General features: G+C 42.9%; 1 protein-coding gene across 1 annotated transcript; it reads left to right on the forward strand.

Annotated features, from left to right (window-relative positions):
- Positions 1–218: 218 nt before the first annotated feature.
- Positions 219–113442, forward strand: Rerg (RAS like estrogen regulated growth inhibitor). Its single transcript, XM_057775474.1, has 5 exons — positions 219–474; positions 5700–5873; positions 98690–98746; positions 110293–110366; positions 111793–113442. Exons 2-5 carry the CDS (start codon positions 5813–5815, stop codon positions 112198–112200), a joined length of 600 nt encoding a protein of 199 aa, XP_057631457.1. The 5' UTR covers positions 219–474; positions 5700–5812; the 3' UTR covers positions 112201–113442.
- The last annotated feature ends 30737 nt before the right edge of the window (positions 113443–144179 follow it).

Here is a 144179-nt window from a genome sequence, read left to right on the forward strand (position 1 = left end):
AGAATAACTGAACACATTCCCAAGGCGAATTGGCAAGATCCTTTGAAGCAAGGCGTAGAGGAACACTGCATAAGTGATGCCTTTTAGTCAAGACAGGACTTAGCTGGAGCCTGCAGGGCCTGGCGCTGAGCAAGGTTGGGGTTGTGGGGCGCTAGGCTGGCAAGCTGGTCCAGCAGGGGGCGCCCGAGCGCCTCACTGCAGCATCCCGGCGGCGGAGCGCAGCGGCGGCCGGCAGGAACTCGCGTCCTGCCGCAGTCTCTCGGCAGCTAGTCTGAGCGAGCGCAAGGGAGGAGACCCCTGCCCGGTCACCACACTTGCAGCCGCGGGGACTCCCACCCGCGATCGCAGCCCTCGGTTCTCAAAAACCTCCCGCAGCCAGGGTAGGTCAGCGTGGGAGGGCTTCCCGGTCTCCGGGGCCGAATTGCGAACTTGGAGAGGACAGCGGCTCTTTTTCCCGGCCTGGAGAGTGAACAGGTGAGTGACACACGCGTGTCCAGGTGACTCCCTGCGGACAGAGTGCAAGTCTCCGAGAGCTCAAGCCCTGGGTGCATCCTCCTGATCTCGGGGTCCTTTGCCAAAGGCGACTTTGTGGTTTTCTGAGAGGGATGTGGACGCCAGCACCAGGCTTGACAGCGCTTCCTAAACTGAGGGCGTCCTTCTGAGGTAGGGGACATCTGCTCCCTGCTGTGGAGCCTGCAGTCTGCAGGAGCTGAAGTCCACCGGGGGCTTGCTCCTGGTTGCAGACCTGTTGATTTCAGGGTAACGAGATAGCTCGGGGGATTGCACAGTTACAGTCTCTTTGCTCTGGGTGTTGCATTGTGATAAGACGAAGGAAAATTCCAAGCAGAGAAACTGAGAAATCTTGATTTCAGGAGAGGTCTGGCCCAGAGGGAAGCGACCTCACTCCCACCGTCAGACTGGTCTCATTCCTGCCCTGGACAGCTGCACTTGGTTTTTAGGAGGCCATAAAGACATTATAATGTAGTTGCACAGATGCACCCAACCCCCTCAGAGGAAGTGGAAAACACTGACCTTGATAAGCAAGGGCTGGGAAATGATTTATTGGGAGCAAAACCTTCTGATAAACAAACAAACGCATGAATGAAGCTTTAAAAATTCAAATGTCATCGGTCTAACAGAATCCCCACTGGTAGCCTCTTTGGTGTGTGTGTACTTGTGTGGAGCGTGGCAATGAATGAATGCTTCAGTAGTACCAAACAAAACAGCTATTCTCTCTCCTTTACCCTAATATTTGCTCTAGAGACTTTATGTACAGAAAAGGAAAAAAAAACCCTCTGTCTTTTATCTCCTAAATATTTAGGTGTGACTTTATGATTGGAAATGACAGGATCTTGAAAGTCATTTGTTTGTTTGTTTTGCCCCACTAAAGCTCTCTGTTCATAGAGTAAACTTCTGACCATGGTAAGAAGAGTCCCATGTGTTAGAACCAATGAGTTTTCTCAGATCTGAGGGATAGAAGGTCTCAAGTTACTAACTCAACAGAAACTTGCCTGTAGGTTACTATGACAACAGTTTGACACACTGATGGTTTCTGTCGAAATTTCATGTGGAAATAACATGTGAAGGCGTCTCTGAGGGCCAGTTTTGCATCTCCCCTTTGATTTTTCTAAACATATCGTGAGCTGACAGTGGCCAGCTGGATCTTTATCATGTTACAAAGGGGGAAAAATTAGCCGGGCGGTGGTGGCGCACGCCTTTAATCCCAGCACTCGGGAGGCAGAGGCAGGCGGATCTCTGTGAGTTCGAGACCAGCCTGGTCTACAGAGCTAGTTCCAGGACAGGCTCCAAAGCCACAGAGAAACCCTGTCTCGAAAAACCAAAAAAAAAAGGGGGTGGGGGAGGAATTAACCCACATAATTTCTCTTTCACATGTAAAATCCTTGAGCTTCACAGACCAATAGGAGTTGCTGACTTCGTTTGACACGGTTTTCTAAAAAAATACATTTGATGGTTACTTTTATGAATCATTAATCAAGAATATAATCACATTTAGATATAAAGGAAAGACACATGAAAGAGAGAATTATTATTTATGAACGCTCCTGATATAAATATGTTCTATGTTTCAAAGAAATGCAAGTCAGGAGCAATTCATAAGTTAAAATACAGCTAACAAATTTAATATGCAAATCTTAAATATAAGGCCTTTTCTTAGTAGATGCATCTAAAATGAAGGATAAGAAATATTGTTTTGTTTTGGCACACTCTCCACTTAGGTGACCTGGAATAGCCTGAAATTCATGACGTAGCCCAAGATGGTCTTGAACTCAAGATCCTCCCACTCCAGTCTCCCAAATGGAATGCTGGGGCCAGCACCTAAGGAAATACATCTTTAACCAAAAGGACGGGGTCAGATTTGTAAGATCTTTGAGAACCACAGTGAAGTTCTTGTTCTCATTTCCTGTTTGGAGCTGGAAGAAGCACCCACCTCTTCTTCCCTCCGAAGCACCCACACATAAGAAACTTGCTCATCAAAATGTGTTAGGTCCACATTAATGGCTCAAATACATAAAAGGGAAAATAAGAACTAACTCCTTTGGTAGAATATATATTCAGGAGAAGATCTGTTTTCTATTTCCCTTTCTTCGACTGTTTTTTAAAATCTGTTTTGGATATACAGGATGAGTTAACATATTTAGGAAACAGATTCTGAGATCCGTGGTTGAGAAGGGTTCTTTAGCTCAGGCTGGTCTCAGGTTGGCTGTGCAGCTGAGAGTGACCTTGAACTTCTGAACTTCTTCCTCAATTCTGGGATTACAGGTGTGTGCCACCACGCCTAGCACATACAGAACTTTACAGACTAGAACCGTGAATGAATTCTGAGCACCAGCGCCTCCGCGTTTGACTTATATAAAAGTGAGGTTTTGAGTCTGTGACCCAAGCATTGATGGAGAAGATCAGATAGCGGGAGCCCTTAGCCCGTGGGAAAGATGGAAGTCTTCCTGCCATTGGCTATGCTGGAGGCAACCACAGCGAGCTTATCGGAACTTTTGTTGTGACAGTTTGTCAGGTTGTATGCCAGATTGTGAAGAGGGGAGCTCCATGTTTTTAGTGTCATTAACACAGCGAGTGCCTGGGAACGAGTGTGCCTATGGTGGGGGGGGGGGGAGGAAGTCAAGAACTGAAGCAAGTGTTGTTCATTCGCTGTGTGTCCCCTGAAGAACACCTGAACAGCTGGCCCTCACTTTCCTAGAAGATGGAAGCCTAGGATGGAGCCGTGTCCTAAGGGTTGTCAGACTACACAAGCAGATCTGACTGAAAGAAATGGCTTGTTGTTATGGAGAAGAACCAGGACATCACAGGCAGAGGTGACAAGCAAGGGGGCACACCATAGCCCAATAACAGTGGGTAAGGAGGTTCTCCTAACTGGAAAAGGCTGCCTACAAATGACACTACTTACAAAGGAAGTAAACTGTTCTTGAATTCCTGGAATTGACCAATCAGACACAGAATAGTTAGGTAACGGAAGAAAATCTTTCTGCGATAGCTGGGAGAGTCCCTTAACTGGTCCACTGCCCAAGGCCTTTCCCAAGTTTATGTTTCCTAGATACTAAGAACCCAGATGTTGAGCTGAGAGTCTAAGCTGTGATAGAGATGCTGCCTGCCGGCATGAGGCCTTCCATTCAAATCCCAGCGCAGCATAAAGTTTAGTCAGTAAGAACCCCAGATGTCATGACTAAGCAGGATCTATATACAGTTACCAGAGGCACACAATGCCATGTGTGCCGTTAGTGCTGGGGACGCGTTATGAATCCACTTGCCTGGATCCTCTTTAAAGAGGACTCCGAATGTGGAACATACGCCATCCTTTTGTGCACTACAGTATAACACCCAGAAAAGCACAGAAACATAGTTTGGATATTATGTAGTTGCTGTGATCTAGTGTGAACTGAGATGAAGTGGCAATTGAGTTGACTGATACGAATGCGTTTTGTTCATTAAAAGAAATCCCAGAGTGCCTCTCCCCATCCTGTGTGTGCTGGCTGGTTTTGTGTGTCAACTTGACATAGACTAGAGTCATCAGATAGGAAGGAGCCTCGGTTGAGGAAATGCCTCCATGAGATCTAGCTGTAAGGCATTTTCTCAATTAGTGATCTGTTGTAATATGAGCGGTGGCGGGGCTAGGCAGGGCTGCGTCCCCAGCACCCAGCTGCCCGCATGGCTAGCTTTACCTGAAATAATTACACGGAAACTGTATTCTTTTAAACACTGCTTGGCCCATTAGCTCCAGCCTCTTACTGGCTAGCTCTTACATATTGATCTAACCCATTTCTAATATTCTGTGTAGCACCATGAGCTGGCTTACCAGGAAAGATCTTAACCTGCGTCTGTCTGGAGTGGGAAAATCATGGTGACTCCCTGACTCGGCTTCTTTCTCCCAGCATTCTGTTCTGTTTACTCCACCCACCTAAGGGTTGGCCTATCAAATGGGCCTAGGCAGTTTCTTTATTAATTAACCAATGAAAGCAACAGATTAATACAAGACCCATCTCTATCAGTGATCAAAATGGGGAGGGGCCCAGCCCATGGTGGGTGGTACCATCCCTGGGCTGGTGGTCCTGGGTTCTATAAGAAAGCAGGCTGAGTAAGCCAGGGGAAGCAAGTCAGTAAGCAGCCCCCGTCCACAGCCTCTGCATCAGCTCCTGCCTCCAGGATCCTGTCCTGTTTGAGTTACTGTCTTGACTTCCTTCAGTGATCAACAGCAATGCTGAAGTGTAGTCTGAAGAAACCCTTTCCTCCCTGACCAGCTTTATGGTCAGGGTGTTTTGTCAAGGAAATAGAAACCCTAACTAACACAATGTGTATTTATATGTTGAGGATTTATAAGCAGGTGCTAAAGTGCATTTATTAGCACTTATGCCAAGAAACAATCTAGTCATAGAGAACATAGTAGAGGAAGAATTTTGAAAGGTGATACTATGTGCACACAAATTTTAAAACCAACGAGCTCTAAATTATTTGTTTAAAGAGTTGTTATGTTTTTAATTATGCATATGTGTGTTTGGAGGTGTGTGCACATGACTGATGCACTCATGGAGGCCTGAAGAGGACTTTGGATCCCCTGGAGTTACAGGCAGTTGTGAGCCACCCAATGTGGGTGTTGGGAACCAAACTCAGGTCTCCTGAAAGATCAATATTGGCGCCTAAGCAGTAACCTATCCCTGCAGCCCCAGCTCTAAATTCTTAAGTCCCCACTGTATTGCTAAGCAGTTTAGAGCGAGCTACTACGGCCCTCTCTCCGGGCAGTGGTGAAAAGCACAGTAGGAGATGCACCATTTGTACGGTTTGATGGTCAGCGGTTAACTGCCAAGCTGATGGAATTCTGGGAATCACCTGGGAGAAGGACTTTTGGGCCTGCCTATGGGAGGTTATCTTGATGGCATTGAGATGGAAGGTACCTCCCACTGTGAGGTGAGCAGCAGTCTTGCCTTGGTACCTACTGTCTTCCAGTTGGAGATCAGTTGTGACCAACTGCTTCACACTCCCACTGTCTGAACTTCCCGCCTGCCATGACGGATGATACTTTGAACTGTGAGCAACAATAAACCCTTTCTCCCTCAAGTTGCCTTTGCCGTGGTATTTTATGACAGCTAGGACAAGAGTGACCAGTGTGCACCTGACGGTTCTACAGATATGGGTCCATGGCTCACTTAGAATTCCTACTCTCTTCTTTTAAGGATTGTGGATTCTTTCGTGTTTGGCGATGGCACAGTGAACCTAAAGGCTGCCTGCCACCAAAGCCGTCTGCTCACATCTGGAGTCTGAACAGGAAATCCTGTCCCCACCAGTCATGGCTAAGAGCTCAGAGGTCAAACTGGCCATATTCGGGAGAGCAGGTGTGGGAAAGTCAGGTGAGGTCCTTCTTGTGGCGTTTATAGGATCTGTGAATTTATCACAGCTTTGGGGATGGGGCAGGTAAGTGGTCCACATGTTGTCCTTCCTCTTTCTCAAGGTTTTATTTTTCATAAGCAACTCATAAATTCTGCTTATTTATGACAAAAAAAATTTGCTGACAAAGTACAAGGAACTGGATGGGTCATAAACAGCCTCCAAAGAAGTCGAATTGCGGAAATTTCGTAAAATATCTCTTCTTTCCTCGCTGTGGAAGATCTCAAGGGGTTGACTATACTTCTCATCTGTTTGTGTAGTCTCAACAAAACAGGCCAAGGTCAAGCAGATGTTGGGGCCCCAGTAAGTGCTTGTTGAATGAATCTATCTCTGTCAGTGACAGAAATGTTTCCTTGCCCAGGGCTTCTCTAGCAGGAGGAGGACACTGGGAAAGCAGGCATGCAAACTTGCAAGCAAGAGGGCTCTTGCCATGCCTCTGGAGTGAACAACAATAATTTAGAGCCCTCTTTTCTTTGGTGATGCTAAGGGGCTGAAAGCCCGGACCCTGCACATGCTGGGCCGTTGCTCTATCCCTGAGCCCCAGTCCCCATCCTGGGGCCCTTGAGACAGAGTCTCACAAACGAGTACAAAAATCATCTTTTCCTCCCTGTGCTTAGAATTAAGAGGGTGCTAAAGGAGATGTCCCCCACTTGACTGTAGCAGTGACTGTGACAAGGACTTGCTTCGTGTCTCATGGGAAGGGACCAAAACCACACAGAGCTTTTGGCTGTCAGCAAGGACACAAATGCCTTGGTGCGTGTGAGTGGGTAGACAGAAACCTGACGGGAAATAAACCGACTAATCCCCACACAGGTAATTTTTTTGGTCTTAAAGAAATGCGGGCTTGCATGCAAGCCCCGCCCCCCTCCCCAGGCCTTCTAGTTCTGTGGCCAGCCTCCTTCTAATTGTCCTCCTGGCTGTTCCAGCAGTGATCTGCCCTGCTCTAACTCTTGTCTCTGTTGGGTTTTCTCGGCTTTTTCTGCCACCTTGCTTCTCCTCTTCTGTTCTTGCCTCTGGCAGAATCCAAAGAAGGAAAACAGCAAGCAGGGACTCAAGATGCTCAAGCCCCTCCCCTTTAATCTCCTTTGGTTTCTCAATGGCGTGAGAACCTCGGTCTGTAGCTGGTAGACGGATCTGGAGAATGAGGAAACTGCCCCAGGGAGTGTCTCCGGTGGAAGGAATGGCATATGTGGGATGAGTAGAAAGAGAAAGGTGCGGTGCGCGGGGTGGGGAGGCGGGGGAGGGATCGTGGGAAGACCATGTTGCCACCATTGGCTCCGTATGTGTGACTGAGGTATTTGGCCAGCCATCGGTCTCTCTCTTTCTTTTTTTTCCTTCTTTCTTCTTTCTTCCTTCCTCCTTCCCTCCCTCCCTCCCTCCCTCCCTCCCTGTCTCCCTCCCTCCCCCCTCTCTCCACATTCTTCCTTCCCTCCCTCCCTCCTTTCTTGCTCTTCCTACCTCCAACAAGAGGAATAAGAGGAAGAGCTCCTCTAAGGCATTCTGCATGGTTTGGAGAGCTGAACACAGGACTGGCAAGGTGACTGGGAGGGTGGGAGGGCTTGCTGCTCAAGCCTGAGGCATTGGAGCTGACTCTCCAGCCCCTGTGTAAAAAGCTAGGTGTGCCTTAGCTGTAGCTGATGGAGGATTGCAGGGCCTTGCTGACAGCATGCCTAGATCCAGGTGCCTTGATGCTTTCTCAATTAGATAATAAGAAAACAGAAAACCTGGAGCCATGCTGGAGCCTCTGAACATCCCGCACACCACACATGCTAACAAATAAATACACATTCTAATTTTAAAAATAATATAGACAGAAGATGCAGCCTCAGGGAAGAAGCGCTCTGTCTGTGAATGCCCATCCACACCCCATCTTCAGTACCACAGAGTGCGCTGGACGCTCCTATTCAGGCTGACCCACCACCTCAGTGTGCCCTCGGTGACCTTTGTGGACCTCCAAAAAGCTTTTTCCATTATTCTAGCACTGGTTCCCATCACTCCCTCCTGAGCGGGCTTTCCCTAAGACACCTACCTGTGTCCACCGGTCTTTGTCTTTTCTTAAGTTTAATGGATATGAGCACTGTGTTTTCCATCTTAACATTTTTGCTCATTCATTGTTTAAACATTTTAACCAGCCGCTGTAGCCATTCTTACAGAAACTGCCTCTGCTGAGGTCACTCCCATAATCCTCAAGAAAACAAGTCAGCAATCATCCCGTGATCCTCTACTACGGAGTCTTGGAGTCTTTTAATGACTCCATGCAACCCCTCGTCCCCAGGGTTCCTTCCCAGTGGGTTGGGGGCATTACCCTCCCTCCTGCCTTTCTGAATTCTTCGATTGACACTAGTTGTCTTCTGACTGACTCTGACCTTGGGTCTTCTGGGAGTCCAGGCGATAACTAAGACTCCCAGATTGTTCCCATTTCCCGTGAGTGATTCTCTACATCCAGGGTAAAGATGGTGCCTGCTCTAGGGCGACAACTTTGGATGAACTGAGCTTTTTTATTGTTCATATTAAAAGCAGAGGTCAAAACTGCTCAGGAAGGTCCCTGCCAGCTCTTCACCTTGATTGTGAATAAATAAGTCTTCTTTCGGGACCAATTTCTCCATCCTCCCTGCATATGTTCCGCCCATAGTTCACACATAACATTATAGTGTGTGTGTGTGTGTGTGTGTGTGTGTGTGAGAGAGAGAGAGAGAGAGAGAGAGAGAGAGAGACAGAGAGACAGAGAGAGAGAGAAAGAGAGAGAGAGAGAGCGTGCACAGGTGTGTATGTATGTGAGAGAGATCCCATTTGTGGAGGACAGAGTATTTGTGGGATATCGTTCTCACCGAAAGGAGAGGGTTGGAGAAGGGAGTTGAACTCAGGATGTCAAGCTTGGTGGCAAACCCTTTTACCCAGTGGGTCGTCCTGCTGGCCCAGGTTGGACCACTTGTGTTTCTTTCCCTGGCAGTGAAATGGCAATGACAGACAGCCTGTCCTTAGCAAAACTTGTTAGTCTCTATAGGCCGACTGTTTTCCTGTTTCAGCATTTGAAGGCTTTCTTGAGACAGGTACCACGCCCCTCACTGAGAAGGCAGCCCAGTCTCCTGTAGGCCTGGGAGACAATTCTGAACTTTTCCACTTCTCAGTGGAAACAACTGCAGACTGATCTATCAGTTTGGAAAACACAGTGTAGCAATACTGAGCTCATGTTTACTCTAGTTTCTTAAACTGTCCCCACCTCCTTTCTGCCTGGTCAGGATACTTACTACAGAACCACCTTCTGACCTTAGAGACTGCGTTTGTCTTTTAAGTTACCTTTGCTCTTCTGCCCGCCCCCCCATTTGTGTGTGTGTCTGTATGTGTGTGTATGTGTGTATGCATGCAACAGTGTGCCCACGCAGGCTCATGCACACATGTGTGCATGCATGTGGAAGTCAGAGGTTGATGTAGGTGGGTCTTCTATCTATCTGTTGTTTCATTGGTTAATTAATAAAGAACCTTCTACAAGAAGTCAACCTCAGACGTCTTCAGTTGGTACCCATCTTGTTTTGTGAGACAGTTTCTCATGTTGACCAGGAGTTTGCCATTTGGCTAGGCGGCTAGCCAGCGAGCCCCAGAGATCTGACTTTTTCTACCTGCCCCAATTCTGGGATTACACCACCAAGTCAGAGTTCTGAGTCTGGAATCCAAGGTCTTCTTCCTTTACACACAAGGTCTTCATCAGCTGAGCCATTTCCCCAGGTCGACTGTTCCTTTCTTAAGTCTGTAAGAAACCCTACATACTGGAGTGCACTGTAGTTGTGACTTACTCAGGGGCCCCCAGAGCCTAGCTGTGATCGTCCCTTGGGCCCACACAATCTAATCTTTGTCCTCCCAGGGAGCCATTGGGGTCTGTAGAGACTGAGCATCCCTGATTTGACTTGGTCTGAATTGTACGAGGGGCTTCAATCCCACTTCACCCACAGCTTTCTCACCCACTCACTGATGGATTGGTACCTGGGGTATGGAAACCACATTCTCCGGGTACAAATAGGCATTTATATCATTTTGAGTCTTGAGGTCTGGGCATGTGTTGTGATGTTCACCTTCCTAGCCCCCCTCCCCGTATTTACTCTGTGAACTTGGCAGTGTGAGGCAAGCACTCATCAATTCTTTAAGTTATGGGAAACACAGTAGTGCCCACCTCAGTTATCAACAGACAGAGTCATTACATGCCAATCTTTTAGTGCAGATCGTGGCACATAGCAGGTGTGCATGTATTATTAGCATGTTTCATGAATGCTTTTGATTTCTAAGTTTCCTGATGAATAAATTAATTAAAAGTAAACATCTATTCTGCTGGGTATTTTATCACTGAAAACTGAAAAACTAAATAAGGTAAAACTATATCCTTATTCAGCAGAACCAGCATATGTTGTACACATGTGTGCATACACACAGAGAAGGTTGAGGGAGAAACAGAGGGACAGAGAGAGAAAGAGAGAGTTCTCTTTTATGAGTCCAAGGTCTGGTTCATGTTAATTACAGCTAGGCCACCGATGGTTGTAATTCTACTTAATGGCTTTATATTAAATCATGGGAAAATAATCAGAAATAAGTTAGTTTCACCAATATATTGATATTCTTCCATTTGAAAGCACTTCTGGCATGTAGTAGAAGACTTTCTAATCCCAAGTAAAAGATTTGGTCTTCTGGGTTTAAAAAAAAAAAAAATTGAACAGAACTTTCTAGTTGACGGGTTGCCCATGGAAGTATCAGCAAGCGGACAAGCTAAGAACGTGCTAATTACTAGTGTATACCAATAACATACAGAGGGCATGCGTATGACACATATGTGACAGCGTGCACATGACCTGGGAGTTGGCACAGCCTCTTTAGCGGGTCTAGTTTCACCGTGCAGGCTTGTCTTTACATGAACTTGCTAGCTGAGGGACGACACGCTGAGCATGGTGTGCATGCATGTGTGTGTGTGTATGTGTGTGTGTGTGTGTGAGAGAGAGAGAGAGAGAGAGAGAGAGAAACCTTTTCCTTCCCTAGCCAATGGAAGACCACAAGTAGCGTGGCCCTCACACTTCCCTTCCGAGTGTCTCAGTCTATATTTTGACAGGCTCCCAGTAATGGAAGCAAAAAGACCTGCCAAAGCCCGAGAGACAGCAGACACACACTTTATTAAATGCTTCCTAGAGTCACACTATTCAGATTGGAGCAAGCGTGGGAAGGGTTGATAGAAAAAATAAATAAATAAACTGAACATTTAAAGTTGGTTTCACAGTTGACATGGTCCTTTTCAGAACTGAAGCACTCTGAGCCACCACAATGTGTATTTCCTGAAAGGGGGCCGGTCGAGTTGATTGAGTAATGTATCCTCTAATTCAAAACCCAACTGATGCGTTCATCCGTGCAAGCCTAAATTCGTACACTCAGATTTCTGGGCTATGGACTGGCTGCCAAATAGAAACCGCTTGTGATATTTTCATCCCTTGGCACAAGGGCATTTTTCTCCCTCTTGTTCTTGTCTGCCTCTTTTTATTTTAATGAAACAGCAGTAATTCTTATTGTATTTTACTTTTTGGATATAGAGTCTCATGTAGCCCAGGCTGACTTCAAATTCATTATAAAGCTGAGGATGACCTTGAACTCCGGAGCCTCCTGCCTCTGCCTTGCAAGAACTGGAATAGAAAGTGTGTGCCACGTGCCACCATGTCCGGTTCTATGTGCAGCAGTGGGATTGAAACCCAGGACTTGATGTGCGCTAAGCACAGACTCTGCCGAGTGAGTCACATCCCCATATCAATGATTCTGATTTCAGATGGGATTTTTGTGGTACACACTAAACTATTCTAAAATATGTGTGCCTACCATGACCAGAATTTACTTGAGAGTCCTGCATACGATCAGGTCAGTCTCAAGAACTGGCTAGAGTGTTGACCAATGAAGTGCCCTGGGTTCTCCTGTTTCTGTCTTTGACCCTCAGAACGGGGATTACAGGGGTCTGCCCCCACACTTAATTTTTAATATGAATGCTAAGGATTCTAACTGGTCCTCATGCTTTTGGAGAAAGCATCATACCCATGGAGCCATCTCCACAACCCTTAGCTCCTCAAATATTCACCAGTCCTTTGTGGTGAGAATATGTAAAATTGTCCTTCAGACATTTTGAGTCATACATAATTAACTTATTAATAAGTTAGTAATAAAGTCACCCTGTTATAAATAAAATATTAAAGTCACCATGGCGGGTAATATGCCACCAGAACTCATGTGTTCTGAATAATCAAACTTGGTACCTTTTGATCAGCATCTCCTCTTTCTCTAGCCACACCCCTGCCCTAGCCTCTGGTAACTAACATTTCCTCTGTTTCTGAGGATGGGTTTGACTCTTTTATGTTTTCCATGAAGATCAGCTGGTATGGTCTTTGTCCTTCCACGGCTGGCTGTTCTTCCTATGTATAAAGTCCTCAGGCCGGCAAGGTTGTCTGGAGGACAGGAGTACCTGATGCTTGTCGGGCTGCATAGTATTCTGTTGTGTAAATAAACTGTCTTCTCTTTGATTGGCCATTGGTGGTCAGCCTGTTTGATTGTTTAATATCCTGGTTGAATTCGGGAGTGCACGCGCAGATTATATAATCTTAGTGATAATTTTTTAAAAACATTAGTCAGAGTAAAGAAAAGAGTGGGTTATGTTTCCTTTGTCCTGTTTAAGAACTTGCAAGGTGTGTGTGCGTGTGTGTGTGTGTGTGTGAGAGAGAGAGAGTATATGAGTGTGTATTTCTTTTTCTGTTTGTTTTCTTTGTTTGTTTTTCGTTTTTGGTTTGTTTTTGTTTTGAGACTGGACCCTTGTACACAGCCATGGCTGTCCTGGAACTCACTCTGCAGATCAGGCTGGCTTCAGACTTACAGAGATCCTCCTGCCTCTGCCTCAGGAGTGCTGGGATCTAAGGTGTGCACCACCATACCTTGCTTCCTTCAGAGTGTTGCAAAAAGTGAGGACCATTGATGGCTCCTGTAGTTAGCGCTAAGTCAGAAGAACGACTTTAAAAGGTTTGAGCCAAAGGGAGGGAAGCTGCCTGCAGACATCCGAGTGGAACTAAGAAAAGCTAAATTCTGAGCTGTCAGAGAAGCTTGTGTCTTCCTACATCTATACAGACAAAAAAGCAAGAGAATACAAATGGATCTGTGTGTTATCCATCTGAATGGCACCGAAACCATAGCGTCCAGCCACAGGACTCACTTATGGATGCACATAAAGCCGGAGTTTTGTATAAGTTAAGGCCTGCATGGCCGTTCTTGCCTGCCCAAGCAAGGACAGAGTATTATTAGTTTCTTCTCTCTTTGCTGTGACCGCACACATCACTAGAAGCAATTTAAGGGAGGAACATCTTATTTCAGCATCCAGGTTGAAGAACAGCAGCCATTCATTATGGCTGGGAAGCGTGGCAGCCGGAACCTGAGTTAGCTGGCCACTGCATCCGCAGAGCTCCGACTGGAATCAGAGCTGGACTGGAAGACCTCGGGTTCTGCTCCCTCTGACCTCACTCTTCCTTCGCTCTCCACGAGACTCCGGTAGTGGCTCCACACCTTTCAAATCAGTGTCCATGCTGGTGACCAACTGTTCCCACACACGTGTCTGTAGGGGCAACAGAAAGGTACTCAGCCTGCAACCGGAAGAGGAGGAATTGTGCCTTAAGAGCCCCAGGGAAAGAAAATCAGCAGGAGTTAAGTGGTGAGCAGCAGCTAAGGGCTTCTTCAGCTGCAGGGATCAATTCCTAGCTAAGCTTTCCTCTTAGGAAGAACTGTTACAGTGTCGAGTGCAAATAGCTTTCTTTCTTTCTTTTTTAAATGGAGCTAAGAACAAGAAAGAGGCAGGAAGATACACTTATGGAAGAAACGATGTAGGGAAACAAACCGAATTAAATCATGAACTCCTTTTAAAAGTCAAAGGGACGTCTCTCTGTCTCTATTCTATTGTAATATACATTGCAGTCAATCATTCTTTACTTTTAGTTGTCTGCTACTGAACTCCTCGGGATGTCCTCTCTGTAGCTACGTGTCAGACTTTTGTTGCTTCCGATTGAACTTGACATTTTTTTCTTTGCCACTGATGAGGACTAACTATAAGACGAGTGAAGAAAATTCGGAATCATCCCTTTTATTCTCTTGTTTTTCTTGGTATCTCTCCAACTTATGGGTTTGGGGAAATAAGCCAACTTTTCAAGGTGGTACTGGCCTTGAAGCCAAAATTCCAGTGCAAATGCATCTCTGCAGCTCCAGCTGCCTTTGAAAATTGATGTGGTTTCTGAAAAAAAAAAAAAAAAAAAGAACCGTAATTTCTTCCATCCCATTAAAAATAGGAGTGCAGTATTGCAGAAGCCAGGCAATCTGAAGTAGGTAATTGCAGCATATGTAAACAGATATGCAAAGCTGATATACATATACATGAGATGCAAATAGAGAGCCCGGTGGTCATGCAGCTCGCTGGTGCCAGAGCTGAGACTAGAACCCCGCTGTAGAACTTAACAAGCTCTTGGGACTCTTTTCATTTTGCCGCATCCAACTCTTTTCCATGTCCGCTCAAGCATTTTCTCTTACAAAATGGAATGACCTAGGGAATTTCACAATACGAACTTCGCAAAAGCCAACGTTTAGGTTTACGAGAAATTTCCAGTGAAGAGGCGGTGTGTGGCAACCTTTCCTGGGAGGGCCAGGTGTGTTGTCAATCACTTGGAGTACAGACCTTCCCGGAACTGGGGGAAGACCACCCACACTAGCAAGGTCACCTCCTTTCCTTCAAGGGCCTGAGTAGGTGTCGAGTATCTGCTCAGTATCTGCTAGGCTCCCGTGTAGCCGGTTGGGGTCCACACAGTTGTGTGCGCCAGCGCCGCCCCTGCTGTGTGATGTTTGCCCCTTTGGAATCAGAGATGTTTCAGCCTCTGCTCGTGGCATTGCACAGAGCGTGCGGATGCCTGCTTCCCTCAGTCCTTTCTTTCCTAGTCTAGTGACGGTCACTTCTTTCACTCCCCAGAGAGCATGGCTTTGGGTCACAACCTGCTGACCTGCTCAGCCTGGTTACTCTGAAGCCCCAGGCCTGGAATGGGTTCAGCCCTTGGAGAAGTGGTTGACCCGAAACAGACCAGAGACAGTTTTGGCTTCTAGATACACACCCTGCTAAGACATCCAAAGGTCACCGCTGCTCTTGAGGTGGCAGGAGATGCGATGGTGGCTCATGGGGACTTCACTGCAAATGAAGGCTTTGGGGTTTGCTGTGTGTGGTTTGGGTTTTTAATGTATACTCTCGCTGAGCTAAATATTCCCTCAGCAGGGTGTGTGTGTTTAACCCAGGAGGAGAAGTTTATTTTCACCCTTCTAAGTACTGTTTTGTAAGATTTAATGGGTTCTTCTGTCTGTTGGGGGCCTTTTTGGTCCGAATGTGTGCTGTCCTTCCTCAGTTTTCCACCATCTTCATGTTTGTTTGGAAAGATTACAGGCCCGTGTGTGTGTGTGTGTGTGTGTGTGTGTGTGTGTATGAAGGCCAGAGGAAAAATCTCAGATATCACACTGGCTTTCTTTTAAGACGGCCCCTCAATGGTCTGGAACACACAAAGCAGGGTCCACTAACTGGCCTGGCAACCCCAGGGTTCTGCCTGTTTCCTCTATAATCCCAGTGGTGAGGTGGCAAGCTCATTCCACCATGCCTGGGTTCAGGGTGCTGAGCTCTGATCATTTTTGATAGACTGAGCTATCTCCCCAGCAGTTGTAGAATTTCCCACTTTGATATTACTCGACTTAATGAGATGATAATTCCTAGTAATATTAGGGCATTGCACATGGGCACAGTTTGCTTATTTATTTATTTCATTGTAAAAAGAAAGTTATACTAAGCTGACTCTTAGTGGGGTGATGCTAGCTCCATGTCACATAATTTCCATGTCTTTTAAATAATTTTGGATGGGGAGTTCGAGCATTAAAGTGAGTTGGGTGGGGATCTTACATTGCTAAGTCCTCATTTATATTGGTCCTCAACCTCTCTTGTTTCTGAAGCATATGCTTTACTTAGGACTCAAGGTCCACTGCTATACAAAGTGCACACATGATCCAATATGATTAGTCCCAACAGCTCTTCTAGTTAAAAAGGCATTTTCCAGGAAGCCATCCTGAGATATGTATGTGTGGGCCTGTATAAAAACGACCAAACTTGGGAGAGTGAATGAAGCTGATACTATAAGTCAGAGCTGAGTATGGACTAGAATGTTCTTTTCTAAGTTTACAACCATCATTAGGAAGTCTACCCACATCTCAGACTCACCTGGAGGGCTTAAAAGAGCATGTTTCCAGACACCTCTGCCAGAACTTTGATTGACTGCGTGGTGGGTTCAGAGAATTCAAATTACTAGCAGTTTGTTATGAAGGCTGATTTTCTCAGTTCCTCACTTTGGTTTGGGAAACACGGTGCTGCTTGCTGACTGTTTAATCTCCATTTAGAGAAAAAGAATTCAACTTAAAACTACAATAAGAAGCACTTTGCATTAGCCAGCTGCACGTGCTGAATCCGACAGTCAGTAACAGACAGGCAGCATCATATAGCATACGGCAGCATTGTAGAGAGGGCAGTCCAAGCGAGTCAAAAAGAACCCTGCACATTCCGGTGATGGTGGCACATACCTTTAATCCCAGCACTCCGGAGGCAGAGGCAGGCGGATCTCTGTGAGTTCGAGGCTAGCCAGGTCTACAGAGCGAGTTCCAGGACAGACACCAAAGCCACAGAGAAACCTTGTCTCAAAAAAAATAAAAGGGGGGATAAATGTAGCACTTTTCTTCTGCTCCCCCAAAGCAGGACTTCCCCTCATATTGTAGGAGAGCAAGGTTGGTTTTCTAAGAAGCACACACCTCAGTAACTCCGAGATGAAGTATTTTGATTTTGAGATAGAGGATTGATTACTTGGCAGGAATGGGGACAGATGGCTCTAACCTGAGGTGTGTCTAGAAGTTAACCATGTAGGCCAACTATGATGCATGTTAAACACCCTTCATCCAAAATTCAAGGCAAGAAGTGCTCTGAAATTTGAAATTTCCAAGAGCCGACATAGGGTTCAAACAGTTCCCAGTGTCGAGGATAAAAGAGTCTCACCTGGTAGTGTAAACATTCCAATATCAAAAGCCACCCCTAAAATCCGAACCACTTCTAGGAGAAAGCATTGCAGATAAGGGATAGTCAGCTTGCCCCAGGTTTTCCACATGGAAGATCATGCAGGAATCGAATCCAGAACCCGGATCTTAACACCACATTGCACAGTCAAATCTCATAAAGAACCAGACCAGCATATGACAGATAAATAGGATTATATGGTGATCTTGGATAAATGGCATTTATAATTTTTTTTATTTTTCATTTTAATACAATCTTTTCTCATTCCACACAGCCATTCCTACTCCCACTTCCACCCCCTCACTCCACGCTCCCCCCCATCCATTCCCCAGAAAAGGCAAGGTCCCCCATGGGGAGTCAACAAAACCTGACACATCACTTTGAGGCAGGACCAAGCCCTCTTCCCCCCAGTCCCCATATCTAGACTGAGCATGGTATTTCTCCAAAGAGAATGGCCTCCAAGATGTCAGATCAAGCAGTAGGGATAAATCCTGGTTTCAGTGCCAGTGGCTTCACAGACCACCCAAGCCTCACAACTGCCCCCCACATTCAGTGGACAGCTTGTTCCCCCTGCTGTCAGTCCAGAGTCAGTGAGTTCTCACTAGCTCAGGCCAGCCATTTCTGTGGGTTTCCCATCACGGTCTTGACCCCCCTGCGCGTATCATCACTCCTCCCTCTCCTGGAATGGCCCTCCAAAGCTCAGCCCAGTGCTCCACTGTGGATCTCTGCATCTGCTTCCATCAGATGCTGGTTGAAAGTTCTGTGATGGCGATTAAGGTAGTCATCAACCTGATTAGGAAAGGCCAGTTTAGGCAACCTCTCTGCTGTTGCTTAGAGTCTTAGCTGGGGTCATTTGTGTATATTCCTGGGAATTTCCCTAGGGTCATATTTCTCGCTAACCTCTTCATGGCTCCCTCAGTCAAGAGATCTCTTTCCTTTCTCTCCTGATTTATTAAAGGTGGTATCCGAAGAACTGCCACGTTGAGAAAGGTTTATGTGTCTCTCCACTTGAGGAGCATGAGTAACACATTTTCTTCAATGATGCATGTCCTGTCTCCTTAGAAAATATTTCTGAATGTTTCCTTCTATTTTCTATCACGGGGCGGTAATTTAAGAGAGAGAGACAAAAATAAAAATAGAAAAGGGAAGAATTTTCAAAAACTGTGAATATTTGTCTGAAAAGTAATTGATTTCCCTTTGCATCATAAATTCTAACTGAGCCAAACGACAGGCCGGCTCTTTACTCTCTTGGCTGCACGTAGTGAGATGTGAAAGGGTGGGTGGCTCAACTACACAGCGTGACAGAATACAGATTGTCTGCTACAGCGCCTGGAAATCTTCCCATTAGAATATTTTATGTCGTATCTTTTTTAAACTTTGTTTTTTGGTTTTTGAGGCATAGCTCACTACACAGACCCAGCCAGCCCAGAACTTGCCATACAGACTAAAATGTGCACCAATCCTCCTGCCTCTGCCACTTGCTGAGATTACATACAGGTTAAGATATTTTGTAACTTGTCCAAATATATTTGAGACCCGGTCTCATTTAGTTCAGGCTGGCTTTGAACTCGCTCTTCAGTCTAGGCTGACTTTGAACTCTTGCGTCTACCGTCAGAGTTTCTGAATCACTCCTGCAGGTACCACTGTCTCCAATTATGTGCAGTGAACTACCAACTGAGCTACATCTCTAGCCCAATCATAGACCATTTCTTTCTTTTTTTCTTTTATTAAGCACAACACATTATTGGCGTGGGTCTAGACCCACGATCGTATGACATGTTATACAACCAGGCTAATCTTGAAATGATTTTTTCTTCATGCAGTTCACTCTCAGGTCCTATTTGAAGAGAGAATTTGGGAGGAAAAGAGAGTACCTTAAAATAAGGATAGAGCTTGTGAATTTTTGAAACATGAACTCCAACAGATAGGTTGCTAACAACAACAAAAAAATGTGCTGGGCCAGCAAGATGGCTGAGTGGGTAAGGGTGGCTGCTGCCAAGTCTGATAATCTAAGTTCTGCCCTAGAACTTGTGTGGTAGAAGGAGAGGGCTGATGGCTGCAGGCTGTTCTCTGACCGCTCTGACCGTGATGCAGACACATAACGAGTAGATTAGTTTCCTTTCTTTAAGGAAACTTCACCTTGAGGAATGGATGTGTACACTCACTCTTTGGCTCCTTCAGCTCACGAATGCTAAGGATGAATATGAGCGAGAGAGCCTTGGGAAGTTCTGGTCAAAGGCTGAATCCAAACTCCCCTCATCCCTTCTCTAGCTGAGCTGACTGGGGTTCAGGTGTGTGGGTGAGGCTCCCCCTGACAAAAGATTCCCAGCACTATCAATTGGGAGCATGTGCTAAAGTACTTGAGCCTGTGAGAACATTTCACATTCAAACACAGCCCCGAGAAGGCTGATTCAGGCTCAAACAGTGTCTATGAAAATGTGTTTTTACTTTGTTTGAAAATTGCTCGAGGAAATGGGAATCCAGAACAAAGGAAGCTACAATTAAACTAAGAGATCTTAGAGCCTTATTTTTTAACATTCAGCTCTGTTTTAAAAATAGTTTTTTGTGTTCCAAATTCCACCTATGATTTCATGCTAAAACCTCTTATTTGGCTTTGGGGGCTGAACAGTAAGTGAGTGGTTGGGAAGGAAGGTGGAAATTATCAGAAAGATGGAAAAGTGGAACTTCAGTGTGCAAAAAAACGTGGAGCTTGTTAAATATCTTCACGGGAAAAGAAAGAAAGGGTCTGTGAAAATTTGACTCTAAAGAGCCCACAGAAGCAAAAATCGGGAGCTTTTCAAAAACATGAGAGTACATCCTTTCAATATTAAGGAAAATAGGTAGTCAAGTCAAAGATTTTAAAATAAGTGTTTGACACAATAGAAGGGGATTCCATTCCTTCATTGGAGTACAAGATGGTTTCGTGAACCAGAGCTGGCAGAAGCAAGCCTCACCTGGGGAAAGGGCCATGGGCTTCTGAGCCTAGCCTCCCCTGGGGAAAGGGCCAGCTGCTTCCAACAGCTGAGGATCATGACTGGTTAGGCTTGGATCCCATCAGATAGTAGAGATCTTTCATCTGCCATGAATAATTCATGATTAATTATTGATGGAGCCTTCCAGGTCAATATGTACTTTTAAAAATTATGATGCTTCTTATAAATGCCTAGGATCATTATTTTTATTGTTATTAATGTTTTGATTCTATAACAGAATATTCAAAGTTATAATATGTGGGCATTTAATGAAAATTTGACATGCAGGCCCTTGATGGCGATGTGGAAACTGTTCTAGATGCTTCTTTGAGGAAACTTCCCCCTGCCCGAATAAAATAGAAAGGACATTTCCTTCAGTGCAAATCAAGAAATACTTCAAATCAGCTATCACTGAGACCATAGACGCTATTGTGAATGGATTTTTTTTTTTTAAAAAAAATTTCAAGTCACATGAAGCAAGAATTTTAAAATTATATCTTTTAAAAGATTTACTTTATTTTTATTTGTGTGCCTATGTGTATGGCATGTGTGTGGGGGGGTATCCTTCCAAGCCAGAACTGTCCATCAGTTCCCCTGGATCTAGAGCTACAGTTGGCTTTGAACTGCCCAATACAGTGCCAGGAACTGAACTCCAGTCCTCTGCAAGAGACTGAGCAATCTTTCCAACCCCCTAAAAACTATCGTTGTGCAATCTGGTATTCCCTTGTTTTTAGCATATAAGTAAACAGTTTCTGTCTTATTTGATCATCTATAAGATATTCATCATGTTCGTTGGCAGACCTGTGAACCTTGCTTGAAGTTAAGACATTATTCCTAAAAGTAGTAATTTGAACGTTCCCATTTTGTGTGTGTGTGTGTGTTTGCGTGTGTGTGATAAGATTTTCTTTTTTACTGAAGGAAAGGAATTGTTAAGAAATGGCAAGTTCATTTTTACCCTGGGATGCTTTGCTGTGGAGGTACACTGATGCAGGCAGGTGGAATTCAAGTACAACTCCTCAGACACCAGTTCAGCTAGCTCCTAAGTTAAATTCACTGTGTGCTTGTCAGCACTCCAGTGTTTGGAGGCCAGTGGTGACATGGCCCAGAAAATAGGCCATCCAGACACTTGATGACCAACTTGACCAGCTGAATTCAATCCCCAGGACCCACATGGTAGAAGGAGACAACCAGCTCCTGCAAGTTGTACCCTGTCCTACACACACACACACACACACACACAAATGCTTTTTTTAAAAAAATCCCTACAGTTTGCAATGCATGGGTATATACTAGTTTGCATCTCTGTGTTGGTTAAAACTAAAATTCCAGGTAGTCAGAACCAAGTGTCTGTGAATTATCATGCTTTCTAGTTTGTAAATAAGTGGAAGGTTTTGAGAGGTAAGGAAAGTCGATACTTAGTTTCACATTTAGTTTTGTTTCTCCATGCAGGGCAAATCCTGGTCTAGAATATGGGGATATGAGCAAAATGTGAAACTGCCCCATCCTGGACCCAGAGACTGTACTAGATATGATAGCCTGATACAAGGCAAACCAATAACAAGAACAAAAATTACTTATGAGCCTTCCAAAAAAATGCCTGGGAACAGAAAAATCTCACAAAATGTATGCACTATAGAGGTCAGAGTAACTCAGTTATCTCTGAAGAGCCACAGTGGGAAAAGACACGTGGCGCTGCCACCCAGGGCTTCACACGTGTCTGATTTACATGGAGTAGGTGTTGAGATTCTGGATATTTGAGCTGGTGACATTTTGGCCAGACTTGTGAACATGTTGCCTTCCATGGCAAGGGGGACTTTGCAGATGGGATGGCAGTTATGGATGCAGAGATGGAGTTTTCCTAGATGTGTCCAGGGGAGCCAAACCTAAAAGCTGAAAAGTGAAGGATCTTTCCAGGCTGGGGTCAGAGGCTGGGGTCAGGGCAAGAAGGGACTAAGATGTAACGGACCTGAAGACAACAGTTTCAAAAGACTTTTTCGAGTCTTGAAAGGGCCTATGATAGTCCATGTAGACCGCCTTGGCGAGTTACTCTGTCTAGGGTCTGTAACCCGCCTGGCTGGTCAGTTATTCCAGGGTCACGGAGAGGTACCACCTGAAAGACATAGGCTGATAAGAGGAATGAGGCTAGGCAGATTTGTAGAAGCCTCCGTTTATTAGAGTCATTGTTACAGCTTATATAGCCCCTGGATGAGGAGCTTGGGGGGCTGGGGCACAGGATCTTGCCACATGGTCCACGCCCGTCACGTAGGCCAAGAGGTTATGATCGGTCAGGTCATGATTCCTCTGCCAGGAGTTCACAAGTTGACACACCTAGTTCTCTAGATAGTTAGAGTGTGAGGCGGGTTCCGCTAACAGATAGCTCTCTATTAACAGTTAATTTGGGTGTGGGATAGGCTTTGTCAATAAAACAATTCTCAATACAATTGGGAAGTGGAGCCCTCTGCAAACTTCTCAGGGCAATGCTCCCTATAATAATTTTGGGGGGGACATAGCTCCTGACAAGTCCAATGTTTTCAACAATTGCCCCAGCGTACAAATCTAGCAGCGAATCTAACAGATGACAAAGTAGGAACTTGAGTGAGGTAAGGAGCTCACACGTCAGATCTTGGCAGTTTTTGGCTTCAGGCTGCCTGGAGAATGTGAGTGATAGAAGGCGGATGTGCTTGCACGAGCTCACCTGATTACTGATTGGCGTGTTGAAGATGCACAATAAATACGTAGGGAAGAAAAGGCAGGCGCATATGGATACTGTAAGTGACCTATAGAATAGCCCATGGATGTAGTTTAGAAATGTGCAGTGCAAGCTGTTCTCATGCATGATAGTGAGTCCTTCACATCCGTGATTGGTGGGAACTGTGGTCCTTGGGATGCTGGCCATCAGGAGTTACGGTTACTTTATGATTGGAACCTTCTCTTGTTTCTGACCTTTCTCACCTCTCATTCCCACCAGGACTGTTTTGTTTCAGTGGCAACATTTAAGTAGGATCAAACAGTGTTTATAAAATAAATACAATATAAGCTCAGCTACGAACGCTTAAGAATAACTTCCCCCTTCCTCTATAATTACGTACAAAAATGAATTGCCAACAGTAACTTCGTAGAATTCATCCCTTTTAAAGATGTTTATAAATGAATTCTCTGCACAGGGAGGTGGCTGACGTGGTCTTGTTTTTTGTATTAACTTCGCGCTTTCTGTGTTGATTGAGCTTCCCTGTCAGCCTAACTAGATACAGAATCACAATGCGAAGACAATTCTGGGTATTGGTAAGGATTTCCCAACATAGTTTAACTAAGGTGGATAGTCCCACCCTAATATGGGTGGCACCATCCCACGGGTGGAGTCCTGGACTGTAAGAAGAAAGCAAACTGAGTGCCATTGTCCACTTCTGTCTGCTCCCTGACTGTGGCTACAGTGTCACCAGGCATCTCATGCTCTTCCCTGGCTGTGATAGACTGTACCCTCAAGCCATGAGCCAACACAAACGGCTCTTCCTCAGGTTGCTTTTGTGAAGTATTTTACCACAACAATGAGAAAAACAGCTAAAAGCCCACAGGGCAGCAAACGCTTTCCCCTGCTGTAGTGTTTGAGGTGACCCTCGGCTCATTTTTGGTGCAAGATCTACAGATTTTCCTGTGACGACCTAATTGACCATCCCATCAGCCCTTTAGACTTGAGTGCAGGTGACGATATGAAGCCCAAGCTTGAGGCTGCATGTATTTGAGAAGTGCCTTACTCAAGACCAAGTACGATTGAGATATGGTATCATTTTTTTTATCATGTTTATGCCAACTTTGTAATAGGCTAACAATGTCAATTATATCTTTTCAGGAAGTGAGGGCCATCTCTTCAGTCAGCAAAGCTTTGCCTGAACAGGACAAAATGTTCCTTTTTCCTGTATGCATGAATAAAAATGCCGTATCCTATACTATTTCACAAGATTGCACACTGAGTTCAGCCCTGCATGCTTGTTCCTGTTCCATATTAGGATCTTAGGACTAACCATGCATTCTACTAAGAGATCATTGCTCAGTGAGGCCTCACTCATGCTGATTCATGCGGCAACACGGTCTCGTTCTCCTGTTCTAAACAGATCGGGGAGGAAGGTCATTGGGCCCACAGTCTTCAAGCAATTGAAGATCATATATTTGGCTTTGGAGTGCTTGCAGAATAGGAACCCCCCCCCCCCCGCCCCACCATGAATTCTTTGATTCTCTTGCCTCCTCCACACGCTTCTCCATCTAGGTTGTGCGCCACTTAGGGACATAAAACATGAACCATTGATTGAGCTACTGCTGACTTTCAGTTCGTGCCTCTGAGGCATGAACTGAGAACAGGCTGGCTATTGAGGCGATCTGTTTCCTGGGGAGGAGAAAAAGGCATTAGCAATATATTTACTGCAAGCTGTACAACTGCTCTGTCTCCTCTGCCTCAGCTGCTTTCCACCCACTTTCCCCAAAGAGGTTTTCATTTGACCTCTGCTCAGTTCGAAACAAATAGATGCTAATGGGTTTGGGTAATTAATGAAACAAACAAGGAGAAACAAAACCAGTTAAGCTTGCTATGCTTTCAGGAGACAAGTGGAAAATCTCCATAGGTTACAGAAGCAGGATAGATATATCATCACTCACAGAGCTGGGTGAAGGCCACCTACTTAGCAGGAAGAAAAATGAGTGGGCAGGAAAGAAAGATTAGTGGTGACCTTTCTCTTTGCCCTCACTCTGCTTCCTAGGCAAGCTGGGAAGTTGCCCTTGAGGGAGAGCAGAGGAAGCCTAAGCCTGTTACAACATTTGAGTGGTGTTGGACTTGACCCAAATCACCACCCTTAAAGGTGGCTGTGGAAATCTCAACACCCACTACCCCATCTCTCCAAAGCTAATTAGACTCGTCTTCAGTCAATGGTTATTTATTCATTAGTCATGATTTGAGTGGTGCTCATGAAGGTTCTTCTTCTTCCGGCTTTGCCAGAGTTGATTTGACAAGCTCTTCAACTGTGGTGTAGCCGGTCAACGCATCTTAAAGATTTGTCTTAGTTTTATTTGTAAATATGCATGGAGTATGTGCTTGTGGGTGCAGGAGCCAACAAAGAGGAGAAGAGGGTGTCGGATGCCCTGGAGTTGGGCTTACACATTTGTGCAAACAACCTTGTGTGTGCTAGGGAAGGGCCTAGGCTCTTCTGATAGAGCGATGAGCACTTTTAACCACCTAGCTTTCTCTCCAGCCCCACAGGTTCAGTCTTCCTACAGATTATACACTGGGCGGTGATTGATGTGGATATTAGCAACACGAAATACTCCACTTCTGGGGGAGCTAATGGCTGAATCCTTAGTGTAAACTACTTTGTGACATCAGGCAAGCTGAAAAATGGGTTTGGCAGACCCAATAGACATTGGGAAGGTAATGAGAATGATGCCCAGAGGTCAAGAGGCAGAGGCAGCCTGGTCTACATACAGAGTTCCAAGATGTCTTTGAGATAGAAAGCGAGAAGGGGACATGTAAAAAGACTTTCTCTGTCCCACCAGCCAGTCCCCCCCCCCAAAAAAATGACATGGAGACTCATTATTAACTATGAAAACTTGGCCTTAGCTTAGGCTTGTTTCTAACTAGCTCCTACGACTTAAACTAACCCATTTCTGTTAATCCACATTCTGCTGTGTGCGGCCCACTCTGCTTCCTCCTTGTCTTCTAGATTTATCTGTTGTCGGTTCTCCAACCAGAAGTCCCACTTATGCCTCCTGCCTAGCTATTGGCCACTCATCTCCTTATTAAGCCAATCACAGCAATGTGTCTTCACACAGTGCACAAATATCCTACAATGGGGTGGGGAAGTTATCAGAAAAGGACTGGAGAGATGGCTCAGTGGTTAAAGAGCACTTGCTGCTCTTCTAGAGGACCTGGGCTCAGTTCTCAGTGTCCACATTAGGCAGTGGCTGCTGGTAACTTACTCCAGAGGACCCGGGCCCCTCCTCTGGGATTTGGGCACTTACACTTAGAAAAACAAAGGAAACCTGTTTTTAACAACTCATGCCTAAGAAACTTAATACTCCTCGGTAAGATTTTTTCCCCTCAGGATTTTGGCAGGTTCTCAGCAGTCAGACACAAGGAGCCCAAACTCAGCAACCAGAGGGAAAATCCAGCCCCCCCCCCCCTCGCTTCACTGGAATTGTTCCGAAACAGTAAAGAGAACCAGTTTCTTGGCGACTAGAGGAGATGTTGTGAATTCTTGGAGGAGATGGGCTCCAGTCTTTTAAACAACACCAAAGCTGTATACACAGTGCATGAATCTGAGATAAGGGCCTGCTAGCAAAATGCAGAGCACTCCTTTGTAACAGAAACATCCCTGTGTTAGGGAGGCTGTGGTCAGTTAAATGAAGCTGATATTTCAAAGTCCATGGTCAGAGACAATATGAAGGGCAAATGGATTTTTCTTCATATAATATGTTCTGATCACCATCGCCCCCCCAGCTCCTCCATGATCCTCCCCCCTTCCATCCAAGTCAACAGCCCTTCTCTCTCTCATTAGCAAACAAATATCTAAACAATAATATCAAAAGAAAACAAAAGCATACAGATCAGAATAGGACCCAAAAAAAAAGCAAACAGAAGAAAAAGCCAAAGAAAAGGACAAGAAGCATACATACAGAGAGACACCCGCATTGGCACACACGGGAATCCAGTTTTAAAACCTCAGAGGCTGCAGGGGAAAGTGAATGAGTGGATAGGAGGAAAGTTCTTGCAGCTAGGCCAGCTTTAGCGACTTTAACTTGAGCCTACTGAAAGACCTCCGCCTCCCCTCCCACTCCCCACCGCCAGCAGCCAGGCCTGGAACATGCTGCAGAAGGAAGTCTGTGTTTGTCGGAGTTCAGTCAGCACCCTGTGAAAGTGTGCCAGGCAAGCCATGACATCCCCCAGAAGCCCGCCGGCTCCTCTCTCCCCTTCTGTGTGCGATTTTGCATAATCCTCGCAGGTTCCTCCCTAGGGGGAAATAATCTTGAAGCTGTGACTCACTGTTTTGATTGTGCTAAAGGGATGGCTTTTTACTTCTTTCCCTCCTCTCCAGCCAAGTCTCAGACTCAAACCCATTGGGGGAGGGGTGGGAAATCAGAGGCGAAGAAGAACCCACCCTCCCTTTTCACTGGCCTGGTTACCTCAAGGTGACAATGACCAGAAACCTTGCTAGCGCTGAAACGTAGGGACAGGAGGAGACCGCCCGCAAAACAGTAGCCAAAGGGTTGGGAAAGTTTCTCCCGTTTACAATTATACTCAGATTTTTTTTTCCTTATTGACAGAACAGTTTTTTAATCAAATCCAGACAGAGTCAAAACACCAAATGATCAGGAATATCTCCTAGCTTAGTGTTCAGCACACACCCGGCTGTATCATGTGGTCGTTGTTAGGTCAGGGACCCATATATGTTTATAAAACTCGGTTTTCTGGCTTCTTTCTCTTTGCCAGGAGCTTAGGAATGAGGACGGAGTTGAGATAAATTCTCACAGTCTTCAGAGGCAGGTATAAATTCTACAGTCTTCCCAAGGGAAGGGCACACCAGCTGATTATCCAGTACCAAATGGTCAGCCCTGAAACATATTTACAAGTAACATTACACAGACTGAACAGGTTGTATTTTGGAACATATCTGCATATATACATATGTGTGTAACAATAACTAATGCAGAAAGAGTCTCTGGATTTGAAAGAGCAAGGAGGGGAATATGGGAGACTTGAAGGGAGGAATGATGTAATCATATTAGATTTGAAGAGTTTCTGTACCCCGATAAGTCTCTCCACCAAAGCTACAATCCAAGTCAGACCTAATCAAACCGAATTAAACAAAGTCCAAGTTTAGTGGATACAACACTCCTGGATGATTTTCCAGTCCTCCAGACAGGAGACAGGAAAGGAAGTTGGGAAAACCACGCTTCTGTTTTCTGGGGGGCAGTTTAAGTATCCTGTGGGAGTGGTCTTGAGCATCTCTGGAGGAAGGGTCATCATTTGGAGGCTTTTTGAGATGCAGCAGGGTTTAGAGAGAGATGGCAGAAGGGGCTTGGGATGGAGCTTCCACCCAAACAGTAATCTCAAAAAATAAAAAGAATAATAAAAAATGATTTTTTTTAAGTTGAAGAACCAGGGTTCCACAGAGAATTGAATGCCTGCAAGGTTGCTGCATGGAGATGGAAGCTTCATGTGGAATATCACGTGATGTCAAGAGGAAGTGCAGGGGAGGCATTATTTGAAAGAAATCTGTTGTTCACTTGACAGTAGACTACCAGTATTAATTTCTTTGTTTTGATAGGATGGTTACCAGAGATGTTGACATTCATGAGTCCCGGTGAAAGGCAGGTGGGACTCTTACACTGTTCCTACAAACCTTTTCTAAGTCTAGAATGGTCCCAAATGAATTACTGTAGGTTGACATTTTGTTACCTTTCAACACTAGGAAATCAGTGACTACAAAACACCCAGGTCTGCATTGAAGCGGCTGCAGCCAATGCAACCTGTCATCCATTGGTCGTCAACAGCCACTGGGCAGTCAGTAGATCAATTGCTCTGTCCTGTCAGTCTTCTGGATTGAGCAGCTCACAAGTTAGGCAGACCCTTGGCAAAACTGTAGGGACCATGACAAGGGATCTACATAGACCTATGGGAAAACACAGGAGAAGCTAACTAAGGTTCAGAGGACCAGGTACCACATAGCTGCAAGTGGGTATGATCAGCCAAGATGACCCTGGCTAAAGACAGGGGTGGGGTGGGGTGGAAGAATGTGTCTGGCACTGGAGAAACAGCCCAGCAACGAAGAGAGTTAAATGTGTGTGGACTTGGGGCAAAGTGGAGCAAAAATGTCTAGATTGTGGAGTTCAGCAGCAGGACAGATGAAGCCAGAGATAAGCAAAGTCCAGACAACACTAAGGGCTTAGTGGTTTGCTTGATATGTGGTGGGAATGTAATGGAGAGCTCGAATCAGGACCTGGGGAGATGGGTCTGGAGGAGGATCTCCACAAGCTGATCCCTACACTCACATACAGCGCTGAGCGAGGCAGGGAGCACTCACTCACAATGCTGAGCAAGGCAGTGAGCACTCACATACAGTGCTGAGCAAGACAGGGAGCTCTCACAAAGCTGAGCTTTACTGTGAGCACTCACACTTTTGAAGAGGTGGAAACAGGAGATTCCCACCGAGACAGTCTAGCAAACTGTGCACCCCAGGTTCAGTGGGAAACTCTGTCTTTAAATAGTAAGAGAAGCAAGTGAGCATGTTGACCTCTGGCCTGCATACACATACACACACACACATATGTATACACACAAATACACATGTGCACACACAGAAACATACACACACACAAGAACTTGAGTCAGAAGAATAATAAAAAAATTTCTATTTGAGCCCAAACCAAAATCTCTTGCTTCCCTAGGAGAAAAATCGATTTCTTGGGGAAGAAGAGGAGGAGGCAGTGAGAGAGCCATTGCAACAGTCATAGTAAACAATGCCACAGCCGTGGCACCCTGATAAAGGATTGGAACTGATGGGGACAGATTCACGGAGACTCGAGAAAGCGCAGTCATTGGAGGCCCATGTTTGATAGGATAAGAGCCGAGGAAGGGGAAGATTTACTGTTTAGAAAACTCATCTCCATATCGAGGATCTGTAAGTCATTTACTCTACACATAAATTCAAGTGTTACATGTGGCAGTGGCCTGTGACTGATATGTGGCTTTCTGGAGATCTATGTGATCTTATTAGGTATGTCAGACATATCCCAACATGGCCCCTCACCAGTCATGTCCTCCATCCTTGAGTCCATGCAGAGTCTATAATTTGCTTCTAACCAGCAGATAATGACGAAGACGGTAGAATAACAGTTTTGTAATTAAATTACATCATATAAAACATATTAGCTAACTGCACAGGAAAGATCTTTTCTGCTCTTTCTAAAGTTTCTGCTGTATGAGAAGGCACCTGCATGGCAAGGGATTATGAGTAAAGTTTTAGCTCTGCAAGTGACCATGGGTGACCAGCATCACGTAACCTTAAACCTACAAAATCACCTTGAGGCACTGAGTTCTGCCAACCACCTGAAGAAGTTTGGAAGCAGCTCTTTCCCAAACCAAGTTCCCAGGGTGACGATGCTTCCAACAGATGATTTGATTGCCCGGAGCCAAGGACCTCTGACCTAAAGAAACTGCAATGCTGAGCCTGGTGGTGCAGCCCTGTAATCCCAGCACTGGGGAATTGATGGACAGCCTTGACTGCACAGCGTGCTCGAGAGTAGCCCAGGACAGAAGAAAGAAAACCTTAACATAAAGATAACAAAGTATGCTGTTGTGAGTCACTGAGGGGGTGGCAGTTGTTCTGTGGCAACATAAGGGACATTCCGGACCTCTCTGTTTGTCCCTCCTCTGTCCTCCTCATCTCTGTCTCCATGCACCAGCAGAAGCTGAACCCAAGGGCTCTGCCTTTTGGCCTTCACTTATCCTTTATGTTCTCAGAGGCATAGTCTGAATATTCTAAATATGCAGTCTCTCATCCAGCTAGCTGCTGTAACAAATTAAGAGACATCTTTATCGCTGTGGGACAAACCTAGAATGGTCATGTGAATACAGAACATTTATTTGCTCTCATGTATTATAGCACGGCTGTGTTTTCCTGCTGCTTAAACTCTGTGAACTCATCATTGTCCCATGCTAGCCCCCATCTTCTCTTCTGTGCCTTGCCACAGCCCCTGTGCACCCACAGTGCATTAAGGCTTTAGATAAACCACCATTGTCCCCTTAGCTTTTGTGCTTCATAAACCCCTCTTTAATCTCCAGCAGACCCTCTGACTGTCCCCTGTTCCCATCCACTGAGAAGAGTGATAGGCTTTGAGTTAACACTAGGGAATTGATGGGAAATTGTGAAAACGGTGTGTTTGGGAATGTACAAAGTCTAAGAATTCATACATCTGTCTATCCGTGAACCTCCCTGTTATCCACATCAAGCTTTTGGCTGACATTGGTGATAACCAGAAGGCATTTGCTTTTGGAGTTTTCCATGGACTTATGAGGACAGATTTAACAAGAAACTCCTTGCGGGGGGTGGGAGGAAGCAAAACAAAACCAAAAGCTATTTTTGGCCCTCACTTTTATTGAAGGCCATGTGAATTTATCTCCCAGAAGACCCTTTTCTTAATCCTCTGGTTGTGGAATAATTTTCAGCTATTGCTTATGTGTCACTTTCTCTAAGCCAGTCTCTGCCTGGGGCTCTGGGGATACAGCAGTGAGCTGGCTGCTTGAACTCAGTGGAATTTGTCTTGTAAAATGGAGATATATATCACAAGAAAGTTAATAGTTACAGCACACAGTGTTTCAGACGCGATGGCTGCAATAAGAAAAATAAAAGAACGGGACTAGAAAAAGAACATGGAAGTTTACAAGTTTGGACAGAGAGGTCAGTGGCAACAGTGTTCTTAATGAAATATCTGAAGAGAGTGGGGAGGGGGTTGATGGTTGCAAAGGGAACCCTGTTTTGAGGTTCTGTATCTTCAAAGGGGAAGGCCAGCGGAGGGGACCAGAGTAGAACAGGGAGAAGGGGGAGGTCAGAGAGAGAGTCTTTGGAGTATCTGGACCATGCAGATGTGTTGATCACAGTGCATCTCTGCTAGAACGAGATGCAAGGCCAATGAAAGACTGTAAGCAGGACCGTGAGAGAAATGGCTTCCATCTGATAGAGTGCTGTGAAATCTAAATGTTCGACGTGTTTGCAGGCATGAAAGTGAAGGCAAAAGAAGAAGCAGACACTGTCTAGGAGACTGTTGCCGTAATATACAATAAATTCAGAGTGTCTCCATCACCAGAGAAGTTCCTGTTGGACTTCTGGGCAGGAGGGACCACATGGGAGTGTTTGTTCCTTTTGAATGGTAGCATCTCTCTCCCTACCCTGCGAGGACATAGTGGTCTGGAACAGTCCCTTCACTACGACCAACGGAGCAAAGAAAATGATGGGCACATCCGTCGGTCCCTCCTTTGCTCAGGAAGGATGTCCTAGGGGCTGTAGTTTAGCTGTAAAAGCCCTTTAAGGGAAGCAGAAAGCGACTGTTCATTGCCGTGTGAAATGTCAGCTTTCAGAGACTTGGTCTCCCATGCAGCATGTCAGCCCATTCAACGTTAATGATGCTCTCGCTTTTGTCTCCACACCAATTGTGTAAACTCTATCACCATCCTTACTGAGCTGCTCACAAAGATGAAGGAAGAGTTCAGGGGAGAAGCCATGTCTCGGTAGGGACCTTTTCCCCAAAGTCACGCCTACTTCAAGGATGTACTTGATACTGCCTGTCTCTGGGCATTGCTTCAGGCATGGTAGATTAGAGGGAAGTCAAGAGTAGCAAGCCGATGTTTTTTGTGTAACCACATGGATAGAACTGGAGAGACCCTGTGACCACCTTCACGTAGCTGTGGTTGTTCTAACTTGGATCTCTGACCAGGTGAGCTTTCTTCTTTTCCCAAAGCCTAATCTAATAGAGCACAGGTTACGTCTGCAGCGAGAAGGCATGGGATACTGCCCTTGGGTAGGGCAGATGTGCGGAGTAGTTAGAGTCTGTTTGATCACTAATTACACTTGTGCCCTTAGTGAAGGAAGTGATCCTTCTACCTAGGTATGAAGGTTCCTTCATTTAGGGACCCAATTCAGTCCTGGTTCTAGTATTGGCTAGCCCAACATAATGCTTTCTGCCCTATTCTCCAGGCCTCATTATACTGATCTTTATACGTTTTATGATAATGCAGAGATCACGATGCAGTCTTAGTACCTGAGATGCATTTCCATGAAATTCACCTCCTACAACTCAACGAAAAAGCATCAGTGCGCTTCTTTCTCCTACTGAAAACTGTCAGAGGGTCAAGAAAAGGCAGTGAATATTCCTTCACTTCGTTGGCATTTGTTCCTGACTTCAGGGTTAAAGTTCCATGGTGGTCATTGAAGTGCAGGCAGCTTAGCAATAGTATCTAGACCTTGGGCCTGACAAACTTGCTGGCTTCCGATGCAATCCCCCATCTTATGTGCTGGCCACAGCTGCATGGGTGGAGTGAGCATTTGCTTGTCTGGTGCTAGGTGTCCTCCAGGACCCTCTGTAAGCTTTGCTGTCCTGCAAGAAGGAGAAGAAGAAGTCTTTCACTTATCACTCGCCGTTGCACCTCGATCCTATTTTTTGTCTCGAGAACTGGCTCCCCGACCCCTCGAAGGTCAATTTTTAACAGTCCATGTTCTCCCCTCCCTTCTTCAAAAAGCGATCTTGGTCCTAACTCCCAAGTTGGCCTCCAATAGTGGAAAAGTCCTCCCGGGTTGGGACTGGAGTAGTGAGAGCTGACCCAGACAGTCTAGCTATCTCCGTGGGGATCTTAATTGAAACCAAACCCTCTCTCCATGTTAATGTTTTCCTAATAGGAAGAAAAAGAGGAAGCCAGACCCGGTGCCCATACCTTCCTCTAGTGTCTGCTTAGCAGTGAAACCAATAAGGAACCTTTCCTGGGCATTGTGCATTGGCTGGGAATCATTGGCCTGTCCCCAGGGTCATCCACTCGTCCCAGCCGCTCCATTAATCTCTGGGAAATCCCCAGTGCTGCAACTGTCACTGTGTAATTAAGTGCTTTGTTATTTGCTGCATGGCCCTGTACTTTGGCAGCATATTTTTATTAAGAGCTGGGCCTGTTGTTTGTCATTTGTTCCATATGGCTGTGAGGAGGTCGCTTCCCATACGTCCTTCCTTCACTGCTCCTTCTGAATTAAGCAGTTTTCTCTTCTTACTTTCCTCCTCTTCCTCCCTTTCTACTTCCTTCTATCCATATGTATATATACATATTTATACATATATACATATGCATTATGTACACTCATATATACATATGCATATATAGGGTTCTTTTGTTTTTGAAATGGGTTCTTACTGTGTGTAGCCCCTGCTGACCTGGGGCTCACAACGTAGACCTGGCTAGCTCTGAACTCACAGAGATCTGCCTGCCTCTGCCTCCCAAGTCTGGGGTCAAGGTGTGTGTGCACTTATGCTGTACTTAGTACTGGGCTCCATAAGGACGTTTTAATACAGCTCTACGCCGTACTTTGGCCACACCTTCAGTCTTTGATCCTTCTTCCTCATCTTTCTACCTCAAAGCCAGATTTTCTAACACATGAGGTCAGTGTCAACTTTCCTCTTCTAGTTTTTCCTTCTAATCTCCTCAGAGAAGGAAATGAAATCTGAAACATTGGAATTAAATGTGAGCTCATGTTACTGCCACCCATGAGGTTAATCTTTAACTTAAGCACTCGACCCTCCCAATATCCAGATACTAAAAACTGTGACAGATTCCAAATAGGGAAGCAACTGTTTAACTTCCTGACGTTGTCATTCTGCCAGTAATTTCTCAGTTGTCCCAACAAAGGCCGTATTCTGATAATATAGAAAGAGCTTAATGTCATTATTTTCACCTGGAACGAAACTTTCTCCTGTGACTTCAATTACCAAACATGATGAGTCTGTACCCACACAAGTGGAAAGATTTTCATCGTAAAATGGGTTTCTTAGTTCGGTGGGAGGTGGTGGCTCTCAAGAAGCAAATAGTCCTCCACTCTGAATTAACAGGATTTCTCAAAGAAGTTCCCACCTATATTTAAATCTTTTGTTCATTGACTCTCAGGCATTGAGGGCACATTGCAATTAAGTTGAAACCACACCCAACACTGATGTGGAGGTGGGGACAGGGTAGGGGTGCTGTGCTGGAGAGACCCTGAGAGTAAAGGAGATATTCATGGTGAGAAAGTACTAAAATCTCATGCTGCTCGTGCAAGCTGTGACATAGTCAGCCTTGGATTTGACATCTCAGTTTCTTAAAGGGAGATAGCAAAGAGGGGATAGGATATGCTTGCTCTCTGGGGTCAGGTCTTAGCAAAGTTTGACCCTGTTGGCTCCCAGGTCTCAGTTCTCTCGTTTAAAAAAAAATCATTCCACACATTTACATGTGTGTCATCAAGTTGAAGAAAACACTCATGAAGTGTGTGGGCAGAGTGAGGCACTTTCTAGTAACTCAGCAAATGGTTGCTGTGGTTAAGGTGTTGTCTCATGTAATGTGGTGGTTTGAAAGGAAATGGCCCCGAAGGGAGTGGCGCTATTGGGAGGTATGGCCTTGTTAGGGGAAGTGTGTCACTATAGGGGCAGGCTTTGAGGTCTCTTTTGCTCAAGCTTTGTTCGGTGTGACTGTGAGTTGACTTCCTGTTCTCTGCAAGTCAAGGCCAGCACCACACCTGCCTGTATGCCACCATGCTCCCCACCATGATGATAATAGACTGAACCTTTAAAACTATAATCAAGCCACCCCAACTAAGTATTTTCTTTATAAGAGCTGTTGTGGTCATGGTGTCTCTTCACAGCAATGAAAACTCCAACTGAGACACGTGACTGTGAAAGCCCTCCCCTCTCTCTGCCCACACAGTTGCACCAATTCTGTCTATGTCCTCTTCCACACCTCCATCCTTTTCCATGTTTTCCACTCGAACACAAGCTTCTCTTTGTTTGATGGATTAGTTGGTGAAAGTGATGTTTATCCAGTGATTTTAGTCTTGCATTCTAAGACAAAAAAAAAAAAAAGGAACCAAATGGGTAGTCACATCTCCTTCTAGTGAATTAACTACCGAGAGCATCTTGCTCTGACATACGCGATGTCTATTTGAAAGGGCATCAGGCATCAGAGAAAGACAATACTGAAAACCAGTCTTGAAAAGACTGAGATTGGGTCATAGAAAAAAAAAGCTTAGGAGAGGAAGGAAAGAAGGACGGAAGGAAGGAAGGAAGGAAGGAAGGAAGGAAGGAAGGAAGGAAAGAAGGAAGGAAAAATGATAAAGAAGAGAAAGATTTCTTAAGTGCCACTAACTTCTGATGGAAAAACCTTTGATTGTGTCCTGAGAGCACAAAATATCTTTCATTAAGCTGAACTGAATTCCTGCCTTCCCAAGGAGCTTCCTTACCCTCAGATTGCCCGCTTGCACTGGAATTACTGTAGAACTGAACCCAGCATCTTACATCACTGCCTAGGTCCAGGTGTCTGCACTTACTGATAATCCCCTGGGGACTTCAGCCAAGAGCCAGGGTGGGTACGCATTGCCAAGCACAGAGCCCATCTCAGGTTCTTGCCCACAGGAGCTGAACATCTGCTTCCGATTGCATAACTAACTGAACCTTTTACTCATTGCCCACCCCTTTATCACTGCTGAGAATAAGCGCAAATCACAGTGTTTCCCAAATACTGAATTAATCATTCCTATGAGTCTTCAAAACAGACAAGAGAACTAACACATAGCTTCAAGGGAATGAGTCTCTGTTATCTTTATTTTTGGTGTGAACCAGTCTTCACTGTCAAACTAATCCATTAAGTTCTTAGAGTTTTTAGAAAACCCCAATACTATAGGGGGGCAGAAAATGGTGTGTAGAGATAGAGACGGAATGATGAGTTGGGTGTTCCTGCCAAGTGACTGTTGGGATACCTTATTACCCTAGCAAAAGAAATGAGATGGTCCATGACCCTCCCTACCTGAATCCACAGCTAGAGAGCAGCTATTTGGTCTTCTCCAGACTATTGCTCTAAATTTAACCATTGGTCTCAGTGTGGAACTATACAGCACTCCCACGATAAAAGGAAGAATGTGTGTTATCTATGATATGAAGATCATGAGAGCCTTCTCTCATGATATGAAGGTGGGGGAAGGGAGAGACAAGGGCTGGGCTGTCTTTAATCCCATCTCTCCTTCCTATCTGGGAAGCTATGAAACACTGACCGTATCCACCACTTCTTCATCACTGTGCCGGACACTGGACAAAAGGTTTATGTTGACTCAGGATTTGGAGGAATATCGTATCAGAGAAGATACAGACGCGAGCAGCTAAGTGACAGCAAAAGCAGTGCTCGAGCCAGCAAGTCAGGTTGTCCAACTGATGGTCTGAATCCCCGCTTCCTCCAGACGGCTCCAACTCTCAAGCATAGGAGCCTGTGCGGAGAATTTTCATAAAAACCACAACACTGACACCAAGCTTCAGGGTCCATGGATTCAGGCTGAGACAAGAAAGGCCAATACCCTTGCTGTTTGTTGCCCGAACACTGGCACACCATACTGCGAAAGTTTCAGAACTCCATCTTTTAGCAGTGTTCCTCAAGGGGGAAGACAGGATGCTTCTTATAGATTGGTCTGACGACGATCACGAGTCAGATAACTGCTCATGACTCAGGAGTGATCCCCTCAGAGAAAACAGTCCTCTTCTACCCACTAAGGATGTTTAACTCCATGTCTGAGACCCATGGGTTACAGAACACGGTACTATTTATTATATTATATTAAAGCATAAGATGTTACCTCACATTTAATGAAATAGTATCTTGAATCATCACGGGCAAGGAGTCTGAACTCAGTTTAGATATACTCTCTGCTAAGGAATTCATCAGGGGTCAGCTTGCGTTTGCTCTTCTCAAGAAACTTGAGTAAGAAAACCTCTGGTGCTCCTTTGCACTCTAAGACTTATTTTTTGTTTGTGTGTATGTGTGTGGGCACATGCACACTGTTAAATGAGAAAAGCCATCACAAGAGAAATTCTTCTTGTGGCTCAGTGTTTCACTGTTGGAATTACGGCTTGTTTTCCCTGGAGTATGAACTCCTATAGGCAGGGTCAACCTCCTCCTGTATCTTCCAGGGCTGGATTATGTCGAAGGGAAAAATAATCAAACAAAGAGTCACCATAGTTACCACAAACCTCGCCCTTCTCCAGGAAAAGCACCAAAGAGACACATATATCAGTGTGGAGAGATGAGGTCTCAGATGACGCTAGTCTTAGACTAGGAAAGAGCACATCATAGCGTCTCGTCCCAGCCCACATTGTCCTTCTGGGTGAATCTATTTGAGGTTGGGGTATTCACGAGCAGTATTCCAGGAATGTAGACCATCTCTCATTTACAAAGAAACTACATACTTTGCAGTCTATAATCTAGTTGTTGAAACATGGAAGAAATTAGGTCTAGTTGTGTGTATTCTGGAAATAGTGCTGATTCTCATAGGAACTAAGTGACTTGGACTAATGAACATCTTAGGTATTCGCGGGGAGGGCGAAGGGAGGCTTGGGATGCACACCCTTTGCTATGACTTTGATGTCTGGGAAAGAAAACTGAGCTGGGAGAGTGATGTGGAGGTAATTTATGCGATGCTTAGTCTGTGCTCAACAAATTGCTGGGGTGGTTTTCTGTTCATTTCCGTCGGAGAGCTCTATTAGGTTGAGGGAAAATGAAGTTACCGTAAAACGAAATGTCCTTTCCTCTGCCTGCTCCCATTTGGATGATATGTGACATTATGCCATCTAAAGACCCCCTAAGTACCGCAGACAGGCTCTGAAAGAGCCCCCAAGGGCTAAGTAAGAAGTATTAGAGGAATCACTTTGTCACCCATATACAGACCCTGCCATACTCATCTTTCATAACTCATCCCCAGCTGCCTGGAGAACACACCCTCTGTCAGCAAGATTTGCTGCCATTGGATGCCATTAAACCCGTCATTTCAAATACACTGTGTTCCCAGGTTTATAGCTTGTAATGACAACCAAGTTTTCTGCATTCTCGATAAATGAGGCCCATCCTGATCACATAATAGACATTGGAAAGGTTTTCTGGGTTAAAAAAAAAATAGATAATCTAGTTAGTGCATGATCTCCAATATTTCTTTATTGGATATAATTTTCCTTTCTCTCTTTAACCAGCTAACTTTAAAAAGCAAGCGGCATCTATTGCAGCAGCAAGACTGCCTTCCACACAACACAAAAACATCTTCCCCTCTTTTCAGAGCTAGGTGCACTCAGAACTGCACTAACCTTTTATGCATGTTATAAAAACATGAAGGACTAGAGATATAGAGAGTTGGTAGAGTCTTGCCTAGCATGCAGGAATCCTCGAGTTCAATCCCCAGCCCTGCAAACAAACCTGAACAGTTTCTTCTTGTATCCCTTTGGAGACTGTAGAGGGGTGAGGAAACAGTCTCAAGGACGTGAAGGGATTCCTTTTTTTTTCTTCCCCAACTGTGTTCCCTGTTGCCTTCTGATCTGTCAGGTGTGTTGCAGGAGCAGCCAGGTGGTTTTTCCTAAATTTACACGACACATTTTACTTTTAGAAATGTTACAGAAATGTCGAGTGTTTGCACACGGGTTCCTCCTACTCTGCACGGCCGATGAAGAGATACGTGGCTCTGATAAGGCCAGGGCGTTCATCTCAGCTGAGTTCACTGTCGGTCAGGCCCCAAAGGCTGGGCTCTTGGGATGAGTCAGAACGCCCCTCTCCTTTCAAGCACCTGGGGCCCTATCTGATCTGAGATACATCAACATCGCTTCTCTAAAATATCAGGAGAAGGCCTGTTTTTTAAGGAAAAGGAGATATGCTAATAGGGTCTAGTTTTCTGACATCTCAGGAAAACAGAAATAAACACGCTGTAGGCATCAAGCTTTACAGAGCCTCAGGAGAAATATTCTCTGTGACCAGGAAGCCTAAACGGAGTGCCATATTGCATGTCTCCACTGATTTTTCTTTTGATGAAAATTTGAGCCGGGCGGTGGTGGCGCACGCCTTTAATCCCAGCATTTAGGAGGCAGAGGCAGGTGGATCTCTGTGAGTTTGAGACCATCGTGGTCTACAAGAGCTAGTTCCAGGACAGGCTCCAAAACCACAGAGAAATCTGTCTCAAAAAAAAAGCAAAAAAAAAAATTGAGATAAATGTCTATATATTTTTTGGCTGCCCAAACAGGCTTCTCATAGACATATGTGTATGTGTACATATAGATGCATGAAGAGATAAAATACTTGCGCCAGGATGTCTCACTGATACTTTTCAATGTGGCGACTGTCAGTTAGTGTTCTCTGATCTGCAGGGGCCTCAGTCAGGTTGTTAGAGATGCATGGTTGATGTCGCTGTTGTCACTGGGAATCAACATGAATATGGAGGAGGTAGCTGCTTTGCAATCTAGAACTTTACAGTTGAAATAGCAATTGCCTCCTCTTTCCTAGAATTCTTGCTGTGTTTGGTGGTTTTAAATGAAAACAGAAGAGATAGCACATTTGCCTCATGATGCTGTGTATGATTTCGAATTCAAATATTTGACCTCTGAAACCATTCTTTTGTTTACTGTTATCCCTAGGTCCCTTTATGATTAAGACTTAAAAAGAAGTTACTTGGTAAGGATAAAGAGTTCTTTTAGCAGAAAACTAGGAGATCCAAAAAATTACTTTATTTTTAATTATGTGCATGTGTGTGTGGGGGGGGTAACGGTGTGCTCATATGTCCTTGGAGGCCTAAGAGGAAGTAGAGGCTCCCAGAGCTGGAATTATGAGTGATTGTGAACTGCACAATGTGGGCATTGGAAACTGAACTCCAGTCTTCTGCACGAGCAGCCAGTGCTCCTAACCACTGACGTATCTCTCTGTCTTCTGTCACTGTGACAGAACACCACAGGCATGGGACAAATTATAGAGAAGGCAAGTTATCTGCCTGACAAGTCTGGTATTGAGAGGGTGGTGGGGCATCTGGCATAGATGATCTTGCTAGGCCCTAACCTGGTGGAAGAGCAAGTGAGTTGGAAAGAAACAGAGAGAAAATAATGTGTCTGAACTCTTGGGGTAACTAACCTACTCCTTTAATAACCACATTGTTCTCTCCATCCCAGTAGAGCCTGGATACTCTAGGTGTTCTCTGAAAGACTGCCCATCTTGATACCTTCACAACTGAATTAAATTCCAGTATGAATTTTAGAAATTAAGCTGTATCAAAATTTAATCTGTTGCAGGTTTTCCCCCCTCTGAGATTGAATTGTGTCACAGACTCTTATGAGATTCTTCGAGGCGTGAAGAACAGAAAATGCATTTCCAGATGGCTCCTGATAGTGGTCATCGTGATATTCTCCAGTTTGCTCTTTAAATAGCAAAGCTGTGAGGTCACGTGTGACGGTGACCTCAGGGGACATCTCTCCTAGTTGTAATGTGACTTCACGTCTTCCCCTCTCCCCTCCACTCTCCTTTCTCCTTGTTGATCCCAACTTTCACAGCGCCCCAGCTGTCCATAGCTGCCTTTCATCCTGTCTGGATGGAGAATAGGTTTGCACTGTGAAAAAAAACCAAAAACCAAAAAACCTCTCACATTTATTGAATTCTTAGGGTAACCAGGAATAGTTCTGAAGAATTCCCATATATTCTTCAGTACTCATAACTGTTGTAATATGGACGGCGGGGCTGCGTCCCCGGCACCCGGCCACCCGCATGGCTTATGCCCCAAAATAATTACACGGAAACTGTATTCTTTTGAACACTGCCTAGCCCATTAGTTCCAGCCTCTTATTGGCTAGCTCTTACATATTGATCTAACCCATTTCTAATATTCTGTGTAGCATCACGAGTTGGCTTACCAGGAAAGATCTTAACCTGCATCTGTCTGGAGTGGGAGAATCATGGCGACTCCCTGACTCAGCTTCTTTCTCCCAGCATTCTGTTCTGTCTACTCCACCCACCTAAGGGTTGGCCTATCAAATGGGCCTAGGCAGTTTCTTTATTAATTAACCAATGAAAGCAAAAGATTAATACAAGACCCATCAAATGGGCCTAGGCAGTTTCTTTATTAATTAACCAATAAAAACAACAGATTAATACAAGACCCACCTCCATCACATAACAGCCAGTGAAAGAGTAATTTGACCCCCTCCCCACACACACACACAGGTGGAGAAATTGAGGGAGAGAGGTTAGGCATCCTACTCACGGTTACCCAGTTAGTGAGTGTCGGGGCCGGGACCGCAAACCAGCAGCAGGGACGGCCAGCACGCTACACTAACTTCTCAACAGTAACTCAGTCTTCCTCAAGTCTGCAGAGCACAGACATCAGCAACCTTGATGGATGAGACATCTGCCAACACAAACAAAGGAATAAACCCAGGCCTCGTTTTTCCATTAAATACGGAATTTCGTAAATTTACTCTACACTTAGTACTTTTGTCTCTTGTTCAGATTATTAAGATTTTCTTTCTTTTTATCCTGGTACGGTAAAACAAGCTGGCGAACTGTCGGCTCTTGGAGGAAATTCACATGAACCTAGTCATCATGAGACTCCCTGGGGGCCTCTGCAGTCCTGGGGAGACTGAAGGCGTTCAACAGCCTGCCCTGTTGTTTGCAAGCTCTGAATGAAATTAGAGTCTAAATGGCAGAAGGGGGAAGCAAAAGCTTAAAAGTCTTGAAAGCTATCGATGCCAGCTGGGCGGTGGTGGCACACGCCTTCAATTCCAGCACTCGGGAGGCAGAGGCAGGCGGATCTCTGTGAGTCTGGGGTCAGCCTGATCTACAAGAGCTAGTTCCAGGAACGGCTCCAAAGCTACAGAGAAACCAGGTCTCAAAAAAACAACAACAACAACAAAAACAAAAAAAAGAAAAAAAAAAGAAAAAAGGTATCAATGCCTGTATTTTGCTTCTTTCTAGCCAAGGAAGTTTCAGCACCAAAGGAGGGGGAAGCAATTGGACACCAACTGAATATTTGTCTGCAGGAGACTTGCTACCATTAATCTTCTGTGCATGCAGCAAGAATTGAGATCGAGAGCCTATGAAATACCTTAACAGCTAGAAGTAACCTGGCTGTGTGGTCTTTCTCCAGTTTGGAGAAAGACTTTTAGAAAAGTCTGCTTTTTATTCATGAGAACCGGGAGAAATGACATCTTAGGTGAGTCAGGAGAGAGGCCCACAGAGGAGCCACGGGGTATTGTTTGGTTTGGTTTTGTTTTTAATCAATGTCGTATAAGAGCTATATAAGGGCCATGCTGGTTCCTAGCAGAGCGGAGGGTTTCCCATTTTTTTCTGTTGACTTCAGTCAGTGCAACTTCTGTCTCGGGGCCAGGGAATCCAGTCAGAGGGTCCTGAGGATGATTTATTTGGCCTGTCTCATGAGTGTGGGTGTGGCATTTGAAGATTCTTGGCCCCAGTACTAAAAGCTACTGCTTGCGGGAAGTTGGCCTCTAGCTGTGGAGCCCGTGAGGAGAGGCCAGGCCCTCTACACACTGCAGCCACCGCCAGTTCTGAGCCGTTTCCACCGAGGGTTCCCGCTGCCCGCCTCTTAGTCCGGGACAGAAGGCTTTCTGGGGAAGGCTGTTGGAGCAGAAGATGACACCAGGCATCCACTCCCAGCATCTTTAGTAGATGTGTCTGATGGGCTCCTTCATGATGGAAACAGGGCGCATCTTTCCTTTTGGTTTTACAACTGTACTTTGTGTTGATTTCACACTTCAGTCTTCATAGTAAAATTCCAAGTCTTCAGTTGCTCGCAGAATCATATTCTGAGGTGGACGGAGCTCTGCTGTGTTGCAGTCTGTGACTTTTCATGTTTAGAAAAAGGTATATTTCTAGGGGTGGACTTTGATTTTCTTCCATCTTCTATCGTTTACCTAAAATAGACTCAGAGAATTGAATCTCATGTTTTGGCGTCTTCCTTCTCAAATTTCTAAGTCCAATTTCCCTGCCTTTCAGTTCGCCTTTGGCTTGGTCGCTAACCCGGGTGGTCTGGCTCGGAGCATGACAAGTCCTGTTTTCTGTTTCCCATAAGAAGTTGCGTGGGGCCGGGCGGTGGTGGCGCACGCCTTTAATCCCAGCACTTGGGAGGCAGAGGCAGGTGAATCTCTGTGAGTTCGAGACCAGCCTGGTCTACAAGAGCCAGTTCCAGGACAGGCTCCAAAGCCACAGAGAAACCCTGTCTAGAAAAACCAAAAAAAAAAAAAAAAAAAAAGTTGGGAGTTGGGTGGGCCTTTTGAGTTCCCGGTGCTTGATGGGTAAGCTGTGGTGATGTTTGACTCTCGCTGAAGCAACCCACTCCATCCTTGATGTCTCGTTTTCCTTCCTCTGTTGATGGGTAACTTTGCCCATGACAAGTGGTGAATCACGCTGCTGGTGTGGCTTTCAGGGACGGCAACTGGAATGAGAAGCCCTGCAGGCATTTTCTCACACATCTCTTAATGCCTTGGTATTTTGGGATGTTACATGGCAGCCAACAAATGTTTCCTAACAAATATTTTAAGAAAAAAAAATGCAGTCTACATATGGAAGATAACGTATTCAAGAGAATAAGCCAGAAACTTTGAAAGTTTTTGGTGTAAATTGAGAAAAATCTATGTTTCAATTGGAGCAATTTGGGGTAGGAAATTACATTGGACCACTATAGACCCTGAATGTTAGCAGTGACCCATGATAGGGACTTTAATACATTTCCGTACCCAGTTTAGTCAAGAACAGGATATTTGGATGTCATTGGACTATGACCTTTTTGTCTTTTGAATTACTTTTGAGGCTTTCAAATGTCATGGCTGATTGCATAAAAACTGTCTTTAGAATGCACCCTATTAGTTAAAGGACAGTCATCACGTTGAGCCTGCCCTTACATAGCTAGGAAGTACCTTCCCTGATCACCGATCCTCGAACACTAGCTCTCAGGTTTATTCTGCCTCGGAAACACACATCCTCTCTCCTTCTGTCCTTTTTCCTTTTGTTTCTGCTTCTACTTTCCAAACAGAACTACTGTGCAACTCTAGTAACAAATCCTTTCTGACTTGGGCAGAGGAAAGCGACCTCAGGCTGGGCAACATAGTGGGCAGAAGAAACTGTAATTTATAACATCAACTCACTCTGCCAGAGAGAGGGTCTGAAGGGTCTCTGGAAGGTTTTGTCCCCAGCAAGGCTAGCTTTAACACAGGGAAGGCGCTGGGACCTTAGGGAGATGTGTTCTCTCCCTCTCTTTCTTTACCACACGGTGAGCAGTTCTACTGCGGCGCACTAACCCCACCATTATTGTGTGGCGTTCCTACCTAAAAGCAATGGATCTAACTCAGGGGCTCTCAACCTTCCTAATGTTGCAAACCTTTAATGCAGCTTCTCATGTTGTGACCCCCCAACCATAAAATTATTTTTGTTTCATTTCATGACTGTGATTTTACTACTTTTATGAATCATAATGTAAATATCTATGTTTTCCAATGGTCTTAGGTGACGCCTATGAAAGGGTCAGTCATTTGAGCCCCAAAGAGGTCATGACCCACAGGTTTAGAACTGCTGCTCTAACTAATCAGGACCGAGAGAGACTATTAACTCACTACATAGCTGAGGATGACCTTGAGCTCCTGATCTTTTGGCTTCCAGTCCCAGATTGTTGGATTTACAAGAAGTACCATCTTTCCCTGTCCTAACCTGACTTTCTTAAAGATGATTTTTATTTTTAAATTATATGTGTATGTGAGTCTGCATGGGAATTCGTGTCTGTGACTGCAGTGCCTTTGGAGGCCAAATGAGGTCGTCTGATCCCTTGGGACTGTAGTTACAGGCAGTTGTGAGCTTCTTGACATGGGCTGTGGGACTTGAACTCTGGTCCTCTGGAAAAGCAGCGAGTACTCATAGCTGTTGAGCTATCTCCAGCCTGGCTTGATTCTCTAAGCACAGTGTAACTGTAGAAATGAAAACAATGATTATAGTGACAGAAAGAATCTCCAATAATTCCAATAAATGTGCCTTTCACAGCCCTCGGGACCCCTTGGTTGGACCCTTGGGGGATGTATCTGCCACGTGCCCTGGGTGTCCTTGGAGGCTTACAGATGTTAAACTCCCCTTTCCATTAAGTCATCTAGTTTATCTTTGTCATGGGGGTCTTAATGGAATGTTTTATCATCCTTCATTTTTTTTAATGGAGAATAAGCCAGATGTTGCGGGAGGTCCTTCCGCTCCTCCAGCCAATAGCCGCTGAGATACCAGCCCATTGGGGCGTGGTCTCTCTCCCTTTAAAAAAGCAGCTATTTCCATCCGCGCTCTCTTACTTCCTGCTCCGCTTCCAGTGACTAGACTCCCTTCCTGATTGCGCAGAGGGCTGTTCTCTGGGACCATGATCTGTAAGTTTTTCCCCTTTAAATAAATAACCATTCTATTAATCATAATTCCAAACTGGTGTGCGATTGTTTGTGACTTACGCCTTCACCTTCAGCCAGAAACTTTAAAATTTTTTAATGTAAATTCAGAAAAATGTATGTTTTAATTGGAGCAATTTGGGGTAGGAGATTACTTTGGACCACTACAGACCCTGAATGTTAGCAGTGACCCATGACATGGACTTTAATGCATTTCTGTTCCCAGTTTAGTCAAGAACAGGCTATTTGGGCATCATTTATTTATTTATTTATTTATTTATTTATTTATTTTTAAATATTTATTTATTATGTATACAGTATTCTGTCTACATGTATGTCTGCACAGGCCAGAAGGGGACACCAGACCTCATTACAGATGGTTGTGAGCCACCATGTGGTTGCTGGGAATTGAACTCAGGACCTTTGGAAGAGCAGGCAATGCTCTTAACCGCTGAGCCATCTCTCCAGCCCCGCATCATTTATTTTTTAATTTAAATTATATTTAAATGTAATAAATATATATGTAAAATTCAGTTAGTATAAGATGAAAGTTAAATTAAGAAATTACAACTATACAATTAAGGGGGGAAAAGTGAGTGTTGTCTTAGGCTTTTCCCTAGACTGTGCATTGTTTATTTCTGATACTTTATTTATGCCCATTCCATTCATCAAGGTGTTAGTATCCACAAGATTAGCCGCAACTCAAATAAATAGATAGATAACAGCAAATATTGCAGAAAACCCCGTGGTGCTGTTTTCAGTGGGATTGGAGGGAGCATGTCCCTCTTAGGAGAGTGGCTAAAATGAGTAAGAAGAATGTGGCCATCTGTAGAGAGGGCAGATCCTCTCTCACAAAGATGATTTCAATGTGGAATGAAGTTCCTCTCGATGATTTAGTGACATAGTGACGATGCTGTGTAAAAGGAACATCCTTCCCTCTAGGATCTGTGAGGCTGCCTGTAGGTGGAGTTTTAATCAGTCAGAAACTTAATATTGATCATAAATGCTTGGCCAATAGCTCAGGTCTATTACTAGCTAACTCTTACATGTAAGTTAACCCATATTTCTTATCTGTACTTAGCTATGTGGCTTGGTACCTTTTCTCAGTATGGTATGCCCATTTTGTTTCTCTCTGCTTCTCCTCGAGGCTACTCAGACTCCACCCTTCTTCTGCCCAGAAGTCCCATTTGGCTCTCTTGCCTAGCTTTGTCCTGTTCAGCTATTGGCCAGTCAGCCTCTTTATTACACCCATCACAGCAACAAATCTTCACAATGTACAAAAGGATTATTCCACAGCAGCTACCCTTTCTCACACCCACCGTGGTTGTGGGTCTGCTGGTTTTCAGGACTACTGTAGAGTTGGGGAAGGTTTGATAATAGTAGAAGAAATTAAGGTGCTGTAAACAGCCAGCAATTTGTTTGTTTGTTTTAGTAAACAAACACTTTTAAGATAGTTACAGAACTTTAATTAACTCTAGAGATCTAAGACACCATCACTAAAGCCTGTTTTATAGTCTCAAGCAAGACCATTGAAAGGATGTTGTGGGATATGAATTGTAACCTCAGGAGAAGCCTTACCATAGGGTAAGAGAAATAATCAATAGTAATTGTTCAACACTGCAGACAGACAAGGCAATGACTGAGAATGTGGAAGGTTACAGAGGTTTTCAGAAAGCTTTGACGTATTCCTGGGCATGAGGTAGGGTACATTCATGTTCAAGGCTGTATACATGTTCAACAAAGACACGAGAGGGCTCCAGTCTTAACAACTGGCTGATCTTGAAGCCATGCATGAGTAAGACACGAAGTCCAATTAGCTACCTGAACACTAAAGGAATGGCCCAGTGCATACACATAGAAGTTACAGCTGACCTTGGTGCCGAGAAGTGAACTTGGGTCCTCTGCTAGGAAAATCTACACTTTGAGCTGCTGAGCCATCTCCTCAGCCCCAACCCCCAACCCTTTTCAAAATCCGCAAGACAGCCCTAAATCTTATTTAAAAATCAATGGTCCCAGGATGTGTAAATGATATTAAAAAGAATAAATAAAATTGGAGATGCATATACCCCGATTCCTAAACTTTCTACAAAGACATAGTAATCAAACTGGCCTGGGAACTGACATATAGCTCCATGGAACAGAATGGTCCCGAGAAGACCTTCTGTATTAAAACAATTATCTCTTGAGGTGCTAAGTACTTTAGTAGAGAAAGTATACTTTCTCCAAGTGGTTCTTTAATCCCTGACTGTTCACATGCAAATAAATGAAGTAGTAGCCCTGCCTCATTTTGTATACAGAATTTGACTCAAAATGGCCATAGGAAAAATATGAGTTGTCTCTCTCTTTCTCTCTTTGGTCTTTTGAGACAGGGTTTATCTGTAGTTTTGAAGTCTGTATTAGAACTAGTTCTTGTAGACCAGGCTGGCCACAAACTCACAGAGATCCTCCTGCTTCTGCCTCCCAAGTACAGGGATTAAAAGCTTGCGCTACCAGCACTCGACTATGTTTCTTGTATATGAGCTGAAGTACAAGTAAGCAAAGAGATAGTTCACCTTCTAAAAATTAAGACTTAATGCATCAAAGGATATTATTTTAAAAAGAAAAAAAGATCTGGTGTACAGACCCCAACCCACAGGGGCTAGGAGTGGGATTAGGAGTTGAAGGCCATCCTTGGCTATATAGAAAGTTTGAGGCCAGCCTGGGTGTGGCTATGTGAGGCCTTGTCTGAAGAGAACAGAAAGAAAGGAAGGGGAAGAAAGAAGGAAGTACAACTCAAAATAGGAGAAAATACATCTGAATGAAATATTAATTAAGGATGTAGATTCAAGACTTAAGAAAGTAATTTTATGCTTGGTAATAAAAAGATGAGCAACTCAACTAAAACTGTACAAAGGATTTAAATTGATCCTTTCCATTACCCACTGGGGACAAAGCAAAGAAAAGCATTGTAACTCATTCACTTAAGAAAGCACTATGAAAATATCCAGAGATAATGCAGAGAAGGGTCTCTGGATGCTGAAAGGCTGTGAAATAGTGGAGCTACTTCGGGAGACAATTTTACAGTTCCTAAAAAATATTGCATGTGAACAAAGTGCTGTGCGCTCTCTCTCTCTCTCTCTCTCTCTCTCTCTCTCTCTCTCTCTCTCTCTCTCTCTCTCTCTCCCCCCTCTCTCCTCTCTCCCCCCCCTTCCAACCCTCCCCTCTCCCCACCCATATCCTTGCCTCTCTGCTCTCTCATCACCTCCCCCTTTCTGTCTCTCTCTCTACACACATACCTAAACACAACCACAGCATAAAGAAAAGTCACATCTACACAAAATATTCTACACATATGTTTATTTAAATAAGCAGTATTTAAAATCATCTGAAAGTTGAAAATAGCCAAGATGCCCATGACTCGGCGGAACAGCGAAGCTGTGCCCCTACAGAATAGGATGTTATCCAGCATATAAAGTAATAAGCAGTGACCCATGCTGTAACATGGATGAATCACGGAAACAATGCTAAGCGAGGCAAAGAGGTCCCAAAGGCTGCGTGTTGTATGCTAGCACGTGGGCGGAATGTTTGGAGAAGGTGAAGCAGAGGCAAAGGGTTAGCAACAGCCTGGGGCGAAGGGGAATGAAGGGAGAATCAAGACTGGCAGGTAATTGGGATGACGTTTCTCTGGCGATGGTGGTTATGAAATTAGATTGTGTGGATATTGCACAACTGTGGATACATTAAAAACATCGACTTGTACACTTGAGTAGAACTTTGTGCTCTGTTAAGGAAATTCATTTTATTTTATTTTTGGGAGAGCGTCTGACTATGCAGTCCTAGCTGGCCTTTTTTTTTTTATTGCTATGGAAACTGGTCTGGCCTCAACTTCACAGGGATCCTCCTGATTCTGCCTCACGATGCTGGGATTAGAGGTGTGTGTTACCTTGCTAGGCTTACCATAACTACTTCATAAAGCCGTTTAGAAAACCTTTAGAGGTGTGTGTTACCTTGCTAGGCTTACCATAACTACTTCATAAAGCTGTTTAGAAAACCTGTGTGTGGCTCCAGAAAGAATAAGATGTAGTAATGGTTTTGGTATAATTATTAAGGCATATTAATTGTGTATATCAATATTAGTTTCCTATATTAGAACACTAATTATACATATACGGTGGTTTGAATGGAAATATCCCCCGTAGGCTCATAGGGAGTGGCACTGTTAGGAGGTGTGGTCTTGTTGAAGGAAGTATATCACTGGGGATGGGGGCGGTGATGCTTTGTGATTTCGGAAACTCAAGCCAGGCAGGCCCAGTGTCACTCTCCCTTCCTGCTGTCTGCCAATCTGGATGCAATACCCTCAGCTCCTCTCCGGCACCACGTCTGCCTGTGTGCCGCCATGCTTCCTACATGACAATGGACTAAGCTGCTGAACTATACGGCAGCCCCAGTTAAAGGTTTCTTTCATAAGAGGGGACTGTGGTCATGGTGTCTCTTCACAGCAATAAAACCCTAACCAAGACAACATAGAACCTGTAATTTCTGCATAGCAACTGTGCATACTAATGAAACAATTGTGTATATTTATGGCATTTCTGGGCCAGTTTCAGATATGAACCGATCATGTTTCAGTCTTGGTGTTTTCCCAGCTGCCTTCTCCCATCCTCCCGTTCCTTGTCTCCTTAGGTTCCCTTCTCAGTCCCTGGTACACACACCCACCTGTGTTTTGTGAAGGGGTTGCCCTTCTGTATCATGTGTTTTCTTTTAGCTGGGGGGGAATGATGGCTCTCATAAAAAGGCTTGTTCTGTGTCTACTGAGATGACTGTATGGTTTCTACCCTTGGTGCCTGGACCACATTACATTTGTCAGTCTGTGTACGGTGCCCTTGCCTTCCACCCCCAGACTGAAGCCAACTTATCCCACATATCATGGGATATGATCCTTTCCATTTGTTTTTGGTTCAATCTGCAAGTATTTTAATATGATTTTCGGTGTCTGTTTATCAGGGATGTTGGTCTGTTGTTTTCCTCCCTTTCTTTTTTTTTTTTATGGCTACATCCTTATTGCCTTTAGACATTAGGTAATATGAACTTTGTAGGTTGAGTTTAGAAGTATCCATTTCCTTTCTACTGCACTGGATGGTTTGGGAAATACTGTTGTTAGTTTGTCTTTAAAAGCCTAGATCAACATATCTGAAATCACCAAGTCAGGAGGTCTCCCTTGATGGATGATTTTTATTACACCTGCAATCTCATTATTCATTATTGTCCTATTCAGATTTCATATATTGTTGGTTCAATGTTTATGAATCATCTTGGTCTAGAAATTTCTCTATTTCTTGATTTTCCAACTTGCTGGCATAACATTTTTTTTAAAACATTTGCTAACGATCGTCTGAGCTTCAGTGGTATCTTAGTGATAGTCCTTTTTTAGTCTCTAATTTTATTTATTTCTGTCTTTTCTCATTTTTTTTAGATTTATCTGTCTGAAAGTTGGGTGGTTTTGACTACTCTTTTCACATCTAGTATTTGCTCAACGCTTTGCTTCACTGAGCTTTGGTATTTTTCTTTCCATTTCAATTTTTGTTATTTCTTCTCTTTTTCCTTCTACTAGTTCTGACCTCATTTGTTCTCTTTTTTTCTGAGACCTTGAACTGTACTTCGAGGTGATTTATTTGAGATTGCTCTGTTTTAAGTAGGCACTATTGCTATAAAGTTCTTCCTTTGAGTAACTTTTGTTAATTTTAATGAATTTCTCAATTTCCTTCACCAGTGAAAGTTGATAAGTTTCATTTTATAAAAACTAGAGAAGTGAATATAATTATCTATTTTTGACATGCTTTATTTGGAGGATGTTTAATCAATGACCTCTATTATTCTGGCGGATTATACTTTGATTGTGTGTCAATATTCTTTTTCTAGGAAATACAACACTCACAAAATTTTCTTGTGTGTGTTCAAGGAAACTGAATAACTTTCTTGAATACATGACTGGGTAAAGAAAATGGGATACATATAACCAATGGAATTTTGGCATTATTAGGACAATAGATGAATTAGAGATCAATACGTTAAATGAAACAAGCCAACCTCAGTAGCAGAAATTTCACACATTTCCTCTTAAATGTGGAATCTCATTTTAAATGTATAGATGTGAGAGTGGAAACTTGACTAAGAGAGAAGATGGGAAAGTCCAGATGGAGGGAGACAGGGAGAATGTGAAGGAGTGATAGCCTTACATGACACGGAAGGCTGAAGAGGAGGAAGGGGGTCGGTGCAGGAGGCGTGCAGAGGAGCAGAAGGGGGAAAGGAGGGGCAGGGTGAATAAGAGCAACATGTGTGTGTGTGTGTGTGTGTGTGTGAAATGTAATGAAATCTAGTACTTACACACTCAGATTTACTTGGCCGTGGTGAACAGAGCCACCAGAAACATGATGAGCTAGAGTGTCTGTGTGTGCTGACTTCGAGGTTTTTTTTTAAATCTATTCCTGGGAATGGTATAGTGGGGTCATACAATGATTCTAATTTTAGTTTTTTGGGTTTTTTTTTTTTTGAGGAACCTCCATAGTAATTTCCAAAGGGTTACCTTAGTTTACATTGCCACCATAAATTCCTTTAAGATGAAGAAAGAAAGAAAGGAATAAAAAAGAAAGAAAGGATGGAAGGATGGAAGGAAGGAGGAAAAAAAGAAAGAAGAAAGAAAGTCAGTCTTTGTGAAGCTCAATTGTAATCTCTAAGCTGGGGAGCTAGAGAGAGGCAGGCAGATTTCTGAGGCTCAGTCATCAGGCAGCCTAGCCTAGTTAGCAAGGCAATAACAGACTCTGCTGAAATAACAGAAACAACAGCTATGGTGTGCTCTGGCCTCCACAAGCCAGCACACAAATGTATATACACTCCCACACACGTGCACCTATGCACACACACCTAAGGTGTGCTCTGGCCGCCACAAGCCAGCACAAAAATGTATACACACTCCCACACACACGTGCACCTATGCACACACACCTAAGGTGTGCTCTGGTCTCCTCAAGCAAGCACACAAGTGCATACATACTCACATACACGTACTCCTATACACACAGATGCACACACACTGGCCCCCACACATACATAACACACACATGCAAACACAAAACAAGCCTGGCCTTACATCTGACTGTTCTGAGCTCTCCTGTTGCAGATCTTTGATTTGACACACACGTTCCCACAGAATCTTTAGTTGGCGATATGTACCTTCTCCATGTGGGTGCGTGTCTGTAGACGGCTTCTTTTGATATCCTGAACTCATGGTCCCTGTAAGGACTATGAGTTAATCATTTAAAAGGGACGTCTGGCAATGACCAGGAATTGATGTTACAGAATTGCCCAGCTAGGAGCTCATAAAAATAAAAATTCTGTATACATAGGGATTTGCCGTGTTAGCATTCTCTGGAGCAGTAGAATCAATAAGATATACATTTTAAGTGAGATTAATTACATGGAATGGCTTACATAATTAATTCCATGGTAGGCTATCTGCAGTTAGAGGCCCACCCAGGAGATGGTTCTGCTTGCAGCACAAGTGTGAAGGCCTGTGAACCAGATGCACCAAGGACAGGAGTTAACTGTCAAGCTCAGAGACAAACAGAAGAGAAAACTCTCCTTTCTTCTCTTAGAAGGTGCTCACCTAGATAGGTGAGGGTTGTTTTTGTATATATGTATATATTTGTGCATTTGCATGTGTGTGTGCATGTGTATACATGTGTTTGTACCTGTGTCTGAAACCCAGCAGTCAACCTCTAGTTGACTCAGAGCCATAGTAATGGCTCCAGCTTTCTTAGGGGGCTCTGGGGGATTGAACTCTGGTTCTCATACTTACACAGCAGACACGTTCCCACCTGAGCCATCTCTCCGCCCAATGAGGGCTTCTCTTTGCTCAGGCTCTCAATTCAAACCCCAAGTCTTTCTGAAAACGTCATGGGCACGCCTCAAAAGACAACATTTAGCCAACTGTATGGAGACTCTTTAACCAAGTCAAGTTAATGAATGAAGTCAAGCGCCACGCCCTCGCATAGCCAGAAGGAACTCCGCAGACTTGCCTTTACAGGGTAGCTTCTCAGAACTGCCAGTTTCCACTTCAAGAAGAACAGCGCTTTATTATTTGATTTTATTTTTTGCCTTGCTGGCTCCTTGACTTAAAAGCTTTCTTCAGAAGTCATTAAAATAATGCCATTTTCAATAGCGAATGGCATGTGTGTTAAAATAATGGGCCCTGGGGCGGTAGATGTAGCTCCATTTGAGGAGTGCTTGCCTGGCAATATGCAAAGCTCTGGGTTCGGTCTGAAGAATCAAAAAGGAACAAGAAGGAATGTAGCCTTTAGGTAGTTACTGTCATAGTTACTTTTCTATTGCTATGAAGAGGCACTGTGACCAAGAGAACTTATAAATGAAGCATTTGATTAGGGCCTCACCTACAATCTCAGAGAGTTCATCCATAACCACCATGGTGGGGAGCATGGCAACAGACAGGCAGTCATGGCCCTAGAGTAGTGGCTGAGAGTTTCCATTTGATCCACAGGTATGGGGCAGCAGAAGGATAGGCTGGGATTGGTGACGTCTTTTGAAATCTCAAATCCTATTCCCTAGTGACACATCTCCTCTCAACAAGGCCAAATCTCCTAATTCTTCATCCCCCAAATTCCCGGAGACTAGAAACAAGCATCTAAATATGATGCTATGGGGACCAATCTCATTCAGACCACCGCAGTTATCTGTCTTCCCACCTATCCATTTCTTTGTTTGTTTGAATATAATTTCCCACCTGAGAATGATATTAACACATACTTATAGGTCTAGCTCTTAGGAGGTAAAGGTGGAGTGACCAGATGTTGATTTCCTAGCCTGGATTTGATGGATGTTGTCTCATACATACATATACATACATATATATTCATAGCAACATAAAAGGAAAGAAAGCACTAAGAATCTGCGCCTTCATCTCTCCATCTGAAAACCAGGGAAAACACTAACTGTACAGGTTATCTGTTGACAGACAGCATGCATCTGGCAATGGCGTTACAGGATCAGAGCAGTGTGAGCAATATCATGATGGTTAGCGCAGGACTGTCAGCATTTCTCATCATTCTCTAAGTCTGAACAGAGAAGCACGGACTTGAGAAAATGTTCCGTGAGAGCGGAGCGGTCTGTGTGCACCAAGACAAAGTAACCATCCATCATAGGGAATATGCCGTATCCATAACACGACAGCCAGAAGGCGACACTGACTCTGATAGATCAACAGTCAAGTGGGCTTGCTCATGTTATTTCATCTCTTTCTGGTCAATAAAACAGTGATCCACTTATTATCATACATCATACAATAAAAATACCCTGGGGAATCAAGGTGCAGCCTCTGGGTTTTTGAGCCAGAACGTATCAGCTGAGAGGGAAGCTGAGTCTGTAGACTTGTTCAGTGCAGCACATTGGCTGTGTGACACCAACTGAGGTGTGCCAGAGGCTAGACATGGGTCAGAGCAACCAGGATTGTGTTGTGTGGTTGAAGCTACAAGGACTGGATCCAAGTCATTGCTAAGAAACCTGGGAACAGCACATGGCTCTTGGGAAAGGGGATCTTTCTTAGGAAAGTTGGTTGTTGTACTTTCAGGTGAAACCTTAAAGATCTCAGTATGAGAGTAGGGGGGTTCAGAGTTTCTCGTGTAACAGGAAATGCAGTCACAAGGTAGACCGACTTGTGTCGTGAAAGGGAAACTGAGGACAATGTGGATGTGGAGCTCACCTTTACTCATGGGCATATTTCCTGGTTATTATCCAACTTTCAAAAATCAGTTTGTAAATCTGTGATACCAATCTGAAGGTCTTTGCCTTGGTTTGGACAAAGAACCAATTAAATCTTTATTAGCCCAAGGGAGAGTGAAGATGGGGGAGGGAGAAGCAGTTTGACTTTGTCTCCTGTGACGGTGCCTGTATACACAAAATGCTGTGTTTAGGTATGGTTCTCATAACTAGCTTATTTTCTGAGTTAAAATTCACTCCCACCACCTTTTAAATGTCATCTAGTCTAAGTTCCATGAGCCCCGGAGCATAGGACCGCCTGTTTCTGTGGCGTGTTTATGTGTCATTTTAGATGGCAGAACTTAGGGGCATTCCTACATAGACTGCTCATGGCAGAGTGATTGTGAGTGTGTAGCCTAATGACCTATCAGTAGCATGATCATCTATGGACCCCCAAAAGACTTCCTAAATCAGAAACTCCGAGGGAGGGGCTTGAGGAATCGAAGTGTTGGAGGTTGCCAGAGGTCTCGGATGCAGCTACACTTTGAAAGCACTCTGCCAGGAAAGGAAGCGCTGTACTACAGTTGGGTCAAGTGTTTCAACTGGAGAAATCTCTGTTTCCTCTGGTCCCTCTGTAGAGTAAATGGAGGGGGATCAATCTGGAGGTTTAATCCTCCCCAGAGACATGCTCAACATAGGGGGAGTTCAGTCTCTGGAAGGCTGTCCAGCTGGACTCACCTGGGACGGAGAGAAACCCCCTGACATAGTTATGCATATATATGCTAAGAAAATCTGCTTTCTGCACCAAGGCTTGCCTCTCGTTGTCTCCTTAATAAGCCATGCCTTGCTGGTATGACATTATCTTGTCATTGATGTTTTGAAGTTAGAAGATGAACACACAGCATATGGTGAAAGGCCATTTCACCAGAGCTTTGTCAGGAGCATAGTGGTTGAGTATAGCGTTCATAATAATGATGGCAGTAGCAAATACTCTCTACACACTGTATATTTTATAAGGCTATTTATGCATGTTAGTGTGATCTTCAAATAGCATGTGTATTAGGGAAAGTGTATGGCAGAGACACCATCTTCACCTTCGTCATGATCACCACCACCACCATCAGGAGGCAGGTCCAGAGCCTGCAGGAAGCAGGAAATAAAACTAATTGTGTTTTCTCATCCCTTTCGTATGGCACCTTCACAGGATCGTGGGATGAACCGGACTGTGGAGGTTTTACTTTTCATTGCAAGCCCATAAAAGTGTTTATCACTTTTGCCATCTTTGAAGCTGCCAGGAACCCTGGACTCGCTATGCATATGCTGTCCATCCTAGTCATTCTCCTGTATCGATTCTACCATACCTCATACCATGCCGCGCCCATAACAATGCAAGTCCCTTTAAAATCCCTTCACAAATGAGTTGTTGTTTCCCGTAGATTTATATCCTTCTTTGCTCTGTGACTCCAAAAAAAAATTAGTCCTTCAGTTTGTTAGAAATAATTTATTTGGCATGTAAAATAAAGGGCTTCCTATGATATTGCCATCCATAGGCACCATTGTGCCATCCTCACGTTCATTCACTACACCTTCCTCAAGTCCCCTTCCTCCACTTCGTGGGCCCCCTTCTGTTTTCATGTCAGACATATGTGTATGATTAAATCCAAACCTGCTGATAAGAGAAAAATGAGGCATTCCCCGCCCCCTTATAAATGCATTCTCTTTGCCACCCACCCCCATTCTTTCTCTATCTTAAACCAGTTTCTCATGAAGCCCAGGCTATCCTTCATCTTGCTTAGTAGCCGAGGGTGACACTCAGTTTCTGCTCTCTCTGCTTCCACTTCCCTTGTGCTGGGATAACAGGCAGCTTGGTTTTATGCAGTGGAGAGGGGTCAAAGCCAGGGCACCAAGCATGCTAAGCAAATACTCTACCAACTTACCCCAGCTCGTTAAGCTTTCCTGTTGGTCACTTCACATGTGAGGTCTCCTGGTCAATAACATGGTATTGAGCAGTCAGTCCATTCTAATCAGGGTGGGGAGGGCAGACTGCAGCTCCAGACAACCCCGGGGATTGCAGCATCTCTGCCCGACAGATTGGCTTCTTATTGGCACTTCCTGTTCGTGACTATGATCAAAGCCTCTGTCTCATCATTGCTGCTCCCGGGGGCCCAGTAGAGTCCCTGTGCCAAAGAGAACAGAGCAGAGGGCCCTGCAAAACCTGGCAGTAGTGATTCAGTGCTTGACCTAGGATGCGCCACTTCCGCTCCCGTCTCACTGACCCGGAAACGTTTCTTCCCTGTTTGCTGTAGTAATCATAGCATACATACCACATGCACACACCCTGTAGTCTCCTGTAAGGAGTGACTTCCACCTACTGGGTGATCGTGGAGTTCCTGACAGTCACAGCCAACTGTGGTCTAAGCACTCCCAAGCTTTGTCCATCTCTTGCCTCCACAGCCTTGGTGGCTGCAGCAGTGTGTGTGTGTGTGTGTGTGTGTGTGTGTGTGTGTGTGTGTGTGTGTCCATCCACAGGCTCATATTGGGAGTTAGAGGGGCGCGCCGTCCCTAGAATTACAGTTAAATTCCAGAGAGTCTGAAAAGGCGCCGCACTGGGATTGAGACAGACATTACTTCAGGGACTCTTTGGAGCTTACCGGTACATACTTCAGGCCACGGTGACCCCAGTTTAAAGACTCATCCTGCCAGTGAAAGCTTGCCAGACACGTCTGGGTAGGGCTGTTATTTGAAGCTACTTCAGCCGCTGCCTGCTGCAGATGAATGTAACTTATATGTGGCCTGTCTTACCACCTTCCTATCAGCTAAATAATCTGCCCGAAGGCGGTTGGTCTATGAAATGACAGAGCCCTGGATTACTCCTTATCCTTTCTGTGAGTTCCCCAAGGGAAGTACAGAGTGTATATTTTCTGGAAGTAAAGTTTATTATGTTGTTTGAAAATGTTACTCGGAGCAACAGATGTTATTTTTGGAGCCTGTGCAACTTTATTTCAGAAAAAAAAAAAGTCTTGGCCAGAGTTAAAAGCTCTCTGACTGTAAGTGATTGGTATACAGGCTTCCAGCCTGGTTTCTTTGCTTGTGCCATGACCGTTCGCAGGCAGAGGCAGCAAGTAAGTAGTCTGCCGGTTTTCACCGGTTTCCAGACTTGGAGTGGTCACCACCCTGCTGTGACAAATGCACCCGGCTTGGAGACGCTGCTGGCCCTAACCTTCACTTTGAAGAACCGCAGGGAAAGTGATGGAGAATCTGCCTGTGTCCTCAGAATCAATTTGGACTCGGTACAGTTCGTTCCTCTTCATCTGGCTGTGAAGAACAGCAGTTTGGAGCCTCAAAGGCAGAGTGTGTTGTCCTCTGTGCCAGGGGAATTAGTCACAATTTCCTCCTCTGTGAGAAGTCTCAGAGGGGCACTCTGGCCTGGCAAAGCCAGAACTCTCCTGGAAAACCTCAGTAAGACATCTCAGGATGGTCTCCAGGGGACAAAGGTCAAGCTCCTAATGGAAATCTGACTTCATTTTGGCTTCATTCGCCTGTCCTTTTGATTCTTTGGTGCCATTCATTACCGTCTCTTGGGTAGCTCATTACTGTGAGAATGCAAAGAAAGTAAACAGGAGTAGTTGGAGATCAAGTGAGGTCCATGGCCGGGAAGTGACAATGACTCTTCTAGGCCAGTGGTAGGTCTAGAGTCCGGGGAGGGGTGGTGCAGTGGTGTCTGCTGCTAAGATCCAGCCTGTTGAGTAGACATATTGTCTAGGGACCCTTGCCACTCTGGACTGGGCTTCTGTTAAGTAACTGCACTGAGGACCCAATGGTCTCTTCTGGATCCCTGTTTTGTCTCCAAGGAGGAGGTTCAGTTCTTGCTGCTTGGGAAAGGCAAGTCAGTGAGCTTCATAGACTGTTGTGGGCTCCGGAAAGCAGTTCTTTCCACGTGAGTCCCCATGGTGAGTCCATGGGAATCTCAACACCTGGGCTGTTGTGGCAGAGACTCAAATGTTTGCTGACCAGATTGTGAGTTTTGAGCTTGCTTTCAGAAGCAGGAGAGAGGAACATGGACAAATCCAGGTTGGAGGAACAGTATGGAGTCAACACATGACACTCACTGGAATCAGATTCGGATCAGAGCTCTACAGGTCCATGAGGGTTGGATCTGATCAATTGTGCCATGTGGCAAACATCTGGGCGGTCTCTGGTTGGCCTGCAGTCTTGCAGCTTCATTCCCAGAGTCCTTTTTCCAAGTATGTGTGCTAGGTAAGAGGCAGCCTGCAAATGGTTGGGGGACGATGGGAAAGAGAGAACCAGGGCGTTTCTTTCTCTCGATGCTTCCAATGGTGTTTCCTGCAGTACCTGCATCTTGGCTAATTACCTTAAAAAATGAGAACTCTCCCTCGTATGTGAATTCCTCTGTCTCCAGTTTTTTCAGGAAAGCTCTAAACACTGTGCTCTGGATGCCCAGCTCGTTGGGCCGTCTTCCCTCTGGTCACCACTTCCTTGTGCCGCCTTCACTCTGGCCGCCCACCTCCTTGTGCTGTCTTCCCTCTGGTCACCACTTCCTTGTGCCATCTTCACTCTGGCCGCCCACCTCTTCGCTCCATCTTTCCAGTTCTTATGCATCAGTTCCCTTCACTCTTGACTTTCTGCGATGGTTAATTATCACCGTCAACTTTACCGGATTTAAAACTGCGTGGGACCATTAGTGAGGTGCTTCTGTAGATGATTTTGCACTAAGACGTTTCACCAAAGGGTTACCTGAGAGGAAACACTCGTGCTGAAGGTGTGCAGCACCCTCCTATGGCCATGGGACTTGTCATCATCATTCTCCAGCTTCACTTCCTGTCGCCAGGATGTGAGCAGCCTTCTCTGCTGAATCCCCACTGTTAGGATGTTCTACCCGGGTGCATGGGGCCGGATCATCACTGACTGAACCCTGAACCTTGAAAAATCATGGGACAAAACAAAATTTCTTTCTTTATGAATTGCTTTCTGTTAAGTATTTTGTCATAGTACCGAGGAAAAGGAGCCGGGTAAACTCGTAGGCTTGAGCTGGGCCCTCAGGTCTTTACTTTAGATGATAATGTTCCTGTATTAAATGGCCTTTATTTGGAAAACCCAGAACCATTTCCCTTTACTGGAATATCTCAACCTGCAGGAGATGACGTCCACAAAATTACTTCTTTTCCTCTAACACATATTTGTGTCTATCCCTTTCTTAAAATGTTTTTCCTTCTAGCTCACTTATTTTCTTCACATTCCTGCTGAACTTCAGTTCTTTCAGGCATTTCTGCCTTTCCACTAAAATCTGCATTTTCATCTGAAGATTAGCAGGCACCATTTGATGTATAGTTCAGGATGCATGATTCAGAGTCACGGAATGAAATTAAGTCTTAATTGGCATTCTTTCCTCTCTCCTGCTGTTCGAGTCACCTACTTTTCCTAGCATGGAGTTCCCTTTTTCTTCTCTCGCTCTTTCTTTGAATATCAGCTCACCTGGCAGGGGTGATCTGCCTGGCTTTTATGCCCTGCTTCTGATACTGTTGGCTCACAGCAAGGGAGACCACTCATGATTCCTGCCTCGTTCTGAGTTATTTCAACAAAAGGCAGAAATAGGGGGCCTCATTAGCAAGAGCAAGGCATGCGTCCACCGCGTCAACCAAGTTTCTCAATTCTTAGCACTGTTGTCTTTCCAAGGCTTTAAAGCTGTTACTAACAGGGGGCCCAAAACTGTTCAGGTGAGATGTCAGGGTCCGATGCATCGCTGTCGGGAGGTCCATGCTCAGGTCTTTACTGTGATGCTCATCAATTGTGTGTTGAGAAGCAGGGGGCCATTTTCAAAATAGGAGCTGGGTACATAATCTCTAAGAGTCCACGAACAGAAAATTATAACTGTGAAGTAAATCTGGTTGTGGCTTTTAAAGAACAATTTCTTTGTGATTTAATTTTTTTGTCCTTGAGGACAAAAGAGACTTTTGGGTGAGCCGGAAAACACATGTTCTCCGCTTTCCCTCTCACCCCAATATTCCCATCTATATTACCCTTCGTGTTCTCACCCCTGGAGAGGTGAAGCAGCTGATGCCAGTTCTCTCTCATCATAGGTAAGGAGCTTGAGACAGAAGGACTAGCGTAGCTGAGATCATGCATACCTTCTATTATATTATTCCTTTGGTTTCTGTTACGGATGGAGCCCTAGAGAGGTTCCCAAAGCAAGGACTTGAAAAAGTCACGTTTCCATGGAGTCTGCACCAGCCTTACTTCTCCAAGCCCTGTGCACTTCATCCCCTGATGTCAGCTGGTTTTGTACCTAGACAGGCAACTACAGAGAGTGAGAAAGCTTTGACCAGGGAAGGGCACGGTCTAATGCTACCCCTATGTTTGTTTAATATGCATCAAGAAAAGGGTTTAAAACAAATGATCGAACTATGATTTAAAGAGAGGAACAGAGAGAGAAAGAGAAAGAGGAGAGAGAGAGAGAGAGAGAGAGAGAGAATACTGCCTAGTCAGACAGAGCTGTATAAATCACTACACTGAAATACACCTGCAGTTTTGTACAAAAAGAAATTTGCCATAGATGGCATGGACTTGAGTCGATCTTTCTCCTCTTCTGCTTTCCAACATTTATGATGATTGCCGAGACTCTCTCTTTCTTTACACGTAGACAATAGGATGCCAAATTCTCTATCACAAAAGGACTAGATGAATTCAGTTGCCGCTTCCTCTACTGTCAAGAAGATAAATTAGTTTGATTTTTTTTATTGCTCTTTGCTTTCTTTGGGGGTCTGATTTATTATTCTCCCAGAAAGCATAAGGAAGTATCGAAAAAAATCAGTAGCCGGTAAGGAACTAAAAATCTCAAAATGCAAATTCAAATGAATATTAAAATCAACAACTCAACTTCCTATTAAAATAAGCCATCTTTATGTAAGAGCCAAAGATTTATTTCTATATTATCAATGTTAAAAGTTATGCAAAGACAGTGAGATGCTGAGGGTCGGTGCTAAACAGTTGAGGACCTGACCAAAGACACAGGAGGTCAGCTTGAAAGAACTCTCACTGCCAGTCCCCGCACAAAGTAAATCATCATAGCAATGTCTTGCACCTAACGAATAAAACGAGAAGACAAATGCATGTGTAGTTGTCATAGGCTGCAACCTACCAGCTCGCCCAAGAATGCCTATGTCCCCACTGAGACGAGGAATAAATGAACGAATAAGGCAGTGGAGAAAAGGATAAGCTCTCCCTTGCTCTACGCTGTTACCAACAGCTGTGGTAGGAATGATAGAAGGCCCTCATTAGGATGCCATCAGCCATGGGGGAGCGCCACTGGTGAGGATCAGAAAGTTTACCAAGCATCTGAGCATCTCTCACAGATTCCGTGTTACCTGTGGGAAAGTTGTGGAGTTAAGGGGTCATACTATTTCTAACACACCTTCAAATGGCACAGAAAGGAAGTGTAAATGGCATAGAAAATTTCACGTGTGCAAATGCATGCATTTCCTACCATTTGTCTGCATTTGTGCATTTGTACATATTTATGTATAGGTATTTGTGATCTGTGTGGCCAATATACAGTCATATGACTATAAGAAGAAAGATAGTAGACAGATGTTGAAACAAATGGGGAAAAAGTAACACTTAGACAAACAGAATATGAGAACCATCAGTTCTCTTCTCATAGATTTGTTTGAAAGTGCATCAGAGAAAAAAACAGAAGATGCTGGAAATCAAAATTTCCCTGCAGTGGAGGCCATGTAGTCCATCTCAGTGCAAAGAGAAAGAAACGTGCGACTCCCTGAACTGAGCAGCTGGAGTTCCCACTTTCTGGTCCTTAATAACCTTAGTGCATTTTTGGAGCTAAAATTCTGTTTCATGTTTTTCCTTTTTTTTCATATTTAAATAATGAGATGGAAAGCCAGAAGAGAAATGTCAGGGCTCCCTGGCAAAGTTAGTGTTGCTTCAAGGACAGGAAGATGCTCACCAAGTTTCAGCAGCACATCCTCATGAACAGGGGATATGGTTGCTTCCAAAAATGACCATAAATTCTACCCATCAATTTGGTCTCACATAGTGGGAATTTGTTTGAAAAATGACTTGCTTCCCAAACTTCTAGCATGTCCCACATCACATTTTGGCATAGGAATACTCAGGGTGGGTGGATTTTCAAATATTTCCCCAAATTATAAAATATTTGAAAGCTGATACCAGACTCACACGCTTATCTGCTGGTTGTAGACAGTCGTAAGCTATTTTGGTACGCCTGGGCATCTGCCTGTGGGTACAATCTTATTGGGGTCGATTCTCCCTGCATTCTTAAACAGAAGAATTCTAGAACTCAGAGCGAGGAACACAGTCAACCCTGGAGCAGAGATCATCTAGAAGATCATCCAAGAAAGGGAGCTAGTAGAGAAGACAGGCCAGAGAGGCTGGGCAGACCTGTAGCTGCCCCCCCCCCCCCACACACACTATAATGGGCAGTGGATATTTTACAGCGCTTCACAAAGTCTAACACTTCTTCAAGTGTTATCTCACTTAATCCCCTTAAAAGCTCCATGAGATAAACACTATTTTTATGCACATTTTGCGACTCAGATACCTGAAGCTTAGAGAAGCAACTTGCTGTGCATGTGTGTGTGTGTGTGGTAGTTACCAAACTTGCACTGCCCTTTTCTTTACGATGAGTTCATGAGTTCTTCACTAGACTCCACTTCTCTCTCCTGGAGACTCACAAGGCAACAATTGCAAGACACCTTTGTAGCCCAGTTTCTTGCATACCCTAGTGTAGATAGAAATAACAAACCAAGCCGGGCGATGGTGGCGCACGCCTTTAATCCCAGCACTCAGGAGGCAGAGGCAGGCGGATCTCTGTGAGTTCGAGACCAGCCTGGTCTACAGAGCTAGTTCCAGGACAGGCTCCAAAGCCACAGAGAAACCCTGTCTCAGAAAACCAAAAAAAAAAAAAAAAAAAAAAAAAAAAAAGAAATAACAAACCAATAGCTCAAGTTTTTCTGAACCCACTGATGTTACTACCAGGCATGTAGGTCTACCATGGTTTTGTTGTTGTTTTGTTTTGTTTGTTTGTTTATTTGCTTTGTTTCAAGATGGGGTTCTCTGTAGCTTTGAAGCCTGTCATAGAACTCACTCTGTAGACTAGGCTGGACTCGAACTCACAGGCTGCCTCTGCCTCCCGAGTGCTGGGATTAAAGGTGTGTGCCACTACTGTCCAGTTGGGCCACCATATTTAATGCTCATAGTCTCTCCTCTTCTGACGCTGCTGAGCTGTCCCTAGAACACCGACTGCAAACCTGGTAGTCAGTGATGCAGCTGCCAGAGCTGATGTGGGATCTGTGAGAAGCTGGATGAGTGTGGTAGTTTGAATGCCATAAACTCATAGGGAGTGGCGCTATCAGGAGGCGTGGCCTGTTGAAGGAAGTGTGTCACTGTGGAGGTAGACTCTGAGGTCTCCTTTGCCCAAGCTTCACTCAGTGTGACACAGTCCACTTCCTGTTGCCTTCTGATCAAGGTGTAGCCAGCACCATGTCTGCCTGCATGCCACCAGGCTTCCCGCCATGATGATAATGGACTACACCTCTGAATGTAAGCTGCTACCACAGTTAAGTGTTCTTTATAAGAGTTGCCATGGTCATGATGCCTCTTCACAGCTATAGAAACAAAGACAAGGAGGACAGACAAACCTCTTCAGTGGGATTCTGTATCTGAAGTGCTGATCTGCATGGACAGTTTCTATGGGAACATGTTCTATCTCTGCTGACCTTTCATGACATGTAGCATGTTCTGCACTGTGAATGCTGAATATCATTCCAGTGTTGTCAGCAAACCTGTGACTTTGTCACCAAGAAAAATCTATTACTCTTAGTCACAGTAATTGTTGCTATCTTAAAATGTCACTTAAACTTCCCATGAATGTAAAATTACGGCAGCTATTAAATTTAAAACTAGATCCTATTTAAGAAACTAATAAAGACACAATTGCTATGTTGCATCTTAAAATTATTTTTACCATTATGTCAGTGTTTTAAACAATGTAATAGTGGTATTTCAACATACTACTGTTATCTATAATTATGCATAATATATCCTGTAAAATATTATTATGTTATAAAATAACATTATAAAATATTATTATGGTATTTCAACATAGCTAGTTTATTTATAATTATGCATATCTTATATGTTATAAAGTATCACTGTGAGACATGAATCACAGCCTCTGTAAGAATGACCCACAGCATAAAAGTGATTAAAGACTCTGTATCAAAGACCACATTGGAGTTTGGGAGTGGGGGATACTCTGGCTTAACACAAGTTGCTTCAGAAACCACCACCACCCCCGAGCTCTATAGTATAAACCATTATCCCAGAAGAAGGTAGTAGTTAGGTATGATCACACAACCAAGTACTTCCCTGCCACAAGAAAGAAGACAGGGCCACCACACCTACCCCCTTCCTGGTCCCAATTTCTGCTCACCCCCAATTCCTGCTCTCTTGCCTACTCAGTTACAATGAGGGTATGTCCTCTGGAGCTCAAAGAGACCCAGGGCTCTGGAAGCCGGGCCTGTATTAGCAGGCCCAGAGGGTGGATGAAAGCCAAGACTTTTGTGATTCTCTCCACTCTCATTTTCCTGTGGAAACACAGCTCAGGAGGCCAGTGCTGGAGGGTCAATCCACCAAGTTTATCTCTTCGTTTTACTGGAAACTCATGTTGTCCTTTTGTGTGACATTTTCTCTAATTTCACTGGTTTTAATCCTTTCTTCTCCAGCAGGCAGAGTCTGGTCTCTATGCAGGTGGCCCCCGCATGTGTATGTTTTTCTGATCCTTGTAATGCATCCTAAGTACTTACTGGGAGCGGAAAGACCAAAAGCTACACAGACGATGTTTATAAACACGACTTCCAAGGATCACTGGGGTTCCTGCTAACTGTTGTTTACACTGTCTGACAGGGGACCGATGAGCTGCCCCATGTTCAAAGTAGCAGAAGCCTCTCTGTACTCGGGAACCATCAACAGATGACCGTGACAGCTGTTTGTAATTCCCGTGGTTTTTGTTTTTTTTTTTTTTCCTTTTGAACAAATTACTAATCAGACTTCAAGGCTATTTGACCAAAAGACATAACTGAACTCTGAACGTTTTCTAATTTATCAGGTTCCCCTTCATTCTACTTTGAATTATGTTTAAGGCAAAAATTTGTATTTGGCTTCATAAAAGATGGTGGGAGCATTTACAACAGATGACAGACATAAAGGGTGGTGGGAGCATTTACAACAGATGACGGACATAAAGGGTGGTGGGAGCATTTACAACAGACAGACAGACATAAAGGGTGGTGTGAGCATTTACAACAGACAGACAGACATAAAGGGTGGTGTGAGCATTTGTAGTAGACTCTCCTTCCTGGTTGCTTTGTTCTAACCAAGTTTGGAACTGGCCTCACATAGATGGCAATGTGAAGTGGACCAGGTGGTAGGACCCAAAGGCAATCTGGGCAAAGCCGCTGTTCTCTGTGGAGTGCCAAGGAGACTCGGGGCAAAATTGCAACCTCAATGACACGTTTTAAGAAGATGATCTGCAGTGATCTGCATCTAGTCCTAGCACAGCCATCACAAAGGACTATTTTGTACCATTTACATACTTATATAAACAGACAAACAAACAAATAAATTAATTAACACATAGCTTAAAATCAGAAGTGTATCCTCTTGTAGTGACGGAGGTGAGACTTGTTTTCTTCTGAGGACTAAGGGAGAATATGCCCCATCTTTCTTGGCTAACTTCTGATAACCTTGAGTGCACCTTGGCTTTGACTTGTAGATGGTAGCCTCTCTTCCTTATTTTTTTGTTTGTTTAGTTTTACATCTGTGCACACAAGCACATGGACACCTGCGCATGAACCTGGAGGCCAGAAGAGGGCACTGGGTACCTTTTCTATCACCTTTTTCCTATTCTTTTGAGAACTTGGCGTGCACGTTTTTTTTCTTCTCAGCTATCCTCTCTCCACTTCTCTTGGAACAAGTGTTATAAGCATGTGCAGGGCACCCCATGTTACAGAGATGCTGTATTTAAAATCTGGTTCTCACAGGAAGTGCCCCTAAGTCCTGAGCTAACACCCTAGTCCCTCTAACATCCTCTCGTTCTGACTGCGTCTGTCCCTATGACCAAATCCCCCCTTGAGAAGAACGCAGTTGGAGTTGATAACAGCCTATGAAGCCATCTTGACTTGATCAAGTCTGCAAAGGTTCTGTTTCTAGATAAGGTTACATTTATGGGGTGAAGACTTTCCACTGGGGAGGACACAATACAACCTGTAACATTATCCATTTTGAAAAATTCCCAAGGAAGATAATCTGTAGCTGTGGAGTGTGTGGACTCCAATAATTTGCCTTTAATGAATGTATTTATTCTAGATGCCTTACCAAGGTGAGGGAATGCCAAAAGTATCAAATTATAGACCTGTTTTCCCCCTATAAATTACAAATGTTCTTTAGTTCCACATTTCCCAGGAACTGGTTCTTGCCGCTTCTTCCTAGAACTTGTTGGCATTTTTCTGAGTGATACTGCTTCCCTTTCCTTGGTAAGCTATAGAATCTTGTACTCTTTAAACGCACGTCTAAAGATCAGGATAAAGAGTCTTTTAGGAACCAAGTTGTAAGGGAAATTTGATGGAAGAGCATTCGTTTGGAAGAAACAAAACCCACACTTCGTGGGCAACAAGCTCACACTCCGGGTTCCTACTTGATCCTTTCCAAGGAAGCAGCCTTCACAGTGGTTGCTTGTGTTGCCTATAAACAGGAGATAATTTTAAAATTCAAGATGAACACCTATCATAGTGTCGCTCTTGCTTCAAGGAAACCCCGAGTGACCCCAAGATTGCAAAGTGACTGGAAAAACACTGACCCAGAAAATAAACATGTAACAAGTCACATTTCCCCTATTACTTAAGGGAAACTGTGGTGTTATTTTTTGTTCTTAATCTATCTGCTAAGTGTAAGTCTATGAGTCACTGAACTGCCTCACTCCTCTTCCATAAATATTAGGACTTAAAAAGAGGTTGAGTCCACATATGATGAGCAAATACTTTCCTATTTTTCCTAAGTAACAGCAGAAACTTTAATGTCATTTTTTTTGAAATGTTATTTTCAAAGAAAATTTATACTAATAAAAGAATCTTTTTTTTTCAGATAATAATGTAATTGCATTAGGCTTTAATACCTAAAAGCATGTAAGTTAAATCTGGTTCTAATAAAAACCAGGTCTGTTAAATTTCAAATAAATACTTTGTGAAGTCAATTAAAGAAAGTTTGATTCTGGCAGATTCGATTCTTAGTTACAGGGAACCAAGATGCAGACATCCCACTTGAACTGGCTTTCCCAGTCAAACTATCACACTATTTATAAGGCACACTGATATGAAAACTTGGGACCAGTGTCACAGAAGGAATAGCACACATGTCCTCTGTCCTTCCTGCAGCCTCTCCTGGAGGTGTCTGACCTAGATCAAGAAGCGTGAAGCAACAATCTGCCGTCTCAGTGAGGTGCCTACAAAGCCAGGGCCCTCTGTTTGGTCTTTCTCTGGGCTTTTGAAGTTGGAGGGGACTGGGTACGGTGCACAATAACTTCAGAAGATAGACCATGTGCCTTGGTATAGGGGGCAGAAATGCCAGCCAGCGTCAAAGTAGGTGCACCAATATGTCTAAATGCATCCAAGTCAGCCTGGGAAAGAGGCCCTGAAGGAAAGGCTTCTTAATGATGTGATTTCAACTTCATTGCATCTTCCTTGTGAAATTTGGTGGCTTTTTGGAATCGTCCTGTCTCCTTTTTTTTATAGAGATTAGGTTGTATGCCCTCTTCGGCATACATTGCCAAGAGGACGGTAGCCACAGTTCTCAGTGGACGGCTGTAGTAGTTAAAGCCCAAGACAGTCCTCGCCTTCTGTGTTTTATAATCCCAGAGTCATTGCCTGCGCTTTGTAATCATCTCCGCAGACCTTTATCCATCTCCAGAGCGCAGGCAGGAAGATGCTCTTACAGTTCATTGAAACCACCACGGGACAAGTCGGAATTCTGTAGAGACGACACTCAGCATTTTCTGTGAAAGCACAGATTTTACAACCAAATGGTTTCAGCAGTTGAAGGGGGCCCTAGCAGTAAGGGTAACACGCACCATCACCAATCTCCTGCAAGTGGGAAAAAAGACTCTAACCTGGCTTATACAGTAAAGACAAGTGCAGATAAGGGGGCATTCTGAAGGCTCCTCACATGCTTCCTTTGCACAGAATGAAGGAAGGTGGGGAGGGCTTTCGTGCATTCTGGTGGCGCCCTCTGGTGGACACATGGAAGGCTCAGCTGACGCCCCTTAATTTGGGGGCCCTTGTTTCATCTACAGTATTAGCACTCGCCCCAGCCCCTTGTCCCCATCCCAGGAGCTTTCTGTGACAAGATCTGTGACAAGATGGACTACAGCCAATGTCCCTGGTTCATGATCCGTGGTAAATTCAACCAGAGAGGAGATCAGGCTTTACCGTTTCCTCAAAGTGGCCTGGTTAGGGTGGGTGCGATTTGGCTGTTGCGTGCAAGCATCGGCCTCCGTTGTGTTTATGTAAATGGCTCAAAGCTGCAGACTGTGTCTCTGGCAAACTTACGAGGAAAAAAGGAGAAGAACGGTTTTCATTTAAAAGGCATGTGGTTCTTATTGCCTTCCTGAGATTAGGTTTTGTTTCTCTTCCTTTTATTTTTAAAGTTAGTTTTCCACTGTGAGACGAAGGGATTTTCATAGGAAATGTTGGCAGTGTAGAGGGAGGAGATCAACTCTAGTGGTTCCGAAGCAAGGGCCGATTTGGAACGGATCCAGTGCCGCAGGCTACTTCTTGGAATTTAAGGGACTGATCTCATTTACCTTTGTGCACAGCTGCTTTGTCTGATTTAAAGGTCCTCTGATAGCGTTGCATTCATGCTTTTTCTGTCTCGAATTAGGAATGGTAGCATCGGCATACCAGGAGCCGCTTAGTCATGCCAAAGCCTTTCCTCAGCCGGACCCCTTACCTCCTGCGGACCATCCCTCAGACTTTCTCGGCCCGAGCTTGTTCAACTTGTTTGGTCCATATCGCCCCAGAATTTGTGTAACAGCAGTAAATATCCCAGAGAATCAAACACAGCCTGAATTTCAGTCTGGCGGTCCCACCTAGCACCTGTGACTTCTTGGATGAACAATGTGCAGACTATGTTTAAGATTCCTCAAAAGGATGTCCCGAGGTCACAGGAAATCCTGAGGAAAGTATTCCATAATCAACTAATAATGCCTGGTACGGCACCCGATGGGGATAGTGGAGGTCCTCAGGCTTTTGTCAGACATCATTAATACACATTTGCATGCACACTTTCTTCTAGTGTCTTTGTCTTCTAAACCCAGTCTTTGAGTGTTGGCATATTAGAAGCAGAAGCAGGAGGATAGGGAGTTTGGGGCTAACCTGGGCTACATAGCAAGACTCTGTCTGAAATAAGTAAGTAAATGAATAAAGAAACAAACTCCTCTGTTGTTAAAAGACTTTAAAAATGGCCTGGGGTCGTAACCCAGGGGTAGTGCAACTGCTGAGCATGGAAAGGGGTCGAGTCAGTGCGAAAACATACCAACGCTAATAGCTGAAAGTTCTCATGGCTGTTAAGAAGCATCCAGGAGTCAGTGAGATTTTTCCAGGAGGTAGAGGTACTCGTCACAGGCCTGACCATATCAGTTTGATCCCAAGGACCCACATACAAGAGAGGTGAGCAAGTTCCAGCCACACATATGCACACACACACACACTCATAAAACATTTAAAACACCTAATAAACAAGCAAAAATAGCCCTTTTCACAGTCATTGTTAGAAACTAACATTATCAAGTAAAAAGTAAAATTAAAAACTGTTAAAATGGGCATGTGGTACTCATAACATACCAGTGGTTGGGGATTAGGAACAAGGGAATCAGGAGTTCAAGGACAGCCTTGACTGTATAGTAAAATGAAGAGATAGCCTGGGTTCCAGAATGAGAGTCAATGGAGAGAGAGAGAGAGAGAGAGAGAGAGAGAGAGAGAGAGAGAGAGAGAGAGAGAGAGGTAATTATAAATAGCACAAAGTATTGATGTTCAAAACCCCAGTGCTCAACAGACTCAGGAGCTGCAGCTCACAGCTCACACATGCTGGCCACTAGTTCCCGTCAGGTCTCATGGTATACTGTCCAAGTCTTCATTCTGAGACTTGATTTTGACCTGACAGAAATGGTAAAAAGCATTAGCTTCAGTTTAAACTCAATATTCACTTCTCCCAAGTGGAAGGTAGTTTGGTGGTCTCGCTTTCATGAATTTGTTTTGCAGGATCTCAGCTTTCATTCATCTGCCTGGAGTAATACTCTTGCTCGTGTTGAGTGGCACTGAATGGTTTCTTTTGCTTTATTCCTTTCTTCTTTCCTTCCTTCCTTTCTTTTTTCTTCTTTCTTTCTTTCCTTCCTTTCATTCGTTTTGAGTTCAGATGTAAATCTAGAAAGCAGACGTTCTGAGTTCTAGCGTCTCTTTTCAACGAATCATACACAGTCGTGTGGATAATTGTGGGGAATGTTATAGCTTATTAAGCGGGGGATGCAGAGGGAGATGGAGATGTGTCAAGCCTACTCATCTGCGGCCTGGCTCCCGGAGAGCAAGAAGAGAGAAGGGATGAAGTGAGGTCCTCAGTTACTTTGGGCTGCCAAGCCTTCCCCAGCTGCCGCCATTTGTGCCTTCTTCTCGAGTTTTACTCTTTACTGCCTTAATCTGGACCACTGGGCAAAACTGGTTGTCTGTGTGAATGTGTTATTTTATTCCATACTTAATTTGTTTTGCATATTTGTGTGTGTGCTCACAGCATCGCACACATGACATCAGAGGTCCACCCATAGACGTTGTTCTCTTCTTCCAATATGTAGAGCTGATGTGGGATTCCCCTCTGTATGCTTTGAATACCACTGGTTAACAAAGAAACTGTCTTAGGCCTGTGATAGGGTAGAACAGAGCTAGGTGGGGAAAACTAAACTGAATGCTGGAAGAAAGGAGGCAGAGTCAAGGAGAAGCCATGTAGCCCGCCAGAGACAAATGCCAAACCTTGCCCGTAAGCCACAGCCACGTGGCGATACACAGATTAATAGAAATGGGTTAAGTTAAGATGTAAGAGTTAGCCAAAAGAAGCTAGAGTTAATGGACCAAGTAATGATTTAATTAATACAGTTTCTGTGTGGTTATTTCAGGGCTGAGCAGCCAGAAAGAAACAAGCGGCTTTTACTACATAAAGCCTGTGAATAAGCTTGGGGCCGTTGGCCTTAGGAGCAAATTCCTTTACCCAGTGACCCATTGGCATCCACAAAATATGTGGATAACAAATTCCAGTTTTTCTTGTCATTTATTAGTATAAAGGGGAGTTAATTTGTGTCATCACTCTTCTTAAAAATAAACCCTCAAAATCACAGTGGCTAAAAACAACACCATGCTTCCTCTTTTTATTTAAATTGTTCTAGCCCATATTGACTGAAGGCTGTTCTTGAATTTCCATCCCATTTGGCTCGTAAAGGCACAATTTTAGTGAGGGAACACTATAAAATGTTTTTCCCCCTAAAAGCAAGTTTTACAATAGGAATCATGCTCACTGTAGACACAGATTTTAATCACTTGGATTTACAATGCGAGAGTACAGATCCCATCAGTCTGTGAACCAAAGCCAAGCAACCTCTCTGGCCACCAGCGTAAGTTTCATTAGAAATTTACAGAGAGACAATGAAGTCTTTCTTTTTTTTTCTAAATACTATCCAGCATTAAATATCAGCGGAGCTGAAATGACTATAACCTTAAAACAAAGAAAGAGAGAAGGGGAGGAAAAGGATGGGAGTGGGGAGAAGACAGAGCTGTCTTATGTTCCAGTAACTCTGTTTTGGACGCAAGATCTTCAGAATGCTATGTAAAGGGTAGATTTAAGGGAGATACAGATTTTCTATTTAAAAGTATTTGAAGAAAACCCAAATAAAACTGAAACTAATGCAAAGGGTCATTTGGGTAGTATTCCCAAGTTATTTCCCGTCATGTCCATCTGCCTGTCTTTGGACCGCTTGCCAAGGCTTAGGCCAGATCCTTAAAGTAAACAGGGCCGGGAAGCTGCCTGCTGAGGAATTCAACACCCGGCCTTCACTCTGCTCTTACCCTGTGAGGCCCAGGCAGATGCAGCCCTTGCTCTGCACCTCAGAGCCATCCTGGTGCTCCAACAGTGGTTTCCCAGTAGACCGGCCTGGCCTTCCACACAGTTCATAAGGCAGTATGAGCAGCTGTGGGCTAATTGTTCAGTCTGACTGAGCATTAGTGACCCTCACTTTTGAAAAGGGAACAGAAACACTTGCATTATCTAGAAAGACTATAGGATAGGGAAAGGATATCATACAATTTATTACCCTGAGCAACATGTCTACAAATAGAACGGGAATTGTTCAAACTATTCCAGTAAAATATCAGTCAAATAGCTCCACTTCAGTCAAGCCAAGTATCAAATAAAATGACATAATAATATACAGGGTGCTCAGCCCAGGGTACCTGTCATGGCGAAGGCGAATGACCAGAGACAGGAGCTGAGTTTTTCAGTCATACTTTATTTAGAAGACAGCAAGTCAGCATCCTTAGAAAGCAAAATATCTGCCTTGTATCTCTTCTCCAGCCCACAGGTCCCTTAGAGGATGAGCGGCTTGGCAAATCAAGGCGGTCAGTCGTTCCAGGCCGTCTCCCCTGGTCAAGGGCCCAGTCATGGGTCTGACTGGTGGTGTCTTTGTCTCTCTTGTGATCACCCCCATTCAGTCCTTCTTGTTCTCTGATGCCTGGAATCCAGTCTTCTTGACACACTCAGGCTCCTGAGTATCTGCTAGTATCAACCTTGTCCTCCTCCGGGGCATCTGGCTGAGGGTGGGCCAGAGTAATGCCAAGCAACCTAGCAGCACTGTGCACACCCTTAGCTATCAGTGACATGTACCTCCAAATCCCTTTCTAGAATATGGAGTAATTACACATATTTCCTTTTAAAATAGCATAGGAAAATGCCCATCCCTGTCTTTTCTGTCCCTTATCATATATATCTGTCCTAGTTAGAGTTTCTATTATTGTGATAAAGTACCATGGCCAAAAGCAGCTTACACTTCCGCACGTAGTCCACCACTGAGCAAAGCCAGAACAGGAACTCAAGGCAGGAGCCTGAAGCCAGGGGTAAGAGACACAGAGGTCCTTGTGCTCACAGATAAACACTAAGGGAATCTAGAATGTTAGCACACAAAGTTGTTTCTTAAGGGAAGGAATGCATTGCCTGTTATCTGCCCAGAAGGTGGGAGTGGGTGTGGTTAATAGCCTGGTGGCCTTTATGTCCACACTGGACCTTCTTCCAAGACCGTTATCATAAACTTGTTTTTCTCAGTTGATCTATAGAACCCATCTTAATGGAAGGTGTCACGTGTGGCCAACCCATAGAACCTCTTTATGGGAGGCATCATATGTACTTTACAAAGAGTTTTGATGTAGTTATATGCAATCTTTATTCACCTTTCTTTGCTCCTCAAAGAGATTATGTGTTCCTTATTGTGCACACAGGCTTGAGTTAATTATTCAGAAAAGTCCTCACCAAATTGTGCTGTGCTTAAACAGGCCTACAAAGAGCGACTCAGGGTCAGACATCTACTTACTTGTGCTGAATTTAACTAATTGCCTTCTTGTCTTCCAAAGATTGTCACTCTTCCGACTGTGGCGGTCACAGCGACCACTGCAGCAGGAACTCAAGCAAACTCCAGGGAGAAATGCTGTTTCTTGGCTTTCTCCTAGTGACTCTCAGCTTGCTTTCTTACAGCATCCAGGACCACAATCCTAGAGGTGCCCCCACTCCCAACAGGCTGCAAATAGGGGGGCCACTCTTCCTTGTGTTTAGTGCATTCTCCTAGCTACGCAAAGGAACATTTAACTGCTTGTTTTCAGTCTTTTTTTTTTTTTTTTTTTTTTTGGTTTTTCGAGACAGGGTTTCTCTGTGGCTTTGGAGCCTGTCCTGGAACTAGCTCTGTAGACCAGGCTGGTCTCGAACTCACAGAGATCCGCCTGCCTCTGCCTCCCGAGTGCTGGAATTAAAGGCGTGTGCCACCATCGCCCAGCTTGTTTTCAGTCTTTATCAAGATAACTTTGCATGGATTCCATCTTTCTTTAGTTAGAGAATCTATGGTTGATAAAATGCTATTGTGTATATTGTGACATTTAATAAAAATATATTTATTTGTAAGTTTTCACTTTGCAAGTCAGGGTGCTGGAACCCAGCAAGGCTCCCTTGCTGGGGAACTGGAGAAAGTAACAGAGGTGGAATTCAAACCTAGTTCTTCTTGCAGGTACAGTCCTTTGTTCTTTTGTTTGCCAAAAAGCTGCACACGAGTGGTGTAAATGTCTCAGTCACCTGCAGAAGCAGCTTTATGTTTCATGAAAATAATCTGATCTTGAGCACAGGTTGCAGTCTCGCTGTAAGGTGAAGTTTAAATGAGTCAATTTTATGTGGACTCAACCTGAAACCTCAGCTTTTTCTTGACAAACCTGATAACTCAGTCCCCGTGGGTTCCTACTGTAGTCTTTTCACTGTGCTTTGGAATCTAAAGTCTGAAGCTCAGCGGGAAAACGGCCTTAGTGTCTTTTCTACCGTCAACCACTGCAGACCCCTACTAACAAGGGAGAAGCTACTGGTGTCAGTCTTTTAGAAGCTGGTGGGACCTTCAGTGCCCAGAGACTTCCTGAAGGAATTGGATCACTCAGGGCAGGTCTTGAAGGGTTAATAGTCAGACCTTACTGCCTGCCTACTCTCCGCTTCCTGCTCCCCTAAGATGCGCAAAAGTGAGGAGTTTCATCAGCACAGGACTGCCCCCATGGAACCAGCACCATCCACATCAGAATGGACTGTGTCCCCCTGACCTGTCTGCCAAAACAAGCCCTTAGGTTGACTTTGTCACAACAGTGATGACTATAACTAAAATACCCTGTTAGGGCTGCAACAACCCGGGACCCAGTTTTGTCATATCTGTGCGCACCTGTGCACTGTTAGCATTGAAGCCAGTATTGGATTGCCTTGGCTATGTTGGGAAAGTGATTCTATGACTCTGTTAGGATCCACTACCCAGCCCTCCCAGGACCTGCCTCCACAGTTCCTCCCTGCTCAGTGGGGTTGGATAAGGACTCTTAGGACCCAGATTGGATGTGCATGAGAAATTTCCCCTTATGTGAAGCAAGCAAAGTCGGTTTTCTTGTTGGTTGGTTTGTTTTCTACATTTTTTTAAAATTGATTCTTTGGGAATTTCACATCACGCATCCTATTTCCACCCAGGCTCCAGCCCCTCTGTGTCCACCCTTTTTTTAATGCACCCTCCCCAAGGAAAACTTAAAAATAAATAATAAAAATAAAATAAAAAATATGAACATTAATTTAAAAAACAAAAACATAAATATGAAAACCGAAAACCAAACCGAACCAAAAAAAACCAACCAAACAAAACCTCGCTCATCCGTCTTTCCTGACTCTCTGTCGCCTCCTCTGTCTTAGTGGCATTGGGAGCGGCAGTGTGTCTGAGGCGGTGTGTCAGCGGGGTGTGTCTGCAGCGGTGTGTCAGGGGTGGTGTGTCTGCCGCCATGTGTCAGCGGGGTGTGTCCGTTATGGTTCCTTCACATGCTGCGGCTGGTTATAGATGGGGTAGATGTTGTGGAGGGCCAACTCAAAGCCCTGGATGGATGCGTGGGTTGCAGCTAAGTTGGTTAGTTCAGGCTGCTGTTACTATGCCCCTCAGGTGAGGGGCAGACCCAGCTCTCCTACACCTGTGGTGTGGGTGGGGCCGGCTTTCCTATGAGAGACAGGAACAACAAGGGGCTGTGTCAGCTCCCTGGTGAGGAGGGATCTGACTCTCCTGAGCCAGGGAGGGGCCAGCTCAACATGGCTCTCTTACTTGAACACGTAGTTCAACATGTGGTTTTGCTTGGACCCCTGTGGTAACACAAGCAAGGAACATCAACACAGACCCCAGCCGCACCTAGACCACGGAACCAGCCATGGCCATCAGCAGCATCTTGGGCCCCATTGTTACCATGACCCTGGGCAGCAGTGCAGGCTTCTCAGATAGGGATGGTCCCAGCAGTAGCATGGTCTCTGGATTCCAGTATGACCCCAGATGGCAGCCCAGACCCCATGCACCCACACATGCAGCGTTTGATGGTAACTGGAGCCATAGGCATCTGAAGAGTTGCCACAGACTCAGACATAGTCCCTGACTACAGCTCAGACCTGGACATCACTGTGGTGGTACTGCAGGCCATCCCAGGCGGTAGAGTCCTAGTGGCAGCCTGATCCTCAGGTGCCAACATGGCCTCAGGTGTTGGCCTGGGCCTTGGGCATCTGCATATCCTTTGATGGTAATGGGAGGCATAGACATGGCTGCGGTAGGACCACTGACCCAGACAAGGCCCTCAGAAGCAGTTTGGACCCATCAACACCATGACCCTGGGAAACAACATAGGCTGCTGAGATCAGCATGGCCCTGCAGCAACCATCACATAGACATGGGTGGTGGCCCAGAACCGGGGCATCTTTGTGGCCTTTGGTGGACATTACAGGCCATGGACATCAACACAAACCCTGGCCTCGGTAGGACCACAGACCCAGACATGGCTTCGGCTCTAGTCAGGATGACACCTTGGCCCTGGGTAACCGCACAAGGCACTCAGATCTGTACGGCCCTAGCAGCTGCATGGTTCTTAGACACCAGCATGGCCCCCTTCAGGTGTTTCTTCTCCAGTTCTGCACAGCTGGCTCAGTCTAAGGGAGAATCATAGGACACCATCACCACTTCTGGCTGGCTGTCCTGCCTTCCTTGTCTAGTGGGTTTATCCCAGGCCTCCAAGGATGAAGTGTTCAGAGACAGGGAGGGACGCAGAGGTCTCACTAGACTTTGTCAGTGCTGATATTTTGTGATACATTTCAAGTCGGCAACTGACACTTCCCATTCCCTTTCATATTTGAGCTCTGGATGTGGAAGTCAATGTCTAACGTAAAAAGAAAGATGGAAAAAAAAACGGAGGTGTTTTCAGTTGAAGAGATCCCACCTCCCCTCTGTAGCCTCCACTCACTTTATTCTAGTCTTTCCCCAGCGCCGGGCTCTCAGCCTGTATTCGGTACTGGTGAATAACAGCTAGAGGGACTGTTGAGCTTATGTGGTTCAGTTTTATGGTTGTGCAAAATAATGGCCAGTGCGTGTTTAAAGTGAGTTTATCAGAGGATGTACTGTGACTGAAGGACAATTTGAGAACAGCTTGCGGTCCACTCCCAGTTTCCCCTCTACGTTTCCCAAGTTCACGCCAACCGAGCTGTTTTCCATACCAATCCATTGCCTGGAACCTCACATCCTGACCCCGACTCTGAGCCTCGTGTTGTCTGCAGTGTGAGAAGAGGGGGTTGAATCCTTCTCCGTAGACAATGCTCATCGAGCAGCCTCCAGGAGTCTAGACTTTCAGTCTCCTTCTTGCTTCACCTTCCCAGTCACCCCCACTAGTTTTCCCCTCGTCAACTCAGTGTTAAATGTGTACCATTGACACAGAATCCAGGATGTTTCCTTATCCTAACTGGGTCTCCTAGTGACCTTGTCCAACCCCGAGGTTTGGAATGTCATGATTATACTAACAAATATCAAGCATGTATATAGCCTGGGGATCTGCCCTCGACTCCAGGCTCCTTTTTCTCTTTTAATTTGGCATATATATATATATATATATATATATATATATATATATATATATTCACTGTACATAGCACTCAGCTCCATAAGGACATTTTCATGCAAATATATAATCCTATCCCCTTATATTCTGACCCTCACCATCCCCTCCCACCTCTTCTCCCACTAACCCCTTTATCCCATCCTACTTAGAAAATATCATTTCTACTTTCACGCCATATGCCCATGAGTTTATGTTTCTGTATAAAATCTAGGGAAACAAGAGAAAACTTTTTATTTCAGAGACTGGATTTAATGTGATAATCCTCCTTTTCCCCAAAGATGACACCGTTTCTTTAGTCTTTGTAAAGAATTAAAACTGTATGGTGTGGGTATTCTGCAACACTTCCAGCCACCCCTCCCTTAGCATACCTAGGTTGTTTCCATAGCTTAGCATTGAACTGGATCCCATAGTACATTTAATTTGATTTCCTTAGGAAATTGCACGTGGATTTCCACAGTTGCAGGCTAGTTTACATCCCCAGAGGCAGGGTGGACGAGGCCCCTTGTCTCAGTGTCTTCTCCGGCATTTGTTGTTAGTTTTTTCTAAATGGCCGCAATCTGGCTGGAGTGGATAGAATCTCCATGCAGCTTTAATTTGCATTCCTCTGACAACTAATGATCTAACCCCAGACTCTGAATCCCTCTGTCTCTGCATTTCTTTGCTCATCTAAAATTTATTACCATCTTGTGAAGGTTTTCCCTACACTGACTTCTCAGCTCTTCTCTACCCACAGCTTTTCTCCATTCCAGGGTCTGGCATTTCCTCCTCTTACTTCCTTTGTTCATCTACCTGAGTTCACTGTTCCTCACTTTTCCCTTACTCTCTAAATCTGCTCATTTTTTACCCAGGGCCCTTCCCTAGTCCATGCAGCATTCCTGTTGTCATAGTTACTTTCCAGCTGCTTCCTCCTTTTTCTTGCTCACCCTGTCATAGGTTCTCTGTGGCCCACAGAACAATCAGGTCCTTCCTTATAATGATCACATGCTTCCCAGCATCAAATCAAGATGTTTTCTTTTACCTACAAATCCTCTGTGATCTCACAGCCTCTGCCTGGCCGCCTTCATCTCCTACCTTTTCCTTTGTTCTCACTCCATGCTGGTGTGGCTGGCTGTGTCTCTTCCTTACACACAACTAGTACATTTGTGTGTTGGGCACTTTGTACACACTCTCCCTTTTGCTTCGTACGTTCCTTCTCCCAGATACATAGATAGTTCAGTTCACCGCCTGTCTTCAGGCTTTGTCAAGGCTCCTTCTCAGTGAAGCCTTGTAGCCACTACCACCCCCATAATGCACTGCTCCATCTCTTGCTGCCCCTCTTCCTCTCCCTCTCCTGCACTTGTCACCATGAAACACAGCATTTTTAAAACTTCTGATTTAATATATGTTTTACTGAAATCAAAGGGTCATGAATCTCCTGGGATGAAGCTTTTATCTGTTTCCTTCCTTGGACCCAACAGAGCTTGGTGTGTGATAGTTGCTTGATAAATGTTGAATGAATGAATGAATGAATGAATGAATGAACAAAATATACTCAGGGCCAATAGAGTTCCTCAGCAATCATCCCAATGCCATACACTCAATTGTTACGGGTAAGAATGTTTGTGTATTGAATGAACAAATGGAATGGGTAGAATATATGAGCAGTTATCTTGAACTCTCAAACTCACAGAAACACATGCACACACACACATAGGACTAATCTATATCTTCTGTAGATCTTTTGTCTTTGTTTTGATTTTTTTTTAATAGAAAGAACCCATTCACTTTCATGGAGATAGTCTTTACTGAGTTTAAAACTCAGTAAAAACCTTGCTATGCATCCAAGGCAAGAGGATTTATGCTGGTTACCAGTGTCCAGCACATGTGGACACCTCAAAGACCCCCAGCGCAGCCTGAGCCAGTGCTTACATGATGAAAAGGGTCCCATGGTACTCTCATGTGTGCAAGCATTCTCCTTCAGTGCGATTTCCTCTCCTACCTCATACTATGAAAAGTGTTCAGAACAGTCTAAAGAAAAGCTGAGTAAACACACATACACACACATACATACATACATGTGTATATATATATATGTATATATATATACCAATGAATAGCTAAGGTGGCTTAAATACCTTTAAAACATCTAATAAGAGAGATTAGTGTTACATATTTCTTTTCCCTCTCATTTTTCTCTCCCTGGAACTCCCTAATAGTCTTATTACTCATGGAAATGCTAGGGAAAACAGAAGCAAAATAACTCAGAGACTAATTGACAAATCATCACCAAATAATTAAATTGATATTTGCATCACACCACATGAGTCTCAGCAGCATAGCTATGTTAGGATCCCATAAATGAGCACGGCGGTAGCTTGGTTCATTTTAACATCCAGTTCTAAAGAAATAGCTGGAGAGTGACAGATGGGGCATAAACTGAAATTTTACAAAATACTCCAGACAACCACACGGAAATACCGCCTTTGCTAATGGGGTTCCAGCAGTTCCATGCTGGAGGTTTTTTTTTTTTTTAATATTTATTTATTATGTATACAATATTCTGTCTGTGTGTATGCCTGCAGACCAGAAGAGGTCACCAGACCCCATTACAGATGGTTGTGAGCCACCATGTGGTTGCTGGGAATTGAACTCAGGACCTTTGGAAGAACAGGCAATGCTCTTAACCTCTGAGCCATCTCTCCAGCCCCATGCTGGAGGTTTACCCTTGAATAAATCTGCTCTCTGCATTGTTAGAAAGAGAACCTTTTGTTTTATTTGTGTTGAAAAAAAAATAAGACTAGTGACGTGACTCTGAAGTGAAGCTTCCAGTTTGAACAAAGCAGCAGTTCTGGTTGTGCTGGCTAAAAGGCAACACATGGTTTATGAGCTGTAAAATATAATACATGGTCATTATGGAACATAGTCATTGATTTTGTAGATATAGAAAGACAGACAGACAGACAGACAGATGATAGGTAGGTAAGTAGGTAGAGAGATAGATGATATAGATAGATGGATAGATAGATAGATAGATAGATAGATAGATAGATAGATAGATAGATAGATAGAGAGATTAACCAACCATGTGTTCAGACACAATCTTTATTATTTATTTATTTATTTGATTTTTCGAAACAGGGTTTCTCCGTAGCTTTTGGTTCCTGTCTTGGAACTAGCTCTTTTAGACCAGGCTGGCCTCGAACTCACAGAGATCCGCCTGCCTCTGTCTCCCAAGTGCTGGGATTAAAGGTGTGCGCCACCACCGCCCGACTAGACACAATCTTTAAAGTAATGTGAAAAGGTAGGAATAAACCAAACAAAATAATGGTTGTCCTAGTTGGCTCCTGCGTCTGTGATAAAACTTGGGAAGGAGCAGGTCTATTGTGTCTTATGTGTATTGTGGTTATGGCCCTTTAAAGACGGAAGCCAGAGATAGAGCTCAGGGCAGGAACCTGGAGATTGGTGATGGAGAAGGGTTACTTTCATTTGTTAATAAAGAAACTGCCTTGGCCCTTTGATAGGACAGAAAATTAGGTAGGCGGAGTAGACAGAACAGAATGTTGAGAGAAAGAAGCAGATTCAGGCAGACGCTATAGCACTCCTCTCCAAGATGGACACAGTTTAAGATCCTTCCTGGTAAGCCACCACCTCATGGTACTACACTCATTAATAGAAATGGGTTAATCAAGATGTGAGAATTAGCCGATAAGGGGCTAGAGCTAATGGGCCAAGCAGTGTTTCAAAGAATTACAGTTTCCGTGTAATTATTTCGGGTGTAAAGCTAGCCAGGAGACAGGGCAGCAGGAACGTAGCCTGCAGGGCGGCAGGAATGCAGCCCACAGCTCCTTCTAAAGGTTGGAACTGAGTGAGGAGAAATCATGGAGAAATGTTGCTTAGTCTCTTGCTTTTATCGGGCCTGCTGGATTACAGATGTTAGCCATATTACCCTACTTAGAAAATATGATATCCTGAAAAGAGTATAAACCTGATGATGCTGTCAGTCACGATCTTCAAAATGTAAAATGGTGCAGACACTTTGAAGGACACTTGGGTAATTTCTTCTCAAACTAAATGTACAGCCTTACCCTAACCCAGCAACTGTGCTCTTTGACATTTACCCAAACATTCTGATGATGTCTCTCTACATCATACTTGTATGTGAGTTCCCTTTACTGAACCATATCTGCCCCAAAATGGGATCAATTAAAAGATTCCTCAAATAGTGGCTGGTTGAAAAGCCTATGTATTCATAGACTGGAGTATTCGGCAATAGGAAGATATGAGCTATTGAGCCACACAGGGCCATGGATGAACCCTAGTGTTGCCGCAGGATGAAGGAGTTGATGTGATGAAAACACACATGGCTATTTCTATGCCTGATTCTGCACAGTCACTGATGGCAAAGGGAAATGGGCACCACTCTGTCTTACCTTGCTGTCCTGATGTTGTGTTGGGAGCATTTCAGTCCCACCTGTCCCACTCTGGTCTCCTTGGTGGTGAAGCAGCAACCATGTGGATTAAATAAAAATACAGTCATTTGACCATTCATATGTTTATGATGCTTTTGTTTACTTTTATAAATTTTCTGTGTATATGGAACGGACTTTTTCAACATCTTTGTCCAAGTACGTGATGTATTTTGAGCACATTGTGGTTTGTCTTACAAGCTTCTCATGGGTGCTTCTCCAGCTCAGTGGCCCACAGTTTCTCTCACCTACACTCTTAGATTTGTGAGCCCTAGCTCCCTTCACAACAGACATTTTGGATCCAGTCTTTTGTTTATTTGGGTTTTTTTATTTGTTTGTTTTTAGGGTTTTTGTTTTGTTTTGTTTTTTCAAGACAGGGTTTCTCTGTGTAGCTTTGGAGCCTATCCTGGCACTAGCTCTTGTAGACCAGTCAGGCCTCTAACTTATGGAGATCCACCTGCCTCTGCCTCCCGAGTGCTGAGATTAAAGGCATGTGCCACCACCACCCAGCTTTGGGTCCAGTTTTTATGGAGTTCTGAAGGCAACTTCAGGATCATGTTGAGACCCACAGAGACTCCCCACTGTCTACAGTTATACCTAATTACTATCCACAGCCAGTTAAAGCCACTAAGTGCATATGGACAAGAAACAAGACCAGGGCGGAGCAAAGGACTTCTATGGATAGAGTCCTAAGAGGTCTGTGAGCCTTTCTGTGACCGATGTCCCCATAAGAATTGTGCCAGAGTCTTCTCAGCTTCCTTGGGACACTTAGTCATTCAGAATCTCTTTTATGCCCACAGTAAAATCTGAATATTTCTAGCTATCAATTTCTACTGCTCTGTAGCTGTAGACACAAGGAGAAAAAGAAATAGACATTAATATCACATGTATTTCCTCTTCCAGCACAAAGTAAAAATTAAAAACCCGATTTTTATTCAAATCCTTTGATAACATAAACAATATTTAAGTCTTTGTGGACGATTTTGGTGAAAGTCATTGTCTTGGAATGAAATGTTGCTTTTAATAAACACACAACAAATTAAAAAATTGTGACTACAAACCCCATATTGGAAAGATGTCATTTATTTCTTAATTGTTATTCTTATAACTAAAGCAAATAATAATTCTCGACTTGTATGAATCTAGCTGGAAAGTCTGGACCAAGAAAGTGTAGAGTGTGATTGAAATTTGGTGTATTAACCTTCAGACTTGAAGACAAAATCTAGTGACCTCTTTACAACATTCCAAACTGGTCTCCATGTTTGTTCTTTCAGTTTCAAATGAGCAGTAATATATCGGCAGACAATCATGCACATTGGTTTTGCTCTTGAAAAACTTATTGCTTTCATTTTATAATCATCATAAACATTCCCAATCTTCTTATCAGATATGTTGAGATTTTGAAGTCATGCTTCCCCAGCCCTTCCTACTCCTGTTTGCTCCCCTAAGACAGTTGCCATAATCAAATTAATCCTTACCTCGGAACTTCCACAGCAGTGAGTCATCACCATTCATGATTTGAATGTCCTGAAGTGAGACTCTATAGCTCGGGTTCTGTAAACAAAATGTTTTCCGACAGCTCTTGGAAATAGTATTAAGAAAAGCCTTTCACTGAAGACTCGCATTTCCGTGATAAGTCTTTTCCTTCAGGGTGATATTCTTCCAGAATGTAGAACAAGTCCACATTTTCAGGCTTGCACAAGCAGTCATTTCAAAGCTCTGCTTCAACCCCATCTGGATCTAGTTCACCTCACATTTTCCCCGACAGCTTATACAGCATGTGTCTTTGTACTGGGCTCATTTTACGCATCCATTAAGTTGCTCATTTCTACTTTTTATGAGGCTTAAGGATTTTTGTGTCAACTTGTTTTGACCTTCCTGGGAAAGACAGCAAGGGGCCAAAATGATAAGGGGTGGGGATGGGGTCTCTTCAGAGAGTACAGCTATAGAAACGGATTGTTTAATACTTGCCTTGTTCTGGATACGTTCACTCTCTCGGTGCAGCCAGAAATCTGAGATTAAAAAGAGAACAGGGGAAGCAAGAGAGAAATCGTGGTTATGAAAAGGCAGCCATCTGCCCTATCTTAGCCACATCAACTACATTTACAACCCAGCAGAGTGGCACCGTGACAGGGATCACTCCCTCCAGCTGCCGGGTCAGCCGGCAGCTACGGAACAGTGTCTGACAGTAACTACGACAGGACAGACAGCCAAGAGACACATGTTGACTATGTGACAGACGGATGGATGAACAGAAGAATAAAGGATGACGCATGCGTAAGTGTGTGCATGAAACGCTGACTGGATGGTAACTCTGCTTGGCTTGATGTCACTCTTTAAAACACTCATTGATCTTCCAGAATGATGTCATTCTTCATCAAACCATTGTACTCATTCCTCTCCTATACTCTCAACTCCTAATCAGTGATCGTTTCTGGGCCAGATCAAGTCCAGTCATATTCATCCCTAGGAACGTGTGTGTGCTCATGAACTCCAGAGTAGAAGTGAATTTCTCAGTGTGACATGGGTTTCTTCATCTTCTGGGCTAAAAGAATTTCACAGCCCACTCCAACACAATACACAGCTCCACCCACACATAACTTGACCCATCCCTGCACACGTGATTCCCAGCTGAACGTGGCTCTTCTGCACCATCATCATTAGACGTGACAAGTCCTACTTGACTTTCTCTCCAGAAGTGAGCAAGCTTCAACTCATCCAAGCCTCAACTCACAATTTAGCTCTAATACGACATCATCTTGCCTGTGGAATCTTCTGTCTTGCTTTCTTTTGGTGCTTTTCATGGGAGTCAATAAATGTGTATTAATTAAATATGAAAATTGAATATGAAAAGAAGAAAGTTTTAATAAAAAGGCGCGTGTGTGGGGCGTATGAGTATACATCTGTGTGCACGCACATGTGTGTTCACTATAGATAGAGGTCAGTGTCAGATGTCTTTCTCAATTGCTCTTCACCTTATTTTTTATTTTAATTTTTTGTTTTGTTTTATTTTGTTTTTTTGAGACAAGAGTCTCTCTGTGTAACAGTCCTAGCTGTCCTGTCTTGTAGACCAGGCTGGTCTCAAACTCACAGAGATCCACCTGCCTCTGCCTCCCGAGTGCTGGGATTAAACGTTTGCGCTACCACTGCCCAGCTTCTTATTTTAGTTTTTATATGTGTGGGTATCTTTCTGGCAAGCATGCCTGGGCACCAGATCCACTGGAACTGTAGTTACAGCTGGGTGTGAGCTGACTTGCGTTGGAGTTATAGACACACACCACCATGCCAGCCTTTCACGTGGGTGCTGGGGATCCGAACTCAGGTCTTCATCCTCATGTGGTAGGTGTTTTACTCAACCATCTTCCCACACCTAAAGAACTATCAAAGGACTGAAGTAGTTATCAGTAAACACATCTGAAATTTGACTTCGGTGCCTATATCTTTCGATGACCCTTGCTCCTTAAGTCCTGGCATTTCTAATCAGGCAGTTGTTGCCGGTCCACCTCCAGTCCAGCAAATGTTTTCTTCCAACATAGTTCACCAGTTCAGAATTTACTTTGTTTCCATTCGATAAGTCTATGAGATTTCAAACTGGCATGTCATTGGTCTCAACCATTGCCAAAGCCTGATAACCCAAAACTTCAGAGAGCTGCCCAGCTCTCTAGGGCAGACCACACCAGGCTCTGTGCTAGGACATCAATGCTTCTGTCCTTCCCTTGAGGCGTAATGGCTGCCGTGTCTTGTAGGAGGAAAGAACAGTCACAGAAAGTCCCACCCCAACACAAAGGAAGAGTAGGCACATAGAAGGTGGGTCGAAGAAAGACCCAGGTCTGGAAGAGAAGAACTGTGGGTGGCCTGGAGCATGAGGAGGCAGGGATATTCAAGGTGAAGCTTTGATTTGACCTGGAACTGACAAAGGCGGAGGTGAAAGGGGAGAAGGCGCACAGTTTAGATATTCATTTGAAGTTTGTGGGTAAGCAGGGGTGTTGGATAAGAGGGTGGCTGGATTTGAGCTGCTCCCGAGATGAGCACTAATTTGATATGGAGCGTGAAGGAAAGAGATGAGCGGATGTGTTGTCCACAGAATGAAACCCTGAGACAGTACGTGCCTGTGATCCCAGTACACAGGAGGCTGAGGCAGGAGGATTGCCATCTGGGGTTTTCAAGTATGACCCTGCTACAGAAGAGAAAAGAGCAGAGGAGGAAAAAATAGGACAAGAGAGGGAAGAGGAGGAGAGGGGAGGGGAGGGGATGGAAAAAAGGAGAAGAAAGAGGAGGGGGAAGGGGAGAATAATTTTGGAGGTATTTTATTGTTTTTTGAGGAAGAGTATAGTAGGAAATTTCTTAAGTCTCTGTGACACTGAACTTGAACACATGACACTACCAAAAGCTGTAGCTAGAGAACTACCAATCACCCACCCCTACCTCTACGCCAGAGCAGAAGCATCAGTTAGCCCTTCATAAAGTGTGACTCCATGTTCACGTCTCGTGTTTCACACTCTGGAGATCACAAACGTTATTCCTCTGCAGCACCAAAGTGAGTCAAGCTCCCCACCATCTGCCCTTGCTTCTTTTCTCCAATGAGAACACCGCGACAGCAGGACCTGGGTTATGGGTTAGTTTGGACCTGAGGCACGTTCTAGATCAATCACCCCACCACCGTCACCCCCATCTTAGCTTTTCCCAGGGCACGCAAGAGAGCGAATTCTCAAGTCTATAAGGATAAAAACCATATGTTATTTTCTTTGCTGAGACGGTTGCCTAAAATGTTTCCTGACATTTTATTTATTTAATTTTTTTTTCTGAAAGAAACTGGCCAGGAGACCACAGTTCAGCTCGCATTGCCTGATATCTGCTCCATTACGTACTTCCTGTCTACTTTGGTTTGTTGCATGAATAAAAAAAAACATTTGAAGAGAGAAACAAAAATCTTACTTATCTTAAAGTTTCCTTTTTGCTTCTCAAAATTTATAATCTCTCGCTGTGTTGCCATGGTTTTGGGTCATGGTGATTTTCTCCAGTAAAGAAGAAATCCCAGTCATGAACCAAAAATGCAGTTTCCAAAGCCTCCTTCTCGATAGGGTGTACACTCATATCGAAAAAATCTCAACCATGTAGAATTAAGTCATGTGTGGAAATATTAAAATTTAATAGTAACTATTGCATATTACTAAAAGTATGTGCTTTGAGATTTAAAAAGTTACTGAACTCTGCCTTGGCTCCTCCATTTAGCTTCTCTGCAAATACAAAAAGTTAATCTTATTTCTTTTCATGTTCTTTTTGTATAAAATAGAAGCATTAATTCCCACTTTCAAGAGCTTGTATGATAAGTAAAGACATTTGTGATCAATATCCATTATGTACTTGGCTCCCGTTGAATGTTCAGAAAGTGCCCTTGGTATTGAATTGAAAACATTCCTAGAACCTCTCTAACGTTGTAGTCAAGGAGTGTATACACTTCAACAGAACAGCTAATTTGATTAATGAATGGCAATTAAGTTTCATATAATTGAGTCATGATAATCCACAGTCATCATCTCCTGGGTCCTCAGTGGGTGTTCTTTTGGGAAGAATGCCCATCTCAGCTTTTTCTGAAAACCTTTGGCTAGTATAAGGCTAACAGCTGTGGATGGCAATGATGGTGGTTCCTCGCTGACCTATGGGAAGAGGTTCAGTGAGTCCTGCAATTCTGATTAGTCAGATTAGCAAAGCTAAGTGGACCAGATGGACATTGGAACCGGTGGCCAGACCTGAGAAGCAGTTGATGGTAGGTGGACCAGATGGGCATCAGAACCAGTGGTTAGACCTAAGAAGGGTTTGATGTATTTTCAGGAAATTGAAAGTCCTCCTTAATGACTCTGTCATTCCATCGATGTAAACACACCAGAACACAGACCAATTTCAATGGCGGTATCCAAACCAATAATTTGTTTAGATTTTAATTGTATCCACGTCCATTTCTTAAATAGATAATGGCCATCTGTCATGTCAGGCATTTATGGCAACTGGTGGAGATAAGTGTGCCCAAGGTTTCATCAGACCGTTCACACTTGATAGGACATAAGAACAATAAATATTTACAAAGTCATTGGGTATATTCTGTGATAGAGAAGAAATGAATGGCATGAACTCAATAGAGGAAGTGATATCCTTGCAAGGTCAGGGAATTTTAAATGGGAGGTGACTGCTCTGGGTTGTATAGTAGCATCATGCATCTGCTGTGCCTTGTATGTCCTTTGTCCTCCCTCACTTGACGATGGTCCAGTCTTTACTGCCTACTTACTATGCTGATCAGTTATTAGCTGGTCGGAATTTTAAGGAAGCTAAATTAAAATAAAATCGGCGCAGGAGGACTGACTTTGGAAGCAACCCTCCCCCAGATTCCCACCAATGCCATGGCACTCTTGCATAATATTTAAAATATCCAACCCCAAAGAAAATAATTAAGTCAACTAAATGTAGATGGTGAGGCAAAGCAGTGTGGAAGGATTGACATACCATGTGTGTGTATCTGTGTGCAGTGGCTTATAGAAGTAAAAGTGTGTCTTTGCTCCACAGTGAGAAAAAAAGACCAATAATAAACACTCAACCTCATGTCTAGAAAAGTGATTTTTCTTAGAGATATTTCAGGTGCTATTTTCATCATGGGTTTGATTCTTTTGTAGCAAAAGCAATGTTGAGCAAAACCATGCAATGTCTTGGTTGCCCACCCCCAGCCAAGATGGAACAATGTATGCAGGTAGCACGCATGTAAGCACACTTGTACGTATAACTTATATATGGCATCCTCAGGAAAGTTTTCATCCAGAGAGCACAGTGACAGCAGAGGGGTGCAACAATCTCTGGCAGCACTCTCTTTATCTGAACGCCAGTGGCCGAAAACTCGAGGACCCTGAAGTCGGGGGTCCTCAGATGAGAAATGTGGGCCTAGTGAAATAGCTTATGTGGGTAAAGGGCTTGCTGCCCAGGCTGAAAATCTTGGAAGGAGAACTGACTCTCAAAATTCTCTGACTTCCCCAGATGCCCATATGCAGATGTGCACAACAGAAATAAATAAATAAATGGCCAAGCAATGGTGGCACACGCCTTTAATTCCAACGAGAGGCAGAGGCAGGCAGATCTCTGTGAGTTCAAGACCAGTCTGGTCTACAGGAGCGAATTCCAGGACAGGGTCCAAAGCTACAGAGAAACCCTGTCTGGAAAAACCAATTAAATAAATAAATGTAATCAAAAGCTGTAAAGAGGCATGTGTAAATGATCTGAGCCTTAATTTCTTCATGCTGCACAGCCATGTATACCCATATTCTCCTGCCACGAGCAAGTGGGGAGCACGTTGTGCTGGCTCCCAGTGCGTGCTCAGTAGAGTAGATTGGTGATATTAACACGACTGCATTCTTGAGCCTTTCCCATTATACGTTTTATGACACCGTTTCAATCAAGGCTGTGCTTAGCGGAATGAGCCAACCACTGAGGGGGAGATGCAAACCCTCTCATCCTTCTCTTGCATTAGTTTTAGTGCTTGCTTTATTATGATACGGTAACTACAGACCATAAATTCCAAGTGAATTTTGTACACAGAGCAATTTTACATTGATTTTGCAAACCATGTAGGGTTAGCAATAGGTACCATGGCCTCGGGTGTTTGCTGGTATTAAAGTCAGATAATCACACAGTAGGTGCTGAGGAGGAAGGGAGCTGGGAAGAGAGATCCCCTGTGGGTACAGTCTCATTTTCAAACTCCATTCTTGGGATACTGGGTCAACTCATTCTAATGCCCTCCTCCAGCTTTAAGCTGTCGAACTGTAACAAGCTTGGTTGTTAGTTAAATTGGGAAAAAATTGATAAAAAAAAAAATGATCAAGAGTTCTTACCCCAAAACTAATGGTCCACAAAGGTGCTATGCAATAGAAGGTTCCCCTTCTATTTTGTGTAACAAAAATGGTGTTTGTTTCTCGCAGAGCATTTGAAGGTTTTTATGGCAGTAGTTAGTAAAATGTGTAGAAGCCATTACAAAGTGATGTGTTTCTAGAACATTGAATGTTTCACGAAGGTCTTGCGGGTTATAAAGTGAATACAAGAATTCATTTATTTGTAATCAACCCTTTCACTACTGCATGAGTTGGGAAGTAGAAACACCACCTTAGAGCCTAAATTAAATTAAGGGTTTCCACTGGGGTGTGACCAGGATGGTGGACACAACTCAAAAGGGTGCCTGGTGACCAGGTGGGAAGCGGGAAGCAGCAATGGTTATAAGATGGCTCAGGAACCGAGGAACCGAGTTTAATCCCCAGAGTCTGCATGAATGGAAGCTGAGAACTGAACCACCACAGGTTGTACTCTGAACTTCACATGTGCTATGTGGCACATGTATACACACACACACACACACACACACTCACATAACATAAATAAATATGAAATATTCAGAACTTTGACCTGGGTGTTTTCAACACTTCATGTAGGTTTTTCAGCCCCATGCATGTGTGTTATTTTTCTCTACCGCTCTATAGTAAATGCTTATTCTTCCATGCCACTGAGGTTAGAGTCAATCAGTTGCACAGTCATATCTGCTTGCCCGAGGCCCTGCAGAGTTGAGCAATCACATCTTTGTAGGCGATCGCCTGCCCTTGTGCATCTTAACAACAGACAGCACAGACACGGCAGATCAGGGCCACTCTATGAACTAACTATCCAACTGGAGCCTATACAGTGCCATCTGGAGGGTCTGCCTGTGTTGTGGGATCAGACTCTTGTAAGTATCGGTGTGAGCTTGCATTTAACCGGATCTGTTTACTACTGGCTAAAAAGATTTATCATATCGAACACAAAACAGAAAGAGGAAAAGTCAGAGTTCTGTGGGAAGCAAAGATTGCAGTCTTTCACTGGGCTTCAGAAAACCAAACAAACTCACACTCTGCCCGAGATGTGGGGATAGAGAAAGTGAGAAAATTAAACTGAACTTTGTAGTTAACAGTAGCTTTTGTGGGAGGAGACAGTGCTAGGAACTAAGTCCTAAGCTTTGCACATTCCACGAAAACACTCTACTACTGACTCACACCCCCAACTCTTACACAAACATTTAAAAGATATTTTCAACACTTATTGTTAGCATGTATTGGAGCAAACCTGTCATGGCACACATGTAGAGGTCAGAGGACAACTTCATGGAATTGGTTCCCTCCTTCCACTTTTATGGTTGGGTTCCAGGGCTCTAGCATCATATCTTCACCTCCTCCTCCAATATGTTTATGGCCCTGAAAAGAAAACAGCAAGTCTGTGGTACCCTCGTTAATCCAACCCTTTGGCTGTTTTGAAAGCATAATATTTAATTTGTCATTGGGCTTCAACAGCAGTCACCTTTATCTTCTGGCTGCCTCTCCAGTCAAAGACAGTACACATTAATAAGCTATAGAATAACAAATGTTATTGTGATCATGAAAAAGACCTTATATGCCTCGGCTATGCCCCATATCCCTTCTTAAGAGAATATTTATACATTTCAATGATGGGTTGTTACTTCCTGTTAAGAACAAGTCATCATTGTTACTATCACTAATCCTTGTTTTTCATCTTCCTAGTATGATGTGGGAGAGTCTTCTGTTTTGTGTTGATTTCATTGGATAATAAAGAAACTGCCTTGGCCCTTTGATAGGACAGAAAATTAGGTAGGCAGAGTAAACAGAACAGAATGCTGGGAAGAAGGGAAGTGAGGTCAGACGCGATGGAGCCAGCCACCAGGTCAGACATACTGAATCTTTCCCGGTAAGACACCACCTCATGGTGCTACACAGATTATTAGAAATGGGTTAACCAAGATGTGAGAATTAGCCAGTAAGGAGCTAGATATAATGGGTCAGGTAGTGGTTAAAAGAATACAGCTTGTATGTTGTTATTTCAGGTGTAAAGCTAACCATGCGGGAGCCGGGCAGGACAAAAAACAGGCCTGCCTGCAGCCCATTACACTAGTAAGTATCTTTTTGTCTACCAGGAACCACCCTAGACACTGGAAAACTGATGAGCAGAACAAATCCCATGCTCTCGCAGAATATGCATTTCTAAAGAAATGGCCAAGCAACATAACTGTAACAGTAATAATAATAATCATAATAATAGCTCTGTGCAATCACAGTTGCTCTGTTCGTCTTAATATCAGTAGGTGGTTGTGGTAGTTAATAACATCTATGGCTCTGTCCTGAGCAGCAGTGCATCGTGGGGCAATGGTGCAAAACTGCCTTCCCTCCATCTGTGCTCACTATTGCTCCTTCTCCACAAGCCACACTGCCCTGGCCACACTCCAGGATCATGCCACTCACATTTCCCTGTCTCAGGGCCTTGCTCTTCTTTCTGTCTGTATTATCCCTTCGATATCCTCTCTTATACATTTCAAAACTCCCTTATCAAAAAGGATTACTGGGGCTGGAGAGGCTGCACAGTAGTTAAGGGCACTTGCAGCTCTTGCAGAAGACTCAGGTTTGATTTCCAGTACCAGCGTCAGGTGGCTCACAGCTGCCTGTAACTCCAGTTCCAGGAATTCGATGCCCTCTTCTGGTCTTTTTGGGTACCTTCATGCATATGATAAACAGACATGCACACACACACATACAAACAAACACAAGCACATAAAATTAAAAGAAAAATCTTTTTTCAAAGAGAATCACCCACTGGGCAGTGGTAGCATGCACCTTTAATCCCAGCACTTAGGAGGCAGAAACAGGCGGATCTCTGTGAGTTAAAGTTCAGCCTTGTCTACGAAGTGAGTTCCAAGACAGCCAGAGCTATTATACAGGGAAACCCTATCTCAACAGACTGAAAAAAAGGGAGGGGATCACCTTTGCCACTCCCTTAAATAGCATCCCTCACTCCTTCAAGTATTGCATAGTTATGATAAAAGAAAAATAGATATAAATATTATAACTGTAATTCTTGCTTGATACCTGTTTTGTTATATGTAATTTTACTATGTTAAAGTTAAAACCTTCCTTTTATTTAGACAAAAAAGGAATATGATGTAGGAAATCCTTTTGTATATGTTTTGCTTTTATTGGTTAATGAATGAAAAAGCTGCATTGGCCTGCGATAGGGCAGAGCAGAGCTAGGCAGGAAACCTAAGCTGAATGCTGGGAGAACGAAGGCAGATCAGTGAGAAGCCCTGTGGCTGCCACAGGAGACAGATGCCCCTGCTGGAGCCACAACCTCGTAGTGATGCATAAATTAATAGATATGGGTTGATTTAAGATATAAGAGTTAGCTAGAAATATGCATAAGCTAATAGGCTGAGCACTGTTCAATTAATAGAGTTTCTGTGTGATTATTTCGGGTCTGGGCAGCCAGGAAACAAACAAGCAGTCTCCGTCTACAGTCATGGAGCATCTGTGACGAAGATGTTGCATGACATGGGCTGTATTGAATCTCAGCACAAGGAGGCTGCTCCAGTGAATAGAAGCAGCCCAACAGCCAGGGGGCAACAGCAGTACCAACCGGTGGAGCAGGAAATGAAATATGCATGGGTGGGGGCTGAGATCATATATAAAAATCATATTTCATAATGAAATTTGAAAAGAAAGAAAGAAAGAGAAAGAAAGAAAGAAAGAAAGAAAGAAAGAAAGAAAGAAAGAAAGAAAGAAAGAAAGAAAGAAAGAAAACTCTAGGGGCTAAATAATTCTGGTGACCCTCGAAATGCAGAGTCGCTGGGGCATCTTGGACACAGTTTAGAGAACAATAAAACATTTAACAGACAATACATCACAGTGTAAAAATTACCATTTTATTCTTTATGCCAATCAAATTAAAATGTTATAGAAATAGAAATCTAAAAATATGTCATTTTGTCTTTTCCAAAAATAATTCATAAGGGAAAAAAGGAACACCTAAGAACACATCTCTGATAAATGTGTGTCACTGTTTCTGCATACTTTAGTGGTATTTGAAATAGATTAGTTTGTTAAATGCATGCTCCCATTGTTAGAAATATTCACTGTGTGCAGTTGTGTAAGAAGAATATTGATGTTGTTAGATTGGCTACACTACCAGAAGCAGTAAACTCTGTATAGTTGGCAGTAGGAATTCAGCCAGTATCCGAAGAGTCAACAGGAACAGCCTGCCAACAGCAAATAGGTTGTCTTGAAGGCAGATGAAACCTGTACTTTATTATTGCTGTTGTTGTGTGGTGTGTATGTATGTGTGTGGACATGCACATGCCATGTTGTCCTTGTGGAGGTCAGAGGACAACTTTCAAAAGTTGTTTCTTTCCTTCTACCACGTCATCCATGGGTCAGACTCAAGTCGTGAGGCTTGGGCCATGAGCTATTTTATCCTCGGAGCCATCCTTCCAGCCCCAGCTATGTTGTTATGAGTACAAGAAATTTCTTTGGAGTTAACATATCCAAATCCCTCCTGTATTTTATACAAGTTTCTTGAGAGGATGACAAATCTTTGCTGGAGGAAAAGTGACAGCATGGAAGAGCAGTGCATCATTAAGCATAGTCCCAGTGACCGTAACTGAAGGACAGTTACATTATGTAAAATCCATCTATACATATTCAAAACCTTCAAACATTCAACAGTAACAGCATTCTGGATGTCTTTTGCATATCTTCCTTTTAGCTTCAAGCTGTATTGCCAGCCCAGACGTCGTCAAATGATGCAATTATTCTCAGCATATTTGATTTTGAAAGGCAGTGAAGTGTCTAATGTAGTTCAGAAATACTTTGAGAAATGATTAAATTTTAAGTGGTTTTGGAATTGAGAAATGCCAGTTATATTTTGAATAAGTCATTCCTTATAGATACGAAACACTTTTTATAGATTGGCCTTTAAAGCTAAAATAAGCATTCTAACTAAAGATAGGGTCTTTAAATACCTTGGCCAGCTCTGTTTGCTAACATTGTTTTGTTTTTGAGACAGAGTCTCGCTATGTGGACTTAGTTGGCCCAGGACTCAGAGAGACCCACCTGCCTCTGTCTCCCAAGTGCTGAGATTAAAGAAGTGTGCCACCATACCTGGCTAACATTGTTCATTTTTAAAGGAGAAAAGTATCTGTCTATACTTATTGTTTCACACGTGTAAAAACCAACTTAAAAATAAAAGCCTTCTCGAGAGAATTCGCAGTGACAGACGGAGGGCGCAGCTGAAACCATGAGTCCACTCCCGGTGGGAAGGATGACAGGGTTAGTGGCCATGCCACTTCAGGCTCTGGACATATACTGGCTTGAATCAAGTCTCACGCTCCGCAATTAAGAAAGAATATTGCTATTTCCCGTCATTGGTCACCAGCAGCGAATTCACATATAAGTAAGTGAATAAGGTCTGTTTGACAGTGTCCATGTGGCACTGTGCACTGTGGCAGTTCACGGGAGACACAAACAGGAAAGAGGCATGCTTCTCTGCTGACCCTAAAAGTGACGACAGACACCATGGACCTAGCCTTCCCTCCAGTTAGCTTTGTTCCTTCAAGGAATACCTGTGAGCAGTTCATTCAAGGTGTTTCTGTGAAAGTAAAGATGTAATTGGTATTTTAAACTAGTAGCCATGATTTTTTGAGTTAAGTTCATTGGAGAGATCAGGTGCTGGTGCAATTATTTGTCAAATAGTATGAACGTGCTGGTTTTCTTCCCCCAGGGAAAGGATCCAGTATTCTTTGTCTATCTTTACTGTCTGTGACGGCCTTCTTCACAAACCTTCTCAGGTTTGGCAAGCACTCTCGTGAACTGCAACGGGATGTAACTCTCTGACATAAGTCCTGTCAACTCTCAGGACAACAGTGTTCACACAGCTAAGCATATTTTGCTTTGTTTTCTATTATTTTAAGACAGGGACCATTTATTTATCTCAGGCTAACCTGGAAGTTACTATGTAGGCCAAGGCATCCTCAAACACACTATCCTCCTGCCTCACTCTCCCCGTCCTGGGCTTGCAGGGATGTAACATCATAACTGACCACCACTTCTCTTTATCCATGCCCATAGTTATAGTTGAAGAGCATCCAGATTGCCTATGACTTAAAATAAGTGCAGGACAATGAAGAGATTATAGACATTTTTTTTTGAGATGGGCTCTATACCAAACAAACCTGAAACAAAGCAACCAGCTAACCCCTGTGACTTTCCTGACCTTGGTCCCCCTCTCCTCCCTGCATGTCTGGGGATACAGGCATGCATGGCCACACCCAGCTTTTTCTACATGGATGCTGGGATCTGAGCTTAGGCCCTCATTCTCTTACAGCACTCTTTGGCACTGTCTGATGAGCTACCATGTATTCCTAAGTCTCAGTTCTGGAGAACTAGATTTCTTTAATATTGTATCTTTTCACCCTAGTAATGGTGGTCCCCGTTATTTTAACTCACTTTTGTCAATCTCTGTTAATACTCAAGCTCTAGAGACCTGTAATGGGGCACTTTGCATCTGAATTAAAGACGTTGTTGACATTTTTGTGTGTGCATTTTCACACTGTGCTGGTTGGTTGGTTTGACGCCTATGACTAGAAGAATAAATCTAAGCTGTAGATTTGTGAATGACAAGCATGTTAAAAACACCACCCAAGTTTGAGGCCACCATATGAATTGGAAGTGCATTGCAATAGTCACAGGTGAAGGAAATAGCAAACGGATATGGTGTCATATGAATCTCTGCTCCTTTTACAGATGGATAAGAACTCCAGCAGGTGCTCATGGTTGACATATTGTTCTTTTTCTTCTACAGCTATTGTAGTGAGGTTTCTGACCAAACGATTCATCTGGGAATATGATCCGACCCTCGGTATGTCAAGCATCATATCTTCACCTCCTCCTCCAACATGTTTATGGCCCTGAAGAGAAAACAGCATGTCTGTGGTACCCTCGTTAATCCCCCTTTGGCTGTTTTGAAAGCATAATATTTAATTTGTCATGCATGAAACCCTCTTAGAGGCCTGCAGTGTGCATCATATCCTATGTTTCAAGCCCTGCAGGACCTAGGGCACAAATAAAGAAGTTAAATCCATCCTCGGTGAAGAAGCAAGTGGGTTCAACAGGATGCTCGCTCTCCCATCCAATATGCCACCTTGTCCTACTGGGAGAAAGGGTGACTCTGGCAGCATTTGGGGTGGGACAGAAGGGTATGCTTAAGAGAGTGCCTCCATAAAAGCAAACATCTGCGCACTGATTAGGGGAGTGGGAGCAGAAACCTTATCTCATCACTGTAGCTTCCAAAGGTAAGAGCAAAGAGGTGTTTGTGAGCAAAGAAGGCAGAAACTGTTTATGCATAAATATGGATGAAGACTACTTCTAGGTACTTCTTTTCTGGTGATATATATATATATATATAAATTTTTTGTTTGTGTGTGTGTGCACGCATACCCATGTTTGTGCATGTGCGTGCAGTGGTATTCATGTATTATAGTGTATTGTGGAGGACAGGGGACAACAGGCAGGCGTCAGTCTCTCCTTCACCTTATGGATCCCAGGGCTCAAACTCAGGTTCTCGGGCTTGGTAGAAAGTGCCTTTCTCCACTGAGCCCCAAAACTGAGTCTCTCTGTTTTGATTTTATGGTTTTTGGTCCATATGCCTTGTACGTAGTATTAAGTTTCACATAGGTAATTCCCTGCCAATGTATCATGCAGAAGATTGCATATGCAGTCCAAATGAAGTTTATCCCTTGTACTTCGCTTATTTTAGTTGCTAATTCCACGGACTCTGAATGGCCTTCTCTGCATTTGCCCTGTAGTTCAGAGAGACCCGTTGACTGATCTAGGGTGGGGTTGCGCTTCTTATGCACATACAGGTCAACAGTTGGGTCTCTCCCTCTATCTCTCTCCACCCTATTTTTTTGAGACAGGATCTCTCACTGTATCTGAAGCTTACCATTTCTGCTAGACCAGCTGGCCAGCCCCCAGGATCCTCCTGTCTGGTCCGCCAGCCCCCAGTGCTGAGATTACACAACTGTGCCACTATGCCTGAATATCTCTATGGGCTCTAGGGAGAAAATCCCAGGTCTATGCTTCAACCACTGAGCCATCTCTCTGCCTCACTGCTCTGCTGTTTTGACCTAGAAGTCCAGAAAAGAGCCAGAAAATAAATAACCATAGTCAGATGCGGTGGGGGAAGTGAACAAGGAAGGGATAGACAGCTGCTGGTTTATCTCTTTCGTGCTCAACTTTATAATCTATTTGGAACTTATGTTAGTGAGGGGTAGATGGTGAAGACTCAGCAATTGTTTTCAAATCATTGATCATATTTTCTGTCATCAGTTGTACAGCTCTGACCTCTTCACATGACTTCTAAGACCATCTTCAGATACCAAGTCATTTGTAGTGGGATGCAATTTAAACATCCAATGTCATTCTCTTATTTACTTATTTCTGTTTATTTTCATCATATGTGCTATTTGTCTGTGCTGCTATGTGCATTTCCCATAGGCCTATGCAGTGCATTGAACATTCCCATCTCCCCAGATTCCTCCTGTTAGTTCCCTTCATTCCTCTGGACAGTTTTTCCTCCACTTTCATGCCATATAGACCTACATGATTTTTTACATCTCTATAAAATCTATGTACCACAAGTGAGGGAAAAAAACCCTATGGATCTATCTCTGAGGATGCCTTGGTTTGTTCAGTATAATCATCTCCACTTGCATCCATTTTTCTGAGAATGGCATCTCTCTGTTCCTCTGGGGAGTCAAAAGCATCCAATTATGTGTATGCAGACAGTTCCTTTGTCTATGCTCCCATAACAAAGTCATTGTGAAGGGCAACGAGCCCCTCCAGCAGCTCCACGTTGTAGTTCGATGGGAGTGTGCATCTTCCTCCTCCACTCTCTGATGTTATCTTGGCTGTTCTCGGCAGTGGATTTTTCTAGATCAGCTTCAGATACTGTGATAGCATGGCATGACTGATTGGAACTGACCGAAATCCTAAGTCATTACTGGAACCTCATATTTTATGATAGTCAATCTTTTAAACAGAAGTTTGACTTACATCCATTTTAAGGATCCTCCTCTGCCTTTGCTCAAAAAAAAAAAAAAAAGATAGCAAGTGACTCTGTTAGTAAATACATTGTCATAATTTTCCAGATTTGTATATGGCTAGAAATACCTCCAGGTAGCTCTGTAAAGATTCAAGGAGGAATGAAAAGTTATATGCTAAGACAGTAACATTAGCTATTGAATGAGATGAGAAAGCAAGGTAATAGTTTTTCATTTTTTTTTTTTGTTTATCTAAATATATCTTTCTAACAAACAGGAAAAGAAACTGAAAAAAAAAGACTCGCATTTGAAATGCAATATGTCTTAATTAGGGTTTCTCTCACTATGACAAGACACCATGAACACAGCAGCTCTTGCAAAGAAAACTTTTAATTGGGGTGGCTTACTGTTTCAGAGGTTCCGTCCATCATCATGGTGGGACTCAAGGTGGCATGTAGGCACACATGATGCTGGAAGAAGGAACTGAGAGTTCTTACATCTTGACCCACAGGCATCAGGGAGTCTTCTGTGTAAGGGTGTGACTTGAGCAAATAAGAGAACTCAAAGCCTGCCTCCTCAGTGACACACTTCCCCCAACAAGGCCACACCTCCTAACAGTGCCATGCCCTCAGGGGCCATTTTCTTTCAAACCATCACACAATACTTCCCTGGCTTAAGTATAAAAAGAACTAAATTTAACATTTTAAATTTCTGAAATTCTTTTATAGGCATGTATTATAGAATATATCTGTTGGTAGAAAAGTACAAAAAGTACACTTGGATTTGTCACTTTCTTCCCAGGACATTTTTTGTATTACCATAGAGTTAAGGAGAGGAATAATTATTTCTTGAGAAAACATGCTTTTAAATATTTTTGTTTATCAATTTTCCAACATACTTATGAGTATAAACATACTGTGAAGTTGAGGTAGTCTATTTGGATATAAGATGAACTTGACTTTTAAAAAGGGCTGTTATCTGTTGTAAATCTGTGTAAATACTCTCTCTTGTATTTCTTCCATTTCCATAAATTTTACAGTGATTCTTTGGTACTTTCTCCTCTCATAGGCGTTCAGTTGAAAGCTAGTTACTCTTCTCTCTACCCACATATCACAACAAAAGATGAAACTTACAAAAAGAAAATCACATTTTTTAGCTCTCTCCGGGTGTGTTTTAGTAACTAACGCAAGTATTTCTAATTAGTATTGGGTGAAGCCTTTCCCTTTTTTTCTATCCATTCAGAACAGCAGCAGCTATAAATAGGAATGAGCCCACACTGGTTGTCTGTAGGCATCCTTCCCCAGGAAGCATCACATTGCAGGGTAACCTTGCACCGTGCTGCTCAGCCAGGACCCTGGCTGCTAAGCAACCAGAGCCTTCCTCCACCTTCACGAGGAACAGGTGCATGACTCACTGGAAGGTGACGCTGTCATTAGCTCGCACACTGCAGAGATCTGTGTGGGCATGTGCATTGGAAGCCCCTCAATTTTCTAGCATATAGGAAACCTCAATCCAGTGGATTCAAGAGAAATTTGCATTTCTTGGGCTTAATGTCTTATTCCTATAGGGAGAGACTGGGTCTTTGTGGAATTCATGGTTAATTTACAAATTTCAAAACAACCGGCAGCCATGATTAGTTACATTAGAAAACAGAGCGGCATAAGCAGCATATTTGTGAAAGAGGAAGAAGGAGGAGGATGGGAGTTGTCCTCTTGAATTCTGGATTCAGTCTCTTCCTCACAACTTGAGGAAGTGGGTTTCTTGGTTTTGGTCTTTCATTGTTGTCTCATGAGTAGCTGGAAACTACGAACGCCATCTTACATATTAACAAAACGGAATAGTCACCGCTCTCTGAAGCAATCCTCTAAAGAAAACGCTTTGCACTTTGTCCCAGATAGGTTTTCTATTGCTGTGATAAACACTATAACCAAAACCATAACCAAAAGCAACTTGGCAAGGAAAGAGTTTATTTGGCTTCTGTGTTCCAATCACAGCTTCACTCTGAGGCAAGCCAGACAGGAGATCAAGGCAGAAACTTGAAGCATAAACCGTCCCCATGGCTTGCTCAGCTATCTCTCCAAAACAGCTCAGGCCCATCTGCCTAGGGGTGGTACCGCCCACAGTGCGCTGGGCCCCATCAATAGGCACCAACTAGCAATCCGAAAGTGCCTCACTGACATGCCCATAAGCCAATCTGATGGAAGCAACTCCTCATCTGGGGTTTCTTCCTGAGGACAGTTGGGGTTTGTGCCTAGTTTACAGTATCTAATCAGAAGAGTATTGTAGTGGCCAGTGACTCCAGGCTTCTAGACTTCAGACCCAGTGATTTTCATATTTGTTTTTGGTTGAATTTGTTTATAAAAGGGTCTATCTTGCTGATTCTAATTAGAGGTACAAGCAAAGGGTAGAAGGTGGGTGGAGGGAACTCATACACCAACTTAAGTGCCCATTTTACAAAGACGCATTCTTTTTTTCTTTTTTTAATGCAAATGTTCTGAAGGCTGGAGTCTCAGAAAATCCCACAATCCTTTATATGGAACAATTTTCATTTCCCATGGCTTTTTCTCCTCTCATCAGTGGGTGCTTGGCCAAATTCATCCCTGTTTTGTTAATAGCACCGAAAACTACCCCTGAAGATCATCAGAATTTGGATGTGACCCATTTAATCAGGAAAGGACCCTGATGGTGAGAAGTGGATTCTGGCTTCGGACTAAACAGAATCCATAAACATCTAGTCCCAATCAAGAATTGAATCCCTGCCTTTTAGGGTCATGTTACCCTCAAAGAATGTTGTGAGGCACAAGAGTGCAGAGAAAGGCTTATAACCACGTATAATTGTGTGTGTGCCTATGTGTGTCCCTGCTCCTTGATGCATGTTGGAGGCCTGCAGAGAGGAAGAAGGGGTGCTTCTTAGTATATAGTACCACTGCCCTGGAACAAAGAAGATGATGCACATTGTGTTTGAAGCCAGGGTCAATGTCTTTTTGCACAGTAAAAGTTCAGCCAGGAATGAGGGAAGAACACAGAGGACATAATAAGCCCACAGGCTCATTGATTCTGTGCTTGGTTCATCTTACCTATCTCATAGCTTCCTCTGCTTGGAAAGGCTCAGACAGAGAGGCAAGTTCTCTCACCTAGGCACGGAAATAGAAGTGCTCAGGCACGCCATAGAACTATTTAATAACCATACTGCAGGAAAATGGGAGACAGGCATTTGATGGACAGGGCCAGAGAAGCAAGACTTCATCCAAGGTGACGTGATGGGTTTGTAGTCCAGCCAAAACCCATCTCAGAACAATTTCCACTCTAACATAAAGTCATGTTGCTAACTGCTGCTGTTATGGCACCAGCCAAAAAGCCATACAAATATGGTGAAATGTGCAAACCCAACTTAATCCAAGGATTAACCACGTGCAAAAAGCTGAGCGCCCAACCTTGCTAGTGTGCAAAACACAATATTTACAGAAATGTCTTGGGATGCATGTTTTTCAAAGGTTTATTTTTATTATTTTTAGTTATATGTTGGGGAGGGTCAAATGTGCACAAGTGCACCTGCCCATTGAGGCTAGAGATATCTGGTCGTCCTAGAGAGGAGGTTGTCAATTGCCCAAAATAAAGGTTTGATACCAAGCAGAGGTGCTTTGGAAGAGCAACATACACTCTTAACCACTGTGTTACCTCTTCAGGTCACTGAAGGCATGTTTTCCTCCATGTATGGAAATCTGAAAGATACTTTTAATATACCTAATTCAATTATGAGACTGATGCTTGTATATATATGAATGAATGCTTTTGGTCATAGATCAATCAAACATACCCCCAGTCCAACAAAGAAAGTACTCATGTTACTGGTCTTGTTAGTATAAAGACAATAAAGCATATGTAAGCAGTCCAAACATATGTGTATCTTTGATTGGTTTTTCTGTTTTGTTTTAGTTTTTGAGGTAAGGTTTCTCTAAATATCTCTGACTGTCCTGGTATTCGCTATGTAGATCAAGCTGGCCTCACCACACCCAACTTTCCTTTGGATTTTAAAATGAAGAGCAGAAATTATGTGTTTGTTATTATCTCAGACAAGCTCACAAATTCATATCTGATATTTTTCTCGTTAGATAATATTTTCAATGTCTTGCATGTAGGGAAATGAGTTCATAATGAGAGAACAAAGCATAAAGAAAAATGCTCAAAGAGTGTGAAAACAGTGTTCATCTTGGATAAAATTGGTCCCCACCACCCGCTGCTGTGTCTGCAGCAGACATTCCCTCGGTTCCTGTGTATCATCCCTTTCGCTCAGTTAACAAACAGCCAAAGGACCTCACAACTTCCTGCACGCTCACTTTATTATCTTCCCCACTGTGATGGTCTTCTGCAGTCGAGACCAACAGGCCATTTGTCATGGGAGCCACAAAGAACAGCATCCTTTCCTCTGAGACATATTTTGGTGGCAAGAGATGGATAGGAGCCCGGGTTTCCATTTTCCAGACTGCAGGGCTGATGCCAGCCGTTTGAAAAGGGGGAGAGTCAGTACAAAAGGCACAGAACAGCCACAGCCTGGGGGAAGGACCAGAAGGGCGTGGATGCCTGGCATGTGTGCAGTCAGCTGGACTTCTCCTCAGACCCAAAGACTAAAGAAGAAAGGAAACTGTTGGGTAAACACTTGCAGAGCAGTAGCTGCTATAAATGGCATTTTAAAGCCTTCAGTCACCAGACTAGAACCTCTCATTTAACATAAAAGAGTCAGGTCCAGGATGCCCTTCAGATGAGACTCCACATGCTCTCAATGTGTGGGCCATGAGTTCCAGGAGAGGGAGGAGGTGCAAAATACATTTCTTCAAGTATATTGAATATAATCTCTCAAATGACAACTTTTCTAAAAAGGCTTGCGTTATGGAGGTTCTGGTGGTGACCATTCACAATACTGTTGCTAGATGGCTAAATCCTGCCCATAGTAAGCTTTCTTTCTGCATTTAATGCCTTAGATAGACTATTGTTTACTGTAAGGAAACAGGAAAATGGTCCCCAAAGGCTGCAAAAGGTACTTGATAGGAAAAGAAGGAAGACCAGGCCGTAATGGCACACACCTTAATCCCAGCACTCAGGAGGCAGAGGTAGATGGAGCTCTGAGTTTGAGGCCAGCATGGTCTACAGAGTGAGTTCCAGGATAGCAAGGACTAAACAGAGAAGCCCTGTCTTGAAAACCTGAGGGGGTAAGAAAGAAAAAAACAAAGAAGGAAGGGCGGGAAGGAGGAAAGAAAAGGAAGAAAGGAGGGAAGGAAGCAAAGAAAGAAAGAAACAAAGAAAGTCTAGAAGGTGGTGAGGTGTGCTGAAGAAATGAACAAACAAAATCACTGATTTCTAGTCTCATCCCCAAAAGAGTCAATGCCAGGCTCATGTGCTTGATTGCTTAGACATTTCAGTGATCAGCCTGAACAAATACCCAGTTAGTAATCGTGTTAGATGTCATGTCGTCTCTCCAGCACCCTCAGTGTGGAGATTTTTAAGTCTGAATTCTTGATTTTATGATCAACTATAGAATGAGCCTACAATTGTCTTCAATTTTGTTTTCTTGTTACTGCTTTTGTGTAGGAGGAGGGCTGCTCAGCAGTTCAGACCAGAAATAATCACACAGAAACCATATTATTTAAAACACTGCTTAGCCCATTAGCTTTAGCTTCTTGTTGGCTCTTACATATTAATTTAACCCATCTCCATTAATCTATGTATCACCACGTGGCAATGGCTTACTGGCAAAGTTTCAGCATGCCTGTCTCTGGCAGAGGCTCCATGGCTTCTCTCTGACTCTTCCTCCTTTCTCCCAGCATTCTATTTAGTTTTCCCCACCTACCTCTGTTCCCCTATAGCTCTGCTATAGGCCCAAAGCAGTTCCTTTGTTTTTTTAATGGTAATCACAGCATATAGAGGGCAATCGCACATCACTTTTGTACCACCAGCTAGTGGAGTTGGCACCTGCATCATGCTGTCTTTGAGTTCCCTCTTTGCATCGCTTTTGATTTATTCTGATCTCCCTCTCCTACCGATATGTAATTAACCTCTGCATGCTGTGAATGTGTTTTGTTACTATTGGTTAATAAAGAAGCTGCTTCAGGTCTATGACAGTGCAGACTAGAGCAAGGTGGGAATTTCAAGCAGATATAGAGGGGGAAAAGTAGGTGGCGTCAAGGAGATACCATGTAGCTGCTGAAGGAGAAAGACACTTGCCCTGGGACCTTACCAGTAAACCACGAGCCTCGTGGTAAAATATAAAATAATAGGACTGGGTTAATTTAAGATGTAAGTATTAGTTAATAAGAAGCCTAAACTATTGGCCAAGCAGTGTTATGATTAATATAGTTTCTGTGTGATTTTTTTCAGGTCTGGGCAGCTGGGAACAAATGAGCAGCCTTTACCACTACACTTAGCTCACTTTTTCTAGGTCTCCCACCCTCTTTTTTTTTCTGAAATTATTGTTAGTTAAATTTACCCTGATCTTTGCCCCAGTTTCATCCTGAAAGGATACATGAGAATCATTTGGAATGAATTACAATTCCTGAATCTTCTGATGTAGTTTCACTGACTTGTTGTACCACTAGTGTCTTGAATTCAGCTTCACTGATAAGAAGTTCAGTGTTAACTGAGCCATGCCCTCTCATGGGAAGGGTATTATTTTTCTCTTAATCTACTTCCCCCTTTTGTAATCCTTAAATTTCACTGTAATGGGTACATTCTGTTGGAAACTTTTATCTTAAGACTTTCAGTGGCTCCTGTTCCCAGAAACTGTTAGCCATTACAACCTTGGCTGTTTCCACAACCATGTAATGTAAATGGAGGTTTCTGTCCAGCCTGGTCCCACAGCCATTCAGTCCCAAGGAATCACACAGAAGCTATATTAGTTACAGCAATGTTTAGCCAATGACTCAGGTGTATTCCTAGCTAGTTCTTATATCTTAAATTAACCCATTTCTATTAATCTGTATATGGGCCCAAGGCTGTGGCTTACCAGTAAGGTTCTGGCATCTTTCTCCTTCGGCAGTTACATGGCATCTGCCTGACTCCACTTTCTTTCTCCCTGCATTACATTTAGTTTTCCTGTCTACCTATATTCTGCCCTGCCATAGTCCCAAGCAGCTTCTTTATTAACCAATAGTAATAAAATACATTCATAGCATACAGAGGGGAATCCCACATCAATGTAGATTTTAGTCTCTCTAAAAACCGAGGCTTGTTTTATAAAGAATAAGATTCATAAATGTGTTATACTTATTTCTCATTAAAATTTCAAAGCATGCTTTCCTTCTTACCAGCTAGTGATGCCTTCTGAGAAGGGCCCTCAGTGTGGCCTTCACCAGCTCAGTCAGTCACTCTAGGCTCCGTTGTATGCCTTGCAGTTTTCATATATGGCAGCACAGCTGAGGCTGCCTTGCTTTGTGATTTCATTTACATGACGAGGGATGTATTCATGACTGCCCAGGCTTCCTCTATCTGCCTCCTTCTTGTCCCTCAGAGTTTGGGGACCACTAAGGACCCAGTGACTATAGCTGGCACAGAACAGCTTGTTGTAATATGAGCGGCAGGGCTGCATCCCCGGCACCCGGCTGCCCGCATGGCTTTACCCAAAATAATTACACGGAAACTGTATTCTTTTAACACTGCCTGGCCCATTAGTTCCAGCCTCTTATTGGCTAGCTCTTACATATTGATCTAACCCATTTCTAATATTCTGTGTAGCACCATGAGCTGGCTTACCAGGAAAGATCTTAACCTGCGTCTGTCTGGAGTGGGAGAATCATGGCGACTCCCTGACTCGGCTTCTTTCTCCCAGCATTCTGTTCTGTTTACTCCGCCCACCTAAGGGTTGGCCTATCAAATGGGCCTAGGCAGTTTCTTTATTAATTAACCAATGAAAGCAACAGATTAATACAAGACCCACCTCCATCAACAGCTGCTGTTGTCTGCTTTAATCTGGCAACATGGAAGAGAAATTAGCATTATACCACCCCCCCCATCTGCTCAGGTTACTGCTCTTCAACCACCAAAAACAAGCTCAGCTGTTTCTTACTCTGTTAAGGTCCCTGACAGCACCTGCTCGGCCTGTTACAGCTTAGCCTATGGGTCTTGACCAGGTTTTGTTTTGTTTGTTTTATCTGTAAGCTAAGAAAATAAAAGGCCTAGAAGCTCCTGTGTAATGGGAAGCAGTGGGGAAACTCTCAAACACAGCAGGCAGACTCAGCCAGTAATGGAAGCTTTGTTAGAGGTGAGGAAACAAGCACAATGCAGAAGACACAGAAATGTCATCTGCAGAGCAGAGCAGGAACTTTAAACAGTCTTTGAAGGGGTCCCCTCCCGAATTTGTGGCTGGTTCCTTTGAACAAAGGCAAGATGGCTGATTAACCCACAACTGTTATGTAAACACATCCTGATCAGTGTTGCCCTGTCAGGTCCATCAGCCAGCAGGGGCTTGATATCAGTGGGATAGGGGGAAAAAAGAAAGAAGGAGAGAGAGAGGAGAGAGAGAGAGAAAGAGAGAGAGAGAGGGGGGGGGAGAAGGAGAGAGAGGGAGAGAGGGAGAGAGGGAGAGAGGGAGGGAGGGAGGGAGGGAGGGAGGGAGGGAGGGAGGGAGGGAGGGAGAGAGGGAGAGAGGGAGAGAGGGAGAGAGGGAGAGAGAGAGAGGAAGGAGGGTGGGAGGGAGGAAGAAAGAGAGAAAGAAAGAGAGAAAGAGAGAAAGAGAGAAAGAAAGAAAGAAAGAAAGAAAGAAAGAAAGAAAGAAAGAAAGAAAGAAAGAGAAAGAAAAAAAGAAAGAAAAGAAAAGACGACGAACCTTTGTTTTAAGCTGCTAGGCTTTTGTCTCACGTCAGGAAGGTGAGGAAGTTCATCTATATCTGCCTGCCTATCAAGTCCTGATCTCTCAATCCTATGCATCTCCCTCTGAAAACTTTGATCTTTACGGGATTAAAGTTAGGAAAAGACACAATGGGGTTTTCTGAAGAAAAAAAAATGAATTTTAGGAATATCAAGGCAGAATGTATTTTTGTATGGAAAAATTCCCTTTTTTGTTTTAGAATGTAGCTATTTCATCCAATTTAAATGGAAGAGACCACTAGGGGGGCTGGCTTCATAGGAGAACAAGGTACATCCTCGAGGAAAGGATTTAGAGGGGCAAGGAGGCAGATGGCTGGAGTTTGGGCCCTTATAAAACTCTGTAGAATATAGTGCTGTTTCTTTGTCCTTTTTCTCGTCCTTGGGCAGGACCCTCACCCCTATTGCTACAAAAGTAGAAATACTCCTCCCATGCCTAATTGCTGGCTTCGAGGATCAGATTAAATCTCACACGTTCCTTTGTGTTGTGTTCATTTTCTCATTCTTTTAGAGTCAACCTACCGACACCAGGCAACCATCGATGACGAAGTTGTTTCTATGGAGATCCTAGACACCGCTGGCCAGGTGAATAGAAATTCAACTAAGTATTTTCTGCAGTAAATAAAAAGGAGCTATGTAAGTTAATAATGTAAAAAAAGTAACGCTCAAGAATTTTTCTGTAGGTGATTTTTATAAGACTAAAAACTCATAGTTTCCATTATCTCTCCACTTTATCCACGGGTGCATGCGTGATCTGATTCTGTGTAAATAACCTTCAAGAATACCTTCAAGAAGGTATTAGAAATAATAAAATACTCACAGTCGCATCTAGGGTGACTTTCCTTCGATATCTGGGGGATGCCAATGTATTCATGTGGCTTTATAGCCAAACATGCTTTTGGAATGCTCAGATGAATTTAAATAAGCATTGCTATCGAAAGGAATTATCAAAAGCCTCATGTGCAAGGTGAGTCTTTGAGAGAGCGCTCTGGTCTATCCTGCATTCCAAGTCTCTATGACCACATGCAGGTTCGTCTGTGTGTTTCACACTGCATTATGTGGAGATAGCTGCCTACAAATCTTGCTGGCAAATTTCCTTTGACATTAATCAGATCAAGTCTTAGAAAAAATTCATAGCTCAGTTCCTAAATATAGAAATGGCTACAGGGGATAGTTTGGTGGCCAGGCATTTCCGTGGTACTGTAACAATGACCCATGACCTCCAAGAAGACTTGAGTTAAAATGTTTAATCTAAGAAATGCTCCTGAAATTAATTATACCCCTATCCTTCTCATCACTCTGTCTTTGTGTATGGATCTTCATACAGTACTGAACACACCGAGAGGCAGAAGCCTCTAGAAGACATCTGAACCTATGAAAACAATGCTTTTTTTCTCTCCTTCCCTCTCATCTTTTCTTCTTCCTCCTCCTCTTCTTCTTCATCTTCTTCCTGTCTCTCTTCCCACACATAATGTCTCGCCATCTCACCACATAGCCCAGACTGCCCTTGAACACGGCGTCCTCTCACCTCCGCCTCCCAAGTACTAGGACCACAGGCACATGTTCCTCCAGACCCAGCCACCAACGTCTTTCAAACTGTGCCAGTTTTCTCCTCATGAAGGAGTAGTCACCTCTCTGATGTCACTGCAGAAAAATTTTCATCATGACTACTACTGTATAGCACAAGTTAGAGCATGGAGATGTGTGGATGGGCATCCTAATCCTCAAGTTTAAGCAGTGTGCTTTATACAGAATGTCATTGTTTGTGTCTGTCTCTAGGGTTACCAATTGTCTGTAATCAGAACCGAGAGGATAGTAAAACAAATGGGTCTGGGTTGTACTTACCTCTTCCAAACTAATTAAGAAAATGAGTTCGATCAGGAAAACAGCCACGACATTTAATGATAAACAGACATGAGGAGGTATAATTACAAGATTATTATGGCAATAGCAGTGTACACATTGGGATTAGGTCCAGATCTCCTGATTGCGGTTCTTTCCTTGCCCGCAGGAAGACACCATCCAAAGGGAAGGGCATATGCGCTGGGGGGAAGGCTTCGTGCTGGTCTATGATATCACTGATCGAGGGAGCTTCGAAGAAGTGCTGCCGCTGAAGAACGTCTTAGATGAAGTCAAAAAGCCCAAAAATGTAACTCTCATCTTGGTCGGAAACAAAGCCGACTTGGACCACTCCAGACAAGTGAGTACGGAAGAAGGGGAGAAGCTGGCTACAGAATTGGCTTGTGCCTTTTACGAATGTTCCGCCTGCACCGGAGAAGGGAACATCACCGAGGTATTCTATGAGCTCTGTCGAGAGGTACGTCGCAGAAGGATGGTCCAAGGCAAGACAAGGCGACGCAGTTCCACCACACACGTCAAGCAAGCGATTAACAAGATGCTCACCAAAATCAGTAGTTAGAGGCCCTGCCAAGATGTGCTGAAAATGGAAAAGTCCTTCCTGGCTCTTCTTTTGCCCTTCCAAACAAGAGCAAAATATCCTACTCCTTATTCTAACTTTGGGAAATGTCAGGGTCTCTCGTGGTTCCTGGTCTGCTATATGCTGGGAAGTTCTCTGATGCCATCTCGGTCCTGATCCTGCTTGCGTAGGATCAGTGCTAAAGTAATTTGAAGATGTAACCACCAAAGATGCTGGAGTGGCTGGGTTCCTGGAAGCTAATTTAGGCATCCCTGTCTTGCTTCAATAAGTTGAAGTCTTTTCAGAGGCATTTTAAGATTCTGTTTCTTGTGGAACACTGCAAAAGTTGCCATAAAGTTTTGTGATGTCTGGTGAGAACTTGAGAGGGTTAGCTAAACGATTGGGATGGAAATAGAGCTCTAGTTCCCATTTGAAGTAAGGATTTTTAAAGAAAAATTGTTATCGTACTTAAGTACAGTCTTTCTTTAACCCTTTATTTCACTTTTAGGCTGAAATGTCATTGATTTTTGTTTTGTAATATAATTGCCCATTTCAATTCAATTCAGTTCTCTCAATGATCTCTCTCAGTCCTTACCTGCCCTTCTATTATAATCTCCTTAATAACAAAAGAAACAAGATCCACAAGTCACAATTCTGCTGTGTCTTTGCTCCCTGAAGCCTGGGTGATGGGAAACACCAGGAACCTTTGTACCAGCGCTTGGCTTCACTGCATGTTAGTAGAGGAATTAGAATTAGAGACGCCTGGTTTGTATAGTACTACTCCATTAGCTCTGTGGCAGGAAGATAATCCTCTAAAAATAAAAACTATAATGCCTGGTTATTCCCCGTTGGAAACCAAGGCTGAATCCCATGCAGTCATTTGAGTCAACTTCTGGTTCAGTAAGTTCGCCACATGCTTTCTTAACTTTTTAACCTTTGAGTGAGACTGATTCCCTTGGAAGAACTGGGGGAAAGAATGGGTGATTATAATTCATTATACCTGAATGGGCGTATATAACATGGAGGCTTAGCTGGTGAAAGGAACTGTAACAGCCAAGAGTCGATGGCCCTTTTCTCCATTTCCTGCCCCATATATTTAGATTTGGGCACTTTATTTTAGAAGAAAATATATATCTTTTACATATGTATGTATTTATATGTATACATATAAGTGTGCATAAAATTTGTAAGCATTGGAGGCTCTAATTCACAATGTATTTGAACAGTCTGGTGTAACTGACTTTGTTTTATGTGACTATAATAAAAAGTATAATTTTCAAGTTCTGTCGATTTTTTTTTTTTTTTTTTTTTGTGACTAGCTTGTAAGTTTAGGGGAGGCCTGGGAGGCAACTGAATTGCAGAAGGAAAAGTCAGGGAACCCGATTTGAAGAGAAATTAGCTCCTGTTAATAACACCAGCTGCTCCTTTCAGACGACTCAGGGGCTGTTGTGGGCACTCTATTCATGGTCTGTCCCAACCATCACCATTTTCCTAAGACAGTAAGTAGCACTGTGATAGCCACGGTAGAGGTGCAGACACTGAGTCAGACAGGACGGGGGGAAGGTCACCAAGCCTACACTGGTGTTTGGAGGGTAAAACCAGAGCATGACCTGAGAGAGACTCGAACTGTATGGTCCACACTACTAGCCCACTGGACTGCACTGTTAGCCCATTGGACTGCAAGCGTGAAGACACAAAATAAAGTGATGAATGGAAACCGTACCTTCTCTATTCTTGTTCATCCATTCACTGCAAACACATTTATATATGACAATTCTGTAATTTTATATAGTCCACTGGATGGTATATGACCTGAAGTTCAGGAATACATTAAAACAATCTAAGAAAGATCATGAAAATCTTCTAAGTAGTAGGAACAGTTTGGAATGAAAATATGGAAACAAGAATATTATGAAGAATGCAGAGTCCAAAAGGAGTTCGGATGACCACATATTAACATTTTTAGAGAAAGAAGGGATAGGAAAGTTGAAGGAATGAATTAAAAGTGTGCAAAGGGTAGGAAGCAAGAAAGACATCAAAAACTCTTATTCCAGCGAGAATACCTGTTGAGAATGAAGTGAGGAAATGCCATGGGGATCGTTTTCCATTTGGGCAATCCAAAGGGAGAGTGATGGAGGAAGGTCATTGGTTAAAAAATAAAGAAACTGCTTGGCCCTCATAGGTTAGAACATAGGTGGGTGGAGTAAACAGAACAGAATTCTGGGAGAAAGAGGAAGTGAGCTCAGACTCGATAGCTCTCCTCTCTGGGGCAGATGCGATGAAGCTCCGACCCAGGATGGACATAGGCTAGAATCTTCCCGGTAAGCACACCTTGGGGTGCTACAAACATTATTAGAAATGGGCTAGTCCAGGTTCGAGAGTTAGCCGAGAAGAGGCTAGATATAATGGGCCAAGCGGTGTTTAAAAGAATACAGTTTGTGTGTTGTTATTTCAGGGCATAAGCTAGCGAGGCAACCAGGAGCTGGGGCGGCAGGAACACAGCCCTCAGCTCCCTACAACAGAATGGCCCCCAACGTGTGGACAACTGAATCCACAGAAAGCCTGAGAAAGCTTGGGAAAGAAGAGAGTAAAGCATGTTTTCTTGGTAGCAGCAATTTCTCGGGTCTGCTCTGCTAGCTAGAGGCAAGCAAGTGCTCTCATCTAAGAGAGGCTTCCTGACTCAGCTTTAGCTGCAAAACCCTGCAGCTCATTAAGAGGTCCTGCCACGAAACACTTAAATGGTGTTGATAAAAGCTGAATGCATGCTTTTCAGTTTTCAGCCGTAGCAGGAAAAGAGCTGCACCATTTAAAAATGCCAGTTTTCTGGGCTGTCCGGCCAGGGCAAACTCTGACTTTAAAGCAGGCGGTCCTGACTACTGAGCTTTTAAGTGTTGCTTAATACTGTTGCAGCTTGCTTGCTTGCAAGGACCTTGAAACATTGTAGAGTTGTGGCGATGAACAGGGCTCTGGCTGGTACTTCAGCCACAAGGCTGGAATGGTAGAAAGCTAAGGAATGGGCTGGATCCAACTGTCAAAGCCACGGCTTTAGTCTTATTGAGATTGCTTGATAAATTAAAGAGTCATGTGGTCAGAAAAACAGAGAGAGATACAGTAAAGAGAGTGTCAAAAACAAAGAAAACTTCTAAATGATTTACAGTGTGTTAAAAATATATGCAGGCTAAAAGTTAAAGTTTTTAAAAGTAAAAAAAAGGAAGAAAGAGAGTAGTTGGGTGTGGTAGTACACACCTTTAATCCCAACACTTGGGAGGCAGAGGGAGATTGACCTCTGTGACTTCAAGGTGTGGTAGCACACACCTTTAATCCCAATGCCTGGGAGGCAGAGACAGAAGGATCTCTGAGAGTTCAAGGACAGCCTGGTCTACAAAGTTATTCCAGAACAAAGATATACAGAAAACCTGTCTCAAAAAGTAAAAATAAACAAAATAGAGTTAAAATAAAGCTGCACAAAGATGGAAAATACACAGAGAATCTTGATACTGTATGCTATTATGCTCTCTTTGAATTGTTTGAATGCTGAGGAAAGAGCAACAGCTGCTAAAAGATATTTGTTTATAAATGTTGCTGAACTAATCCGAGATAGATATTTTCAAAATACCCTGACTTCAGAATTTGGATCTAAGTATATGATACTTTGGAAAAGAGTTTCTTCTTTTGTTTTCACAGAGGATGAGACACTGTGGATTGCTTTTTATCCCAATATGGTATGATAGACCACGCCCTCCTGAAAAGTTGCTGTGAACACCCTCAAAAACTTACTTTGCTCAACTGCCGACTGAGATGAACCTAGCAACAGGTTATACCATAAAAGACCTGAATAACAGTGCCCCCATTCAGCAGGAAGCAGTTTGGAGAGAAAAAATTGCACCCATGTTCCCATATATTGTTTATAAATATTCTTTTACATTTAAAGGGGGAGATGATATAGATGTGAATAATTTGCATTGATATGAATCTTGGTTTACTGATATTAATTTAAGGTCAATTTTGTTATATGTATATATATTGATTAAGGTATTGTGATTGTGTAGTTCATTTAAAAATGTAATGTATATAGGTTGTTAATAGATAATCATAATAGTCAAGTTTGTAGTCATGTTAGTTAAGATTTTCTAGATGTACATAGATATATTTTAGATAGACATTCTTCATATCTTTCAAAGATTATAGAATATGGCATTTTAAATGTTTTAATAACTTAGGACTTTTCATGACAATGAGACACTCTGCTCCTGGCAGCACCAATCTACTTCAAAAAGAAGATGGGCATCGAAGAGGCACCTTATGGAGTTTGATAGCCATTTGGGTAAGAAACTGCTCTTGCCTGGACTGTTGTATAAATTGGACACAGAGAACCCGCAGAAAGAGGACTGCTGAACTTGCCTAAAGGTGAGATGATCTTTCGGGGTTCCTGATTCATGAAAGAGTCTGCGAGACATTCAGCAGGACACAGCAGATAGTGACTGAACTGCCTTTGAAATTTTCTGCTTCATGGAAATGTCTCTGGATACTATGGACCTGTAGGACGAAGATGGATGCCCCAACGGTACCGAGGAACTTTGGGTGACTGTCCAGGCAGCAAGATGTCTCTGTCATTTCTAGAGTTTGGAAGTTGTTTATTTCTTGTTTGCTTAGGTAATATTGTATCTTTCTGGAGTCTTTGATGGAGTTAAAGAATAGTTAGTTATGGTTATAGTTTTCCTTAGTTATGATAAAAATAAAATAGATGTAAATATTGTAATTTTTACTTGATAACTGTTATATGTAATTTTGCTGTGTTGAAGTTAAAGCCTTCCTTTTTTTTGTTTAAACAGAAAAAAGGGAAATGATGGAGGAAGGTCATTGGTTAAAAAATAAAGAAACTGCTTGGCCCTCATAGGTTAGAACATAGGTGGGTGGAGTAAACAGAACAGAATTCTGGGAGAAAGAGGAAGTGAGCTCAGACTCGATAGCTCTCCTCTCTGGGGCAGATGCGATGAAGCTCCAACCCAGAATGGACATAGGCTAGAATCTTCCCAGTAAGCACATCTTGGGGTGCTATAAACATTATTAGAAATGGGCTAGTCCAGGTTCGAGAGTTAGCCAAGAAGAGGCTAGATATAATGGGCCAAGCGGTGTTTAAAAGAATACAGTTTGTGTGTTGTTATTTCAGGGCATAAGCTAGCGAGGCAACCAGGAGCTGGGGCGGCAGGAACACAGCCCGCAGCTCCCTACAACAGGAGAGGAAGCAGGAGAAGTTATTGTTTGGGATTTCTAGATCCAGTTTCTTTCATCCTCACATATCTTCACTAGGAAATGCAGCTCAGCCAATCCCTGCTAAAAACAACTAGTAGGCAGTGAAAAAATGAATGTCATCCTTGAGCCAGAATTGAAGAAGTTGGAGCTGGAGATTCAGAGGACTTGCTGCTCTTGCAGAGGGCCTGGGTTTAGTTCCCAGCACCCACAGGAAGGTTCACAACTGCCTGTAATTCTAGTTCCAGGAGATCCAAATCCCTCTTCTGCCCTCCAAGGGCAATACATATGTGCTGCATACATACATACAACCAGACAAACACACAACACATAAAATGCAAATGTAAGGAAGTCAAGCGTACAATCAGACATGGGCATGTAAATCCAGGCAAACATAAAACCTCCATCTTTTAATTAAAGTGCATGTGAGTTCACTGCTATGACATGGCAACTTCTCTCATATCCCAGGCTTCACCGTTCACTGCTATAACATGGTAACTTCTCTCATATCCCAGGAAGTGCATGTGAGTTCACTGCTATAACACGGTAACTTTGTAGTAGGAGCTGCGGGCAGCATTCCCGCCGGGATCCTGGCCGCCTGGCTAGCTTATGCCCCGAAATAACAACACACAAACTGTATTCTTTTAAACACTGCCTGGCCCATTATATCTAGCCTCTTCTAGGCTAATTCTCACATAATAATCTAGCCCATTTCTAATAATCTGCGTAGCACCACTAGGTGCGCTTACCGGGAAAGATTCAGCATGTCTGACCTGGCGACTTGCTTCATCCCGTCTGCCCTGCAGAGCAGTGGCCTGGCATCTTACCTCACTTCCTCTTCCTCCCAGCATTCTGTTCTGTTTATTCCACCCACCTATGTTCTAACCTATGAGGCCAAGCAGTTTCTTTATTAATTAACCAATGACCTTCCTCCATCATAACTTCTCTCATATCCCAGACTTCACCGTTCAGTGCTATAACATGGTAACTTCTCTCACATCCCAGGCTACAGCACAAAGAAATATTATTAGCTAAAGCTATAACTGTTTGAAAAGTTACCTTCATTTTTTTATTTTTATTTTCTTTATTGAGCTATATATTTTTATCTGCTCCCCTCCCTTCCTCCCCTCTCCTTTTCTACCCTCTCCCAATACCCCCATACTCCCAATTTACTCAGGAGATCTTTTCATTTTCTCTTTCTTAATTTAGATCCATGTATGTGTCTCTTAGGGTTCTCTTTGTTGTCTAGGTTCTCTGGAGTTGTGGACTGTAGACAAATTTTTCTTTGTTTTATGTCTAAAAGTCACTTATGAGTGAATACACATTATATTTTTCTTCCGGGGTCTGGGTTACATCACTCAATATGTTTTTTTTATAGATCCATTCATTTGCCTGCAAATTTCAAGATGTCATTATATTTTACCACTGTGTAAATGTGCCACATTTTCTTTATCCATTCTTTGGTTAAGGGGCATCTAGATGGTTTCCAGGTTCTGACTATTACAAATAATGCTGCTATGAACATAGTTGAGCAAATGTTCTTGTGGTATGAATGAGCTTCCTCTGGGTATATACCCAAAAGCGGTATTGTGCTGAGGCTTGAGGTAGATTGTTTCCTAATTTTCTGAGAAATCCTCATAGTGATTTCCAAATGCAAATAAAAACTACTCTGAGATTCCATCTGTCAGAATGAACAAGATCAAAACCACTGATGACAGTTTATGCTAAAGAGGATGTGGGCAAAGGGAACACTTCTGCATTGCTGGTGTGAGTGCAAACTTGTACAGCTGCTTTGCTTAGCTTCATTTTGATGAATGCTAGTGATGTCAGCTTCGTTTACTAGAATAAGAATGATTTTCCACATCAAACGCATGCCATTCATGTAGCCACAGTGGAATGACAAGAGCCCTATTGATTTTTGCATCTCACTCTACTAGAAAGAACCAGAGAAAGTATATGTATTACTTTACACTTTATATAATACAAAATTATACTAACATTGAATAATGACCAATAAGGCACTAGTGTTCCTGAATGAAGGAAGAGCATCAAGGTGAATGTCTGTGACTGTCCCAACTTAATGTCAAGTAAAAAACAAACAAGCAAAAAACACCAGAGTACAGTTTCCAAAGATAGACTAGATCCTGAGAGCTCATTGAAATAAAAATCAGAATTTGAGGAAGCCAAATTCATCAGATTCTGTGGTCCAAGAGATCTGCTAAAGACTCTCAGGCAGATTCAAGCTGAAATAAAAGATGAAGGAGGGTGTTCCTGGTTACTCCTCACCACTGTAACCAAGAGAAGGCATTGCTGGGTCCTAACATTAGTCTTCTTCAGGGAAGGGGGTGAAAAGACACGATGTGAACAGACACAGATGCCAGGAATAGGTAGAAGGCTTGCTGCAGACTTATTTAACAATGAGGGAGACTTATTTAACAATGGGGGGGGGGACTTATTTACCCTCTCAGCACCCAGGGTGGGTGACAGTTGACAATTGATATTTCATGTTCATCTCTCATTGGCTAGGCTTGATCAGGACCTCTGACAGTGCCTGTTGCTAAGCATTCAGGAAACACTGTTTGGTAGCTCCTTTTTGGCTGGGCACAGACAGGACCTTTGACAGCACCAGGTAGACTCCAGGTTGGGTTCTTTTGGCCTGGTAGGCCTTAACTTCCTACGATAAGGGAAGGAGCAATGCAAGGAAGGGGGCTTATTCTTGACTCATAGTTGAAGTGAAGACAGTCCATAACGGTAGGGCATGTGACTGGAATTTGTTCTCATCTGAACCTCAGCCCTTGGGATGATAGTGCCTACCTTCAGTGTGGGTCTTCATTGGTTAATCCTTTCTTAATCTCTGGGGACTCAGGAACTCACCCAAAGGCATGCCCTTGATGTTCCTTAATCCAATCAAGTTGATGGTGCAAATTAAGCAGAACAAGAGAAGTTGTTCTCCCAACAAATGTTGGAAGAAGCACACACAGGACTGGAAACAATTTTTGCTCACATCAGCCACACTTCAAGAACCTGGCAATACATAAGCAATACACAGGAGCTTAGAAAACCATTGTCTCAATGCACAGGAATTAGCAGAATGTTATATTGGCTATGAGTCTAAATAATTCATTACCAATTAGCTCTATTACTAATAGAGCTTTAAAAAGTTTGAAGCTGGTCAGACTAAATCCAGGGAACAATTTTTATTATTGCTGCTCTAGAAAAATATTCAAAATCCTATTACAAAAGTACACTAGGATATTCTGTATTCAACAAGATTGAAAATCAAGATGCCTCATATCTGGTTTAAGATTCTTTATGCAAAGAGTCAAGAAACTGCCCCCTAGAAATAGAATTAAAAATCAGTTGATTGAAATGACCAAGGTGAGAGATACTGTCACTATTAAACAAGAAAATCAAGATAGCTTTACAGATGTGCTCTGTGTATGCATGAAGGTAAAGGAAGGTCTGAGCATAACAGGGACAGGTAAGAAGGATCAGCATGAAATGAACATGACTTCCATCTGAAAAAATAAAGTACTGAGTTCTACTGTCATCAGACTGGATGCTGAGGAAATGCCGATCAGAGATGACAGAGTGATTGAAACAACCACAATGAGACAGTGAGGAAGAAAGGTAATCTCAACCCAGACTCTCCTAGATAAAATTTAAGCAGAAAAACACATGATGATTGAACTTCCAGAAGTAGAGGCTACTAATGGCGAGGCAAGAACGAGTAGCAGGCTGGAGAGATGGCTCGGTGGCTAAGAGCACTGGATGCTCTTCCAGAGGATCCAGGTTTGATTCCCAGCAACCACATGGTAGCGTGCAACTGTCTATAACTCTAGTACCATGTAATCCCACATCTTCTTTCGGCTTCTGTGGGCACTAGGCACACAAGTCCACATAGATATAAATGCAGTCAAAGCACTCATACACATAAAACAATTTAACAAAAAAAAATTGACTAGTAATACCTGAAAAAATAATCAATGAAAAAAATCGTAGTGTAAACTTTCAGATCTAAAAACTCAAAAGACACCAGGAGGAAGATAATCAAAGATACCATTAAAATTAACTTAAAATTAAGTTGATGAGAGACAAAGATAAGTAGAAAATTTTTGAAGAAGCTGAGGGGGCAGAGATTCACATTACCTACAGAGGAACAAGGACAGGAATGATGACCAACTAACTGTTCTGCACAGCTGGGTTGATTAGGGGACATTAGTGTGGCATATTTAATTGAAACTATTAGAAGAAAAAATTTAGAATGCTATTACAAACTAAAGTATTTTTCACCAACCAAGTGGAGAAAAGGTTGTCACTCATAAAAACAAGATCAAAGAGAATTGACTGTCAACAGGTTTATTCCATCAAGAAAGTTAAAGGGTGTGTTTAGGCAGGAAGGAAATGTGCTGATGGCAATGCGTACCTGCAGAGAAAATGAACTGCACAGGGGATGTAGGCGCTCTCTGGCACAGTTTCTTTTCGCTGCTTCAATAAAATATTCAGCAAAACACAACCTAAGGGAGATTTCAAGCTACAGGCTATAACTGTGGGGAAGCCAAGGCAGCAAGAGCCAGTAGCGACTGGTCACATGACATCCACCAACAGGAGCAGGGAGAAATGAATGCATGCATTGGAGGTGCCAGATGAGGTTGCTTTCTCTGCCCACAGAGTCCAGGGCCTCAACCCAGGGAATAATGCTGTCCACACACAGGCTGGGACTTCCCATATCAGCTAAGGAGATGCCCACAGACACGTCCATAGGTCAACTTGATCTAGTCGATGCTTTACTGAGAGTCTGTTAGCAGGTAGTGATTCTAGGTTGATCCTAATTAAAAATTAAAACGAGCCCTTAACGCTGCCCATGGCTAGAGCTGAGTGGCCAGTGTCAACTTCTGTTCATGGGGGCTCCAGACAGTACTCTTGCTGTGAGGCCAGATGGATGGGCCAGCCTCCTGACACCTGCTTGGAACAAAGACTCCATGTAGCTTGTCATCTTACATCGTTTTTCATTTTAAGAAACTATCAATATTTTATACTAAAATAATAATTTTACTAATATAATAATTTTACTTAAATCCACTTTGCTGAAAATAGTTTTTCTTATTCTATAAAGGAAGGGTGTGTGTGTGCATGTGTGTGTGTATGTGTGTGTGTGTTTTGTATTCATGTGTGCACTCGCTGGTGTATGCTGGTTTGGATGGCAGAGGTTAATATGTCTTCTATTATTTTATATCCACTTATTTTTGAGACAATGTTTTCCACTAAATCTGTAGCTCACCACTTTAGTTGTGATGGTTGGCCAGGGGACCCCTGAAGTTCCCTTGTCTCCATTCCTCAGTCCTGGGGTTCCTGGTGCTGGGGTGGTTTGAATGGCAATGGCCCCCACAGGCTCATATGTTTGAATTCTTTGTCCTCAGTTATTGGAATTGTTTGGGAAGGATTGGAAGGTATGGCTTTGTTGGGGAAGATGCATCACTGGGTGGGCTTGGAGTTTCAAAAGTTCACTCTCTCTCTCTCTTCTCCTCCTCCTTTTCCTCCTCCTCCTCCTTTTCCTCTCCTTCTTCTCCTCTCTCTCTCTCTCTCTCTCTCTCTCTCTCTCTCTCCTCTCTCTCTCTCTCTCTCTCTCTCTCTCTCTCTCTCTCTCTCTGTCTGCCTGTCTCTGTCTCTCTCTCTTCCCTGCCCATAATTTATAGATCAGATGTGAGCACTCAGTTAATCCCCCAACACCATGCCTGCCTGCCTTCTGCCATACCTCCCACTGTAATGATGATGAACTAAGCCTCTGAAACTGCAAGTTCCCAATTAAATGCCTCCTTTAAAAGTTGCTTTGGTTTTAGTGCCTCTTTACAGCAGTAGAACAGTGACTAAGACAGAGGCATACCCCTGTGCCCATATTTCATTTTATGTGAGTGTTAGAGCTCCTAACTCAGGTCCGCATGCTTGGAAAGAAACCATTTTATACCCTGAACCATCTCCCCAATCACTGTAACCTAGTGAGATTCTTGATAAGGGCTACATGATGTTCCTTCATGAGAGCTCATAACAGTCATGAAAACTTTCATCTTGTCATTATCCCCATCCTCTAAGAGTTTGGAGAAACAAGGGATTATTGCAAAAAGTAATACGTAGAAGCAAATATAGAATGCTGACTGAACCTGTGCCCTGAGCTTCAAAGTGAATCTATGTGCCAGTGACAGCCAATCTACAATTTATGCTCTTAACATTTGCTGGTAAATTAGTTTTCTGGAATGCTGAATGCAATTACCCTGGAAAACAATACTGTAAATCTCATATAAGTTCCCCCAGAGAGTCCACAGCAGCATACTTAAGCCATATAAAGCTTATCTCTTTTCCTTGGGGTATACATCAACTGTAGGATCTTAAAGAGAATAAAAATAACTTTCATCATGCCCTCACCTACCCTTCAGCTTTAAACTGACATAATCAGGCTGCCCTTCCTTGAACTCTTGACTAAGCACCTTCATTGGGGAGAAGTTTCAGGTTAGAAATCTCTAAAGATCATGATTGATAAGATAAACAGAGCTAACTGGTTCTGTTTTAAATACCATGGAAAAGAATATGCTGTGGGAGAATGCTATTTTGTTCCTGGCTACACAGCCCCCAAAAAACTATATTATCTGCAATACTGTTTGGCCAATAGCTTTGAGGTAGGAGGTCCTTCTGTCTTTGTGTTGTTTCATTGGTTAATAAAGAAACTGCTTTGGGCCTGTTGATAGGGCAGAACTTAGGTAGTCAGAGAAGACAGAACTGAATGCTGGGAGAAAGAAGGCAGAGCCAGAAAGATACCATGGATCCGCCACCAGAGTAAGACATACTGCTGAAACATAGCCAGTAAGCCACTGCCACATGGTGATATACAGATTAATAGAAATGGGTTAAATTAAGATGTAAGAATTAGTCAATAAGAAACTAGAGCTAATGGACCAAGCAGTGATTTAATTAATACATTTCTGTGTGGTTATTTCAGATTTAAGCTAGCTGGGTAGTCTGAACAAACAAGCAGGCCCCTTCTTGTTATATAGATTAAGCATATTTCTGGCTAACTCTTATATCCTAAACTAACCCATCTCTATTCATCTGTGCATGGCCATGTGGCTGTGGCATACTGGCAAAGTTCTGTCTCTGGAGGGGTTACATGCCTTTTCCTTGACTCCATCTTCTTCCTCCTAGCATTCAATGTAGTTTTCCCTGCCTAGTTTTGTTCTGCCCTGCTATAGGCTCAAGCCAACTTTCTTTACTCATTAATGGTAATCACAATATACAGAGGGAAATCCCACATCATCTCCCCTTTTCTGTCTAAATGAAAAGGAAGGTTTTAATTTTAACATAGTAAAATTACATATAACAAAACAGCTATAAAGCAAGAATTGTAGTCACAATATTTATATCTACTTTATCTTTTATTATGATGGAGGAAAACTATAATATAACTATTCTTCAACTCCATCAAAATTCCAGAAGGATATAATATTACCTAAGTTAACAGGAAGTGCATTGCAAGCAACTTCCAAAACTCTAGAATTGGCAGAGACATCTCACTGTCTGGACTGCCACCCAAAGTTCTTCTGTATCATTGGAGCATCCATCTTCAGCCTACAGACCCATAGTATCCAGCAGACTTTTCCATGAAGCAGGAAATTTCAAAGACAGTTCTGCCTATATTGGCCGTTTGTCACTTTCTTCTGTGTCCTGCAGAATGTCTGGCAAACACTTCCATTAAGCAGGAACCCCAAAGGACTGAACTTTAGGCAAGTTCAGCAGTCATTTCTTTGTGGGTCCTGCATGTTCAGTTCATACAGCATAACATCAAGCAGTCCAAGCAAGAGCAGTTTCTTGCCCAATGGCTAGCAAACTCTATACAGAGCCTCTTCAGTGCCCATCTTCCTCTTGAAGCTATTGGTGCTGCTAGGAGCAGATGTATCTCATTGTCATGAAAAGTCCTGTTTTTAAACATTTTAAATGTCATATTCTGAAGGTCTCTGAATGATTTGAAGAATTCCTAACTAACTGAAATATATAAAAAAAACCTAACACAACAACAAGCTTGACTATTATAGGTGATTATCTACTAACCTATATTTCTTAATTATACATTAAATTGTTAAATGAGCTGCACAAACACAATACCTTAATCCAGAGCAGAAATATATATATATATATATATATATATATATATATATATATATATATAACAATATTGACCTTAAATTTGTATTTATAAGCCGAGATCCATACCAATGTAAATCATTCATATCTGTATCATATCCCCCATTAAATGTAAACAAACATTTATAAACAGTATTTGGGAATTTGGGCATAGTTCTCTCCAAACTGCCTTTTGCTTTTTATTGGGCAAAGTAATTTTTGTGGGTCACGGTGACCTTTCAGGGGCTCTTGGTCCATCAAACCACATTAGTCTAGAAAGATTCCACAGGTTCTCATCCTCTGTGGAAATAAAAGATTAACCTCTTTTCCAAAGCAACATACCCTTAGACCCAAATTTTGAAGTCAAGATACCTTTAAAACATTTATGTTAGTTTAGCTTAGCAGTCCCCAAGAACATATATACACGAAAAGATGCATATTTACACAAAGCAAGTGTATCTTGATGTAAAAGAGACCAAGAAACTTATCGATTGCCCAATTCACCAGCATTTCCCAAAGGTAACTTTTTGAGAATACATACCACTGCCAAGTAATTTGAAAAGGCCCTGGAGAGCCAGGCATGGTGGCACATGTGTGCAATCCTGGATTCAGAAGCCTGAATCAGGCAGATCTCTGTGAGTTTGAAGTCAACTTGAATAACATAGTGAGTTCCAGACCACCTAGAGCAATAGAGAGAGAGCTTGTCTCAAAAAAATACAATGAGTAGAGGACCAAAAAAAGATGTGTCATTTGCAAAGTAAGTGGTTGTAATTGGAAATAGTGATATTAAGTAAATTAAGCCAGTCTCAGAAAGATAAAAATTTTGTGTTTCCTTTTATATGTGGTTTCTAGGTTTTATATAGGTGCATAAAATTACATATATATGTATACATATATGTATGTATGTATCTCATGACAAGAGAGTCAAAGCAAGACTGTCTAGAGAATAAGGAAGATTAATGAGAGGACAGAGGAAGAAGAGAAATGGGGGTGGTGAACATATTAAATGTACAGTGTGTACCTATAGGAAAATACCCTTATGAAACACAATATCAGGTAAGATGAATATGTGTGTGTGTACATATGAGTATTGTGTGTTATGATGTGTGTGTATGTGTGTATATGTTTATCTGTCTATATAGGAGAACTCACATGCCACAGCACATGTGTGGTGGTTGGAGGACAACTGTGACTATCAGTCCTGTCCATTCCACCATGTTTGAGACAAAGTCTTTATATTGCTTGCCTTGGGAACACCAGTCCAGTTGGCCTGTGAGCTTCCAGTAATCTCCAATCTCCATATCACATCACCATAAGAGAAATGAGATGTAAAATGGGCACTACCTCGCCAACCTTATATTACTAAATGTGTTAATCAGCTGTAGGAGTTCCCTGGTAGAGTTTTTGGGGTCACTTATGCATACTATCATATCATCTGCAAATAGCAAAAGTTTGACTTCTTTTTTTCCAATTTGCATTCCCTTAATCTCCTTTTGTTGTCTTATTGCTCTAGCTAGGACCTCAAGAACTATGTTCAATAGATATGGAAAAAGTGGACAGCCTTGTCTTGTTCCTGACTGTAGTGGAATCCCTTTGAGTTTCTGTACATTTGATTTGATGTTGCCTGTCAGCTTGCTGTTTACTGCTTTTATTATGTTTAGATACTTTTCTTGTATCCCTGATCTCTCTAAGTACTTTACCATGAAGGGGTGTCAGATTTTGTTGAATGTTCTTTCAGCATCTAATGAAATGATCATTTTTTTCCTTTTTGTTTATATGGTGGATTACATTTGTTTACATTGATAGATTTTTTTTATATGTTAAACCATCCCTGTATCCTTGGGATGAAACCAACTTGATCATAGTGTATAATTTTTTTGATGTGTTTTTGGATTCAGTTTGCCAGTATTTTATTGAGTATTTTTGCATCACTGTTCATGAGAGAGATTGTTCTGTAATTCTTTTTCTTGGTTGAGTCATTTTGTGGTTTCAGTATCAAGGTAACTGCCATCTCATAAAAGGAGTTTGGCAGTGTTCTTTCTGTTTCTATTATGTGGAATATAGGTATTAGCTCTTCTTTGAAGTTCTGGTAGAATTCTGCACTGAAACAATCCAGCCCTGGGCTTTTTTTTGGTTGGGAGGCTTTTTATCTATTCAAATTGTTCACCTGGTCTTGATTTAATTTTGGTATGCTGTACCTATTCAGAAAATTATCCATTTCTTTTACATTTTCCAATTTTGTGGAATACAGTATTTGAAATATGACATAATAAGTTTTTTGGATTTCCTTGGTGTTTGTTTTTTGCCCCCACTCTCATTTCTGATTTTGTTAATTTGGATATTTCTCTCTGCTTTTAAGCTAATATGGATAAGGGTTTGCCTGTCTTGTTGTTTTTTTTTTCAAGGAACCAGCTCTTTGTTTCATTGATTCTTTGTATTGTTTTCTTTGTTTCTATTTAATTGATTTTAGCCCTCAATTTGTTTATTGCCTGTCATCTACTCCTCCTGGGTGAGTCTGCTTCTTTTTGCTGTAGAACTTTCTATGCTGTTAAGTAACTAGTGTGAGATTTCTCCACTTTCCTTATGTAGGCACTTAGTGCTATGAACTTTCCTTTTAGCACTGCTTTCATAGTATTCCATAGGCTTGGGTACATTGTGCCTTCATTTTCATTGATTTCTAGGAAGTCCCTAATTTCTTTTTTTATTTCCTCCTTGACCCAGGGTGATTCACTTGAGCAGTGTTCCATTTCATGAGTTTGTAGGCTTTCTACAATTAGTGCTGTTGAATTCTAACTTTAATTCATGGTGATCTGATTGGATACAGGGGGTTATTCCAATTTTTTTGTATCTGTTAAGGTTTGCTTTGTTACTGAGTATGTGGTCAATTTTAGAGAAGGTTCCATGATGTGCTAAGAAGAAGGTATATTCTTTTGTGTTTGAGTTAAATATTCTGTAGATGTCTGTTAAGTCCATTTGAGTCATGATATCTGTTGGTTCTCTTATTTCTCTGTTAAGTTTCTGTCTGGTTGACCTGTCCATTGGTGAGTTTAGGGTGTTGACTTCTCCTACTATTAGTGTGTGGGGTTTAATGTGCAATTTAAGCTTTGGTAATGTTTCTTTTACATATGTGGGTGCTCTTGTATTTGGGGCATAGATTTCAGGATTGAGGCTTCATCCCGATGGATTTTTTCCTGTGATGAATATGTAGTATCCTTCTCCATCTTTTCTGGTTGATTTTAGTTTGAAGTCTATTTTGTTAGATATTAGGATAGCTACACCCATTTGTTTCTTAGATCTATTGGATTGGAAAATATTTTCCCAACCCTTTATTCTGAGAAAATGTCTGTCTTTGAGGTTGAGGTGTGCTTCTTGTATGTAGGAGAAGGATGAATTCTACTTCCATATCCATTATCTTATCATGTGTCTTAGCCTGTGTCTTTCTAGAGGTAAGTGATATTAAGACATACTAATGACCAGTTATTATTAATTCTTGTTATTTTTCAGCAGTAGTGGTTGTATGTTTCCCTTCCTTGGGGTTTGCTGATGGGAGGTTATCTGTTGCCTGTGTTGTTGTTGTTGTTTGTTTGTTTTTGTTTTTTTTTTTGTTTTTTTGGTTTTTCGAGACAGGGTTTCTCTGTGGTTTTGGAGCCTATTCTGGAACTAGCTCTTGTAGACCAGGCTGGTCTTGAACTCACAGAGATTGGCCTGCCACTGCCTCCCAAGTGCTGGGATTAAAGGCGTGAGCCACCACCGCCTGGCTGTTGCCTGTGTTTTTGTGGGTACAGTTAGCTTTACTGGATTGGAGCTTTCCTTCTAGTACTTTCTGTAGGGCTGAATTTGTGGATATGTTTAAACCTGGTTTTGTCATGGAATATCTTGTCTTCTCCATCGATGGTAATTGAAAGTTTTGCTGGGTATCATAGTCTGGGCTTGCATCCATGATCTCTTAGTGTCTGTAGCACATCTATCCAGGACCTTCTGACTTTCATGGTTTCCATTGAGAAGTCAGGTGTAATTCTGATAGGTCTGCCTTTATATGTTACTTGACCTTTTTCCTTTTCAACTCTTAATTTTCTTTCTTTATTCTGTATGCTTTGCACTTCTTTTATAGGAAAAGAAGACTTTTTTTGGTTCAGTCTATTTTGTGTTCTGTAAGTTTCTTGTACTGTCATAGGTATATACTTTTTTAGGTTGGGAAAATTTTCTTCTATGATTTTGTTGAATGTATTTTCTGTACCTTTGAGCTGGAGTTCTCCTTCTTCTATCTCTATTATTCTTAAGTTTGGTCTTTTTATGGTGTCCCAGATTTCCTGAATGTTCTGTCTTAAGAATTTGTTGGATTTAATGTTTTCTTTGACCAATGATTCTATCTCTTCTATGGTATCTTCATCACCTGAGATTCTCTCTTCCCTCTCTTGCATTCTATTGGTTATGCTTGCCTCTGTAGCTCCCGTTCATTTACCCAGATTTTCCATTTTCAGCATTCCCTCAGTTTGTATTTTCTTTATTGCCTCTATTTCAGTTTTCAAGCCTTGAACTGTTTGAAATGTTTGTTTCACCTCTTTGATTGTTTTTTCTTGGGTTCCTATAAGAGATTTATTGATTCCTTCCAATTTTTTGTCTTTTCCTCTATTCTTTAAGGGAATTTTTCACTTCCTCTTTAAAGTTCTCCATCATTCTCATAAAGTTACATTTAGAATAGTTTTCTTCTGCTTCTTCTGAGTTGGGGTGTTCAAATCTTCCTGCTATATGACCACTGGGTTTTGGTATTACCATGTTGCTTTTTCGGTTGTTGAATGAATTCTCACATTGGCGCCTACTCATCTTTTCCTCCAATTGGTGCTGTCAGTGTCTTTGCCTCTTGTTCCAATCCTTACAGTTTCTGTCTGTGTCTTTGGGAGCTGCTCTTGGTCTGCTCTGTACTGTCACTGTCTGTGTCTCAGAGAGCCATTGAGGTCTCTGTTGACCCACTCGCTTGGTCTGCTCTCTTTGTCCTTTCTGTGCAGTCGCAGCCTGTGCTTCAGAGTTCCTCTGAGGTTGTGGAGGATAGGATGTGAGGTTGTGGGGGCAGAGTGGTACTTGCAACTAGCTTATGGAGTCCAGTCCATGTGGTGGTGGTGTTGGAGCAGCTTACCTACAGGAAGCTTACCTGCTGCCTGGGTAGAGAAGCTGAGTTAATATTTCCATAGAAGAAAAATTTCCTAACCTAAATAAAGAGCTAACTATAAACATAAAAGAAGCTTACATGACACCGAATAGATTGGGCCAGAAAATTAATTCTACCTGCCACTTAATAATCTAAACACTAAATGTACAGAATAAAGAAAGATTATTAAAAGTTACAATGTAAAAAGGCCAAGTAGCATACAAAGGCAGTCTTATTAGAATTACACCTGACTTCTCAACAGAGACTCTAAAAGCCAGAAAGGCCTAGATATATGTCATGCAGACTCTAAGAGACCCCAGATTCCAGCCCAGACTACTAAACCCAGCAAAACTTTCAATCACCATAGATGGAGAAAATAAAATATGCCTTGACAAAGCCAAATTTGAACATTATCTATCCATAAATCCAGTCCTACAAAAAGAAGATACTAGAAGGAAAACACCAGCCCAAGGAAGTTAAGTACACCCAAAAAAAAACACAGGAAATAATTTCACACCAGAAAAATTAAAAGAAGGGAAGCACACTTATACAAACACACACACAAACACATTACCACCACCAACAACAACAACATCAAAATAACAGTAATTAACAATCATTGGTCATTAAGTCCTCTCAATATCAATGTAATAAATTCTCCAATAAAAAGCCACAGGCTGAAAGAATGGAAATGAAAACAGGATCCATCCTTCTGCTGCATACAAGAAATGCCCCTCAACACCAAAGATAGATACTACTTCAGAATAAATGGTTGGAAAATCTTTCTTCCAAGTAAATGGCCTTAAGAAGAAAGCCAGTTTAGCCATTCTAACATGTAACAAAGCAGACTTCCAACCAAAATTAATCAAAAGAAATGGGGAAGAGAACCTCACACTCATCAAAGGAAAAATCCACCAAGATGACAGCTCAATTCTGAACATCTGTGCTCCAAATGCAAGGACACCCACATTTGTAAAAGAAACATTATTAAAGCTTAAACCACACATCAAACCCCACGTATTAATAGTGAAAAACTTAAACACTCCATCCTCACCAATGGACAAGTCATCTAAACAGAAACTAAACAGAGAAATAACGGAACTAACAGATGTTATGACCCAAATGGACCTAAAATATATGTCTAGAACATTTCACCCAAACACAAAAAATATACATTTTTCTCAGCACCTCATGGAACTTTCTTCAAAACTGACCACAGACTCGGTCACAAAGCAAGTCTCAACAAATAAAAAAAATTAGAATAACCCATGTATCTTATTAGACCACCATGGATTAAGGCTGGATTTCAACAACAGAAGCTACAGAAAATCTACAAACTGAACAACATTATGGAATCACTACTGGGTCAAGGAAGAAATAAAGAAGTTAAAGACTTCCTAGAAATCAATGGAAATGATTGCACAGCACACCCAAACTTACAGAAACAATGAAAGTGGTGCTCAGAGGAAAGTTCTTAGCACTAAGTGCCTTCATAAAGAAATTTAAGAGCTCATACAGCAACTTAACAGCATACCTGAAAGTTCTAGAACAACAAAATAAAAGTAAACACAACCAAGAGAAGTAGATGGTAGGAAATAATCAAATTGAAGGCTGAAAGCAATAAAATAGAAACAAAGAAAGCAAAACAAAGAATTGGTTTCTAAAGAAAATCCACAAGATAGACAAATCCTTATCCAAATTAACTAAAAGACAGAGAGAGAATATCCAAATTAACAAAATCAGAAATGAAAGTGGGGGCACAACAGACACCAAGAACCTCCCCCCCCCCCAAAAAAAAAACCCAAAAAACAAAAACAAAGCCATTAGGTCATATTTCAAATACTGTAATCTACAAAATTGAAAAATCTAAAATAAATAGGCAAATTTCTTAATAGATACCACTTATCATAGTTAAATCAAGATCAGATAAACAATTTAAATAAAACTATATCCCAAGGAAGCAGAAGCAGTCATTTCATTAAAAATCTCCCAAGCAGAGCTGTCCCCCTCCACCCACCAGCCCCCACCCCAGTATTCCCACCATGTAGTCAGGAGAGAAGCCCCACCCCTCACCACAGGAGAGCTAACCCCAGTCGCTGGGCCTAAGGAGAGCTGACTCTGCTCCTTAGCTAAGGGGGTGGTCCCAGTGGCCCAGGCAGACCAACTAAGCTACCACCCAGACCCATATCCTGGGCCTTCGGCTGGCCCACCCTAACATCTACACCATCTGTGACCTACTGGAGTGCATGAAGGGACTGGTCCTGTGGAAAGAGAAATGCAAGATCTCCATGACTCAGAGAAACAGCAGGATATCTGAGGGGAGTTCTGGTAGGGATCCAGTGAGGTTGGTGTCCCAGAGGCCTTGAACCAGATCATGACACATAGCAATGAACATTTTGTAGGTGGGGTTGATTTACTAGGGTGAATAAGGGGTATTGAAAATATGAGCAAGTAAGGTTTTCTTTTTGCTTTGTTTAGTTTCTAGTTAATTTTGAGGGGAAGCTTCTTTTGGGGTGTATGCTGCAGGGATGAGAGGGGGTATGGAGGGACTGAGAAGGGAGCACGATTGGGGAACATGCTGTGGAATACCCCAAAAGTCAATTAAAAAATATGTTTAAAAAACAAAAACAACTCCCAACCAAACAAAGCTCGAAGCCAAATGGCTTTGGTACAAACTTTTACCAGACTTTCAAAGAAAAGAAAATACCAATACTCCTCATATTATTCCCCAAAATAGAAACAGAAGAAAAATTGCCAGATTCATTTGGTGAGGCCACATTCACCCTGATACCCAACCTACACAAAAACTCACCAAAGAAAATTACAAACCAATTTCATGAACATTGATTCAAAAATACTTAATAAAATCCTGGGAAACCAAATCCAAAAACGCATCAAAAAGATCAGCCACCATGATCAAGTCGGCTCTATCCTAGAGATGCAGGGATGGTTCAACATATGAAAACCTGTCAATGTAATCCACCATATAAACAAACTGGAAAAAAAAAGCCCACATTATCATCTTATTAGATGCCGAAAAAGCCTTTGTCAAAATCCAACACCCCTTCATGATAAAGGTCTTGGAAAGAACAGGGACACAAAGGACATACCCAAACATAACAAAGGCAATATACAGCAAACAAAAAGCCAACATCAAATTAAATGGAGAGAAACTCAAAGCAATTCTACTAAAATCAGGAACAAGACAAAGTTGTCTGCTCTCTCCATATCTTTTCAATACAGTACTTGAAGTTTTAGCTAGAGCAATAGAAGAACAGTTAAAGAGATCAAGGGGATTCAAACTGGAAAGGAAGAAGTCAAAGTATCCATATTTGCAGGTGATACAACAGTACACATAAATGACCCCAAAAATTCTACCAGGGAATTCCTGCAGCTGATAAACTCCTTCAGCGAAGTGCCTGGATACAAAATTAACTAAAACAAAAATCAGTTGCCCTCCTATATACAAATGATAAATGGACTGAGGAAGAAATCAGGGAAAAAACACCTTTCACAATAGCCACAAATAATATAAAATATCTTGGTGTAACACTAACTAATCAAGAAAAAGATCTGTATGACAAGAACTTAAAGTCTTTGACAAAAGAAATTGGAGAAGATATCAGAAGATGGAAAGATCTCCCATGCCAATGGATCCATAGGATTAACATAGTAAAAATGGCCATCTCACCAAAAGCAATCTACACACAATCCCAATCAAAATTGCAACACAATTCTTTACAGACCTTGAAAGAACAATACTCACCTTCACATGGAAAAACAAACAAACAAACAAAAACAGGTATTGGTGGAGGCCACTTGTTCATTCCCAGCCACTCAGATTCAAAATAACCACAGAGAAACTAAATTAATTAAATCACTGCTTGGCCTATTGCTTAAGTGGCCTTCTAGCTAGCTCTTATATCTTAAATTAACCCATTTCTAGTAATCTGTATATTGCCACATGGCTATGGCTTACTGACAAGGTTCTAGTGTGTAGGGACATAGCCCCACCCATTGGGGGCATGTTCACCTCGGGCTAATGTTTACGGATAAATCTGCCGGGCGTGAGCCCAGCAGCCCTTTTTTTTCTTTTGCTCCGCTTTTTCAGTACTCCGTGGGAACCTGTGGTCCTGTAAGTCTATTTCCTTATTAAAGCTGTATATATCTATATAATCTGTCTACATTCATTTGCGTCGCCCCCATGTCAGCTAAAAACAATCTTAGAGGACAACATCCCCTCTCCCAACAGAGTTTGCCCTCAGGGTTGGGGACATCTTTTAATGGTTGGTTTAGGGTTGAGGGGATGGGGTGATATTTAAAAAAAAAGAGGAAGAAGAAGGGGGTAACTGGTTTTTTGGGATGATTGGTATTTGTGAATTACTGTTTATAGAAAATTGTACTGGTACTGTTTCTTGTATATTGATATATTGAATATTGAATGTGAGTGTTCCTACCTCTATTTTTGTATGAGTATGCTTATAACTTTGTCTATATTGTATTAATACATCTACCATATTACATTGTACATTTCTACCTCTGATACTATGACATTGTTTACAGTTGAAGATCATTGTCTTCATATATTGCACAGTTGTTTATTCTTTTAGTCTTCAAAGTTAGATAGGTATTAAGAATTATATGTTTGTCATATTTATTTTTAAGTTTATCAGGTCTTTTAGTTACATAGAGATTATATTTAGTATAGATAGTATGATCTTCAGCCTCTTCGAAGAGCTGTAGAAAATGGCCTTTAATCTAACCTAAAATTTCTGTGCCAAAGAGACACAATTACTCCTGGCAACACCACTCTACTCCCGAGAGAACGTTGAGCACCAAAGACACTCCACTGGGAGCTTGTCTTCTTGACAGAACTGGCCTTTGGGTTAAGAAAAGCCCATACCTCAACTTCTGACAAAGATACAAAATATCCCTAAGTGGATAAAACAGGATTGTCTTATCTTGCCAAGACAGGGTAGGATAGTCCTAAAAAAGTTCCTTGCCTTTAATAATGGTATGCCAGTTATGTTAGGCCTTAGCCAAAGTTGGTTGACTCAACATTGCAAACGAGACTTTGGGTGATTGCCCAGGTAGTCAGTTGTCTCTGTCAATTGTTGCACATTTTGGATATCTCTCGATTGTTAAGTAATATTTATTCCCTTCTCAGATCTTTGACGGAGTTAAAGATTATATAATTGTAGTTACTCTCTATGTTATTTAGACTCCTTGAGATAGAATGTTTAACAAAAGTTTTGTTCTCAATATTGTTTGTTATATTTATTATTTGTTATTATTGTATATAGTTGTATTTGGTTTGGTTCTATCTTATTTAGACAAAAGGGGGAGATGTAGGGACATAGCCCCACCCATTGGGGGCGTGTTCACCTCGGGCTAATGTTTACGGATAAATCTGCCGGGCGTGAGCCCAGCAGCCCTTTTTTTTCTTTTGCTCCGCTTTTCCAGTACTCTGCGGGAACCTGTGGTCCTGTAAGTCTATTTCCTTATTAAAGCTGTATATATCTATATAATCTGTCTACATTCATTTGCGCCACCACACTAGTGCATCTTTCTCCTTCAGTGACTGCATGGCGTCCCACTGACTCTGCCTTCTTTCTCCCAGCATTCAGTTTAGTTTTCCTACCTAGCTCTACTCTGTCCTATCACAGGCCAAAGCAACTTCTTTACTCATTAACCAATAAAAAGCAACACATATACAGAAGGACTTCTCACATCAGCCAGGATAACTAAAACAATCTTGTACAATAATAAAATAAGTTCAGGAAGTAGCACTATTCCTGATTTCAAGCCCTATTATAGAGCAATAGTAATAAAACCTGCATGGTACTGGCATTAAAACAGACTGGTGGATCAATGGAGTTGAATAGAAGGCCCATACGTAAATCCACACCTATGGACACTTGATTCTTGACAAAGAAGCCAAAATTATACATTGGAAAAAAGAAAGCATCTTCAGCAAATGGTGCTGGTATAACTGGATGTTGGCACATAGAAGAATGTGAACAGATTCACATCTATTATCCTGCATAAATCTCAAGTCCAAGTGGATCAAAGACCTCAACAAAAAATCAAATACAATGAGCCTGACAGAAGAGAAAATAGGGAATAGCGTTGAACCCACTGGCACAGGAGACAACTTCCGAACGTAAGGCAAAGAACACTATCAAAAGAACCAAAAGTCAGCCTACAGAATGGTAAAATATGTTCTCCAACTCCACATCTGACAGAGGGCTGATACCCAAAATATATAAAGAACTCAAAAACTAGACACTAACAAACCAAATAATCCAATTAAAAAATGGGGTACAGATCTAAACAGAGAGGTCTCAATAGAAGAATCTCAAATGGCCAAGAAACATTTAAAGAAATGTTCAACATCCTTAGCCATTAGGGAAATGCACATGAAAACAACTCTGAGACTCCATCTTACACCTGTAAGAATGGTTAGGAGAAAAATCACAAGTGACAGCTCATGCTAGAGAGGATGTGAAGCAAAGGGGACACTCCTCCACTGCTGGTGGGAATGTAAATTTGTACAGTCACTTTGGAAATCAATATGGCAATTTCTCAGAAAACTGGGAATCTATCTACCTCAAGACCCAGCTATACCATTCTTCAGCATATTCCCAAAGGATGTTCCACCAACAAGGGTACGTGCTTAGCTATGTTCATAGCAGTTTTATTTGTAATAGCCAGAAACTGGAAACAACTTAGATAATGAACAGATAAAGAAAATGTGGTAAACAATGGAATATTGCTCAACTGTGAAAGACAATGGCATTATAAAATTCTCAGGCAAATAGAATTAGTAATGATTACCCTGAGTGAAGTAATCCAGACCCAGAAAGACAAATATGGTATGTACTAACTTATAAGTGGATATTAGCCATAAAGTAAAAGATAATTATGCTTCAATCCACCAACCCAGTAAAGCCAAGTAACAAGGAGGGCTGGGAGTGGGGAGGAAAGCACATGAGTGTTTCTGTGAAAGGGAAATAGAATGTTTATCATTGGTGGATGGGGGTCAGGATGGGAGCGGGAGAGATAATGTGGGGAGAGGGGGAAGGAAGAGTACTAAGAAAGACAACTGGAACTGGAATGTGGGGCATCTCTGGGATGGGCAAGAAACCTAGTACAGTGGATACTCGCAGGAATCTATGAGGTGACTCTACCTAAGAGTACTAGCAGTGGAAGATACATAACCTTAACCAAACATCTCCTGTGACCAGGCAAGACTTCCAGTGGAGGATGGGACATAAGCTCAGCCACAAAACCTTTGACCCTACCATCTGTCCTCTCTATGGGCTGTTCAGGGATAAAGGTTGTGCAGAAATTGTGGAAGTGGTCACCCAATAACTTCAGTTTGAAACCTATCCAATGTGAGGAAGCTCACCCTATGAGATAGCCCAGAGACCTAGAATAGAACCAAACACAACTGGCAAAAAAAATGTCAATAGAATTATTTCTAATGATATTCTGCTATACTCCTAGATTGGTGCCTAGGTCAACTGTCATCAGAGAGGCTTCACCCAGCAACTGATAGAAACAGATGCAGAGACCCACAGTCAAATAATAGGTGGAGCTGGGGAATTCTGCGGAAGAGAGGGGAAGGATTGGAGGAGCCAGAGCGGTCAAGTACACCACAAGAAAACCCACAGAATCAACTAACCTGGGCTAACAGAGTCTCACAGAGATTGAACCACCAACCAGGAAGCCTGCATAGAACTGCCCTAGGCCCTCTACACTTGTGTTAAGTCATGTAGCAGTCTGTCTCCAAGGGACTCAATATCTTCTCTTCAGAGACTATCTGACATGATTTGGATATGCTTTGAGCAGGGCTTAAGTACCGCTGCGGCTGTGTTGAGAGGTGGTAGCCCTTTGAGAGGTGACATCCAGTGGAAAGTCTTTAGCTCTTCAGGTTAGTACCCCTGGGGGATTAGTGCACTTCTGGGTGATGGAGGAAGGTCATTGGTTAAATAATAAAGAAACTGCCTAGGCCCATTTATAGGCCAGCCCTTAGGTGGGTGGAGTAAACAGACAGAATGCTGGGAGAAGGAAGCCGAGTCAGGGAGTCGCCATGATTCTCCCACTCCAGACAGACGCAGGTTAAGATCTTCCTGGTAAGCCAGCTCGTGGGGCTACACAAAATATTAAAAATGGGTTAGATCAATATATAAGAGCTAGCCAATAAGAGGCTGGAACTAATGGGCCAGGCAATGTTTAAAAAAATACAGTTTCCGTGTAATTATTTCAGGTGTAAAGCTAGCTGGGTGGTGGGACACAGCCCACCGCTCATATTACAACATCTGGGAGAACCTTAATTTTTACAGGAGATAGGAGAATTTGATTTGAAAGTTCTCTTGCCTCTGAATCTTTCTTTCATCCTGTCTTACTGAGAGATCCCTCTTGCACACACTCTTTCCACATGTTGACCCTGAGCAGATAGAACCACATGAGCAAGGATTTACAGTCTCCAAAATTGTTCGCCAGGCAAGTCTTGTTTATTTATATCGCATCTAGTACTGGGTACCCTGGTATCTAGAACTCCCTATTTATGCCCATCCCCCGATTGTCTGGAATTGGCAGCAATCTTCCTACCTCAGCCAGCCTCCCAGGCACTGGGCTTACAGGTGGGAGCCACTACTTTTGCCTTCTGAATATAAGTCTCCTGGTGACTCTTTAAGAACTGACATACCAAACTGCTTCCACATATTTCATTTAAGACTTGAGGCCAGGAAAAAAAATCACAGAAGAGGGGACAGAATTTAAGATTCAGGACACCAGGGCACATATAAGATGTGTCATCCAGTCATGAGGGTGAAGGTGCACCCATGACATCTCATCCATACTGTTTTCTAAACAAGACCTGCATAGTGACAACACCACTGACTTTTCTATGTGGATGAGTTACAACCTGATGACATCCTACCCCAGAGGAAGAACTATAGGCAACCAATGGCTGTTGAGAGAGGGAAAATCAGTTTCTCCAGGGATAACCCTCCTAATTAGTTATCTAACCCCAAGTGGTCAGCACTAAATATATATACATAGAAGCAACACTAAATGGACTCACTAGACTGCATGTGTGTGTATGTATAATAATAATAATTAACAAGAAGAGGTCATAAATTTGAGATGAAATAGGTGGGGCATAGGAAAAATTAGTGGAAAAAGGAGGGGTGAAAATTATGTGAATACTCCACTGTGGGATAATGCTCTTGTACACTGTAAAGATGTATCTCTCTTATTGGTTTAATAAAACACTGATTGGCCAGTAGCCCGGCAGGAAGTATAGGCGGGACAACCAGAGTAGGAGAATTCTGGGAAGAGAGAAGGCAGAGACACAGTCATCAGCCAGATGCAGAGGAAGCAAGATGAGAATGCCTCACCAAGTAAGGTATCAAGTCACGTGAATAAACATAAATAAGAATTATGGGTTAGTTTAAGTTGTAAGAACTAGTCACTAATAAGCCTGAGCCAAACAATTTATAATTAATATAAGACTCTGTGTGTTTCCTTGGGACTGAATGTCTGTGGGACCAGGTGGGACAGAAACTTCTGTCCATAGTACTCATGCATGAAAGTCTTAAAAAGTAAAAAAAAGAAAAGAAATGAGTTTGTTGGGGCTGGAGAGGTGGCTCAGTGGTTAAGAGCACTTGCTGCTCTTCCAGAGGTCATGAGTTCAATTCCCAGCAACCACATGGTGGCTCACAACCATCTGTAATGAGATCTGGCTCCCTCTTCTGGCATGTGGGCATACATGGAGGCAGAATGTTGTATACGTAATAAATAAATAAATCTTAAAAAAAAAAGAAATGAGTTTGTTCTACATCCACAAAAGATTTAAGTTTATAAGAGCTATCTCTAGCTTATAAAGGTCAGTGTATAATTTTTCTTAACCACCAAAAACACATCAGAAAATGTATCATCTAAGACTTTTTACAAAAATTCAGTTTGCAGATATATTTTCCAGACTGTCTCCAGTACACAGAGTAATGTTGCAATGCTTGTTATTAGTGCCAGTCTTCAAACAGAGTGGATTTTGTAGCTTAAAGCCCAACGTTTGTTCCATGTATGTCTTTGTTTTCATTAAATTTTAACGTGATAAACTCGGATGCTGTGAGAAATCTTGCCACATAGGAGCCTCCTGTTTCACGAGAGAAGGATACTGAGCTTCAATCCATCTGCTTATGTCATTCACAAGCCAACAATACCACTTACGGCTCAGATTTTCAAGTTCACTTTTCCCCTTAATCTGTTTTACTTGAGGTCAGTAAAAGCTGAACTATGAAAGATTTGAGATGCCCATGGGGTCAATTAAGATATGACTAGCTGCACTAGCTATATCCAGCCACTTTTCTGCTCATGATTTCCTTTCACATCTATACTGATGTTTTGCAAAAAGTGTGTCTGTAGTGTGTTAGTGTACCATATTATCCAAAGTTCAAACAGTAGCAAACATCACCTGAGTCATCCAGGGCACAGAATTGTGTTTGTTGTTTCTGAAAAAGTCATTTAGGAACTGGAGGTACAACTCAGTGGTTCAGAGTGTCTACTGCTCTTGCAGAGGACCTGAGTTTGTTTCTCAACATCAGTGCTGCTCTCAGCCATGGGTAACTGAAGTCCAGGGAATCTGATATCTGATGCCCTCTTCTGACCTTCCTGGAAACCTGCATTTATGCACCACACACACACACACACACACACACACACACACACACACACACTACTTAAAAATAAAATAAAAATCCATATAAAGGACAGGTGGAAACAGAGCATGGACACACCTTCCAGGTTCTCAGGAAACCACCAAATATCAAAGTAAAGACGGAATGCTTTAGTGATCTTCCCAGATGAAATAAATTAACAGTGAGTCAACATCCTGCCTCTATCAGCCGTCCTGACAGTAAACAATCCAGTAAACCCACAGCCGCAATGGGGAACAGACATTATGCTGGTCTGCCTGTTGCCCATGGGCGACTGGATTATGACCAGAAAATCCTGAACAATTAAAACAGCATGGCGAGCTCCTCCCTCTCTGTAACTACAGGGAAATGGCCCACATACGCATTGCTGTGTCTGAATTCTACTTACTGAAACCAGGCTGCACACCAGCCTGCTGGCCTGGCAGATGTTTCCTCCACACGGAAACCATGTCCTTGCTAAAAGGTCAAGGGTAAAGTATGGAAAAAAGCCATAAATCCCTCAGTAAGTAGTTCTTTGTCTTGTAACTGTCTTGGTCAAATCTTCCTGGCAGCACACTAGTCATAAAATGTCGAAATGTCATGCCCCATTTCTACCCTGCTTAGGGGTGGGGGACTTTAAGACTCTGTCATGGCATAACTGATGCTTCTATGCCCCACAGCATTGTTTCTCCATATTGGGCCCTTGGGCCACTGTCAAAGAGTTATCTGGGAAGCTTGATTAAGATGTAAGCCCTGGACCCATTCCAGAACTACTGAACCAGAAGATGTGGGCTTGATGCCCAGAAATCAGCACAGTAACAAGCTTGCCTTGAGATGATCATGAACACCAAATGATGGCCACTTGGGCTGCTGCGCCAGAGAGAAAGAACACGGCACGCACATCAGATGTCTATTTTCCGGGAGTTTGTGAGCCATGAGGGACAATCTCTAAATTGTGCTGACTCGCCCCCACACACCAGTACACTGGAGAGCAGCTATGCTCAACCTGTGGGTCACGAACCCTTTCAGGGTCAATCAAATTTTTTCGCAGGGGTCGCCTAAGACCATTGGGAAACACAGATATTTACATTACAATTCATTACAGTAGCAAAATTACAGTTATGAAGTACAACAAAAATAATTTTATGGTTGGGGGTCAACATAACATGAGGAACTGTATTAAAGGGTCTCAGCATTAGAGAGGTTGAGAATCACTTCATTAGACTATAGTGGGTTTTCTGGTGTGTGTGTGTGTGTGTGTGTGTGTGTGTGTGCATATATGTGTAAGAGTGGGTGGTTAGGCATTCACATACACATGACCCAGCTATGTCACTTCTGGGCATATGCAGGCTTTTGGGCCAGGAAGCCCATCTCTGCCTCCTCAGCGCTGGGATGACAAGCTTACAAAATACCAGGCTATAGAATCAAAATTCAGGCCCTTGTGCTTGCTAGGCAAGCATTTCCCAACAGAACTGTCCCTTCAACTCCACTTCTAGAAAAGTACTTTTAAAAAAAGTACTTAAGTATTTTAAAAGTATTCCTAGAAAATTGGAGTAAATTACAAATATTAAAGATATTAATTCTCATAGTATCAAAAAACAAGTGACATTCTGTGTTTAAAAACAGTGGTTTGTTTAAACGTACACGTCTAAGTAAGTAAAGCTGATCCAGACACTGCAATATGATTGGGAAACCTTTGCAAACACAGAAAAGTGCGCAGTTCACAAACATAAAACATGCAGGAAGGTTGGCATGGCCCGTGTGTATAGAAACATGGAAATGTATGAAGGCGCCCGGGAAAACATTTAGGAGGTGTATTTAGAAGGATACAAATGAGAGCGGCAAATCTCAAGTAAAATTATCATAGCAGAAAAGACTAACAAAAGGAAATGGAGCAGCGTGGTGATCTTGTACCGCATGGCACAGGACTGGGTGTGGTGTTTGCCCAATACTCTGTACATGAAGAACTTGGGGGTGAGAAAACGGTGTAGACAACATCCAAAGAGCATGTCCCCCAATTTTAAAGACTCAAGGTGTCAACTTTTCAGTCTCCTTTGCCTCAACTTCCACTCGTTCCCTCTTTGCACTCCCGGATTTCTCGGTTTGGAACAACTGATCTCTGTCTTGCTAGGTGTCCATCTGTGCTTCTATTGGTGTCGGGAACCCAAGAATTAGCTACTTCATTACAAGCCCTGTTTGATTTTCACAGCTATGGTCCAGAGCCATCACACTCAACTACACTGTTTTAATATGAACATGTCTGAGAGTTCTGAAAACTGGAGAGGCGGCTCAGTGGTGAAGAGCATTTTGCTGTTCTTCCGGAGGACCTCAGTTCAGTTCCCAGCACCTACAAGAGGGATACTAACTATATGTAGCCAGGGGATCTATACCCTCTTCTGGTCTCCTCAGGCACTAATCAGTACGTGGCACACAGAGAGATACTTGCAGACAAAACATTCCTAAACACAATATTTTAAAATAAAATAAAGCCTTTGAAACCTCAGAGTCATAGCTGTAGGTTTTTGTTACTAGGCCCCTAGCTGTAGTATAAATATGTTTCAAAGACGATCAGCAACTTAGGGACAAAATAAATATAATAATGAAATCAAGGTACATCACCTGAGAATGTGAGGGGTCTGTTATGTTGGTACAAGGTCAGTCTCTGGGTAAAAATGGCTGTTGTTTCCAAAGCTAGTGAAAAATGGGACAGAGCT

This window comes from Chionomys nivalis, chromosome 1 (genome assembly GCF_950005125.1).
Source record: "Chionomys nivalis chromosome 1, mChiNiv1.1, whole genome shotgun sequence".
Taxonomy (NCBI): Eukaryota; Metazoa; Chordata; class Mammalia; order Rodentia; family Cricetidae; genus Chionomys; species Chionomys nivalis.

Bases quoted from the DNA above. Each gene is read 5' to 3' on its own strand.
- Rerg (XM_057775474.1), top strand. From the start codon at position 5,813: ATGGCTAAGAGCTCAGAGGTCAAACTGGCCATATTCGGGAGAGCAGGT. The intron at 5,874-98,689 runs GTGAGGTCCTTC...TTTCTTCTACAG, and splicing joins AGCAGGTGTGGGAAAGTCAG to CTATTGTAGTGAGGTTTCTG. The intron at 98,747-110,292 runs GTATGTCAAGCA...TCATTCTTTTAG, and splicing joins GGAATATGATCCGACCCTCG to AGTCAACCTACCGACACCAG.